The sequence below is a fragment of the Triturus cristatus genome, chromosome 4_2 (assembly GCF_964204655.1).
Source record: "Triturus cristatus chromosome 4_2, aTriCri1.1, whole genome shotgun sequence".
NCBI lineage: Eukaryota > Metazoa > Chordata > Amphibia > Caudata > Salamandridae > Triturus > Triturus cristatus.
Genome location: NC_140586.1, coordinates 389600823 through 389745001, shown reverse-complemented (window position 1 = coordinate 389745001; position 144179 = coordinate 389600823).

The following is a 144179-nucleotide window of genomic DNA, read 5'->3' as shown; positions in this document are numbered from 1 at the left end:
GCTAAACGCGCAATCATGCATTGTAACATTAGTTATGAGGTGTGAAGCCCTAGATGCCATAAGAATGAAATCTATGCATCTGGAGGCTCCTCTACCATTGAAGGTTAGACTTAAGGAAACAGTGGGTGTTAACAATTCATTAGCAAAGGTCAGTTGGAGGAGTGAAATCGTCTCATTCAAGCACGCCCCTATAAGAGAATGGGGAAAATGGGTAATATTACTGTCTTGCACGTCCAAAAGGCCACATATAATGTTATTGTTTCTTTCACACAGAGATAAATTAAAGTCACCACCCCACATAATGATGGAATTTTTCCCGTGGTAGTTATTAGTAAAATCTAGAAGGAAATGACGTATTTCCTTCAATATCTCCACCAGTTTTATTTGCTGTAGATTATTATAAAAATTAACTACCACGATGTGGGCTGATTTATTTATGGCTATTGAGATTATCTGATAATTCTCCTTGTTTTTTAAGGAGTTTATTTCTCTCACTTGAATGAAGTTTGATATATACACCACTAAACCACCTTTTGCATGCCCTGATGCTGAAGTAAGTGCCGGGGAGAAGAATGTTTTATAGCCATTTAAATGGATTGGTTGTACTGCCCATGTCTCCTGAAAACACAGGATATCATGAGAACGCACAAAAGTTAACCACCCTTCTTGGTTGAACTTAGATGGAAGACCGGCAATATTCTAAAATGCAACACTAATAGAAGCCCCTCTTAAAGCATTAATATCAGACTGGGGGGCTATGTTTAAACAGCTTCTTTCTTTTAGAGGACTGCTATTCGTTATAGACACCAAGACTAGATCTGAGTCATTTGGTATTCGGGGGCTTGGTTGATATAACTTGTGGCCATAATTGTCTACAGGGAATTCATGAACCTGTACAGAAGGGACTGGGATAGATTTAAGGGGGGGAATCAGAGGATTCTTCAATTGTACTACTTCCTGAGATGGATTACAGACTAAAATCAATTAGTCCGCCTCCTCTAAAAATGAGAGAAGCTCGAACCTGTTCTGCATTAGGATAGAGCCGTTTATTTTCGGAGTGGATTTAGGAACCGGCTTATAGAAAAAACCAAGAGGAAGAGACAAGATTACTGTAGGTATTATGGGTGATTCCTCCTTGTCAGCTAGAAGAAAACAAACCATTCTGGGCGTCGTGAAGTTTATAACAATACAGTCACCCTGAATGGATTTTTGGGAGGGACCTATCCATCCTACTCTTCGGACCATCAGAATTTGGTTTATGTTCTGAGGGTTAAAATGCTTGTGTTTTACCAGCCAATCCACCACTTTATTACGGAGGGAGAACCAGGATTCTGTCAGTCCCTGTTTTAGAGGTGGAACCCCCATTAGGACCAAGACGTAGGGACAAGATGCAGGTGGTAAATTTAAGTAATCTGTATTGGATTGAGCCGTACAGTTGATGGGATTAAGGTTCATGTTTTTCTGCCCCTGGTTACTGATATTGTCCATCCTAGCAGTGACCTTTAACATAGGGCCCTCAGTTACGAGGTTTTGATTCTCTAATTGCAGTACCTTCGATAAACCAGACTGGAACTCTTGACTGGGTTGATTACAGTTATCCCTTTGTAGTGAGGGAATGTTCGTAATAATAGGAGTCGACTTGAGAGTTTCCATTCGAACTCTAATTGAATCAACATCCTCTTTCAATTGTACCAACTTATTCTCAATACGAGCAAATCTTTCATCAAAGAGGGAAGTCAAGTGTGAAGTAATTTCACAAAGTTTTACTTCAAGAATGTTTTTTATAAGGCCTTCCATATGATTCCCTAGATCTTGTAGAATTACTTTAGAATTGTTAGTGGGGAGACCTGACTGAACTTCAGGATAGCTTAAGCTTTCATCTGTTTGAGTTAGTAGCGAGGCTATTCCCAGTAGACTAGAGCCAGGACTGGCTGTTTCCTTTCCCTCTATGCCCTGCTTGCCTCCCTTCTCTTTTATTCCCATAGCTCGTCCTTTCTTTTGTTTAGTTTGTTCCCGAGTTTGGGGGCCTTTCCCTCTTGAAGTAGGGATATCAATCGCCTTATCTCGTACATTAGGAGATTGTGGTTGTGGATTCGTAGAAGGGGAAGAAGGTATTAGGGAAATGATTTTATTCACTGGTAGAGAACTATTGTGTCCCTCCTCCCTGGTCAGCGGAAATTGTAAAGGGTCAAGTGAAAGTCTACGCTCTGTTAATTGAATCTCATGATTAAGAAGAGATTCTGCTCTTATCAGGAAAGCGTCCAGGGTACTCCCAGTACTCTTGCATTTCTACATCGATGTTAGTTCTTTACAAAGATATCAGTAGATAATAAACACTATATGACCGGACTTACAAATCAAACTGCAACTGTTAACTTAAACAACAAATTTACTGGATAGATCCAGGAGCTCTTACTGCGACGGTGTAGAGATAAACAACCAGCGTTATGTCCGTCTAGCCAAAGTTCTTACCAGTCCTCTTGATAAATCAGCTCGTAGGAGACCGCCAAGGGACAGGGCCCTGCCCTGCCTCTGTCGGCCCCTGACGGCCGCAGACGGCCCACCCTTTGCCCGAGCTTAGCCCGGCGCATGCCCGCGCGTGTCCTGTGGGGTGGGGACTAAGACTCCCTGAAGTACTTCCGATACCAGGGGGGAGGGGCGGATGATCGGCTGTTAGCCCCCGCGGCTTCCTGGGGCTTGTAGTCCCGCCTGTGACCCCACAGGTTCTCCTCACCAGTGCGCAGCATCTCCCGCGGAGCGGGAGATGCAAGAAGTATTTTAAAGTCCCCCGATACCAGGGGGGAGGGGCGGATGATCGGCTGTTAGCCCCCGCGGCTTCCTGGGGCTTGTAGTCCCGCCTGTGACCCCACAGGCTCTCCTCACCAGTGCGCATCGTCTCCCGCGGAGCAGGAGACGCAAGAAGTATTTTAAAGTCCCCCGATACCAGGAGGGAGGGGCGAATGATCGGCTGTTAGCCCCCGCGGCTTCCTGGGGCTTGTAGTCCCGCCTGTGACCTCACAGGCTCTCCTCACCAGTGCGCAGCATCTCCCATGGAGCGGGAGACGCAAGAAGTATTTTAAAGTCCCCCAATACCAGGGGGGAGGGGCGGATGATCAGCTGTTAGCCCCGCGGCTTCCTGGGGCTTGTAGTCCCGCCTGTGACCCCACAGGCTCTCCTCACAAGTACGCAGTGTCTCCCGCGGAGCGGGAGACGCAAGAAGTGTTTTAAAGTCCCCCGATACCAGGGAGGGAGGGGCGAATGATCGGCTGTTAGCCCCCGCGGCTTCCTGGGGCTTGTAGTCCCACCAGGGACCCCACAGGCTCTCCTCACCAGTGCGCAGCGTCTCCCGCTCCGCGGGAGATGCAAAAAGTATTTTAAAGTCCCCCGATACCAGGGGGGAGGGGCGAATGATCGGCTGTTAGCCCCCACGGCTTCCTGGGGCTTGTAGTCCCGCCTGTGACCCCACAGGCTCTCCTCACCAGTGCGCAGCGGTGTTTGAGTAATCCAGGCCAGGAATTGTAAAGCATCAAACTTTATGCAATTCCTAGGAGTCTTTGGAAAGGGTGGGGGTAATTTCTTCCTGAAAGGAACCATGGCCATATCATGAACTTTTGCGCTGGTGCAGAACATGGCTGTGCCCCTGTTTTTAAGATACTGCACTGTCAAAGGTGCATACACAACTTTGAAATTCTCTTACTGTAAACAAGACAGCTTGTGTGGTTAGTAGAGGTTACCTCTTTCCAAGTTGTGCATGTGCTGTCTGTAGCCCATTCACTAATTCAGATACTTTCCGAGTAAAATACGAGCTCTATGGATCATCCAATTACTTAAGAACATGGAAAAAGCTCTGCTCTGAGCCAATACACACCTCCCTCCTACTGCTATGATAGTTTAATTTGTCATAGGAGGCCATGAAAGAGATGATACAGGTGCAGATGCATAATGGTAGCTTCTCTTGAAACTGGAGGGGCTTTTGGGGTGATATAGTCTAAGTGCATTATGTTCTCAAGTCCTTGTGAGTGGGCATCTCCATCTACGTTAGAATGCAAAGTTGTCCATGATCTGCCTTCCTAATGATATTCAAGTGCATCTTGTTACTAATGAGATGAAGGCTCAAGGGAGGTGTATGAATTTGGGACAGGAGTTTGCCCTACAAATTGAATAAGGGGACAGATGTATAATGCATTTTGTGGGTTGCAGATGGACATGTTCAGCCTCTGTGACTATTAGATGTTGTTTTGCTACGTACTAATTCCATTTTAGGAGTTAGAAAATGTTTTCCATCTCCTAAATGGGATTCTGAATGGATATGAATTTGGTTATCTGGAAGGTGTATTGTAGGCATCTGTTTCAAATATTAAGTCAGTATCATATCTATCGATGTTGTGCGACTGAAATCTGATCACAAATATTAAAATTTTACTGAACCCCATATTGGGGTCATAATCCATTCACAAATGAGAAGGGGCTCTTTATAGATTTTTTTTAAAATAATTGAGAAGTAGGCAGTGGCCCAAGGGACTTTCATACCAACAAAACCAATAGTTTTCTTTTTCAATGCAGCCCCATCTCTTCTACGGAGAATAGGCTGCATTTAAAAAAAGTGTTTTTTTAATTAAAAGGCAATGTCAGGCATGTTGATCTCGTGACCCCTGCAACCAGTGGTGCAGGAACAATTTTCAAACTGGGATCACTGCGATCAATGTTAAGTCAATGAAGTCATAGGCTTTATGGAAAATTCAAATGTCATACTAACAGCAAGTATAGGAAATGAGTCACAACCATTCAGCAGAAGAATGGTAAAGGTGTGGTATTTAACTGTTGGTGCACTTTGGGGCACACTGTCACACATATATTACTACATCACAGTATGGTTGCGCACAATCATTTACAGACTGTACTTTTTCCATTGAAAACAGCCACTAAATTTGCACAGAGAAGTCTTACTGTTAAAACTGTATTTCACCAAATGATAATGTGTAACAAATAGAGATCGGGAATGTTTATCACCTGAAAAATCACAAAATGTAGTGCCTTGATTAAAAGGGCTTCATTTATGCTTTTTCCGCTGCTGATATTTTTTTGTTTAATTTGTGAAGTTCATTCATAGTTATTTTCGTTTTCTTGTGTGTTAAAAAATGACATCCTCGAGCCTGTCCTTTAACACTACCTGTTTCCCAGCAAGATTGTCTCATAGTTCACTTCACAAAATGTTCACACTTTGCAGTCGGGGAAAGAAAACACTAATCTCCATGTTAAAAGAATACACAGCAATTTGACAGAAAACATAACCTGACATTTGAACCCACGGCAGATGAGGCAAGATGAAAACAAAATTTAAAGGCTTCTTCAATCACCATTTACTTTCTGAACTCCATCATGATTATTTTTTTTGGAGGGTGCAGCATCTCCGCTCCCTTACTTCCAGCACCAATGCTTGCAGCTCACAATCCCTTTGATGACCTCCAATAACAGAGAGACTCATTTTGTAACCTACCTCATTGATATTAATGAGGTATGTTGGTTCACTACCCACATCGACTCTGAATTGCACATAGATGGGTTTGGAAAATTATTTACAGAGCACAAACCTACTGGTCGGACATTAAGACAATTGGCCTTTTGCAAGCAGAAAATAGTTAATCTGGCCAAAGGTTATTGTAAACCTCTCATGCATTAAACTGATGCCTTCTCCTAAGCCCTAGGCATAAATGATAAATTTACGAAGTTGAATTTTCTTTCAATGTTCCACTTTTATGAGGTTGGAGTTATTAATTAGTATTGCTGGGTTAAGAAAAACATGAATGATCTTCTTTTTCATAACTCTTATTAAAGTAAAGTGCTTTCCTTTCTGCCACCTATTCATATAATGTTAGAGCAGAGGGCCTGTTGTGTTGCATGCATTGTTCTAGAAAGCCAGTGATGTGAGAAGTAGAAAGAGGACTAATGTTAGAAGGAACGGTGAACGCCATGTTGCAATGAAGGACGATATGAAAACTAATACATAAAGTAAAACATGTGAATGGAAAGGGTGAAAAACATCAGTGGCAGTCTAAATATCAAATATGAGGAGAACAACGAATTATAGCGAAGATAATCGAAAGATGGAAAACTGGGCAACAAACTATTTTCCATGTAAAATATATCACAACAAAATATCAAAGGTATGATCGACAGGAATTTGAGATGTAAATGAGTGAAAATGAAATAAAACAATACTGTAAATGAGTGTAGAATGAAAAGGAGTGACAAAGGATAGATAAAGTAAAGGCACTCAAGAGTTAGAAGTGAAAAAGTAAAAAAACTTTTAAAGTGATGTAAAAGTGAGACGAATTAAAAAGTAACAAGGAGCTCCCAGGAGTGTTTTTTTGAAAAATGACAATTACAGATAGCATAAAAATTCCATGCGATCATTGTACGGACTGCACTTAACATGGCGTTCACCGTTACTTCTAACATTAGTCCTCTTTCTACTTCCCACGTCACGTTGGGTTGATTAAACGAGGACGCTCCCCGTCCCCGTTTCAGAATATGGTGAACTTGGAAAGCATTGACTGCATACCGTTCTAAGTGAGTACCACCTACAATCTTTATGCTTGTCACTTCGTAAATCCAGCTTCTCTCACCCCAATACTTAACTAACCTTTGCTCGGCGAGTGTACTTGTTTTAAGGAATCACGTTTATTTCATTTCTTGGTGATCTTTCGCCATTTATAACACTCGTTTCCAATCTACACGGGTAACTTCACAGTATGTAGCCAGTTTTTTTGACATTACCTTTTTATTTTTACTCGCATGGAAAATATTGCACTGCGTTCTTTGCGTGGTTAACTTTTTATACATATTTGCAATTTATGGGATCACAACTTTTTTTGTTTACTCACCGTTACGAGATTGGCTTTATTTTGGCTTGGGCCTTTTCTTTTTTTTGGCATGCACACACCTAATGATGCACCACTGTTTTTTCTATCTAATTGCATAGCTCCTCGTGGTTCACACGCTCTCTATATGGATTTGCATTGTATTTATATTTTGCATGACATTCTGGTTCTTTTACGTTTGCTCACTACAATGAAAAAAAATTATATAAGTTGTAGTTTTTTGGTTTCCTCCTGATTCTTTGCTTCAAATTTTCTTGTAGACATGTCCCCTGACGAAGGTCCAGATTGGACCGAAATGCATTGGGCAAGGTTCACCTTAACCATGGATTGATGCTTTGAATACCCATGGATTAATCCGTTGTGATATGATTAAAATATCAACCGACCAATAGTTAAAACATTGATTCCGACTATTTTTCATCACACATCAAACTATGAGGTACTGACTATTGAACTACTAAACCTGCAAGGGTCTCTATGCTGTGCACAGGGGGATGTCCCCTATTGCAGGAGACTCTCAACTTGACTGTATTCATTCACACTCCAGACCAGAGAGTGAAACCCCAGTAGCACGCCACAGCCTATCAAAACGAACAACCACGATAGTGCGCATATCAACCCCCCTTTTTCAAACTATAAACTTTCCCAATACTTTACCATATGGAGATTTCTGCTCACCACTGAAGAGTCTTCCTTGGGTAAAGTATGAAGGTAGCTGTCAAGAAACTGGTCCAGAAATCTTTGAAAAAATTGTCGTTGGTGGAGGACAAAGCTGCTTTTTCAGCCAGATCACACGCTTGGATGACTCTGAATAATTACAAGATCTTAGCCCCTCAAAAATATTTCAATTTGGGTTACCCAAAAGCACAGAAACTAAAATGTTTATAGCTCCGCCTCTGCATGCACCCAGAACCTTCCACCATGGAAGCGGGAGTCAACATCAATATCTTGTAGCCTGTGGCCAGGGGGACATCGTTCATTTATTATGCTTCTGCAAGGAGTTGCTGCAGGAAAGGAGCCAGCTGTTAAAAATCCCCTTTAACTGAGGGGGCATGGCTTGTAGCCTGAGGAAATGGCCTCTGCCTAGAGAGACTCCGTGGCCCACCCGACATCCCCGCAGATCCGTCCAATAATCCGTTGGCGCACTGGCCTGCAAAGTAGTGCAACAGTCAGAAGTGAGGGGCCATCGGAAGAGGCTCCTGCAGATCCCCAAAAGTAAAATCCGGCAAGCGTACGTCAAAACATAGAGGCGGGGCCTGCGTCCTACCCAGCAGCTGGAGCTTCGAGTACGGCCTCAGCCCAGTGAAGTGGGGGCAGTGGATTTCATGCCCGGGGGCGAGTTCGACTGTCGCCAGCAGAGGAGGCCCGTTGGTGAAGGCAGATGGCGGGGGCAATCCTGAGGGGTTCCGGAGCACCACTATCTGGCTTAAATAGAATCCCAACCACTGCAGCTGCGGTGCGGTATGGAAGCAGTGTGGCCTGAGCGGGGAGACAAACCCAGAGGCAGCCTGAGGCAGTGCCGTATCGGCGGAAACAAAGGTCAGTGACGACCCACTGTGCATGCAGTGTATTCCGAAAGTAACCGCCCAATTTCACCGACTGCACATCGGTCCAAAAAGAAGTCCTGGAGCCTCCCCATGAGGAGCGCAGAACCACCATGACCAGGCCCCAACCAGGCACATCAGGGAGAAAGATCCGGCCTCCAAACCAATAAAGGGCACAGTACCTGTAGTGCCCGAAGCGCACTCATCACCCAGTATGCGCAGACCCCCACGAAGCCTGCTATGAGAGGGTGACACAAGAGACACGGGGTCCCAGAGATGAAGAGGTGCATAGGACCAACTGCAGGCCAGAGAGCTAGACCTCCCCAAAGATCCCCTGGCACCTGGATATTAGGGGCGTATTCTACAGATTGGGAGCTTCCCCCCTCTTCCCACCGGGGAACGCTATATACAAATTTGGCCCCTGCTTCGCTATCGTGCTCCTGCCGAGGAGTGAACACCAACATATAACTGAGGCAGAGAAACACGAAGGTAGACCTTGCTGCACCTGGGCCTTGGAGCATTCCATAAAGGTGGCTGAACAAACGACTCTCTGAGCAGGGATCCAGGATGAGTGGTGGAACCCAGTGCAACACCCCCATCTGACCTCCCCCAGTAGCAGCAGCAGAACAAATGGGTGAAGGTGAGGAACTTGAAAGGCCGCGTGTGGCTGTCCACCGCACGGACAGGCAGCGGTGAATACCACCTCCTACCCCCACCATACTACGTGACACTCTGAGGCGAACTGCAGCGATGGGAGGAAGGGACCAGCGATGCACACACCAAATAAAGTTAAACAAATATGCCTGCGCCAAAGGTCAGCCGGAACAGTAGTAACCGCGATGCTACCCGAGTGGCGAGCCCTACTGCCTCAGAGCCATTGGAGGTCACGCTGCAGGACATTATGACCACACTGAACAACGTTCATACCTCCTAAGACTGCTGCATAGGTTCAGTCTCGGTGGTGCTCGCCCTAAGCCAGGCGGATTTTAGGAACATGACCGCAAGAGTGACGGAGGTTGAAGCAACAACGGTAACCCTCTCCAAAGACTCGACGGATCTTAAGCACTGGGTACGTCAACTAGAAGCGGACAACAAGCTCATGGCCGCCAAACTCGATGACCAGGAAGGCCGGTCGCGGTGAAATAATGTAAGAATTATTGGAGTGCCTGAAGGAGTGGGGGGGCCAGCCCTGGACCTATTTATAGAAGAACTTATCAAGAACCAATTGTAACCACGAGGACTGTCCAGCTGTTTCTCGGTGGAAAGGGTCCACCAAGGTCCGTGTGGCAGACCCAAACTGGGGCCCCTCTGAGGCTGATACTTGCCCGAATTTTCAATTATCATGATCGTGATGCGATCCTCCAAACAGCAAGAATCGCACCCCACTGCGCCTCGAACACAGCACTGTGACTTTCTTTCCGGACTACACGGCGGCTGTGAGGAAACAACACCGCAGCTTCCTTGAAGTAAAAAAAGAGCTGAGAAATCGTGAACTCAAGAACTCCATGCTATTCCCGGTGAAACTGAGAGTGGAGGCCAAGGAAAAGACCTGGTTCTTTAAGACGCCCGAGGAGGCTCAAGAATGGCTGGAAGGATGGCGCCAAGCCACAAGCTCTGGAAGACTGGGCAGGAAATGTAATCAGCACATGCCAGGGGCGACATCAATAGAGCTGAATGAAATGAGATCAACAGAAGGATCTGTGGCGGCGAGAGGCGATGAGTAAAGAGACCCTGTTGGCCGCTAAACCTCAGACTGAGAGTACTGATGCACTGACTTGTCTTGCAAAGGCGCAACTGAGGTGCACAAAACTGCTGTGGTGGCCCACTTGCAATTTGGGACTTCAGCTTGGGACTCGAAAGATGCAGGTGGCAGTCGAGCAGGCCACAATGGACAACAATGAGTGGTAACTTAATATACACTGAGACTTAGCTGGAACTGTCGGCACTACAGCTCTATAATGCACGTCAACGATGAATAGCCAGTACACTATGTAGTAGGTAATAGGGATACTCCAGGGGGTGTCACTGGACTACTCTCCCCCCCACACAGGTACTAGGGTATGGGATATAAGCACTCTATGCAGTTGGGGTGGCGGGTAGTTCAAAGTCCGTCATGCAGAGAGGCAGGGAGGGGGGTGGGTAGTTGGGTAACGTTATACGTTTCGCAATTTATTTGTTTTACATGTTTGAAAGAGCCTTACGCTGTGAATTCAATGCTTCTACACAACACCTCAGACACAATATCCTGCTTGCTCTTTATCGATAATCCCAATATATGGCACATGATGTAATGTCAATCGCTACAGAAATCGCAACGCCTCTGACTCACACTACTGACGGCCCACCTCTCACCATTCTTTTGTGGAATGTTAATGGCCTCTGTGACAAAATAAAGAGGGTTAGTCCTGCAATATCTTAAACGTTGGGCAACAGCTGAAGTCCTGATACAAGAATCGCATTTTGTGGGTTCGGCATGTAAGGCCCTGGATCGGTTGGGTTACTGGCTGGTGGCACATTCCGAATTCTCTTCGGGGTCACGAGGGGTGGGCATCCTGGTTCGAAAACAATTCCCTATCATCATCGACAGAACATGGATAGACGACCAAGGAAGATTCGCTGCCATCCCCTGTCAATGGGAAGGACGCGCATACAATATAGTCTCAGTATATATTCCGCCGGCACTGCACTCGTTGGCACTTCTGGCCCTCTGCACCTTCTTACTTGCACTTCCACAGGAGGTACTTTTAATTGTGGGTGATTTCAACACAACGTTAGATAACACTCTTGACCGTAAGCCCCCTAAAACCCAATGCACTACACACACCCGGTTCGCGGAATTCCTGGACATACTTGGCCTCACAGATATTTGGAGCACACGATTTCCACAGGAACAGCAATACACCTTCTATTCCAGAGCGCATAATAACCTCTTGAGAATAGACTACATACTCACATCGGCAGACGGGTGCGGGAAGCTAGAGGGGATAACGCACTTACCTAGAGGTATTTCCGATCACTCCCCGGTCTTTGTCCAATACGTGTCACATGTCCCAGGCCAACATCGAATATTCCCAATATACCCTGGTTTTCTTAAGAACCCCGGGATCTGGAAGGGTCTAACCAAAACCACACAACAGTATTTACAGGAAAACGAACGCTCAGTGGCCTCTCTGACAACACTATCAGAAGCATACAAGTCAGTACTGCGGAGCCAAGCAATTTCACTAAGTGTGGGGCATAAAAAAACAAAAACAGGTAGAGACCCTCGAGCAGGAAGTAAAACAGGCCGAAGCCACCCATTCCTGGGACCCCAATGGCACAAATACACACAACTTGCATCTAAAAAGACAGGAATATAGAGAATACATGTTGGAAGACACAAAAGCCAAACTCATAGCCACCAAGCATAGGGTGTATGTAGTTGGGGACAAAGCAGGCAAGCTTTTGGCTTGGCTGGATAAGCGAGAAAGAGCTAGCCGCTGGGTGGCCCAACTACAATTGCCCACCGATGACATCATAACAGACACCCAGCGGATAGATAATATGCTGTCCCTCCACTACAAACAGGTATACACTCCAGCAGCTACAGCCACACCGGTGGAAGCTCTAGCATTCCTCAAAGATATTCAAATGCCCAAGCTTACTCCGGATGACACTCAGGCACTGGAGGCAGATTTAACAGCTGAAGAACTGGTGTTGGCCATAGACAACATTCAATTGGGGAAAGCGCTGGGGCCCAACGGCATACCTATTGAATTGTACAAAAAAGCAGCAGACAAACTCACACCACATATGCTTAACATGTATGAGGCTAACCTGGAGGCAGGAGAACTCCCCAGAGACCAGTGATTGGTGACAGTGGTCACTATACGCAAGCCGGGTAAGCCAGCGCATGAATGTACATCCTACCGGCCAATATCACTGCTTAATGCAGAGGCCAAAATACTTGCTGAAATGTTGGCTGCTAGATTACAACCCCACCTCACAAAGTTAGTGCACCCGGACCAGCCCTTATGCCCACCATCCAGGAGGACGCTGTCATTCTATCCCTGGACGCTTGTATGGCCTTTGATATGGTCGAGTGACCTTTCCTCTTCGCCGTTCTTAGGCATATGGGCTTCGGCCCCAAGTTTTGTGCCTGGGTCCAGCTATTAAACACTAAGCTTCTGGCACACGTAGTAGCCAATGGACAAATTTCAGCAGACATTCCTCTTGGACGTGGCACACAACAAGGCTGCCCTTTGTCGCTGCTTCTATTCGCCCTGGTACTGGAGCCGCTGGTGGCCTGGGTCAGAAGGGACCCGGTCATATGTGGTCTTTGTTGGGCGGTGGGCTGGGAGGACCGCATCTCCCTCTATGCAGATGATATCCTGCTATACATGGCATCTCCCAGGAGCTCGCTCTCCCGACTTCTGGATATATGTGATTGGGCCAAATCTCTTCTATATGTGCTGAGCAGCGCCCCACCATAGCTCCCGGCAGGTTGTACGATACAGGTCATAGAGGGGAGTTTTAAATACCTGGGAATCCATATCCACCGCGTCCCATGGACTTTATGGAAAAAAACTTTATGGAACCCTTAAAAGGCTCCGCCGCGATACCAAACATTGGCAAACCCTACCTCTGACACTACTGGGAAAAGCGGCGCTCTTTAAGATTATGGCACTCCCTAGATGCCTCTACACCCTGCAGAACACCCTGTTCCGGGTTCCCCCCTCCCACTTTAAGGCAATTGAAGCAGAAGTAAGTAACCTTCTATGGGACGGAAAACCAGCCCGTTTAGCCATGAATAAATTAGTCAGGGGGTGGTATGATGGTGGGATCGCCCTACCAAGTATACAAGAATACTATTGGCCCTCCCAATTGATTGTGATTAACCAATGGCTGCACACACCTCAAACGGAGCCTGCGTTCTGTATGGATAGACATGTTCTGGGAGAGGGAGGAGTCATGAGGGCGCTCTATAATAAGTCCCGAAAAAACAATGAGGCCCACTGCATACACAGTGCAAATATGGTATACGGCCCACAAAAAACTAGGCTGGGATGGTATCATAACACAACTGACTCCGCTCTGGGAAAACCAAAGACTGGGTAGGCTTAGCGGTAGTAAGGGCTTCAAACAATGGGACCTAATAGGAATCTCAAGAGTAGGAGATCTCTGGTGTAAGGGAGAGGTCCTCACATTTACCCAGCTCCAAGATAAGTATGAGATGGTACCTACCGAAATTTTCCACTACACTCAGATCAAACATGCTCTTGAAGCGTCCGTCCCCTCAGGTACTGTACTCCCAGAGGCCTCCCAGTTGGAGGACAGGCTCCTTACAGAATACATGGACAAGAAAGCCATTTCCGTAACCTATTGTGAAACTATTATTAACCAACCAGACCCCACACAAACTCTTAGAGATAAATGGCAAGCTGATATAGGTGAGCTGAGACGGATTGGCAGGAGGCACCCGTGTCCCCGCAGGAGGTGGCGATACCCTCCAAATTGAAGCTGGAGCAGTTAAAAATACTTCTCCAAATCTACTACACGAGGCTAACGATACATAAGATGGGGAATGCTACTGACCCACTTTGTTTCAGACAGTGGGGGGTCAGCACTTTCCTTCATACGCTGTGGGAATGCCCAAAGATCGTGACATACTGGGGATCACTTATGCATACCATCTCCCAAGTTAGCAGGGTCAAGGTAACGCCAGAGCCCAAGAGGTGTATTCTTAATATAGGGGAGCCTACAGATCTAAACCACACAGCTCAAGACTAGGCAACATTAGGTATGATGTTTGCAAAACGCAATATCGCAAAACACTGGGGAACGCATGCGTATCCAACACATCGTGAATGGTGTAATGATATGGATGTTGCAATTGTGGCAGAGAAGGCAGTATATATACACAGATGAGATGTTACACGCTGCAATGTAAATTCTATGTTATGCATTTTATGTATCTTCAAGTGGATCAGTCTGTGTTGAAAAGCATGTTAATATCAGTTTTAACCATTGAGCATCTTGTTGTAAATTTACGCATATGCATAATTAAAAAAATTCAACAACAAAAAATCCCCTTTCACCAAAGGAGAATTCACTCAAGGAGGCAAGGAGTTTTGGCATGCTTTGATCCAGCAACACCACAACTAAACTGCAGATTAGTGAGATTTCTTGTTGTAGCCAAGAAAAAAATGCCACCATAAACTCAAGCTCTCCTGGGTTCAGGGGCAGCCCTACAGGTCATCACCCCACATAGGTGCCTAGCAGTTTAAATACCAACGATTATAGTGTTACTCCATCCAAATCAAGATAAGAGGCTGTTCCAAACAAGGTGAGCCAGGAAGCCCTCATAGAGTGCTCAGATTGGACCTTTAGTATTGCATCTTTCTGGACAAATAGCACTTCCTGACAGGGCAACAAACTCTGTACCGACTGCATTACTGTGACTGGCAGCTAGCTGCACGAGTAACAAAGTACTTTTAATCTGTCAGCAATTTAACTGCTTCCAAGTTTCATTTATGGAATTTATAAACGCGTAATTCATATTTTATTATGATCCTATGGGTTTAATCGAAATTTTGTATTGCAATGGTTTTCAGCAACTATGGAAATGTAATAAATTCAAATTCAATTCATAAAGATAGTAAGACTAACAAGACTAAGGGACAAGTAAGACTAACAAGACTGAGGGATAATTTAGTTGGTATTCAAAATAGGACGTAACTCAATTTAAACAAAGCATCACACAAACTATAGATAAACTTTCCCAATACTTTACCATACGGAGATTTCTGCCCACCACTGAAGAGTCTCCCTTGGGTAAAGTATGAAGGAAAGTAAATAAGTTTATTAAATTTGTCAAAATATTTTTGTTAAATATTAATGTTATTTATATATTTATTTTAAATGTAGAAGTAAAACATTTTAAAGCATTAATAACTAAACTATTAATACATCTTTAATTCGTGTAAATATATTAAATTACAATAAGATTATTTTTTAGCAAGTTTATATTAAAAAATAAGTTCCCACAAAAAGTAAAAAAAATTATGCAATAATAGTTATTAGAATTAATTAAATGTAATGTAAGTATATTAAAAAATGTACTGATACATTACCTTTAAATTGTAAAAAGAGATTAAAATATTTCATAATTACATTAAAAATATGTACTATTTTTATATATTTTTACTTATTAAATGATAATTATTTATATTTTTAATTATTTCAAATAATATAATTTCATTATTTGCTATGGGGTTTTATTGTAAGTCCCTAACTCCATTGATTTTTTGAGGAGGGCGTTGCAGTACCAGTAGTTGACGATGTGTGGTCCTGGGATTACCTCTACTTGCTCTAAGTGGGAGTCATTTACTACCATTTTGTTCCCTTCTTGACTGCAGTATCTCAAGAAGTGGAGTTTGTGAATAGAAATGGGTTTAATTTTGAGTGGGTGGGTACACGTCCCTTCCTAATCCCCTCCCTAACTCGGCTTTATCTCCTATTTACTCACCAGGGTAAACCACATGCATGACTGCTGAGCCACTGTGACAGATGTTAGAGCGGATGTGCACCATTGTATTTTCAGCATGGCACCTGCTCAAAGTGGCACCTTGGTCAGCATTTAGCTGTGATAAAATAACTTCCACTGCAGAAGCAGGGGATACATTTTCTCACATAGATTCCCACCACGAAGGCAGGCATCTCTAAATGGAGAGTGTGATCTTCCTTTAGGGTGTGGAGGTGAGAACATACTTTGGCCTGGCAGGCTGGCTGGCATGCTGCACACTCACTAAGTACTAATGGCCATATGTGCAGAAGTAATTGCAAAATATTGAAAATTGTGAAAATGGAATGTATGAAATCCATTCGCAGCCCTGAATTCATTGTTTGCTAATGGTTACGAATTGGATAATTTACTGACTCCAAATAGCTAACAAATAGTTATTTGCGATTTGATATTCATATGTTCAGCACAGCTGCACACAGTGAATACTAAGGGGCCGATAAGGATGGCGGGCGGACTTTAGTCCGCCCACCACCCTAGCGTTGCAGGGACTGGCCGCCAGTATTGCGGCAGTCCTGCACCTGCAATTAGGATGCCACCATGGCGGTGGCATCATCTATCCCCAGCCTTGTGGCGGGCAGTGCTCATAGCACCGCCCACCACAATGCTGGGAATGCACTGTGTGCATTGTCATGCACAAGGTGACAGGCACCACGAGGTGCCTGCCACCATGTCCATGACAATGCAGGGGGGTGCCATAGGTACCCAATACCCTGGGGGCCCGCAATGGGCCCCTGAAAGCAGACTCTGCATTGCTTTCGAAGGTGGGGTCTCCGCCATGGAAAGCCATGCACCGCTGCCCATGCTAATATAGATGGCGGTGTCTAGCAGGCACCGCCACCATATATAGCCCCTTTTCCGCCCGGTTACCTGTGTGACCGGCGGAAAACCGGCGGACGGTCTTTCCATCTGCCAGGGTGCCCCCGCAATACTAATATGGCAGGGGGAAATGGAAGGCTGGCGGCGATGGATGTAGGGCGGATCGCCATGCGGGCGGTGGCGATCCACCCTACATCCTAATCGACCCCTTAGTCACAAAAAGAGCAAATAGCACATGCAATTTCCAACCATCTTGACCCAGGTGGTAATTTTATGCAAAGTATAAAAAGAGTTCCAGAATACATCAGATTTTTCCAAAATGGCTGCTCTACATGTCATGGAGAATGAGGATTTCGGCTTGTTTGCAGAGAGGACAGGAGAGGATTTTCAGACCGAGGGTCACACTTTTGAACAAACAGTGGAGGAGATTTACACCAAGTATAGGCTAAGTAGTGCAGTATTCCTAGATCTAGTTGCTGAATTAAAGCTTCAGCTTGAGAGAAACACCTTATATGGTAAGGAATTCCCCACTCACATGCAAGTGTTATACAGTTGGCATCTATTAATGTCCAGTAGCTATCATGGTGTGATTGCAGCAGCTGGTGGTATGTCCTAGAGTTCAGTGTCACACTTTTTGCATTCCTTGATTCTTTCTTAATGCAAATCAGTACCTAGAAATTAACATGAACTGCATACAACCAAGCTACACTTTTAACTGATAGCCAACTTTCCAAATCTCATTAGATTTGTAGATGGTGCACATATGCCAATCTGCCCCCGCCATCCAGTATTTATTCTACAACAAGAAAAATACTCTTTCTATTAATATTCATGTGGTGTATGATGCAAAGATTATGGACATAGTTGTGCGTATCCCTGGAAGCACCAGTGATTCATTCATTTTCAGTGACATCCATGCAAGGCTCCAAAGTGGAGAGTTTGATGATGCATACATTTTGGGTATAATACTCTGTTATCATTTGATTGTAATCTTACAGAACAACAATTGTAACTGTGATGTGTAAAAATATACATTACTATTTCAGGTGATAGTGCATATGCCATACGTCCATGCATAATGACCCTCTATATGAATCCATCCACATGCAGCGAGTGTCGGTAAAATGTGGCTCATAGGACAACCAGAGGCGTGACTGACTGCACATTTGGAATACTGAAAAGTAAATTCAGATAACTGCACAATAATGGTGGTGCCCAACAGTACTCTCCGGAAATTTGTTGCAAGATTTTATCAACATGGAAAGCTCTCCACAATGTAACAACTCACAGAAGTTTAGCATTTACTGTATCTTATTCTTAACCTAATGAGGAAGATGAACAGCTAACACCACGTCTGCAACATGATGCATTTACAGCAGGGTCGAAGGTGCTACCAAAACTGAGAATTATTTTTCTGGGTGAGTGAGCTATTGACAAAATATTACTGAATGAAACTCCAAGGAATTTTGTGCAGCTAAACATACATCAATATTTATTTCTCTGTTTTGCTAGGACTGGAGGCATAGAAAATTACATTACATTATGTCACAACTAGTCTTGAAACATAATTTGACTTATGTGTACAGACAACGAGGATAATCAACATAAGCACAAGGATATCAGGCTATGCCTTGTATTTGGTGCGATCAGAAGTGCTGGCACCAAGATTTACATCTCCAGCAGTGCAATGCCTGGTTTCACGCACACTCATGGTGTCACTGACAAATATGCTGCTGACACAGAGTGGTCCTCACTCTCAGATGTACTTCCTGGATCACACCTGTGTTTTGAGTGGTTTGTAATGTCTCTACAGCAGTCGTGATCTGTACTAGTCCACAAGTCACATCTCCACTGTAGTGCACCATTTCAACCTGGAGGTTGACAGTACCCCTTGACAACACAGATGTCACATGTGTTTGTTGCTCTTTTTAGTCCATCAATGAGGGGAGAATGTTGATGTTCTCTGCATCTCTGTTGTACATGATTGCCATTAATATCTATACATAGGGTCATTGCAGCTCCTGTAAGGTTATCACTCTTTGCATTCATGTGGGGTTGATTATCTGATAGTGTTGTTGCAATATTGTCTAATCCTGTTGTCATACTTTTTTCAATATTACTAAGGTTATTACTAACCAGCTTCATTTACCTCTGTTGCATATGCCGAACTTTGAGCAATGATGCCTCCAAGCCACCAAACACTTGAACATTTTGTGAGATATCACCACGTATGCAGGGGATGGATTAGAGGATACACGATGAGTGCATCATCTGCGTGTGCCCCACAGTTCTTTTGGCCTGACTACAGGTTCCTCGCTCAGACTCTGAGTGCTTCCTGCACCCAATACATTGGATGACTGTGACCATACTGGCACTGTGGGGCTCATCGCTGGTAATTGGGGGGTTGTGTCTTGACTCTAACCGACAAGTGTCCCATCCTGTTGCATTGGGATATCCTCAAAGCCCTCGCCCTCAGACACATCACTCCAATGGGCATGGATATCTGTGTGAAAATTGGATCATTATTAGTCACTGTACTATGTCTGTGTAATATGGGTTTGAATTTATTGTGTTGAAATAATCTTTTAGAAAGTCAAAGCTGCCTATTGTGAATGTACTACATCTCACATTTGCAAGGTTAATTTGCTCACACTGGCATTTCTGTGTGGTCCATATCTGATATGATTGTGGTGTTTCATTTACACACATTTACATAATCAGTTGCTATATGTTTTTGTGTTTATGCAATGATTAATATGTATTTAGTATTTTTATTGGAATCTTGTAGTATACTTACCTTCAGAGGTACCTATATCTCAGATGTGTTGATTGTGCCAAAAACTTTCACTGACTCTGGTTTCAATGTTGTTTCCACGAGTTCCTCAAGTGCAGTGGAGGTGGGAGGGGTGTGGGGACCTTCTTCATTGCTCTGGCTTCAGTTGGCCAGGTTGCTAATGTCTTCTTTGTCCTGAATCTGAGTTCATACCATCTTTTCAAAATCTCCTTCATGGACCTCTTTGTGACTCCCACTACATTTAATTTCTGCTGCAATGCCTTCCATATTTCTATGGAGGACTTGGTTACGACAAATACATTTTAACTAATAATTCTACTTTGTAGCCTGTTTCCTGCAATTTTTCTTATTTTCAGTATTTCGTTGTTGCACTTTTTTCTATTTAGGAACGTCTGTCTTTTAACATTTTTTGTATATTTGTGCTTAATGTAAGTTCTGTTGTAATGCTCTGAAGTATGATGATTAAGGTACCAACCTCACTTGTTATTTGATTCCTTAGAAGGTTTGTACTGTTATGACTGGATTTATATTACTTATGAATCCTGCTACAAGTTGAAAATTTAAAAATAAAACCTCAGTTGTATTTGATACCTTTAACCCGAGAAAATGTATACTAAAACTAGCATGTGTGATGCTCTTTTCTGAATTAATAAGACAGGTAAACAACAAAATTAACAACCCACGATGGACCTTCAGCTCACTTTTTCTAATCTGGGATAGCATAGGTACTTTTGCCCATCATCATGCTAATTTTGCTGCAGGACAAGTAAATGTATTATTTTATAGGATCATCAATATTATGTCAATTCTAGCACCAATTCTACTGTCCGATCCAGTAAAACTGAAAGTAAGCAACTTTACTACAAGGCTGACCCTAAACCGGATTCTCCTTCTTCCAAAAATATTCTACCCTCCCAAGCCATCAGTCCACCTCTACTGTGGACAAATATGATCTTCCTTTTGTAAAAACTGCCTTTCATCCTGCTCCAACATCTTCTTTCAGTGAGGTTTTGATACTCTTTTCTCCATTTCAAGAGAATGTCTGTTCCCTAAGTCTTTACTCACAGCCACACCAACCCATCTCACTTTAATGGCAATAGCAGCAAATTTAATTGTACCTAGAGTTGACATAACCTTCTTTTTCTAAGGCTAGGTTAAGCCTTTATCTTCTCCAAGTGATCTACTCTCTTAAAAGCAATATAGATATAATATATATCCCATTAGGCAATAATGAAGCCCCAATGGATTGATAAGGACGAGAAGATGCACAGCTCTCACTCTCACAACCAAATGGCATCTGATTGAAACATGCTGACAAATGTTTTAGCTGTCCCCTAATGACATGAGATATGACATGCAGCCTCAAGTTAGACTCTGGGTGCTTCGTCTGTCCAGTGTGGTTATACGCAAAGATAATATTGATGTAAGGTTTTGAGTATGCTCTGTGAGACTGAGGTGAGTCCATCAGAGCATGGGTGTTCATGGATCTGACCTGCTGTTAGGTTCCCAGTTATTCTGTTTCGGACATGATGTCCCCAGTGCAATGAATAGACCCGCATCTCCAGGTTGGGCAGTTAAAACTGCTATCTGACTATGCATTGGTCTGCACTCATTTAGGTACTGCAGGGCTACACCTTGCAACATAAGGACTTACCCTATCTCTTAACTTCTCATAGAAAATCCCCCATCTTGCTGATAGGGGTGGCGGTGGCGGTGGAGTGGTGGTGGCGGTGTTCGTGGAGTTTTGACACTCCGCTCCGCTGCATGTTGGAGTTTACTGGTGCCACCACCCACCCCTCAAAAAAATATGTAGTGTAGCGGGATTTCTTTACTCTGCACAGTAGCTGAAGGAAGAAAGAAGCAGGTGTAGTTTCTTCAAACATATTAGTGGGTAAAGCAAGCCCCTAAACTTCCCCACATCGATGGTTTGAGGAGTGAGCAGGTGAAAAAAGATTTCATGTGGCTTATAATTCTGAATCCTTATGAATCCTGCTACAAGTTGAAAATGAAAAAATAAAACCTCAGTTGAGTTTGGTATCTTTAACATGAGAAAATGTATCCTAAACCAGTATGGGTGATGCTCTTTTCAGAATTAACAAAACAGGTAAAAAACAAAATTAATAACCCACGATAGACCTTCAGCTCACTTTTTCTAATCTGGGACAGCATAGGTACTATATCCCATCATCAATGCAAATTTTCCTGCGGGACCAGTAAATTTATATTTTATATGATTATTAATGTTATGTTAATTCTAGCACCAATTCTACTGTCCTATCCAGTGATACTGAAAGTAAGCGACTTTACAATAAGGTTAACACTAAACCAGATTCTCCTTCCTGCTGAAGTATTCCACCCTTCCAAGCCATCAGTCCACCTCAACCGTGGAAAAAGACGATCTTCCTTTTGTAAAAACTGGCTTTCATCCTGCTCCAACATCTTTTTTCCTTGAAGTTTTGATTCTCCATTTCAAGAGAATGCCTGTTCCCTAAGTCTTCACTCACAGCCACACCAACCCATCTCACTTTAATGGCAATTGCAGCAAATTTAATTGTACCTAGAGTTGACACAACCTTCTTTTTCTAAGGGTAGGTTAAGCCTTTACCTCCTCCAAGTGATCTACTCTCTTAGAAGCAGTTTAGATATAATACACATCCCATTAGGCAATTATGAAGCACCAATGGATAGATAAGTAAGAGAAGATGCATGGCTTTCACTCTCACAACAAAATGGCATGTGATTAAAACATGCTGACAAATGTTTTAGCTGTCCCCTAATGACATGAGATATGACATGCAGCCTCAACTTAGACTCAGGGTTCTTGGTCTGCCCAGTGTGGTCTCTACACAAAGATGATCTTGATGTAAGGTTGAGAGTATGCTCTGTGAGACTAGGATGAGTCCATTAGAGCAGGGATGTTCATTGATCAGACCTGTGTAGTGGGCTGGCCCCACATGTTCAGTTGATGAAGTAGACATAGCCAAGATGATTTTATGTAATGTATTAAGTTCATAAGTAGAGGTTACAGCAGGCTAGAACAAGCCCCACCAGGAACAGCCTCCTAGCTGCTCAGCCCATCTTCCCAACTGTCTCACACACACACAGGCACCCAAGCATTCCACTAAAATTCTACGCGTAACACTCACACTGGCTGAGCAGCTAGGTACAGGATGAAAGGGAACATATTAACATGACCTGAGGATACTACACATCCTCTCCCTTTTACACTGAAAATTATTAGGACCCAAACTAAAATTAAAACAACTATACACAGAAATGTACAAAAGATGAAAACAGTCCATAGACCCAGGGATGCATGGTGAAATACATCACGAGAGGGAAAACAGACACACTAAGGAGGTAAGAAGGATGAAAGGATAGAAAAACACACTAACACCATCCTCCTTTAATAGTGAACAAATAAAAATATAAGAAGACCAAGAATAGCTCACATACAACAAGTGAGCATAACACACATGACAGAAAAAAAGGGTAAACGTAACCCAGACTAGAATACAATGGGTGGAACAACACCCAAGGAAGTACTCCTCACGTGAGAAGACTGTGGCGAAAACACCATACGCCACCCCTCATGTGAGGGACACTGTGGGACTAAAACCCAAGTGAAAAAAAAAAAAAGAAAACGAAGTTTGGGGCTGACATCCAAATGTACAGATTACATCACATGGGACTAACACCCAAGGACTTGTGCAGCATGGGAAAACAGATGCAGCACAGTTTGGCATCAAAATATGACTACCCACACACATGACGAAGTGAAGGGACTGACACCCAACACCAAAATAACAAAGGTGGGAATAAAATCCCCTTTAAACTGAAAAATGGGACTAAAACCCATCCGAAAAATAGGTAAGTGTGAACATGGGGTCATGGGACTAAAAACTAGGGGTGGGCGGAATTTGCGGAATTAACCTTCGCAAATTATCGCGAGAATGTTTAAAATTATCGCAAACAAGCAGAAATATCGCGAAGATGCGGAAGTTTTTTTCCGGCATGTTCGCGCGATTTTCTGCATGGTTGCGGGTCGCCAACTTACCCATGTGGCTGCTTGCGGGCGCGGCCATCTTGTTTTGAGTTGTTCTCGCGGTGCATGATCGCGAGAAGAAAGACGTGATCGCGCGACGCATGACGTCACTGCGGGCGCGAACTGTCGCGAGACAGCGCAAATGGCTAAAAACAATACAACATCTCATGGAGAACGCGACCGGATCAAGAAAACTTGTCGGCGAACGCAGGGAATCAGGTAAGGCGATCGCGCGCGCGCGAGAATGTATCATTTTACAGCGCGAGCAAGAAACAAATTATCGCCAAGCTGCGGAAACCGGAATTTTTGACATCTTCGCGCTCTCCGCGGAACGCAAAAATGTCAAATTATCGCAATTTCCGCGAACGGAACGAAATTTTTGCCCAGGCCTACTAAAAACCCACTCCCATTCCTAGACAGGGATAGAACATGTGAACAAAGGGTCATGGGACTAAAAACCCACTCCCATCCTTAGACTGGGATAAAATATCTGAAAAGAAAATGGGACGAAACCCACTCCTATCCCTTAGGCTGGGATAACAGTATCTGAAATAAGGGGACAAGGGACTAAAACCCACTACCATGCAAACAAAACATCTATGAGGAACGCATTTAGCGATGTTGACATACTGCAATGACACACTGTAAATACATAAATGTCAATTGCCTGTGAAAAGAAGACATTGTGGTGCCGATTCCGATCCTGGAAAAACCGGGTACGAACCGTCGGTCGGAGCGTTTTCTCCGTCCGACTCGAACCCGGGAAAAAAACCCTACAAACTTGCAAGTACGATTCGTACGGAAACACCATTTCCGTAAGAGTCGGACAAAACACTGACCGACAGTAAAATACATACGAATGTGATCCGGGACACCGCGGACGTGACGTCATGTTTTTACGTACCAGCAAATACGATTTGCGTAGCGCTGGGGGCCCGCACCGTACATACACTGGTGGGGGTACGCTCCATACATACACCGGTGGGGTGGGGGTCCGCACCGTACATACGCCGGTGGGGGTACGTCCCGTACATACACGGGTGGGGGTACGTCTCGTACATACACGGGTGTACATACACGGGTGTACATACACGGGTGGGGGTACGTCTCGTACATACACGCGTGTACATACACGGGTGGGGGTACGTCTCGTACATACACGGGTGTACATTCATGGGTGGGGGTACATCTCGTACTTACATGGGTGTACATACACGGTGTACATACACGGGTGGGGGTATGTCTCGTACATACACGGGTGTACATACACGGGTGGGGGTACGTCTCGTACATACACGGGTGTACATACACGGGTGTACATTCACGGGTGGGGGTACGTCTCGTACATACACGGGTGGGGGGACGGCGCGTACATACGGGGGCTGGGGGGGGACGGCGCATATGCGGGCACATGTCTCCATGGTTGCTATAGAAGTTCGCTCCGTACAGTGTTTTTTCCATACGGTTGTACAATCGGACGCACGGGACGGATCGTACTTGCGCGCTCGGACTTCAGTTTTACGATTCATACGAAAAATCGTCCGGGGTCGTGTCGGACACTTTTCCCGACCCGAGGACGTGTCGGGGAATTTTCCCAATGCGATTCGTATGTATTTTTTTCCATACGAATCGTACTTGCCAGTTTGTACGGTACTTGTACGATTCGTACGGAAAAAAATCCGGATACGATTCGTACGGGGAAAATTTCTCCAGGATCGGAATCGGCACCTAAGTCTTTACATCGAGTAGAGAAGGACAACAAACTTGTAAATAACCATTTTCCATGGTGTGCCTGACACCGTGATGAGGTAGACAGGTGTTCAAATAATTTTTAATATGCACTATAAGCCTAACATTTCTAAAAAGTCGCTGGTGTGCCTGTCACCGTGTTGAAAATGGACAGGCGCTGCAAAGATGCAAACAGAACTTGGGTAACAGTTAACAGCTCCAGAAGACTTGCCAGAAGAACTAAGTTGGAAAAGAAGATCCCACTAAAGAAAGGATGAAAACTGGGCTTGCCAGAAGCAAAGTACTATGCAGCATGCCAGATTGAAGATGTTAAAAACGACGAGTGAAAACCAAAGAGGACAAGGGACTTGTTGAAGTGCCGACATGGTGCAGTCTGCTATGAGTGTCTCAAAGTCTAAAACTCAAACTCACACCCTTACCATAGGAACTAGCAACGAATAGAATATGCTCAGGACGATCGCAGCTTACATCACGAGCATAGCAGGAGAAGTCGTTATCAGTGGACCATTCCTCAGACTGCGGCAGCGAAATCCATGTGAGGAGAAGCGTGAAGAGATCCACACACTCCGAGGTTGAAGTAGACTTCAATAGCAGGATAACTTTATTAAATAAGCAAAAACGTGGTTGGCAAATGCATAAGACAACGTACATCGCTAATGGTGAATACTGCATGTAGGGCTGGATCCGCCAACTCCAAAATGGCGGGATGTACAGGAGACGTATGCCGGGTGGCTCACGGCGCGCTCCTGCATCAAAACCTCCTTAGGCAGCATAGAAGACCGGGAAGAATAGAAGACGTCATGAATAGGCTCTCCCTCTGCTCAATGCAACACAGTGGATAAGGTAAGAAGCGCAAGCCATATTTTAAATTTGAAATACAGGGTAACTGTTTCTCTTGAGCCCAGGCAACAGGGAAAACAGCGTACACATGCCACAAAACGTAAATTCAAAGTCTCTCACCCAGTAGTTTCGCCATTCCTGCTCGAGGCAATCTTCATTTTTTTTTTTTTAAACAGCTCACTGACCTTTGAAAAACAAACGAGCAACAGTGATGAGAACAGGCACACGTTTACTTCTCCAGTCTCGTGCTAACACGGAGGAAAAGTCACAAAATCAATTGCTGGAAACAACTTGAGCAGGTGCACAGTCAAACATAAAACTAAAAGAAAATGACTTTGCTCCACACTGGAGACAAAACCAAACCAGCCACAGATTACCTTACTTGAAGAGGCACTGTTGTGGCTCACCAGACTTTTCTTGTTGAACTGTGGATGTTTGAAGAGGCACTGTAAACGTTTTTGTGGTACTGCAGACATTTGTTGTGGCATAGTTTCTTCTCCAAGGTGTAAGCAGGCTTGTTACCGTATTTACTGGTGTTGTAGACACAGAGATGAAAACACAGCACGCCTGGGCTGGGGCTGTCCAGTGTATTGGACACTGGTGGGGCTGCGAGGCGTGCTTGATTGGTTTCCTGCTTGACTGGTTTCTTTTCTTTTCGTTGAGTTTCTTGATACTTGTTACTCTTTGTTAGTAAAAGTAGTAGGTCCTTTCCTACACGTATTCTTTCTGTACTCCACATCCTTAGTTGGCATCCAACTAACTTTAGCGTAAGATGAGCTCCAGATCGTCGCCATAAATGTAGTGGGCTGGCCCCACATGTTCAGGTGATGAAGTAGACGTAGGAGAGATGATTTTATGTAATTTATTAAGTTCATATGTAGAAGTTACAGAAAGGTAGAACACGCCCCAGCAGGAGCAGCCTCCTAGCTGCTCAGCCCATCTTCCCAACTGTCTCACACACACACAGGCACCCAAGCATTCCACTCACACTAACATTCTACACGGAACACTCACACTGGCTGAGCAGCTAGGTACCGGATGAAAGGGAACATATTAACATGACCTGAGGATACTACAACCTGCTGTTAGGGTCCCAGTTTTTCAGTTTGGGACATGACGTCCCCAATGCAATGAAAAGGCCCGCCTCTCCAGGGTGGGCAGTTAAATTGCTACCTGACTATGCATTGGTGTGCACTTACTTAAGCCTGCAGGGCCAGGCCTTGCAACTTAAGGACTTACCCTGTCTCTTAACTTCTCATTGAAAATCCCCCATCTTGCTGATAAGGGAGGGCAGCAAACTCCGCTCTGCTGGCGGTGTTCGTGGAGTTTTGACACTCCGCTCCGCTGCATAGTGAAGTTAACTGGCGCCACCACCCACCCCTCAAAAAAATATGTAGTGTAGCAGGATTTCTTTACTCTGCATAAGTGGGTAAAGCAGGCCCCTAAACTCCAGCACATAAATGGTTTCAGGAGTGAGCAGGTGAAAAAAGATTTCATGGGGCTTATAGATCATGGGTGGAAATTCGGCTGTTCCCATGCCCTGTGGGGAAATGTTCACCTGTGAGGTGACAGTCAGTATGTTGCCTTCCCTGTATAACCTGCTCGGCTACCCTCCCACCATGCCCCATCCATGAGACACGACCACCGGGGAGCCACCCAGACAGGTATGGGCAAGGTCCAGAATGGGAACTCTTGTTAGGGAATTTCTCTTAGTTTTCAGATCCCCCGGCAGCCTTAACATGAGGTTGGCATAGCAGTTACCAAGAGAGTGGGGATTGGGCTCAGGAATCAGGAAATTCTTGCACCCCAGGAGCACGAATAAAAGATAGCAGTGATACATCACAGTTTAATGTGGACAAAAGACATATAGGGGCAGATTTATGTTAACTGGCGCATCCCTGCATATCAGCAGGGATGCGCCAATTATTATGCGCAACAGCTGCGCCACCATGGATGCGCCGCATTTATAATGCGGCGCACCATGGGGCAAAAACGGCACAGATGCGTGACGCATCTGTGCCGTAAAAGTGGCGCATTGCTGGAGTTGCGTCGCAAGCGCGACGCAGCTCCAGCAATGTTCTGGGGGGCCCTATCAGTACAATGCTGCGTCAATCCTTACGCCTGCTTCAAGCAGGCGCAGGGTTTTGACGCAGCATGGGCCTAAAAGTGACTGAGTGAAATCTTGTAGATTTCACTCAGCCACTTTTAGGAGGCGTTCCTGCGACGGAACGCCCCCACCTGCCCTGGAACGCCTACATGTGGCGCAGGGCTTTACAACGTGATGCATCTCCCAGATGCGTCACGTTGTAAATACCCCGCACCATGGCGCAGGATTTGCGCCACTGCTGCGTCACAAAAGTGACGCAACGGCGGCGCAAAAGTAGCGCAAATGCAACATAAATCTGCCCCATAGTTTTTTGCGTGTAAACTGAAATGCAAAATACTTGGGGAGCTACAAGGAGTGATCGAAACAAAATGATTAGTAGAAACATGCAAGAGAAAATCGTTGCAAATTTCTAATACTCTCAAAAGGCAGTGCAAGTTAGGCTGCAATTGCCTTTAGATAGGGACACATAAGTGGACATTCATTCCTATTTAGTTCCATGTACAGCATAAGCTTCTTTTTTGTTTGTAGGTTGGTACAATATTGTTATGTTTTTCATTTCTCCTGCTTTCAATTTAGGAGCTAGAAAGATAGAGAGCGTCCAATATATGGTCAAGAAAGTGCAGGCACAAACAAAAAGCCATAGAAAGGTACTGTTGGAGAATTTGTAGATTGTCCTTTTTACTTTAAGAGTGAAGATAAGTGTGTGGCTTGTTGTCATTAAAACCATGTTGCTGTACTCTGGTATTTTGTGATTGCAATAGAGTGGGAATGAATGTCAAGGATAGAAGTATATTCAATATAAAGGAAATAGAAAAAGTGAATAAAAGAACCAAGGATTCAATATTTGAACAGAGGCATACTGATAGTGGAGATGTTCTGAAGGACGTTTCTTAAGAGGCCTTCTCTCAGGTTTAGCTTTTCTCAGAGAGCAGTTCAGGGGCACATGGAAAGAAAACTGGCAGAATAGAAGATGCAACAAAAGATGCTGACGTGTTTCAAGGTTGAAAAGTTAAAGACTGAATGAAAGACACTCTCCATGACACCGTCTCCATTTATCTTGGTTCACAGTAATTGTAGAATGTATAATGGTAGTTGTATAATTATTAGTGAGCTGCCAGAAATTGTTTTTATTACTAAGAAGCACTGAGAAGTTTATTTATTCAAAGTGCTCATTGAACAAACAAAAACGTGAGAAAGGAGTGGTGGTCAGCAGAATAAAAGAAAAATGGGAAACAAAAGCAGGGTACTGAAATACACGAAGTAAAGCATTTTTCATAATAAAAGCGCTTTCACTGAATTGACTAGTAAGTCTCATGATTCAAAGTGAAGCATTAGGTGATCAAAATGTTTATTGAAAAAGGCTTGTTCTTGTTTGATTTCCAACAAAGCTACACATAACTCAAAAATCCACTTTAAAGTGACAATGTGAAACAAAAAAAGGTATAGAAATAGTTGAACAACACTATATAGCGAACAATAATGTCAGCCTATAATAATAACGAATCCACTACATCCCCTATCACTAAATCGTCAAACTAAGGGGCATATTATCAAGAAACGGCGTTACAATTATCGCCGCTTTAGCGGCAGGAAACTGCCGCTAAAGCAGCAATTATGGGCTTGATAATATGCTCTAGAGAATTCCAATAGAAGCCCATGTTCTGGTGTGAACATGGGCTTCTATTGGAATTCTCGAGAGCATATTATCAAGCTCATTATCGCCGCTTTAGCAGCAGTTTTCTCCTGCTAAAGCGGCGATAATTGTAACGCCGTGCTTGATAATATGCCCCTAAGTATGTAAATACTATTTACTGTGCAATTTTGTGGTCGGGTGGATGTAGGTGGTCCAATTTTTATTTTAAGCGAGAAAACACATACCATCAGGTGGGATTATACCAGAGAAATAACATTTCAACATGCATGACAGCTGTGAAGCATCATAAACTAACGGTTTATAGAAAGTGAAAATTGTGTCATTTTAAACTTTATTCTGCAAATTAGCTTGATCTGATTTCAGTTGTGTGCTAGCACGATGAGTGTATGCTCATTTGTATCCGACTTAAAATAGCCTCTCCATAATTGGAGACAAGGAACATTTGGCACGCAAAATATCCCACTCTGTTGAGTGTGTTGGATCTTAGATCTCTTTTTTAAATGTATTTATTGTTCCAAAGCAGCATAGAAACAAAAAGAAAAAAAAGGATACAGTACAACTTATTCATATAGAAATCTCACAAATTCATGTATGGTCACAAAAAGCACCCCAAATACTCAAGCCAGTCTTACGTTTTTTTGCCCCCTTAACAGAAAACGGACCCGTGACGTGGGTTTCACTGACTTTGTTGCTGCTGCCAGGGACTCCAGGTCCCACAAACCATCGCCAGCTAGGGGGGAGCCAATCTCGCACCCAAAAGCACGCCACGCCACCCGCAACGCGGGTTTCACGGACTTTGTTGCTGCTTCCAGGGAATCCAGGTCCCACAAACCATCGCCAGCTAGGGAGGAGCCAGTCTCGCGCTCAAAAGCGCACCACGCCACCCGCGACGCGGGCCAAGGGTAGCCCCGTCCCGCGCCCGTTGGAGACAGGATGAGGCAGGGCAGGGCCACCCCCCTGAGCGGCTGTTCTTTCCTCTACTTTGCTGTTAAATGGAGGGGTAAGACTTTCTCTAATTTATATGCCCACAATAACTTGATGACTCCGATCCAAAAGCTAAGAACATTTGTATGTCCCTTCGCTCACATGGACTATTGCTGCGCCACTGTTTAAGCACCACCTTGGAGGGAAGGTTTTGTTGTAAACTAATTGGGTGCCGAACGGGGCGACACGTCTGTATAACTGTGTAGACAGGTGGTTTATACTTTGAGTTTGAGCCCTATATGAACCCCTAAGGGTGTTTAGTTATATCTGGGTAGTGGGGAAACGAGGTACTTCTTACAAAAGAGCGGTAATGATTGGGAAAATGGGAAAAAGGGCAGTTGTAAACAAAAACAAAACAGCAGGTGAGCCCCCAACCACTGCTATAGATAAAATGCTTCACAGGGCTATCGGAGTGGTGTCCACAGAAATAGAGCGCACAGAAAGGAGGCTATCCCTTACTCCGGATATTTGCATGCAAGAATTTGAGGCGACTCCGTCACCAACCACCACTCAAATATTGCAGCATAGTTCATTATCATTCCCCCCTCTGGTTATTCCCCCACCTTGACAACTGGGGTCCAAGATAGGCAAACACATAGTATGGTGACTTCACCGTGGGTTGCTCGAACTAGGAAGCAACCACATAGGGCCAGTACGCTCACTAATATTTCAAATAAAGGGAAACGTAAAGCATCACCTGGTGTAGGGCCAAAAAACTAAAAACAATGTGCGACTAACCAGGTTGATACACTGGGATCATACGAATCAGAACAGTTAAAGGGTAAAACTCAAATAGATAATCCAGATGCAGAACACACAACGTGGGTAGACAATCTGATGGCGGATCTTTTAACTAAATTAAGAGCCACCATCCAAGAAGAAATAGCACCTTTAGTAGCCCACCTAGATAGAATGGAGAGAGCTTGGGAGGGTTTAGGAGCTTTGGTACGAACTGACCCTGTGATTAGGAATGCAGGGGGAGGGTCTGACACTCAAAGTTAAGACGCTACCCAGTGCTCGACTCATACACAAGGTGGGGGGGGCGCACATAATTGAGATAGCCACAGCCAGTGGTTTACACAGGGAAGCGAGCACTAAAACTACAATAGCCACCCACGAGCTTAGTCATAGGAAGACTACAACGGAAGCAAGTGGAGGGGTTAGGGCTAAGGCTTCAAGTAGAGAGGTAAGGAGCAAACAAATTGCGCTACCAACCCAGGTTCCAGCTAGTGAGATTAAGGTGACTTCCCTCCCTAGAATAAATCTTTCCCCAGCCTGTGCCCCCTATGTAGCCATAATGACAGGCATCCCTTTAATTGCACACAATTCTAAGGAATCTCAGCTTGACCTTAGGCACTAATGCTTATTCTGGCTCGCTAGGTTCAAGCACTTTGAGTATGCCCGGGTCGGGGAGATAATCATGGTTCGCAGAGTAGGTTGGTTGGGCGATGCCCGAAAATCTGAAGCAGGAGAGTGTGTTGTTATCAACTTTAACAACCCTAATACTGGAAGCAGACTGCTATCCACCCCCAATGCAGGTCATCATGCACCCACAGGAATAAGCCTTCGCTCGTTGGATTACTTTTATCCCCAACCAAACTCGGATCAGAGAGACAGTGTATTTTCGCCACTCCTCACTGTGGGCCCTGAATCCTGATCCCCTTATGGAAGGAAGGTGGAGTCATTCTTCTAGGCACCCTCTGTATAATATTGCAGAAAGTAACAGATATGAAAATCTCGAGTAGGTTGACTGACTAGGGGTGGGTCATCTCATTGGCGACACTCAAGAGAAACAGCAACTCGATCGATCTACTGAAGAAGGCTGCATTGAGAACGGTGCGAATGGAGTTAGCGGTCCGGTATTGGACCACTGGCATAGTACACAAGCAGTGGGTAGCCATCCGAGTGAGGAGGCTGCTTATATCTTTCCTGATAACCATGTGGGTTGTATTGATAGGGGTGGATCTAGTGTAGTTCTTGTAAGACTGGATAAGGTCCATCAGGTTGTATATCCCACCCCCCATTCTTCCTCCAGGGAGGCACCAACACGGGCAGGATTGAGGAGCAGCAAGCTACGAATTCTTTCGTGGAATTTAGCAGGGCTGAAAAATAAATTACCATGTCCTGACTGGGGGTCTTTTGTGGACAATCAAGACATTTGCCTATTCCAAGAAACCTTGGCCTGCGAAGAATATCATAGGGTAGGATTTGCCCCATTTAACATCTTGACCACAAAGGGCAGGAGAGAGCGCCCGTCTGGTGGACTTACGATCTGGGTGGGCACGCATCTTGGGTGCAAGGCAGAGCAGTTGATAACTCCTAACAACAACATTCAATGCGTCTTGCTGTCATTCCCCGATAAGATGAAAATCGCCTTATTTAATGTCTATTCTAGACCTGTAATCAATAGACTAGAATCTGCCACCATAGACCAGCTTGGCCACTATATTCCTAACTTAGATCCAGCAATTCTGTTGATTATAGGAGGTGACTTTAATTGTCAATTTGAACCTCTAACTGACAATTTTCAGGAAGATCCATCAGAAGAAGACCTTTATTGGTCAATTCCTGAACCGCAGATCACCCCAATTAAAGCGTGGTCCCCTTTAGCCATACAAATCTACTCATTTACGCTGTTCCACTCATTGAGGGCATGCAATGGGAGGACCAAGTCTGACCTTCCTGGTAAATTTACATTTAATTACGATGGCCACCCCTCATTAATTGTTAATGTTAATGTTAATTGTAGTTTATAGAGCACTTAATACCTGCAGGTCTCTAAGCGCTATGAGCAGATACACAGGAGTACCAGGGGGAGATTGTAATGCGAGAAAGGGGAGTTAAGCCCAAGCTTCCGTAAATAAAAGGGTCTTTAGTTTCCTCCTGAAAGGCAGGAGGAGGCTTTCCGAACGCAGCTGGCCTGGCACTCTGTTCCAGAGTTGCGGCATGAGAGTGGAGAAGGCTCGACCATGAAGAACCGGGTTTTTAGAACCCAGCGGCGTCAGGGGCACGCCCAAAGTTTTCGGGTTCACCTGTCTTAGAATACAGAGACACAGGATACTTCTTGGTGGCGTCAGAGATCGAATTTATTGGCTGCAGCCAGTAACAGAAGTCCTAGAAGTCATCACGGTATGAGTTCTCAGGAGACTGCTCAAATTTACAAAGCAAGTCATCCCTTTTTATGCCAGAAACATCACATTCCAGACAAACCCCCATTATTTTACAATTGTCCAATCGCATGTAACCACACCAAAAGTATCGCATGACGGTAAAACCCACTTTTCAGTTGTCCGGCCCACGATCAATCATCGAACAATCCCAACATTCTTCTTTAGACAAGCCGGACAGACCCATAATAAAGAGACCACAACCCATATCGTAAATGGACCATAAAAGAAGAAACAGAAACAGATAGAAGTAGGATGGGGCATGTTTGTGTGCAATAAAACCTTATGAGATCCTGTGCTCTGACCCTTAATCAAGATCAGCTAGCAGGCGGGAACGGGTTTGGCAGGGTCGGCCTCAGGCAACGAGGTCAGTTCACTCAAGTCATGTAGAAGTCAGCACAAACTCAGCTAAGGTGAGCCTGACCAAAGAGCTCGTTTGATCACAGTCATCGGCCTATGTGAGGGCAACCACAAAATGGCTACCATGCGCAAAATGGAACCCAGGGTTCGGAACGAAAACCCTAAATACGCAGTGAATCCATTGGTGTAATGTCACGAAAACACACGTACTAGCCGAACTCACTAGTTACGGTTCGCTGTTACCAAAATCGTAACGGAACCATGATATTTATAACGCAGATTCAGATTTCACGGAACCTCAGACCCTCCTTTTGCCCTTACATAGGCAATCTCAGTCTGCATCTGAATTGATGTCGATATTCATCAAATCATCAAGGTGCTGTTGAAGCATCATCTTATCTCTCTGTACCTTTCTCAAGACAGGCGGTCTCCTAACACAGGTAGTAGCACAAAGGCCACATATGGCAGGACCACACTGTACACAGAGACAACACAAGAAAAGAATCGCTAAAGCCACACCAATGATCGACAGAATCCTCCATCCCCAAGCGGATAACAGTTCCCAAAACCATCCAGTTAACGACCAATCTCCTCCGTCCGTATGTATTGACTCGGAGATCTTATGTAGCCTGGAGATGGCCTCGTATACTGTCGGAGCATTATCTGGAATGAAAACGCTGTAACTCGATTGGATCACTTTACATACTCCACCTCGATCTGCAAGTATGACATCTAAAACCATACGATTCTGCAATGTCATAAGGCGATCCGCTTGAAGCTCAAATTACTAAGGGCACCAGCAGTTTCGTTTATGGTGCGTTCAACCACTCTCGTCAATTGCCGCAAGCTCCTACTGTTAACCATAGGTCCCCAAAACAGTAGGAAACCCTTAAAGAAGTCTCCCACTTCTTGTCCAGCGGTATCTTCCTGATCAAAGAGACCCCTGACAACTCTCGTCTTGTGGTAATCTGCGGCAGCAGTATACGTAGGAGGCAACAAATATCCAACATAACACGTTCCCGAAAAATCAGGGGGCAACCATGTATATGCTCTGTTGTAGCAAACAAAATACGTACCCTTGGCTGCCAAAAACGGCGGGGAAGACTGAGACGTAAAAACGTACGTCTGAGTACAAACACTCTTCCCTAACTGAGCTTTCGGATTCCTGCCAATACCTTGCAGACAAAAATGACCTCGGTGGGGTGCGATCCAAATCGGGGGTGACCTCTTTCGTCTCTGCTTTTCACTCAGGCTAACGCTGTATCCAGTCGCGTACCAGCCAACATAAGCTAGTAACTCATCTTTGGGAATAGTCCTATACGTATCGATATCCCTACTCATATTCGCAATTCCCTTCACCAAGGCTTTATTACTCGAGTTATCTCTTATGGAACGCAGGGGATAGACTTCGATAGCATAAATGAACATCGTCTGGAAAGCCCATAAAGACCCATTCTGACTAAATGGCAGTACCAGATAGGTAATACCTCTATCCGTAGTATGTGGCATAAGACCACACACCCAACAATTAGTGATGTTCACTACCAACTGATGTTGATGCAGAAGCTGTACAAATGAGTTATTTACAAATTCTGACCTTCTAATCTGCTCGTGTTCGGGTAAGATATGAAAGGAATGCAAAGAAGTAGTAATAGGAAAAGACGTAGGTTGGGAAGTGGGTGCAGAAGTCAATTGGGTAGAAAAAACAATCCAACCCACCAAAGCTAACGTCATGCTAAGAAACATCATAATACATGTAATCGGAAAACATTTGAGATGCATTATCCTGCATAGTTTCATCTTAAAGTTCGTTTTCTCAACAGCTCTCTTGACCTCAAAAAAATTCCATCCTCTCACCGTGCTGTTCGCGGCAGTTGGTTTTCTTCTGCTAAGGAGTGCGTCTGTCAGTCCTGGGAATGCCCTAGGACCAACCAGAACCATTGACCTTGTGTCTACACGGCTGCAATCCCAAGTCTTTACACCGCGACCTTACAGCTGAACCCGGATGGTGGTTCGAAAAAAAAGGAAAAAAAGGATCAAAACAGTTTTTCGGCTGAGAGAGTGCTGTTCTCAAAATGAAAGGAATTATTTGTTCTTTATTAGTCCATTGTCTCTAGACCGCAGGTTATAACGACTTTTACCAGGCTCTGTCTGACTTTGAAACAACAGTTCAGGTTCAGTGGTGTCCAATCTTAAAGGTGAAGGCACAGCTGCTTGCAAGACATCGTCATCTCCTTTCTCAGACCTTGTCCATACCAATTCAGCGTCGCTAAATGGTGTGAATTTCGGTAATCTCTCAGTTTCGGTGTCTGCGATGCCTTCGAGGATCCACTGGTCGTACGGCAGTGGTAAAGGTACCCTCTTACAGTGTACGCCGTGTATCCAATTTCTTTTTCCGAAGACTTTTACAGATGTCCTTGTAGACAACACCTGGTGAGCGCCCGTCCAATGGGGCTGATCGTTCTTATTCCTCTGAAAATTCTTTACCAGGATCCAATCACCAGGATTGATAGTATGACCTGGGTCCACAGATGCTGGTGGCAAGCTATCATGAACCTGTTGATGCAAGACACGCAATTTAGCCCTCAGGTCATACAAATAGTCCACCAACACAGGATAATCGATGTCACTAAATTTCGTTGGTCTCGGCGCTCCCCACACATTTGCCGGTCGACCAAAAACAATTTCATACGGACTAAGTCCAATTCGGGAATGCACTGTAGTTCTAGTTGACCAAAATGCCAATGGCAAGGCATCGGGCCATTGGAGACCAGAACTCACCTGAATCTTGGCTAACTTCAGCTTCAGAGTGCCATTATAGCACTCCACTAAACCAGCTGATTGGGGATGATTCGCAGCGTGGAATTTCTGTTTTATGCCCAAACCCTCACATACTCTCTTCATGATCCTGCCCACAAACTCACTTCAGTTATAACTCCACACCATCCTTGGCAACCCGAACCTAGGGAAATATTCTTTGAGCAAGACTTTAGCTGTGGACAAGGCAGTATTATCTTTTAGGGGGTATGCCTCTACCCATCTAGAAAAGGCACAAACAACTACAAGGACGTATTTCAAATTGTTGCATCTTTCCATGTGGATGAAATCCAATTGCAAAACCTCGAACGGATACGTCGAAGTGACCAGCTGGAGTTGGAGTTCCCTTACCAGGATTATACATCAGACACACCATACAGTTTTTGACCACATTCTCCGCACACTTGGGAATTCCTCCATTCTCGCACACTGGAACCAACAGCTTACAAATCCCTTTCGCACTGATGTGAGACATTCCATGTGCCATCGTAACCACCGCAAGCACATACGCATCGGGTAACATCCATCTTTGGTGTTCCGACAACTCAACCCAACAACCAGTCGAATCCAATCTACCCGTAGTTTCTCTCCACACGTTTTTTTCACTCTCCGTAGCTTCGGCCTGAATCGATTTCACACTCTCAATAGTATCCTCACACATTCCAGCCGCGCCAATCCATCTCGCAGGGCCTGCAGCATACATTCGACCCATCATATTTTTCGCTGTTTCTTTCGCAACTTCGTCCGCAAATGAGTTACCACGGCCAACATCGTCCGTAACCTTTCGGTGAGCACTACACTTCACAATCGCAACTTGCTTCGGCAGAGTAAGTGACTCAAGAAGCTCATTCACCAACTGTCCATGTTGGATTTTAGTCCCATGCGACGTAAGAAAACCTCTCTCTCTCCACAAGCGTCCAAAACTGTGTGCTACACCAAATGCATACTGACTATCGGTATATACATTCACTCTCTTTCCTTCAGACAAGACACACGCTCTTGTTAATGCGATCAATTCCGCTGCTTGTGCTGAATTATAGCTCACTCGTGCAGTTTCAACAATCGTACACAATGTCGTCACGGCATATGCCGCAGTCGTATCACCATTCGGGAGCTTGTAGCATGACCCATCAACCCATAGCGTACCATCTGGATTTGAAAGAGGAGTATCTTTTAGATCAACTCTACCCTTTGTTTCCTCTTCTGTCCTAAGAAAGCAATCATGCTGTTCCTGACCATCCCTATCCACAGAAATCGGCAACAATGTCGCTGGATTCAATACGTTACACCGTTTAATGTGCACGTGACTGGCCAAAAGCGTCAACAAATAACCCGACAACCTTGCACTAGTAAGATGCTGAGTCTTTGTTCTGTACAATAAAGTATCCACTGCATGTGGAACCATCACCACCAACGTATTATCCATCACCAACCCAGCAGACTGTCGGATGGAAACAGCCGCTGCTGCTGTAGCTCTCAAGCAACTCGGCAATTCTCTAGCTACCGGATCCAAAATCGACGAGAAATACGCACATGGACGCTGCTTCTCACCAAACTGCTGCGTCAAAACTGACAATGCACATCCCTCTCTCTCATGGACGTAGAGTGTAAAAGGCTTACTGTAGTCAGGAGTACCCAACACCGGAGCAGAACACAACGCGTCACGCAATTCAGAAAAACGTTTATGACAATCGTCAGACCAGGGAAGAGGACTAGGTGTATCCTTACAAGTCAAAGTCAACAAAGGTTTTGCCAACAAGGAGAAATTCGGAATCCACTGCCTACAGTACGACGTGATACCCAAGAAAGCGCGTACCTCTCTCTGCGTACTAGGCACAGTCATTTGAACAATCGCTTGGATTCGTTCTGGGGTCAACCTTCTTCCCTCCTTCGACAAGAGATGACCTAGGTAGGTCACTTCTTGGCGACAGTACTGTAACTTTGAATGTTACACTTTATGATGCAAATCAGACAAATGTTGTAACAACGAAAGAGTAGTTTCTTTACAAGTTTCCTTATCATCAGCAGCCACTAACAGATCGTCAACATACTGAATAAGAGCAACACCCGCAGGCAACACAAAAGTATCAAGCTTAGTTTTCAAAGCTTGACTATAGATGGACGGACTTTCGCAATAGCTTTGACGAGCGCGCTTAAACCGGAAGCTTCGTCCTCACAAAGAGAAGCCAAAAATATCTCTACTTTCTTCGGCGATTGGAATACTAAAGAAAGCGTTCTTCAAGTCTATGATGGAGAACCAGGCAGCTGAAGCTGGAATCAAAGTCAACAAAGCAGTAATGTCCGGAACAACAGGAAACTGGGGCACCACAATCTTATTAACCTCTCGAAGGTCAATCACAAACTGATACTCAGGCTGCCGAGAAGAATCAGTACGCTTCAAGACAGGCAGAACAGGACTGTTACACACGTTACCTCTCGCCTCTTCGATCACACCTTTCTCAATTAAATCATAGATGATCGCTAAAAGCGCTCTTTCACCATCACTCGAAATCCGATATTGGGGAATACGTGGCAATCTAACATTCGATTTGAGCGTCACAACATATATCGTGGAATCCCCATAAGACCCACATCATTAGGACCACTAGCCCAAAGAGTATCAGGGAGACAACGCAATTCCAGTGGAAGCTGATCTCTAGACAGATACATCGGAGAGGTCACTCTCTTACCCAATGTAAGGTGTACTCCCGAAGGAGAACAATACAATGTCGTGTGCAGTCTCTTTAACAAATCCAGACCCAACAAATTCTCACCACAACCTGTCGTTAAAATAAGGGGTGCTTCCAATTCACAAGGCCCAATAGAAAGAGACAAGGGACTAGAAACTGGATTACGAACCGGGGCGCCAGAAAATCACACTGAAATATTCGTTAAGCCAGACAAAGGTGCGCCAGGGAGTTTAGAGTGCATGATAGAACTCTTCGCTGCACCAGTATCCAAAAGAAAAGGCTCTAACAAACCAGATGTAACCACTGCAACATAAGGTCCATCCTGGTCTACTGGAACTGACACTACTCCCTCTCTTTGTCCTTGGCTGTCCTAGCAATCATCAACATAATATTGCGGAGATCTGCCAGTCTGTATGTTCTGCTGATCAAAATAATTCATAGACGTCTGTGGGGGAAAAGAGCGTTCGTTCTGAGGGAACGCGCCATGTCCTCTACCCCTAGACACCTGCTGGAAACTACCACGACCTCTTGGAGCCAACATACCGCTCGCACGTTGTCGTAAAACAGGGCACTCATTCTTGTAATGACCTTCCTCTCTACAATACGCGCACTGATTCAGATCCAAAGGTGGTCCTGGAGGAAAATACTCGGGTTTCTGTGACAGTCTCTGAAACGATGGAGGTTGCTGAAACTGTAGACGTTGCGGTGATTCCTGCTGATTCTGAAGGGGAGTTAAGCCCAAGCTTCCGTAAATAAAAGGGTCTTTAGTTTCCTCCTGAAAGGCAGGAGGCGGCTTTCCGAACGCAGCTGGCCTGGCAGTCTGTTCCAGAGTTGCGGCATGAGAGTGGAGAAGGCTCGACCACCTTTCGAGGAGTAGTGAAATCGTGGACATTTTAAGAGGCCCTCCGCGGAGGACCTATGTGTGCGGCCAGGGGTGTATATTGCCAGGCGTTCCCTAATGTATTTGGGGGTTTGCCCAAACAAGGCATTATGTGTAATGCAGAGGCCTTTAAATTTGGCCCGCTGCTTGATGGGTAGCCAGTGCAGTTGTTGTAGTAGGGGAGAGGCCCGAGTGTGTCTGGGTAGTTTAAAGATCAGTCTGGCTGCATCATTCATTCTGGCTGCATAATTCATTATTAATTGATTACATTATAGTGGAAACAACCTGGGAGAAAGCCCAAGATTTCTATGTACAACAGAGGCAGGACAGTGATCATAACGCTCTGATTGTTACATTGAAGCTGGGGAATCTGGGCGTATCTGCCATCTGCTCTAACCCGGTGACTAGCACCGGTGATTTAGTAACCACTAATAACCGAAGGAAAGTTAGATGGAATCGTGTCCAGCAATCTCCCCCTAAACTGGTAAAGGTGTACCAGCTTGCAATACCTATAATAGATAGAATGAGAGAGTTGGGACAGGTGGAGACATTCGTAGAGGACAGAGACAAAGCTAAAATAATCCATGAGGAGCTAGTAGTAAAGCTGGCAGATGTATTCTACCCGGAAACACCTAAGAGGGAAATAGATCGATCTAAATGCTCCTGGTGTAATAGCAAATGCCACAAAGCAAAACAAGAGCTTGTAAATGTGGTGAAAGCCAAAGATAGGCCAAATATTAAGTTAGCCAGAATAAAGCATAGGAAAATCTTGCACCAGGAAAAGAAAGATTGGGAAACAGAAAGGTGGGAGGCCTTGGGAACTGCCCTGAAGGTTAACGATTTCAAAGTGTTTGAGGCTAGTTAGCTCTGGTGAGGAGGGGGGACGTGCAGCCATAGAGCCTAACATAGCGCCCGAAGTATGGGAGTCATACTTTGGGTCCCTGTATGATTGCAAGGCGGAAGGTCCCGCAAGCCCAGAAATATTGAGTAACATCTTGGAGTACTGTCAGGAGGGAGGGGGGGACATTTCGCTGATGGACGTTCTAAATGCTTTAACTAGCTTATTCCCCAATAAAGCCCCGGGTCTTGACAAACTCCCGGGGGATCTCTTCCGGGAAGAGCACATTGTTTGGGTCCCATATCTGTTTGCCTTATTTAATGCAATTTTGAAGGGTATGAACCCCCCAGATACTTGGAAGGGTGCAGAGATAGTACCCATACTTAAAAAGGGTTTCCCTCTGCTACCCACTAATTATAGACCCATCAGTCTAATTGATAACACCCAAAAGCAGATGGGCAGGGTCTTACTGATCCGTATACAGGGGTGGATGGAGGAGCAGGGAATTTTGAGCCCTTACCAGGCCGGCTTTAGATCAAGTATGTCCACCGTGGACCAGATATTTAGATTACAGCTACTTTTCTGGAAAACGGTGAGGATGGAGGGTAACAGCCCCAATCTCATATTTGTTGATCTGAAGTCCGCCTTCGATCTTGTCCCTAGAAAGAAGCTGTGGGAGGTGCTTGGTGAGCTTGGGATTCCATCATACCTTCTCAATGTGCCGGAGAGGTTACACACAGATAATTATGCACAAGTTAGATGCGGTAAATATGGGGAACTTTCCTCGCGCTTATCTGTCAAAAAGGGGGTTAGACAGGGCTGCGTTTTAGCCCCTACATTATTTTGTCTTTACATCAATGGGCGTATTGCTTTTTTAAACAACATAAAAGATACTGATGCACCCAAACTGGCCACTGGGAAAATACCTGCGTTGATGTTCGCGGACGACACTTTGCTGTTGTCCAAGTCACCCTTAGGCATTCAACGCATCCTGGATGGGTTTGCACAGTTCTGTAATATGTAATTTATCTAAGACCAAATTTATGGTCTTTAACCCTCCAAAGAGCACGCGTCCAAACCCCTCTCTCAATGGCATCCACCTTGACAAAGTAAGGACATTTGATTATCTGGGCATAACATTGTCCGTTCAATTCGGGTGTGGCCCTCAGATGACCAAAGCACGGTTTAGGCTCACTCACACAGTAGGGGGGATAATGAAAATGCTCAGAACATCTGCTTTCAAGCCAGCAGCCCCTGTGGTGGAGATATACAAGGCTCAAGCAAGAGGGGCCACATTATATGGGGCGGAGCTTTGGGGGCACAGTTCTACTATGGATCTTGTGAAGCTAGAAAATAATTTCAAGAGACAGCTCTTAGGTCTACCACGCAGTACCCCACTGGTTCCCCTTCGCATGGATTTGGGTATGAGGTCAATCAATCAAGAGATTGCCCTCAGGCCCTTGACATTTTGGCGGAGGTTATGGGTAACTCCCAAGCTGAATGCGTTTAAAGAAGAGCTGAAGGAGCTCCTCCCCAGACTCAATCCTAGTAAAACACCATGGTTGGCCCATATTAGAAGCCTTTCGAATAGGCTTGGGAGACCAGAGCTTTGGACATCACCTGAGCTATCCTGTCCCATGATCTACAGGGTGGATCTTGTAAAACATTTTAGGCAATCAAAACCTGTTGTCTCTACAGGAGAATGCTAAAGAGGGCAGGTTGACAAGGGAGTTTTTACAAGTAAAGGAGGTGTACATGAAGGAACCCTTTCTGGATGCAATCCAGCCACCTATGGCGAGGAAACTGTATGTGCAATTTAGATGGGGGGATTTACCTTTGGCAGAGTACACTAGTTCATTGGCTCCGGAGAACTCGAGTGTGTGCCCTAGTTGTAAACTACTGGCTGAAACTGATCTGCATGTGCTGTTTTTCTGCCCGGCATATGTTCTACCCCGCAAACGCTGGGTAACCCAACTATGTAAAAACTTAGGGTTTACCCGTTGTGCCGAGGCCTTTAGAGTTTTAAAATATGATACTGATCCTCCAATTGTATTCACGGTATCTCAGTTTTTAAATGCCATGTGGCACATTAGGAGAGGACTTTTAAAGCATCTATTCGGGGAGGATCAATTGGAGGCACCCCTTGTCTATTCTTAAAGTGTATTCAATGATTGCCCGGCTCTTTTTGTTTTAAAAAACTGAATTTGGTAGTATGTTTTTAATTGTGCATACACTATGAAAATGTAATTGTTGTATAAATTGTGCATACACTTGGGATTTGTTTTTTTATGCACTTTCATGGCCTGAACGGCCGAAATAAAGTTTTTACAACAACAACAACGAAAACAAGCTTAGTTCTAAATTAAAAAGGTTATACATTTTAGCCCGCCATAACTCAAATACAGGGGGTTCCATTTGAATCCAATTAAAGGCAACACATAGCCGTGCAACTGTCATTGCTATGAAAATCAAATAACGATGATTATATAATAAAGTGTCTTCATCAGTTTCAGGCCCCATCCCTAGTAACATTATGGCAGGTGTGATCCTCAGCGGTCTCCCAATAATCATAGCCAAAAACTTCTCTATATCTGCTATAAATCTAGACAGTTTACAACAACTAAAAAATATATGCAGGCTGTCAGCATTATCCCCCCGACAATGAAAACATTTTCCATCATATCCTCCCCCCACTTAAACAGACGAGCAGGGGTATAATACAAATCAAAAACAGTTTTAAAAAATTGCACTTTCCAATTAGCAGACATTAACACAACCCGAGATATAGCAATGGCGTCCTCAATAGATATGTTATGTTCACCGAAAATTCTAGACCATTGATGTTGTGTTTCCCTAAATCATCTGTTCTATATGATAACAATATCTTATACAGGACCCTAATTTTCTCCTGCCGCCTTACAGCCTCTATAATTAAATCGGGAGCGACCACAACCTTTCTCCGAGTTAAATAATCCCGAATTTGAAGAAATTTTAAAAACTGAAAATTAGGCAAATTATAATATCTCCCCAATTCTTCAAATTACATAAGTGACCCCTATGGGAAAAAAGATCCCCTAGTATAGTAATACCTTTATTCCTCTACACGTTAGCTATGTTATCCTAGAAAATGGGAGGAAGGATCTTAGTTGCATTCATGGGTGTGTAGTATGATAATTTCTCCAACAGGCATAATTTCCGTATTCTCTTCCATACTTTAAAGGCTCCTTCCACCACTTTAAATCTTGTTCGCTTTAAATAACTGCCATCAATCTCAGATCCCAACAAGATCTCAAAGATCGAAGGGGCCTCGGCAGTGTTAGCCATTCCATCCCCAATCAATAAAATCCGCATTTTTAACAAAAAACATACATAAAAATATAAGGCAAAGTCTGGTATAGCTAAGCCACCTCTCTCCACTGGTAGCGTCATGAATCTAACCGCTCGTCTTGGTTTACCAGGAGCCCATAAAAAACTTCATACATAAGGATTGAATATGTTGCAGCGGAGCAGGTGCCACCTCCAAGGGGATTGATCTAAATATATATAGAACCTTTGGTAAGATATTAATTTTAATGATATTACTTCTACCAATTAAGGTAAAATGTAGTCGTCCCCATTTATCAAGCGAGTCCTTAACACTCTGTAGCATAGCATTCCAGTTGGCATCAACCACCACTGACATTGATGTCCTAATTTTAATGCCCAGATAAGTCACCTCGTTTAACACTCTAGTATCCTGCAAGTCAATACTCTCTGAACAAAGGATTTGTGTTTTGGTTACATTAAGTTTGTAACTGGACACCTGGCCGAACAATGTTGCTAGATGTTCAATCTCTTGAAGCGCAAGAGATGGATCAGCCGAAGTCACTGCGATATCGTCCGCCTAAATAAAGACAGAAAATGGAGTGCCATATACCTAAAAAGGCTTGATACGAGGATTGTTGCCCAACTGCTCAACAAAAGGGTTTATATATAAGGCAAACAAAAGTGGCGAGCAGGGGCAACCTTGCCTGGTGCCTCTGGTAATTCTAACAGAATCAGATAATAACCCCATAGCAGTAATTCTACCAATCGGTGAAGTGTATAGTACCTGTAAAGCAATCATAAATCCCGACCCAAAACCAATCCGTTGCATCAATTGCCATAGATACTCCCACTCCATACGATCGAATGCTTTCTCCGCATCCAGTAAGATTAGCCCTAAATCTTGTTTTTCAGTGTGGGCGACATCAAACAGTGTGATGACTTTATTTACATGTGTAACCGTCCCACGGTTTTAAAGAAACTAGTGAATTAATAACTTTAGATAAACGCATTGTCAATATCTTAGAGTATATTTTACTATTGCAGTTTAACAGCGAGATCGGACGGTATGATCCCACTAATTCCGGGTCTTAGTCCTTTTTACAAAGAACCACTATAGTGGCTTCAGCCCATGAATTGGGAGCATGGCCCTTCTGGGCAACCTGAAAAGTATTCAACATTTTGTCCTGCAAGTGATGAAAAAACAATTTGTAAATCTCTGCCGGCATCTTGTCAGGACCAGCCGCTTTTCCTAAGGTTAGACTATTAACAGCTATTTCTAATTCTGCCATTGCAATAGGGCTATCCAATTGTTCCGAGTCACAAGGATCTAAATGTAATACCCGTAGCTTAAAAAAACATTATCATCCAATCCCCCCCGTCCTGTTTAGTGTACAATTCAGTATAAAACTGATGAAAAATAGACAGTATCTGCTGCGGATCCTGATAAAGTTGGCCGTTCTTATCCTTCAAGGCAACAATAGAACAAGAGGATTCTTTCATGCGTAGCCGTAAAGCCAAGCATTTTCGAACCGTTTCCCCATATTCATGCATTTGCTTCTTATAAACTGAATATTTTTTGCCACTCTCAAGATTCCATAAACCCTGAATTTTAGCCCGGTCTCCAAATACAAAATGTTCTAGCTCCAGAATATTATTACTTTGCTGTGTAATCCCCAAAGTTAAATTGCCCTCTGCTTTTCTCAAGGCAGCGTAGAGTACCTGTAGCTCTGTTTTTATTTTCCTTTGCTGATGGAGTCCGAAACTAAGTACTTCACCCCGAAAACAAGCTTTAAACGTATCCCAAATAGTTGCAATATGGGCCGACTCCCTATTATTATCAAAAAAAATCCTTCATCCAGGGGATCATGTGTTCTCTAAACTCATCGTTTAAACATAGTTTTCTGTCAAAGGAAAAAGTCTTAGGCAAGACCTTCTGACCTAAAGCAATCAATTCCAAAACATTTGGGGCGTGGTCGGACGAAATCATGGGATATATTTGAGCAGAAGCCCCAACTAAAAAAGTAGTAGAAACAAAGAAATAATCTAAACGAACTAGCTTTTTATGGGGAAAGGAATAGAACGTGTAGCCCGGATCCCAAGGGTTTAACTTACCCCACACATCAACTAACCCATGATCGTTTACTAAATGTTATAAAGCTTTAAAAACACGTGGTTTACGATCTTTGTAACTTCGAGGCCCATCCTGCAATTCATGATTCGCCAAATTAATATTTATATCCCCACAGATTATCAAAGGTTGCCCCCAGGTAGCCAGTTCTAAATTTAACTCCTCCAGTATTTCTGCCTCATCTATATTAGAGCCATAAATAGTACATACAGTAAATTTGCTATCACCAAGCCTGCATTCAACAATGGCCCAACACCCAAGATTATCAGCTAAGGATCGTCCAGCAATTTGTACATTTGATTTAGCTAATATAGCCACCCCACGAGTCATAAAAAGTTGTGTAGAAGCCGTTACCAATGAGAACCCAAGCTCCTTTAAAATATGCTGTTTAGGCCAAGGTGTATGCGTCTCTTGAAGACATACCAGATCTGGCTGGACAAATCGCAATTCAGCGGCTACCCTCTTTCGCTTTGACAAATTATTAAGTCCAGCAACATTTAGCGAGCAAAATGTAATCCCTTTAAAAGACATCATAAGAATGCAACAACCCTACTCATGAATACCAATTCACGTAAAATGCCATAGCTTAACACACATAATTTCTCTGTGACCATGTCGCTATTTTTCCAAATGTTTTTGCTACTGTGGATATTTTTTCTCTTTTTACCCCACCTAAGTGCCCCATCAACCCCCCCTATGCCCCCTAGGGTCCCCCTTTCCCTCTCCCCCCTCCCCCCTCTGTAACGAGGCTTTAGGACCCATGGTCCTGTAGATGCAAGCTCCCATGAACCTCCTGCCATTCCCCGTGAGACAAATACCTCTCACTACAAATAAAAATTCTATAAGGAGTAGAAAGAAAACAAAAAAAAGAAGATTCAGCCACGACCCTCAAGAAATATTTAACGAAGAGTCGGGCTCAAAATAACCAGTGCCTACATAAAGGTCAGAAGTCAGAATCAGTCTCACTAGATAGAACTTAAAAACTCCTTGGCTGACACTGCATTAGTGAAAAAACGAGTACGCTCATGAAAAGTAATTTTCAACTTCGCAGGGAACATTAAATAAGCTTGAGCCCCCTTAACTTGAAATTGAGTGATCAGCTGTCGCAATTGCCAACGAAGATCAACAGTATGGTGGCCAAGATCCGGTCTCACAAAAAATTCAATATCTCCCCCTACTCGTTTATCAGGTCGAGCTAGCTTAAACACCTCCTCACGAGCCAAGAAACTATTAAATGAAATTAAGAAGGCTCTAGGCTTAGATTCCCCCTGGCCAGTTCTAGGATGAGTATTAAAAGGAAACCAGTGGGCACGTTCAATCTCTCTGTCCCAGTCCCATCTGGTCATGCTTTTTTGAATAAGTCTATAATAAATCTGCCCTTCTTTCCCCTCCGGAATCTGAAGTACTCTTAGGTTATTTTGGCGCGCCCGGTTTTCTAAATCCGCCATCTTCCATTGGATATCCTCCCTAGTGGCCTGCAGCAACTCCGTAGCACCTTTTTGTTGGGTAAGGTCATCCTCCAAAATATAAATTCGTGATTCAGCCTCATTGAACCTAGCGATTAAATCAACATGAGATTTTGCAATGCACCTAACCGAATTCTGCAATTTGCGGCATACATTTTGCACTCTTTGGCTCTCTTCTCGAGTTTCATCCCGGTGGGACATAATAGATTGGTAGATTAATGCTAAAGAAATTTCTTCACCATCAGCATTGTTCAGCTCCTTTGCTGTGTCGCCTTTATTTGTGTTTATATTCAATTCCCGGATCCGAGATCTCAATGCAAAATGTAATAGATGTATTAAAATTTGCAAAGTTCAGGTGGGGTACCAAACGGTCTACTCGCTGTCATGTTTGCATCAGTAAAAACAATTTTCCACTTGGGAAAACAATCAGACCTATATGAATCTTTTAACCAACATTTAACACTCTTCTTTCAAATCTAAGGCACTTCCAATTATTAAATTGTATACTTCCACATTGAGTTTACACCAAGTATAATAAAAAAGGATGGTAATTAAAGAATGTATCAATTGGTGTGCAGTGATATTTTCAAACATTAAACTTACAATATTAAAATTTGGGCGTTTCATAATCAAAAATATCAATATACAAGAATCATTCCACTGTCCCACAATACAGCTCACAAAGTCTACACAGACAGAAAGAAAGAACGAAAGGAGAGAGTACACTAGACAGTAAACTCCATTCAATTCCAGCAATGCTCGCCCGCTTCAAACATAAGAAGTAATATGTTGTGTTCTGTTCAGTCATCTACCATATTAAAAAGTGTAGTGGATCCTACATATACCAAATATGTAGATGCGTTTTGGTGGATCTTCTGATGTATTGCCACCTTCTTCAGGACAGAAAACGACAAATACACACTCTCCCACAGAAATTGAAATCGGAAAGATTAAAAACCTGCATTAAAAAACTAATAACAATTACTCTCCTGTACATAGGCAATATTATAACACGTGTTAGAGTAACCAACATCTTGGTGGTACTCACATCGTAACCCCAAGATATCACTCGCGCATTATGCCTTATGCCACTGTTGCATTATTCCAGTTGTTCAAAAGATACGGTCTTGCACCATTCAGTCACAACCATATTACTGTACCAATCGCTACCCAATGAGTAGGACTTAAAATTAGCCAAAAAAGTACACACTTCCCTAGTTAAATTCGTCATGCATCCTGGCAGTAAGGCACCACATTTGTTGTCAGGTATTCATCTCACATTTTCCTTTCCGTTCCAACCTTTCCACATTCACCTAGGGGAGGCATGGAACAGCTATATCCGGCCTTCTATTTGGGAAAATTGAAGCGCCAACTGTATCTCTCCTCTACTGATTATTCACAGATTTCAAAGTTGTGTGATCATTCTAAATAAGGAAGAGTCATAAATTTGAGTAGAGGATTTTCTAACCCCTTCTTATTACCCCTTTATTTCCATCTCTTAACTTTAGGGTTAATCAATGATGGGCAGAGGCCTACTCGTGCTCTCCTCTGCTGGGTCATTCTTTGATTTCTCTCCATGCCCAAAAATCTATGACGAGGGGTCTTTGTCCTCCTCGGTCCAATTATAGAGAAAAACGCAACTTGCAGTCCGCCACAAAATGAAAACGAAGGGATAGTTTTTTGTGAGAATCACTTCTGGTATAGCTTTATACCTAATCTAGTTTCTGCTCTTAGCTGTTTTATAATACCAGGCCTAACCATTGCAATCAGACAAAGCATGCCCTTTTACACTTTTTTGAGTCACTCAGCTACACCGTAAATTTAGCAGAGGTTCCCAGTCTACAATACAGAAGACACCACTTGTCTAGAATTTGCTAATAGCTATAGTCATAAAGTGGCCTATGTTATTCTAACAATAGAGCATTTTGTCACTAGAATTTGTCACATCGCCCTCTATTCAATATCATGTCCATGGGCTGATGGTGTCAGGATAGCACAGCCACTATATTTTGCTAACGCATATTCAAATAGCAGCGCAATAGGGCATTCTCTCTAAAATCTACCCCTTTTACATCACTACATTTCGACTGGGGTTCTGGTTATGAATCCATAAATGTGGCCACAAATATGGTTTGCACATAAATTAAAATAACAATATGTTAAAAAGCATACTTGCTAGAACACACCCACCTTAGGTGTTCTTAGGTAGAGAAATACTCAGGCCCCGTTATATAGATGCAGGGATAAACTCACGGAGACGAGGTCCTCCCTCTACCTTCCGTAGTGAATGAATATCCAATAGATGGAGACACTATAGGCCAAAGTAAACACCGATTTTGCAGCTAAAGTCTATGACTACCCTCTCCAGAGATTCAAAATCCAGCTCGGCACCATCTTAACTTTTGTATCGCAATGTTTTTCCGGAGCCCGGCTCAAAAACATCAAGCTCACTCACGCTTTGCCGGGTCACTTTATAACACAACTAATTAGATTATCACCCTCACCTGCCACTTTCTAAAGCTATTGTTTTCCCCGTGAATTCAGGCGCCATGATGGAGTTGGGTATGTAAGCAGCCTACCAGCACGATTCCAATCGAAGTGCTGTGAATCGCGTGTGTGATTCACAAAATTGATATGTAGAAGCGTATTATTGTCAATATTGTGGACCTATCCTGTCCCTCAAAACATAACCTATATAATCAGCCTGAGATCCTGAAACGGTTAGGATATACGCAGTCTTTAAATTCTAAGACGAGGCATTTCGCCTACAAAATAGAGAGTGGAGCTACAGCTTCCCTGTCCCATTCCCTATTTGTAATTCTGGGGTCTTATGCACAGTTTGTCATCAGGCACATGTTAAGATCATGTATGTGTTGTTAACACTCTATGTTATAGTGCGGATCTGCATCTATTGTGTTTGTATAAAAAATCCAATTACATAGTGCCCCCACCTGTTCACTTAAGGTAATAAGTTGAACTAATTCTATTTTGCCTATGGCATAATCAGCCTATATCTTGTAATGTTTGTCCTTCCTGCTATTTCTTTGACAACTCTCAAAATCGTGGTGTCCAACTAGGTCCCATTTTTGAATATTTTTTATGCCCCAAGTCACCTAGTATGTAGCTCTATACAACAAGCTATATAGAAGAATACTCATTTGCTAGACTTTTTTCTTCTTGACTCATTCCGTGCCTTGAACGTAACAGTTAAGTCTGAGGCTGTGGCGCCCCGGTGCCAGGAACGTAACCGTTATATCCAAGACACACTATTTAGAAATCCCTCTGCTGCAAACAGCAGAGGGATTTCATTTTATTTCTGCCTCAGGAGCTGCGTAAGAGCTTCCCCAGCTGCCTGATGCATTTTTCTTTTCAATGTGGGGACAACTGGCGAGCATAGTGTGCCAAGGTCACTACACTGTAAGTGTAAATGTAATGAGCTGATCGGCTCATTTCACTTTCACTGCCTATGTGCTCCTGGGGCTATCTCATCACCCGAGTCTGTAAGCAGATGGGGGAGGTATCATTGGAAAGGGGACTATTACCCCCAATCTGCCCTCCAGTGTGGAAGGGAGTCCACTAGACACCAGGGATTTTATTTTTATTATAAAGTAGGGATGGGGGCTTTCCACAATGGGCAAGGCCATGGCCTCATCCACAATTGTATAAAAGTCTTTCTGCCACCCTGGGTACTAGCCCCTGATCTTCCCCCCTGGAGGGGATAGAAAGCCCACTAAACACTAGGGATTTTTGGTTTTTTATATGTAGGGGTGGGGGCTGCCCAAAATGGGCATTCCAATCCTCCCACCCCAAACAAAAAAGGGACAGTCTTTCTTTCTTGAGGGGGAAGATGGGGGTTATTTCCCCCAATCTGCCCTCTGGGGCAGAAAGCCCACTAGACACCAGGGTTTTTTTTTTTACATGAATGATGGGCGTGGGCTTCCCATGATGGGTGATGCCAATGCCCCCTCCCCCCAAAAGTAGCCCCAGTCTTTTAGCCCCTCCCAGGGGCAGATGGGAGAATAGCCCCCAATCTGCCCTCAAAAATCACTAGGTACCAGAGATATGTTCATGGGCATGTCGGGAGCAGCCCCTTGGGGGCAGATCGCCGATATTATCTGGGCCCAAGGGGGCAGAAAACCACTAGACACTAGCAAAACGGGAGTTCGGCTGATGATCTGTGTATTCTGGCATTTGGCTGTGTGTGTGTGAACCTGCAATTTGCTGGCAGTGTGTGTGGACTTGCGCTTAGCTGACAGTGTGTGTGGACCAGCGCTTGGCTGGCAATGTGCAAAGACTGTCGCTTGCCTAGTGGTCTGCATAGATGGCACATGTCTGGCAGTGAGTGTGAACTGTCGGTTGGCTGATGATGTGCGTGGATGGCGCTTGGCTGGCGGTGTAAATGGATGGCAGTTGGCTGGCTGAATGCATGGATGGCGCCTGGCTGGCAGTGTGGCTTGCATGAATTCTCCAGTGTTTTATTACCCAGAATCCCCTGCAAACCTTCAATTTAGCTAAAAATTCACACTTTCCTCACATTTCTGTGTGGAAAAGTTGTAGGATCACCATACCGGCACACATTTCCCACCACTCAGCGTTCCCCTCGGTCTCCTGATAAAAATGATACCTCATTTGTGTGAGTGCCCAAAGCAGAGAACCTAAAAACGTATAAAATTAAAAACTGAGGGGAACCAAACTACATCCAAACGGGCAGGTTTTTTTTTAATAAGTAATTAGGATGTGGGAAATTTGTGCCGGTGTGGTGATCTCTCTCACCCTTGCCAAACAGAAATGTGAGAAAATTGTGGCTTTTTAGCTAAATGTAAGGTTTGCAGGGAATTCGGGATAAGAAAACAAAACTTTGGGAGATCCATGCAAACCACATCTCCCTGGAATTCCCAAGAGGTCTAGTTTTCAGAAGTGTCTGGGTTTGGTAGGCTTCCTTAGATGGCTGCCAATCCAGACCCAAAAACGCAGGCACATCCCTTTCAAAACAGGTCATTTTATGATGATTTTGATGTCTCCACAATACATTTTGGGCCCCTCCCTGTCACAGGCACTTGGACCACCGATACAAGTGAGGTATTATTTTCTTCGGGAGACCTTGGGGAATGCTGGGTGGTGTGAAATTTGTGTCAGCTCAGTGATCCCACAACTTTCCCAATGTGAGGGAAATGTATTTTTTTTTAGCAAATTTGAGGTTTGCAGGGGATTCTGGGTAAGAAAATGTTGGGGGGGTCCACATATGCCACACCCTGGACTCCCTGAGCTTCTAGTTTTGAGAAATGGCTGGGTTTGATAGGTTTTCCTAGATGGCTGCCAAGCCTGGGTCCAAAAGCGCAGGTGCTCGCCTTTCAAAACCATGTTGTTGTGTGATCTATAATTTTGAACTCTCCACGGAAGGTTTTGGGCCATTTCCTGTTGCGGGCACTAGGTCTACTAACACAAGTCATTTGTATCAGGAGACTTGGCAAAATGCTGGGTAGTTGGGATTTTGTGGCTCCCCACAGTTACCAGAAGTTTCCATCACAGAAATTTGAGAAAAACTTGTTTTTTTTACAAAGTTTGAGGTTTGCAAGGGATTCTGAGTAAGAGAATCTAGTTAGAGCCACACAAGTACCCCCATCCTGGATTCTCCTGGTGGTCTTGTGTTGTCTAGTGTTAAAAAATGTACAGGTTTGCTAGGTTTCCCTACGTGCCAGCTTAGCTAGGGTCCAAAATCTACAGGTAGGCACATTGCAAAGAAATGGGTCCATTTTCAGTTAAAAAAGTTGTGTGTCCACCTTGTGTTTTGGATCGTTTCCTGTTGCGGGCACTAGACCTACCCACACAAAGGAGGTGCCATTGTTATCGGGAGATTGGGGGGAATTTTGGGTGGGTGGAAGTTTGTGGCTCCCCATGGCTTCTAGAACTTTCCATCAAAGAAAGGTGAGGAAATTTTTTTGTGTTTTACAAAGTTGAGGTTTGAATGTGATTCTGGGTGACAGAAACCGGTAAGAGCCACACAAGTCACCCAATCCTGGATTGCCCTAGGTGTCTAGTTTAAAAAAATGTACAGGGTGGCTAAGTTTTCATAGGTGCCGGCTGTGCTAGGCCCAAAATCCACAGCTAGGCACATTCCAAAATAAGTGTCAGTTCTTAGTGGAAAAATGTGATGTATCCTCATTGTGATTTGGACCGTTTCCTGGCACGGGAACTAAGGTTACCCACACAAGTGGGGTACCATTTTTTTTGGAAGACTTGGGAAAATCCTGTGGAGGGTGGGGTGTTTGTGGCTTCCCAAAGATTCCAGAACTTTCAATCACTGAAACGTGAGGAAAATGTGTTTCTTTGTTTTTTTTTTTTTTTTTTAAAGATTCTGAGGTTTGCAAGGAATTCTGGGCAACAGAACCTGGTGAGAGCCATACAAGTCACCCATCCTGGTTTCCCCTGTGTATCTAGTTTTCAAAATTGTACAGGTTTGCTAGGTTTCTCTTGGTGCCAGCTGAGCCAGGGCTCAAAATCCACAGCGAGGCACATTGCAAAATAGGGTCAGTTTTCAGTGGAAAAATGTGATGTGTCCATGTTGCGTTTTCACCCATTTCCTGTCGGAGGCACAAGGCCTAGCCACACAAGTGAGGTACCATTTTTATTGGGAGACTTAGGGGAACACAGAATAGTAGAACAGGTGTTATTGCCAGTTGTCTTTCTATGCATTTCTGCCTTCCAAATGTAAGACAGTGAGTAAAAAAGAAGAAATTTTGTAAAATGCCCCCTAATTCACATGCTAGTATAGCTACCCACAAATTCAGAGATGTGCAAATAACAACTGCTTCTAAACTCCCCTTTTGTAAATACATAGGCTTCCTTGATACCTAATTTTCACTCTTTATCTTTTACCAAATGAATTGCTATATACATGGTACACAACGAAAAGCCAAGACGCAGCTCAGCTATTGGCTCTGGGTTCCACAGGGTTCTTGGTGAATCTACAAGCATGAAATATCCCTGCAACCAGAAGGGTCCTGTGGACATAACGGCACATTGCTTTAAAAAATCCAGCATAGTTAGAAGAAATTACAGGCTGTTTTGTTTAACTTAATTTCATAATTTGTTTATTTCAACTGTTACTTTCTATATGAAAACCTTGAACGATCTGCACAAATGACCCATTTGCTAAAATCAGAATTCTGTATTCTTTTCAGAAATGTATATCTTTCCAGGATCCATTATTGGTTTTACACCCATTTCTACCCCTAACTGGAAGGAGGTTGAAAGCACAACAAATAGGAAAAATATACTATGTCCCAGTAAAATGCCAAAACTTTGTAGAAAATGTTGGTTTTCTGATGAAAGTCTGCCTGTTCCTGCAAGCTGGTAAAATTGTGATTTTAGCAACATAAACTCTTTGTTGATACCGTTTGCAAGGGAAAAAAAATGCTGTCTTCTGCAGCAGTTATTTTCCCATTTTCCCCAAAATTCCCCAAATGTAGCTGTATTTTGCAGAATGTCTTGGTCCCCTCCATGGGAATCCACAAACCCTGGGTACCTTTAGAATCCTGAGGATGTTGGAAGAAAAGGACACACATTTGGTGTCCATACATGATGTGGAAAAAAAGGTGTGGGGCCTAAGAGTGAACTAACCCAAAAAGCCAAATCAGGGCATGGCACGGGGGTGGCCTGGCAGCGAAAGGGTTAAAGACACTTCTTCCTGCTGTGGTCTAACCTATTTGGCCCAATAATGTTGCAGACCTACTCTAATAGGTATATTAACCCATCTATTATATCCTAGGTTTATATATATACTTGCATCCCATAAAGGGTACAGAGGTAAGATATCATGCCTTATCTTGTTTAACTTCCTAATAATGTCCTAGTTATTGGATGAGTCGTTCCCAATCCTCTCTACTGTTTAGGCCACATTTCAATGTGTCAAATTTTGATATGAACCATTGCTTTCTTAGTTTTATTCTTTTATTAGTGTCATCGCCTCTTTTCTTACCAAGGACTTTTTCCAAGAAGAACCAATGGAAATTATTCTCTCCAGGAATCTTCTCAATGAAGTGTTCCACCATAGGGGCGTTACTTTTTCTGGTCCTAATTAATGGCTGACCTATGTTCACATAGCCATAATCTCAGTTCTCTGTTAGTTTCCCCCACATAGCCCAGACTGCATGGGCATATCAGGAGGTATATAACATTACTGCTATGGGGATTGTCGAGGTAGTTGGTTGTGAATTTTACCTTGTGACATTCAACTATCCTGGTTACAATGCATTGCTCACATATGCTACAATTGCCACAGTTGTAGTTACCTTTAGCCCTTTCCCTACTCATCTGTGTTTTGGGTTTGTCTTCTCTGTATGTCTATGGAATATATAAGATTTCTGTCCAGCCGGAAGGCAAATCTGGGTACATCTAGCCTCACTGCTTTATTTGATCCAGAATACTCCAATGCCTGTTGATTATTTTCTGAATGTGATTGCTAATCCATGAGAAATGGCTCAAAAACACGATTCTATTGTTATTTTTCTCCCTTCCCTGTTTGTTGAACATACTCTCTCATACAACCTAGCTCTTTTGAAGGAATGGTTAACCAACCTTTTGGGATTGCCTCTCTCTTTGAGTTTCTTTTTTAGGTTCTTTCCATGTCTTTAAAAGTCATTCAGACTGGACCAGTTTCTTTTCAAGTGAAGAAACTGCCCAAATGGAACATTGTCTTTCTGAGCCTTATGGTGGAAACTTGAGTAATGGAGCGTTTTTATCCAATGGTTTAGTGAATAACTCCACTTTCAGGTGTCCTGCTACTTCTTTTATGGTAATATCTAAAAAGTCCACTTTATTACTAGTCACATGGGTTAAAAATTTCAGATTCTCATCTCCCAAGCTGAGCCAAATGAGGAATTCTTCCAGACCCTCCTTTCGTCAATCCCAAATGAAAATAATGTCATTGATAAAACAATGCCAACATATAATATTTTTATAGTAGTGTGCCACCTCTTTGTAAACATGTTTGTTTTTAAAATCCCCAACATACAAGCAGGCCAAACTTGGGGCACAAGTGCCACCATATTGGTCCCTTTCAGTTGGAGGTACAGGCCATCCTTAAAAACAAAGATAGTATTTTTAAAAACCATTGACACACACCTCATTATAAAGATTTTACCCAATGTACGTCTGATTCTTCTAGAACCTTATGTACTTCTTTTATAGAATTATCTTGGTAGAGGGTATCCAAAAGCTGCCTCTCTTTATTGACTTTATCAATCAATCAATCATAGGCATTTATAAAGCGCACTACTCACCCGGAGGGTCTCAAGGCGCTAGGGGGGGGGGGGGGGTCCGCTGCTGCTCGAACAACCAGGTCTTGAGCTTCTTCCTGAAGGAGAGGTGGTCTTGGGTCAGGCGTAGTTCGGTGGGGAGGGCGTTCCAAGTCTTGGCGGCCAGGTGGGAGAAGGATCTACCTCCTGTTGTCGCTCTGTGGATGCGGGGGACGGCTGCGAGGGCGAGACTGGTCGAGCGGAGGTGGAGTTTGGGAGCGATAAGTTGAGGCAGCTGTTGAGGTAGGTCGGGCCTTGGTTGTGTAGGGCTTTGTGTGCGTGGGTGAGGAGCCGGAAGGTGATTCTTTTGTTGATCGGGAGCCAGTGCAGGTCTCTCAGGTGTCTGGAGATGTGAGTTCGTCTGGGGACGTCGAGGATGAGTCTCGCCGAGGCGTTCTGGATCCGCTGGAGTCTCTTCTGGAGCTTGGCGGTGGTACCGGCGTAGAGGGCGTTGCCGTAGTCCAGTCGACTGGTGACGAGGGCCTGGGTGACTTTATTGACTTGTACTCCTTCCAAAAACAAGATCATATGTACTGAATCTTCAACATAGGAGACCTGTTTACTGATTATGTGACTTAAGGTAACAATCAACATATTTACTCAGGGGCTCTAGATGTTAACCCAAACTTGACAATGGGTCTCAGGAGTTGGTCTTCAATGCTTTTTTGAATTTTTGGTAATCCATAGAATGCTGGAATTATGCGTTTCTAAGGACTATATACTCCTCCTCACATATCCAGTCTTCAATTTTGACTTCTTAAAGTAAGTCAAATCTCTCTCTCTTGAGTCTGGTTAATCTAGTGTCAGGCACCTTCTGGTAAAGTTCCCTGACTGATAATAGTCTGAGTGCCTTTGTCTCATAGTCTGCTGTGTCGAACAGCACCACCCCACCACACTTGTCTACCGGTTTAATTGTGATACTTTAGCCATGTGTCAGGGATTTGATTGCTTTGCTCTGTAGTTTGGCTAAATTATTTGATTGGAAACATGGTTCCCCCATGATTTTCTTGATATTTATCTCAAACACGCTTTCAAATGTGTCTATTTTTACCTGCCTGTGCTATTGTTGGGGTAAATGTGGATTGAGGTCTAAGACTTGAGTTTTTGTCATTTTTCCTATCGTGCTGACCCTGCTAAAGAAGGCTCTAAGGTCCCTTTCCATCTCAAATGTATTGACTCCAGTGGTTGGTACAAAGCTAAACCCCTTGTAGAAAAGTAGGATCTGCTTCTATGGTTACCCACACTTTTCGCTTGATGTAATCTTGTTTATGACTGGTTTTACAGGGATCCTGCTAATCAGGACCCCAGTCTCTTTGCTTTCTCCCCTGAATTGGTATGGTAAGTGCTTAAGTACATCACAGATTGGATACTGGGGTACCCTTATCAGTCCCTAGTATATGGTACTAAGGTACCCAGGGCATAGGTACCCCAGAGGTCCCCCATAGGCTGAAGCATGCTTTATGCCACCTATGGGAGTCCATTCAGACTATCTCAACAGGCCTGCCATTGTAGCCTGTGTAGGCTGGTGCTAGCACCACTTTCAAAAGATATAGGTTTCCATATATCTAAGGTCACTGCATTTAAACCTATAAGACACCCTACAGCAGGCCTTTTCAATCCTGAAGGCAGGGTGCTTGGTTCTAAGTGTAAGGGTGCCCTTGCATGAGCAAGCTACTCCTACAGCCTTCGGAGTCCATTCTCCCAGATTGTAAATGACACAACTATACAACATATAGAGGGGCACCGTGTCATTATGCGATGACCATCTCCAAACTATTTGTAACGAACCCTGTTGTGTTTGGTATCAAACAAGCTGGAATCATAACCCAGACCACAAACGGTGTAGCAGGTATGATTCTGAGCATTGTAAAGCCTCTGTTAGGTCCTTAGTGCTCCCAGTACCAGTCTTCTAGACCCGGACAGCACAACATATCTGCTGTCGACCAGAGACACGATTCTGCTGAGCCAAGGTCAAGCAAGAGAAGGCAGAACAATAGGCATTCTGTCACAGGGAGGTATGACCACCTTCCAGACAGGGTTTAGTGTATTGGGGCATGGTGGGAGCGCTTGACAGCGCCACATAGCCTGCGTGCAGGGTTTATTTGGTGTCCTCCATGCATTGTCCAGTTTAAACCAGTTCAGGGAGCTGTTGGCTCCCGCTCTTGTGCGAAACTGGATGAAACACAGGGGAGTATTTACCCTCTTGTCCAGCCTCTCCTTAGGGAGAAAGCCTGTATCGCCCCAACCCTTAGGGTATTTAAGGGCTTACCTGTGGGTGGGGCCCTAGATACGTTATGGGACACAATACAAATCAGAAACAACTTCGACCGTCTGGGCACTCAGGACTTCGCTGGACTTCGCTCTGGGCATCAAGTCTGCAACCGGGAAGACACCAGCTGCTCCTGATCCCTTTGCCCTGCTTGTCTGCTACATTGTCCAAGACTGTGCTCCATAGAGTAACCCTTCCAGGGCCTTTGGACATCCAAGACACCTGAAGGAATCTCCCTTGAAGTGAAGGAGTCACTTCCCTGCATCTGCAGGCACCGCAACCAAGCTGACCAGTCTGCTTATCCTGGGCTCCTACAGATTCAGAAAGGCTCAGCAACACAGGTGGTGTTTTTTCATATTTCTTGAGGCCTGCCCTGTCCTCTCACCAAGTTTGAGGCCAGTATCCCTCGTCGGAGTCACAGGAACCAAACCCCTGTGCACAACATCGACTTGCAGTTACAAACGCTTGCTAGCTTCCTTCCACCAAGATCTTCGACCTCCAAGTAGCCGCAACCTCAAGCATTTCCAGCAACCAAGATCTTCATCCTCACCACATCACTTGCACCGTGGGCCTGCATCTTTGGTGATCTGCTCGAGATCCTCTACAACTCTTATGCCTTCAGCTTTTGGGTCCTTTTGAGGTCACTATTGAATTCCTTAGGACTCCCCTGATTGCTCATGGCCTGCCCTGACTCCCTTGCTTGTGGTGTGTCTCCTGGACCCTGCTGGTCCCAACATTGCATCTTCATCTACTTCCACATTGTTTGCAGTTGCCAAGGCTTGTTTGTGCTCCTGCCAGACACCGACCCCTCAACTCTCGACATGCGATGTGGGAGAGCTTATGAACAGCTCCTGGTCTTCCACAGCATCACCTGGTCCTCACAACTGTAGTTCCAAGGGCACCATCAACTCTTTTACAACACCAGATATTCATGGGCATTCGTCTTCCGTGTCTCCTTGTCACTTCCAAGTAGCATAAGCTCTGTCCACTCTGCTTTCAGGTACCTTTCAACTTGACTCCATCTTTGGGTTCCATCGGACACTTTCACCTCCTCCAGCAGCGGCATCTTCCTGTAGTCCTCCATTGGGTTCGACGGTGGTCTCAGATGCCACTTCACACCTATGTACCCGGCTCCCCTGGGGCAGGTATCCTGCTTCCTAAGGTCTCTACATGTCGGGTAGTTCTCCAAACTTCTGCCTTTCACAGGGTTCTTCAGGGTCCACTGGGAAGGGTACTACTTCTTTAAAATTGCAACTGTGACTTACATGTTGATTTGTATGAAGAACGCGGTCGTTTTTTTATACTGCACACAACCTCTGTGGGGCTCCGAGATACTCACCTTGGGTGGTTCCTTGAGTCCCCAGCACTTCTACGTCCTCTGACTATTGACTTGACTCAAGTCGTGGTTCGCATACGACTATTTTAGTATATGGTTTGGTCCCCCCTGGTGACCACTGTGTATTCTTTGCTACTTACCTTTGTCTATTTCAAAGTATTGTGTGCATTGTGTATATCTCCGGCTAGGGGATATCTGTATGTGTTAGTTAGTGTCTTGTAAAAAAACAACATATTTTTATAAATACACTTTGTGGTTCTTTTTCACTTAATCTATACCTATAAGATTGTGTTCTGGTGAAACAAGCCGCTTTACACTTTTTCTGGACTAAGCCTGAAGGCTGCTCTCCACAGCTACCACTTAGAGAGCTTTCCAAGGTTATCTAAGACCACTAAAAAGTCTTGAAGAGGTTGGTTCCTCTGGAACTGGCTCCCACTGTTGTAATTGCCTATGTTCCCACTTTGTCCTAAGAATGCCCCATATTTATTACTGGGGTACTGGCTGCCATATTCATCCCGTGTAGGACCTTCTTCGTCACTACTCGATCCAGAGGATTCAGAGAATGTTACGTCTTGTTCCTTTTTTACAGTACAGGAATCTGCTTTTTGGTTGCCACTCCCAAGTCTTATCTTTTCTTGATAGTAATCTTTGTTGAGATAGGGGTAGGTGGATTTATCACTAAATTTATTGATGTCCCTTTTTAGTCTCATTGTTTTTTTATTTATTAGGTGTTCTCTATTCCCACTAATCTCTTGATTAACTTCTTTAAGTTTCATTTTAGGCTCCTCTAGTTCCATATTTTCTATAGGCCTGGGCAGAGTTTGCGAAGTTGCGCTACAGGGATCTCTAAAAAAAAAAAAAGTGGAGTTTCTGGCGCGCCCATTCGCATTACGTTTTCCGTCAAACGCAATGTGGAATAGGTCCTTGCATTCCAAATCGCATACGAATGGCACCACACGGTTTGCATGGGTGAGGCCATCTATGTTTGTACTCTGTTTATGGTGCTGGGCCTAATTTTTAGTCTCTCTGTATTCTTTGTAATCATCAACCCCCCCTAATTAATCTACCCTCATTTTTAAGTTTAGCCTGGGCAGCACAAGTGCTGTTCTGTGAGGCATGCTGTATTCAGTATATGGGCTTTCAACACGTCTATAGCTTTTGGTTGGTTGTTTAGCCTGTCTTTCAACATTTCTTAACTCTGGTTGGCCAATAGTGTCCATCTGTCCCGCCTTCAGGTTCTTGGTTCCCTCCCAGTGGGCATCATCGATCGATTATTTTGGTTGGCCAGCTCTGGCCATCTGTTGCCTCCTGGTTCATATCCCCTCCTTCCCCTCATTGCTGCTGCCCTTCCTGCGCCGCTGCTTGTTTTTGAAGGGAGTTTCCTTGCACTGTTTTTTGTTGGCCATCTGTTTCCTCCTCGCTTGCACCCCCTACCTCCTGTTGTAATATTTGCTGAAGGAAACACAAATCAGGGCTAGTTATTTACCTGGAGTTTATCACTTAACAAGTAACATTGCAATCCAAATTAAACATTGTGGTACACAGAATGTGGACTTTTCTTCCTTTCAAAATTTTCCCAGGTTAGGCTTTTCAATTGTTGATGTTCCTTGGGCCCTCTACTGCAGGTCTTTCTGTTCCTAGATCTCGTCAGCCTCAGAACCAGGAGCATCTGTCACTGCTGCAGCTCGGAGGGCTGTCTCCAGAACAGCACTGTATGTTCTGGCTCTGACGGTGCAAACCTCAGCCAGATCCAAGTGGTATATATTTGTTTCAAGCTGTGCCCAATTCACAGGTCACAGATCTGGTGCAGACAGTTGGGTGCCTGGTGACACCACAATGTCTTACCTGATCCTCAGTAACAACTTTTGGTGCATGGCTTTGGCAGGGCGCAGAAGATATGGTGTTGCACTGGCTATATCCAGCTGTAAGTGATTCAACATTGTCTGGGCCATGTGTGTGGTGATGCCACATACTCTGGGACTGGTTGTGGTAACAGCCCTTGGTGCCATTGATTATTTTGGTTGTCCAGCTCTGGCCATCTGTTGCCTCCTAGTTCATATCCCCTCCTTCTCCTCATTGCTGCTGCCCTTCCTGCGCCCCTGCTTGTTTTTGTAGGTAGTTTCCTTGCACTGTTTTTTGTTGGCCATCTGTTTCCTCCTCGCTTGCACCCCCTACCTCCTGTTGTAATATTTGTTGAAGGAAACACAAAGCAGGGCTAGTTATTTACCTGGAGTTTATCACTTAACTGGTAACATTGCCATCCAAATTAAACATTGTGGTACACAGAATGTGGACTTTTCTTCCTGTCAAAATGTTCCCAGGTTAGGCCTTTCAATTGTTGATGTTCCTTGGGCCCTCTACTGCAGGTCTTCCTGTTCCTAGATCTCGTCAGTCTCAGAACCAGGAGCATCTGTCACTGCTGCAGCTCGGAGGGCTGTCTCCAGAACAGCACTGTATGTTCTGGCTCTGACGGTGCAAACCTCAGCCAGATCCAAGTGGTATATATTTGTTTCAAGCTGTGCCCAATTCACAGGTCACAGATCTGGTGCAGACAGTTGGGTGCCCGGTGACACCACAATGTCTGACCTGATCCTCAGTAACAACTTTTGGTGCATGGCTTTGGCAGGGCGCAGAAGATATGGTGTTGCACTGGCTATGTCCTGCTGTAAGTGATTCAACATTGTTTGGGCCATGTGTCCGGTGATGCCACATACTCTGGGACTGGTTGTGGTAACAGCCCTTGGTGCCATCCGGTGCCTGGTGCCCAGAGTTTTGACAGTGATCATCTCTGGTACATGAGACAGCCTACTTCCTGGGTCCAGTCCATAGTGATGTCACACTGCCCAAGCCCCTTCATCAACAATAGAACACTGGCTGTGCCCTCTCCCAAGTGACTCCAAAGTGGTTATTAGCTGCTTCATGGGATGCCAACAATGATTTGGTTACTCCCTAGACAAATCACACCTACTGGTGCCATCACAGTTTATGCCACACCAACTGCTAGTTCACGACCTGGTGCGACACATCTCGTGTCAAAGCATTAATAAAGGCACAGGGATTGTGCATTTTGCATTTGTGCACCTCCAATGTGATCTTGCGTTGGCTGTTAAGAGTCTCAGTAGATATCCACACCAGCTGTGTCTGGTCTCATGTCAAGCCACATAGACTAAGCATGGTGTTGTCACGCTATGAAACAGATTGCTCACAGTTGAAAAAAATGCAATTTTTAGCCTTCGTTTGCAGTGATTGGCTAGAGTGAAATATGCGTTTTTTCACCAGTTACACAGTGCAAATGTCAGTGCAAAACTACAGAATGCAGGAGCACATTACAGTAATCCAGCCCATCTCGTTCAACGAGTTAGTTTCAGGAGGCAATGTTGCCCCCACCCTCCTACCTAGTTCAGATTAACTCCTGCTTGTCATCAGGGAAGGTGTAATCCAGGCAGCGTGCTCTGCAGAGCGATAATCCCGGCAATGCTGCCTGCAGACATACAGGCTGCTTTAATGAAACGTTTCCATTGCTGAGAATTTAGCAGCGTGCAATGTATCACACAAAAACCCACTCGCAAAATAAGGAATAGCAAATTCCCTATTTTGCGAATGCATTTAAGGAATCGCAAATTGCGATTCCTTAAATGTAATGTAAGAAGCACAAAAAAAGTGCGATTTGGCCTTAAGGAATCGCAAATTACCACCAACTTCAAGTTGGTGGAAATTTGCGGTTTTCTTTTAAAAAGCACTTTTGATTTTTGTGCCATAGGTCGCACATACATGCCCTTAGGGCATGTATGTGCGCAAAATGTGCATACATGCATATTTCAGGGATCCAACAGGGTGTCCTCTTGGCACCCTTGCAACCTTGAAATTGCATTCTCAAATTGCGATACTCTAATTGGTAATCGCAAATTGAGAATGAATGGGAAGGTATTCCTTATTTGCGAATCTCAATTTCGTAAATAAGGAATAAGTAGGATTCGCAAACGTTTTAGCAAATCCTACATACATTGCATTTTGCGATTCTCTAATTGCAATTTGCAAAAAATCGCTATTAGAGATTCACAAAATTCGTTTTTGATAAGGGTCTAATAAACTACTCCCATTCATAGTCCAGGGATGTGAAATTAGGTCATGGAATGGTTTGCGAATGGGAAAGCAATATTTGATGCAACATATCTACTAATATGTTGCACCATAAATTGTACATTTGCCAGGTGTAGCAAAATGGCTTGTCCATTTACTATTAAGATGTCAGGCCTCAAATTGTGAGCCCGGGTGAATGACTGCAAATACAGTGATGGAGACCTGCAAGTAACAGCAGACCTCTCTAGCTGCATTTGCTTTCCGAAAATTTTAACGTTTTGATTTTTTGGGAAAATGCAATATACACCTTGGCCCACATGGCCTACAATAAACTTTAAATCAGTGAAGAAGAAATTTAAAAAAACTAATGGAAACATCCAAATGTGACTGCCCCCAGATCTCCCACTGCCCAAATCTCCCCACCTCCACAAACTCAAAGGAATCCATATTAGCAAACCAATCATCCCACACCAATGCGGCCCGCCCCCCTTCCTAAAATGTTCTGGTGTTCATCGTCAGGTAAGGTGCTGATGTGAATAGTTGGCCCCAGATCTATACCTCTGTAGTCAGCACATCTCTTCCATATCTTGTAGTGTTTAAGGGGACAACGCCTCGCTTTATATACTGCTACCTCCAATTCCTGTCAATATCATGTTTTGCCAGGGTGAGACCCAAATAAAGCAGAGTTAGTTTATACCTATCTCCACCAAGGTCTTTGGAGAGATGGAGGAGAGCGAGCCGTGGGTCCCTTGGACCGTACCCATGCTTGTCAGTACTCCATTCCAAAGTTTGTATAATACAGGACAGCTCCATACAGTGTGAAAAAGGTGCCCTCTGTCATGCCACAGTGAAGGCAAGCCGGTGAGGCAATTAAATCCATCCTCCAAAGCCCATGTCGGGTGTAGAATGCCCTGTGTATATATTTGAATTGGATCTGTCCCAGCCTGGCCGCAACAGCCGCTGACCATGATGCTGCCAGGATTTCTGTCTAGTCTTCATTTTCCAACTTCCCTACATCTGCCTCCCATGCCTGGCGGAGGGGACCAAATGTGTCAGATTGACTAGTAATAAGGGACTGATACATTTTTGTCATTTTGTGATCATCAAGATCGCCCATAAGAAATTTGCCTTCTAGTGAGCTAGATTCAGGTAGCTCTGACAGAGTTGCAATACATGTTGTCAGTGCATGGCAGAGCTGAAGATATTCATAGAACTGATACTAGGGCTGTAGGGACTGGAATGTTTTCAGCATTGTGCCTTGCATCACACCCCCAAGACGGAGATCCCAATAAGGTCCCAATTCCGGGATTTCTCTAAAATGACCACCTGCGGGAGCTAGCGGTCCCTCCCGCGGGTTGCCTGTTCTGTCAATTTACACCACCATTTCATGCGGCGGAGGGAGGAACATCACAGGTTTAGCACCACTCTTGTTGGTGGGGGAAGGCCCTTCCACTCACCTCCGTCATACGGTATGTCTCAGGGGGAGCATGACCCATCGCCCATCTGTCTAAGGCATACACCGAAATTTAGCAGCCCTTGTCCATTAGAAAGTCAGGTACTGCTTTAAAATTAGTCTCTCATTTGGGAACTCATTGGAAGATGCAGGCAATGGTCCTATGGAGGTCCATTGCACCTCCTCCCTCATGCCAGAGGGGAAATTCTTCCATGGGAATGTTTTCCTTTTGCGATTTAGTTACTACAGCAACTCAAGAGTAGGTAACTGATTAATTGTTTGCAAACAAAATTGAGGTCATACCCATTGGTACATCTCTTTCAGAATAACAAATAGAACAGAGTGTTCCTTTTGATTTGGATAGGTTGCAAAGCTTTTTTACAAGTCAGAAAGGCTTTTCAGGCCATAAAAAGGGCATCTATACATTGCCAATTGCTGGGTGTGTGGTCATAAACGTGCTTGGTACATTTAGTCCCGGACCCCAACTCAATCTGGTTTACTGGGGAATGCCTGGAATATGTCTGTTCAAGTATTGTTAAGCTCCATAAACTGACTAAGGTAGTACAAGGTTAGAATGCCTTTGGTCTTGCCCAAGAAGGAAAATGATAAATTTGTGAAATCCTGGGAAGGCTTTAGAGAAGAGTTTAATTATATATTTCTTTGGGTCATTCCCTTCCATGCCTTGCCTTATACCTCATATCCACAGACTGGAGTGGCTCTGCCTGTTTTCTGCATAGTTGCACTTTAGCTGGATTGCTCCCACTAGGTAAGAGACTAGAAATACCACAGATGTACTCTCCAAGATTCCAATGGCGATAGCATTGAATTTACAGCTGGTACTTTCAGCTCTGTTGCTTCTATATAGTATTTAGTTCTCTATAGGTCTTTGTGATGGTGATCAATCTCCCTTGGTCTTTTTCGGATTAAAGGATATTAAATTAAAGATTGTTTTCAAATATTTTTCTCCCTTGCTTGAGCTTGCCCTGTCCACTGCCAGCCTTAACCTAGGGCAATAGGAGGGATGGGCACCCTGACTATGTGGGTCCATGAAAGCAAGGTCTTTGTTGAGTTCCCCTGATGACATTACTGTTCGAGGTGAAAGGATCCTAAGTGCAACGAGTCCCTTGCTGACCATGCCACAGGACTAAAGCTATATCTTATTGATGAGGTCTCAGTGGGCAAAAACGACATGGGGTTGATTTGGCTTCCATGAGGAAAGGGCATGGATTAGAAGCTTGGGCTGGACTGTTACAATTGGTGCAGGACCTAGACTGATTTGCATATGGCTGGTCTCTGTCTGTAGTGGCACAGTGAGCAATAAAATATGTACTGGAATGCTGCCTGAGTGATTGCCACTGGCTGAGATTATTTCAATCCTTTCTTCTGTCACCTTGTTGTTTTTACAGATGAAAACATGGCAGAGCGGGTGGTGAGGTTGTTGCACTTTTGGAATTTCTGTTTTTGTTTTAGGTATCACCTGTACTGAGAGCTGCAAATCGATTTGACACAAGCAAATCCCCTCCATGTTGTCTGATGGCACCTGGCACTGAAATGTAGAATTGAGAGATGAGTACATTGCAAACAAAGGAAAACATGTCCTCCTTTGTAATCGTGTTGATTTCTCTCCAAACCTTAGTGTTCAGATTGGAGGGAAAGACCTCCAATTTCTTACTGTTGCCTAGTGGCTGTCAGAACAGGCTGATAAGAACATGACCTGACTTAATGTGGAAGGTGTAGAGGAGGTAATTGCATCTGGTACTTAGTTAAGGTTGCAGAATATCTAGCTCAGACCATAGCAACTGTGAGTCAGCAAACTAGTTGGTCTTCAGCTTGTTAGTCATCAACAGAATTCAAAGTTACGTGCATTGCATCCTGTCCTTCACCCAGTGGTGCCTTTTAACCCCAGTTGTTTGTCGTTTTCGGGTAACAACCATTTACAATTAGGGGCAAACCCTCTACTGCAGGCCATGTTCTTGGTTTAATATACTTTGCGGCATGCACCTGGTGCTCTATTGACCAGGGCATCTCGTGCTTTTCAAACTTGAATATCATAACCTAGTCCCTAACACCAGACATCCTCTCCTGTCACTGAACAACATCATGGACATTCTGATTATTTCAATGTCTGCGGCTTTCCATGTTGTTACACAGGTCCAAGGGGTCTGGTTCCTCTGAGCTAGTCAAAGTTATTGTGTCAAAAATAATTGTGGTCAAAGTATCATGGTTTGGAAAATGGCCAATTACTCTCTACTCCCCAAGAGAGTGCCTCCATACCTTTGGAACCCCTGAGGGTCCACCCTTCCATTGACCATCTTCAAGGGTCTGGGGACAGAGCTGGGGTACACTGCGAGGGCAACTCTCACAGGCAGACAAAGCTCAACAACATATCCTCAGCAGTGTCATAAAGCTTCCGACTTGTTGCACTATAAACAATTCTGAACATAGCAATGACATAAGGCATCACTGACAAAGACGGGAAGATAAGCTGTATCAGGCATGTACTTGTGCGCAATGAGGGCCAGACAAGAAGAATTCTGTACTGTGTGTATATCCCTCACATCAGGTGATACATCAGCGTTGTACCGGAATGTGGCTTGGAACAGTTCTGAGGAGTTAGATATTTTCGCAACTGTCCACCATTTTTCCTTCAGTTTGGATTACTGACTTCTTTAGCATTTTGACCCTTCAATATGATCTGCTGGGAGAGATCTAAAAGGTTTACGATTATATTACTAAGGGCCATAGAAAAACGCACCAAAATAACAGTGACCCCAGAGCAAAAAAAGCCTCATTTGTTTCAGTGAATCTCAAAAAATCTATAAACAAGAGTCAAGTCCCTTTAAGGTAATGTAGAAGAAACAGTAGATGCCTAAACTAAGGTAGTGGGTGGTGGATGTATACCACAATGGACTTCTAATTGTAATATATATAGGGCCTGATTACGAGTGTATTGATGTACTCCACGGGTTGGAATTATGAGTTGGGAGGTATTTAACACATTCAATAATTAGTGGATGAGTGAAATACATCAATCTTCAGTAAATTTCAGCAGGCCAAACCTGCCAAAATTTAACAGGTGAACTGTGTATGATGTTTACCGTACCATGTGGGTTGTGGTGTGTTAAACACCAAAATCTACGTTATTCCCCACAAATTCATAATCAGTGCAATTTATTGCATTTGATAAATAACGTACCCTGAGGTATCGTTATTTACAAAGTGTGATAAATAGCACCTTCATTTGTGATTAGGCACTTAGAATAATGGTGGAAAGTTAATTCTGGTACAGATTCACTAATGGGTTCTTGGTTCCACGGTGAATATATTGAGCATAATATATAGAGAATAATTGATCACCTGTGAGCACACCATCACTACACACTGAACCAAACAAAAGATATGAGTCCAATCATACTCCATTCTCAGACCACAATATGATCTTCTTGTACCTTTTGGGATGGCCATAGACAGAGGTTCAGGGCATTAGCTGTATAGTAAAAAATTGCTGTCCATTTCTGGACCAGCATCTACCAACTTAGCTATTAGGACCATGTAAACATAGGAAGTCCTGGACATTGAACACCACTTCTGCTGACCAGAAAGGACGGGATGTGGAGTCGGAAAAAATATATTTCCAAACGGGACAAGTTGAGACAGCATGGTGGGGACGTTCTTTTTGGTTTCTGCCTGCCACACTGCTGGGGGTCAGGACTACGGGACCCAGCATCCCTTGCAGCTCCCTGCCTGCCACCAACGAGCCACAGCTGCACCTGGAGACACTATAAAAACACCTCAGCCCTCCCGCAGCACGAGACGCTCTTTTCGGTTTCTCCCTGCCGCACTTCTGGGAGTCAGGACTATGGGGCCCAGCATCCTTAACGGCTCCCTGCCTGCTGCCAACGAGCCACAGGTGCGCCTGGAAGCGCTATAGAAACACCTCAGCCTTCCTGCAGTGCGGAGTGCTCGTGGGCGTGCCCATCTGCGCCTGCCCGCGGACGGATGAGGCCGGGACGGGCCCACTGTCTTGGCTGGTGGAACTGTGAGATTCTTGGGACTTGGTCATTCTACTATCCTTGCCTTCCCTGAAACGAGCAGCCCAAGTGGAGATTGTTGGATTCCATAACCTTAAGGTACTTTGGCTGATTGAACCTAATTGTGTGGGGTTTGGGATATCCACATGGGAAAACGGAAGGCAGCTGAGGGTGGGTTGGGAGTAGTCCACAAAAGGAAAGTGAAAAAGAATGGTGAAGCCAAGTTGGTAAAAAAGGGGTACTTGAGCGTATTGATAGCCTAATCAGATAGTGAGGTCTTACTTGATCCAGCAGGCTCGAGCAAGCCACTAACACCAACTGACCAGTCTGACATTTGCAAATATGTCGAACCCAGGCATATTCCTACTATGTTCACGAAGGTAACTAAGCTCCAATATAGACACTCAGCAGCTAATTATATCTGTGCCTCCTTCTAACCAAACCCCTTGTGAGAATACTGCCATATTACTGTTAAAAGACTTCCCATGTAACAATAGGTTCACAGCGTTGCAGGTCCAGATTCACTCCGTCCCAGAGAACCCCCCCAATAGTTTGGTCAGCTGTGTAGCAAACAATAGCAGGTTGACTGGCCTATTAACCGATACCCCAGTGTTTAGAGCAAGGCAGGACCTTCCACTTACTACCCCAGGGATCTCCTTAACCCAAGGCTGGTCTCCTAGTCCAGTGACTGATGCCATCTCTGGCGTGGATTCTCGCTGCAAGCCTCTCAAGCTCCAGGTACTGGACCTGGCCCAGGCAGTAAAAGATCTAAAAGACCTAGTCAGTAGTCTCTCTGACTCTTTGTCCATGGCCCTTTTTGAGATACATCACATGAAAAAACAAATGAGCTTTCCTTCAACTAGTCTAGCAGTAGACTCTGGGGAGCAGACGGTGCAAGACTGGATAGAGTGTTGCCTTAGCGGCCGTCAGAGGGGACCACTGGTCTTGGTAGGAAGGGAAGGGGGAGATTCCATACTCAACCATGTTATCAAATTGGCCTGTTGAAAACTGCACATATGAGGGATGCTACGAACAGGGGAGCAGGCCTGCTACATTGTTCCAACTTTGACATAGCCATTGCACCCCTAGCCGAACCCTCTGTTCCTTGGGCAAAAACACCTAATCCTACAAAAAATACAGCTAGCACCACCAAAAAGATACAGGCAAAGGGGGTATATTTGACGGGTGTCCCTAAACTCTCAGCTAACTTCAGGAGAGAAGATGAGACCTCCCTAATTAACAAAAGTATCCAATGGATCCGGCATGTAAGAGGGTGTTGGTCTATCATTAAGGAGGATATTAAAGGGGCATATAGATGCCAAACCAAGGGTGGTTCCATGGGTGCTATAGCACTTACATTTTATCACCAAGAATTAGCTGATAATTTGGTGGCATTTGATCTACGCACCCACCGTTTAACTAATTCCAACATCCGCATTAAACATTCACCCCCTGAGGCAATCCCACCAGCTCCCCCTCTTCCTGCCTCTCTTCCTGTCACTAGATCATCTCCTCTTCGGGAAATTGACTGACTACCGCACTCCTGCTCTTGTGTAGAGAAGCAAGCACCCTCTTTGGTCCAGGAAATGAACTACACCTCCCAACTAGAAAGCATAGTCCCTGATCATGAGTACGTATCTAATTTACCAGCACATAGTCCTTGTGGACACATAGAGGAGAGACCCTCATCGGGAAGTTAACTAGTGGAATTGGTATTCAATCAGCACCCCCACCCATATTACACCAAATGTCTTTTATGTCATGGAATTTCGCAGGGCTTAGGTCCAAAACTGTCTCGGAGCTCTGGAACAATTTTATAGAGCAGTATGATATCTGTTTGTTTCAGGAAATATGGTCTGTTGCTCCGAAATGTTGTCCAGGTTATCTTAATTTCAGCGCTCCTGCTATCACTGGAAGCAAGGGGAGCCCCTCAGGGGGTCTAACGACCTGAATTTGCCAAGGTATGTGCCTTTGGTTCGGGAGCTCCCCTCAGGTAACCTTGACATCCTTGCCATTTGACTGATATGTAGTCCCTCCAGCATCCTTGACATTTACAATATATATGCGAGAGGGGCTAGAGGAGGGAGGAAATCTACTACCGTAGAGGCCCTAGATGAGCTCCTGCGTGCAAGATTAGCCGAATCCTCGGTTATAATAGCAGGTGATTTTAATACCACCCATGAGCCGCTGGACAGGTATGACAGTGACTTTCCAGAGGATGAGGACGTAGTCTGGGGCATTCCTAAATTGGAGTTAGTCCCAATAAAACATTGGACTGAAGCAGGAATACAATTGAAGGCCTTTTGTTTAGAATCAGTAGAATCATTTCTGACATAAAAGGGGCCAATACATTTAGTAACGGGCTCAACACTAGTTGTATTGATTACCTCCTTACTGATTTAACTCTATGGCACACTCTAACCGACATGGCCATTATAAAACAGGCCGAGAGTGACCATAATCCACTCTCCGCAACTCTCACTCTTTTGCCATTGGATGTTTCTGCCCGTCCAGCTAGCTTGGTGTCCACTAGAGACCTATTCGTCAGTAATGACATGAGGAGACTCAAATGGTCCAAAATAATTAGTGACCGAGAGGTATTGTCCATCATTGGTAGGGATGTTGATGAGGTGATTGTTGTTCTTGAGGCCCTTCGTGCTAGTGCTCAACCAATAGGCTAATCACTACTGTGCATTCCTCACTATTTGATAAAGTACGGACCCACTTTCAGAAACCTTGCAGTAATAAAGGCTCTTTTATACAAAAGAGACAACCCTGGTAAAATAATGAATGCAGTAGAGTTCATAAAGCCCTAGTGGTAGCTATCAGAACCCGAAACCCGGACTCTATTAGGGAAGCCAGAAATGCCTACAGAACTGCACAGAGTAAAGCTAAAAGAGAGTGGGATGAGAAAAGGTGGCAGTAATTGAAGACAGCGTGCAAAAGAAGCAATCTCCAACACTTTTGGGATCTTGTAAAATGGGGCAGTGGGGCACAACCTCCCCCACCGGAAAATCATGTACCCCCTGATCAATGGGTATAACATTTTTCTCAACAGTACTCAATAGATGACGCTGGGATCTCTGAACCCCCATTAAAGGCACCTAGCCAGAGGATGAGCCTGGTATTTGAACCCTACAAAGTAATGGTAGCCCTATATGCAATCACGGGGGGAAGAGCCCCGGCTATTGCCAGTATTCCTGCAGAAATGTTTCTACATGATAGGAAAAAGTGGTGCAGGTATGTAACACTGCTAGCAAATGGTCTGGCCCAATGTGCCCCCATTCCCAATTCGTGGAAAGGGGCCGAAATTATACCAGCTTACAGGAAGGGGTACAAATCACAGCCTGCAAATTACCAGCCCATTAGCCTCATCGACTCCATCCAAAAGGTGGTGGCACGCCTTGTCCTGGGAAAGGTTCAGGAATGGGTTGATGATGACAGCATTCTAACTCCTCATCAGGCTGGGTTTCGGGCCCACATAAGCACTGTAGACCAAGTTATATATTTATTCTGATATACTGGTGGACAGTGGTCCTCGGTGAAGGCAGTATATACACAGTTTTTATCGATTTAAAATCGGCTTTTGATCTAGTGTCTCGTAGCAAACTGTGGGAGGTGTTGCAGGATCTAGGCATGCCGGCTAACTTGTTAACATTTCTAGTGTGCCTTCATGAGTACAATTTTGCTCACATACGCTGGGGTGCACAGGGGGACATTACGGATCCATTCCAGGTTGATAAGGGAGTGCGCCAAAAAATGTCTAGCCTCAACACCCACTAATGCCCTGACCCTTGCTGGCTCTAAGGTTCCAATTCTTATGTTTACGGACGGTACCCTAATCATTTCCAAGACCCCTAGTGGATTACAGCGTGCGTTGGCCTTGTTTGAAGATTTCTGTAAACTCAGAGGGCTTGAGATCATCGATGACAAAGCAAAACTTATGACTTTTAATAAACACCAATCATACTGGGGGGAAAATTACCATGGAGTGTGTGGCATTAGAGGAAGTAGATGCATTTACGTACCTAGGTGTCACCATGGAGAAAAGGATGAAATGGAGATACCATATCGGAAAAATGGCATTAAAACACAGACAGCTAGCGGGTGCCTTAAATAAAGAATTTAGCCTGTCCCTGACTAAACCCGTTAGTCCTGTATTACAGATATATAATGCTAAGGTAATCACCTCAGTTCTATACAGCTTCGAACTATGGGGGTATGGAAATCTTACACAGTTGACCATTGCTGAAAACAAGTTCTTTCGTGCGCTCTCCAGTCTCCCCAAAAGTACTCCTTTACTCCCATTGCTTAATGACATGGGAAGGTATTCACTGGCAGATTTAGCACGGCTTCGTCCCTTGCTATATTGGCGTCAAATCTGGGTCACACCGGAGTTAACAACCTTCGCAAGTGGACTCAGGGATGTCCTAGATGCTGATCGCCACCATAAAATAGGGTGGCTCAATGATATCAAGGGGGCACTGACTTCAATGGATCTGAACAATTTATGGGAGAACCTGAGTAACTTATTGTCTAAGCCCAAAGCTCTACTGAAGAGCAAATATTGGGACATGGTGGGTCAAAACATCAGCAGACTGAGTGATAGCACTACGTTGACTGATAGGTTCTTGTTAGCTAAACCTCATCCCCACCTTGAACCATAATGGGATACTATCTCCAAACCCTTTGACCGAAAACTCTATTTTCAATTCAGAGTCGGTAACCTACCCTTAAAATTATTTACTTCAAATTGGTCAGACTCGGTAGATAGTAAGTGCCCAAATTGTGCTGAACATACAGAATGTTCTCTTTGTATGTTCTGCCTATGCCATCACGCGAAAGATCAGGCTAGTGCCTTTATGTAAAAACTTGGGCACTAGGCAAAGCAGCAAACCTTTAAGAATTCTGAGGACTGATCCCTTGCTTTGTTATGCCATTCCCCTAGCCAAATTTCTAAAGTGGGCTTGGTGCATTAGATCAAAAATTGCACCAATAAACAATAATTTAGCACCTTTGCTACCAGATTTTCCCTCTGCTGAAGTATTAATTTGATATTTATAGGGTACTAACTGAATCCCAATGTGTGAAATGTTTTACTATTTGCACTTTATAATGTGGTAATATCTTTTTAAACTTTTTATTCCAATCATCTATGTTTGGAGTTTTATTATACGTCCGATTTTATTTATCTGATACTTTTATTGGCTACCTACTATTCGGTTAACCTTGTGTTTTACGGTTTGTGCCACTCTATGTTGTGCTACTTTATTATATTATAAATCATTCTACTATTGTATATAGTGTATATTAGGTGATTCCATGGAGGTATTTATGACGAGACTGTTGATTTAAAAAAATAAAAAAATAGTTCCTATTGTCCGTAAACACTGATACAAATTGACTTGTAAGATCTATTTAGTTGTTAAATTATGTGTACTATCTTGTACTTGCTTTTATGACAATATTGTTGAAATAAAGCATTTTGAAGTGAAGTGAAGCATGGTGGAGACAAGGAACCCAGATGTAGGAGAACAATGATAAGAGATGTCACCCTAAATACAGTAGTGCTAGAAAAAGCATGTCCGTCTGTCACTGCCTTACCATTCAGTGTGGTCTGATGGGGGGATTCAATCAGTTTATCTTTCCATCAACATATGTGTGCATATTACATTGCATGGCTTTTGCTGCTAATGATCTTGATTTCCTACTTACTGTCGTGATTGCAAGGTGTCTATGCACTTGAAGTCCCTTTTTCCTGTTTTCGTATACTATAATTTGTTGCAGTAAAGTGTCATTTTCATATTGCCGGGTTAGACACCTCCATCCTAAGAGCAGTTGAGCACTCCCAGAGTTTCCACAAAAATGTAAAATATGACAGCAGTGATAAAAGACTCCGGGCCTGATTTAGATGTTGGCGGACGGGTTACTCCATCACAACGGTGACGGATATCCTGTCTGCTGAAATAAAAATCCCACAGGATATAATTGCATTTATATTTCGGCGGACGAGATATCTATCACCATTGTGACGGAGTAACCCATCCATCAAGATCGAAATCAGGCCTTCTATTTCATAATCAAATGTTTTCATGGAATTTTACAATTAGATACCCCGCAGTCCTGATGGCAGTGCACCCATGCGTAGCGGAGTGTTGACCACAGGGCTTGGTCGCACGCAGGAGCGGGCATGTTGTTTGGTAAGTCGGTGTGCCCCGGTGCCCACCTGGGGAATGCAACAAGTAGTGTATTTGTTTTTTAATGAGGTGCCCTGGGGCCCACCCTGGGTACTCCAGACCATTAATTATGGTTAAGGGCTGTGGGGGGATGCCAAGGAACTCTGTAAACCCATGGCATTTACCTTTAAAAAAGAAATAAAAGTCGGCATGCCCCAGTGCCCGGCCACATCTTTTCCTGTTTTTCTATATTTTTGCAACCCCAAGGCACTCCAAGGCTTATCTCACATTGGGGACTGAAAGGGGGAGGCTAAGGGATGCTGTAGTCACCAGCGCCCCGCTTTCGAGCATTGTGGATGCAGCAGGAGCTGGCATTGCTCCAATCCAATTTTCTTTTGCTGCCATGAGGTGGCAGCAATGAAAGCATTTCCCTGCCCACAAGCACAGGCACGGAAATGCTTTGTTCTCTCACCGGGTGGGAGCAGCTTTGTGTCTCTGCCCGGTGGGAAAACTTTGCATTTTCCCTGCAAACGCTCTCAGGCAGGGAAATAGACTGTGACCCGGAAGTTGGGGACACCATCAGTGATCCAGTTTCGGGGGATGGAGTCCCCGGGCCATTCTATGGCTCAGGAAGGGCGGTTGCATGGCCACCTCCCCTTTACCTCCCTTTACCTCTAACCACCGGTGAACAATAAAAACCCTTACCTCCCTTTACACTCTTTCGACTTGAGCCCTAAAACCCTATTAGCTACCTTTATCTCCACTTACCCCTAAACCCTCAAAAATCCTTATCTCTCAAAACCTCATCCAACCCCTGGACTCATAAAACATTTTACCCCCTCTACCTCTACCCATCCCTGAATGCTTAATGACACATCCCTTAGCCCTTAAACCATCCCTTGTTTGAGTGACATTAAAATTATGTCAATAAAGAAAAACAGTTACTTGTGTTTTAAAGGCTGGACTTTTAAAACACTTGCTTTTTAGGTTCCATTGTGGTGAACAGCACGTTGTAAATGTTACATACCCTGGGACTTCATAAAAAGTACTTAATTACAATACAACAAGTTCAAAATCAAGCAGGTCATATAATCTTTCATTTCAGGATTCAAGAGTTTGTTGCTCTACTCGTAAAACAATTTTTGGGGATTGCATTAGCACAAAGGATTTCCTTGGTAGTAAAAGGCATTTTATACAGAGCGTATTGAGGATTTTAAGCCGCATAATGGCTACAGTTCACCATCCCACTCTGCACCGGGGCACACACCTAATTATGTGCAACAGGCACAGAGTACTGTTCCAAATACAGGAATGAACCCGCACCTGGACTGGAAATAGTGTATTAGTGAAAAAGATTGAAGGCACAGGTCCACCTTTCACTGTGCAGGCAGCAACTCAGCCTGTATTAAAATTGGGGAAAACAAACACATAGTCAGTGGATTACATGAATTCATCTCAGTTATTGGCAAATACTCTGGGTCACTAGACACTAGTCTATCGCTTTTTGCCCACCTTGCCAATTCCACAGGAATAGGCTATGTGCAAATTAAATTGGGTCCTACCCCAACAGAAAGAGTCCAGCCCTGGCTGCCATTGCGGGTCCTCTCTGAATGGAAACACAAGCAATCCCAGGCCAGTTTTGTCCCACTTGGGCCTCATCAGTAGTATACCGCTTGAGTCCTATGGTGCAGTCAGCAGGGGATGCTCGTTAGAGCATAAAGTGTTGCACTGAGGAAAACATAATAATGTGATGGGTGAGTTGTCTGAATTAATCTCAGCCATTGGTAATTACCCTGAGCTGCAGCCCAGTCCATCTTTTTCTGCTCACCATGCCACCTTGAAAAAGAGGCAGCCACAAAAAACTGCACATTGGTCTTGCTCCAATAGAAGCAATGCAGCCGGAATTGCAAGGCCAGGTCCACTCTGTGCTGGAACCCAAGCAACCTTAGATCACTTTTGGCCCACATGTGCTGTTAGAATAGAAAAATATGCTTTTGCATTGTTTATGGAAAAGTTAACATTCGTGGCACCGTTTTATGTATGGCCACCATTTTAAATCATAATCAAAACTAATCCTTTGCCGTTTCTGAGAAACAGCCTTCTCTTGGTTATGTTTCTTAGGGGATGAGTACTGCTACACTAATGAATACACTGTTCTTATTAGCGCATAATCAATCAATCAATCAATCATATCAATCATACCTTTCCTGTTAGATGTATACCCCACTTGTCTAGCTGTGGGCATAGGGAGAATGAACTTGGAAAGTAGATAATGTGCCCGGCCTCAGTATCGAAACCTACTCCTTTGTAAGTTATTGTCCAGCTGCCTATGCTTGGAAAATTAGATGATGGGTGTGCTTTCATTAGATTTGAAGTGTACATCTTGTATCGTTCTGCTTGTTGATGTCAGTCCCTCTGCAGCACTCCTAAGTGACTGGTCAGACCGGGCTCTACTCCGAGTGTATTTGAATAAACAAGTATTGGCTTGTATTCTCTACTGTCTGACCGACTCTTCAATTAGTATGGAACGCTAAGAGGTGGTCTTGAGTGACCTGGATGACCCTAATTGGGCCATTTCCTTCAGTTGGTGCCCGAACAGGGACTCCTTCGGGTGAGTGACCCATCCCCTTCCGCGAACGGGGGGAGGTCGAGGCTATCCTGGGGTCGGACGGATGGATCAGGGATCCCTGCATGAAGAGTTCCTGGTACTTGCAGCTGCCTCTTCTGTCCTGCCGGATGGTGCCTCACCCAGTGGTCATTCCTTTTGGTTTGAAAGAGTCGGCAGTGGAGAATCAATTTGTTTGACCTGCATATATCAGGTAAGTTTGTTTTGGTTCTTTGTGGATATGGTACAATTTTTGTTTTTATTTGGTACGGTCTAAGGACTGTCTTTGGGATAGAAACAATTGCAATTGTTTTGCTAGGAATAAAATAGTGAACTTGTTTTCTTTTCAGAATGCCTAGTGTAAGAAAGCTGTTCTCTTTGTGTTGTCGTTGTGGTTCTACTGATGTTCAATTGGAAGGAAGTCAGCCGGCGCCTCCAGAAGGCTTTTGATATGTATGTGAAACATGGTCTTGGCCCTATTATGTTTAGTACATTATGGCACAAATATATGAGGTACAATGCCGAGTTGCAGGGGCTGCTGACAGGTACTTTCGATGAACAAAAGATTGAGTATTTACAAGAACAGTTGTTTAGGAGACGAAGTAGGCAGTCCATGTTTGATTCTCTTAGGACATGTCAGAAAGCAACTAGACAGAAGCGATTGAAGGCAGAGAAGGAAGCTCGGAAAGGGAGAATGCAGACACTGACTTTGCAATCAATGGCCTATGATTGGGAGAAACAGGAAAAAGGTGTTGAATGTGAGGATAGAAGGTTCCGATTACAAATTGATTAATCATATGTGGTTTAGGAAGAAGATGATATTTTTGTGGAAGAATTGCTAGACACCTGACCCCGCCTTCATATGCCCTGCAAAGAATATACCCCACTGTTCCTGTGCCTTCACAGCCGCCCATTACAGTTGTGTTTCTGCCCCTGTATCTACTGTTGTTGTTTCAATGGCTGTGGCTTCGGCTCCTCCTCCTCCGTCACACCAATTGTCTCATCGTCCCTTTCGCCAGCTCTTCTCCTGCGACACACCCATCAGTGACGTTAGTGCCTGTTACTTCTCCTACTATGGTTTCCATCCGCCAACATTAGTAAGTAGAGGGACACCTGTACGTGGATTTGAGGATAGGGACTGGACGAAATTTAAGGAATGCATGGGACCGTTAGTGCAATCTGATGTGGGGGATGATGAGAAGCAGGTAATAGCTAACCAAGTTCCACAGTGGACCCATAATCCTATTTATAGTGTAGAGGATGTCTGGGAGACTATGAGAGATTTTGAGCTCTTTATACAGCAGCATGCCCTTAAACACATGTGTGCAACATTAATTGGTCTTTGGCAAAAGTACTTCGAAGTGGAAGCACCCCAAATGTTATATGATATGAGAGACCAGGTATATATTAGTGAATTAGGGCCAGGGTATGTTTTTTCTAATATTGTGACGATAATAGCTTAGAGGGGAAGGCTGCATGAGAAAAGTCCCAGGTTAGTGTCTCAATTTCGGATGCGAGAGGTTAATCCCATATATCATCCAGAAATACCGGAATTAACGGCTGGTCGTGGCAATGTTACTAAGGCGAGAGAGGCGGACCATTTTCAGGAAAAATGGGTTTATACTCCATGGAAAACAAGTGAAATTTTGCCTCTTAAAACTCATTTGCCTGACCCTAGGAAAAATACTACTGCATATTATAAAGAATTGAATGAAGCTGCCTCTTCTACTGTAATAACTCTTGCTGATATTGAAATGTTTTTTGATCTGTTGGTTCCAGTTGATATTTGGAGGCAGGCACACACACAAGATCAGTTTGCGGAGTCGGGAGGTACATGGGACCAAATTAAAGCATGGGATCAGGAAAGGAAGCCAGGAGATGAACCGTGAGCTGAGATACTTTCTTTGCCTGGTCGCATTATTACATATATGTATTCTCTTATTCCGCAGAGAAAGGTAGATTGGGATAAATTGTCGCCTTGTAGACAAAAGAAAGATGAGAGTGTGCCTGATTTCTTCATTCAGTTTGAGGACATGTTCTTGGATTACAGTGGGCAGGATTTGTAGATTGAGGGAGATTTTCAGTTGTTTGTTAATAGATTTGTTTCCAATCTGCTTCCTGAAATAACGACTCGATTGCAGGCATCTGAAAGCACCTGGTCCACCTCTTCCTCTTCTGTTATTTTGACTATGGCACAGTATTATGAACATAGGGATAATGAGGAAAAGGAGAGGACAGACAAAAGGAATAAGCATTTAAAGACCAAGGTGCTGTTACAGCAGGCTTTTAGAGGGAATGGCAGAGGACGTGGTGGTCCTGCCCGACAGCTTCCACGCACTAGTAGGCAGCCGAACACTATGCCTTTGGGGCCGAATCAGTGTGCGTAGTGTAAGGAGGAGGGACATTGGCATAACGAGTGTCCTGCGCTCTTGCAGAAGGTGGTGGTCCCTAGAGGACGTGGCTATGTGAACGGGGTCGTGGAGCTGGTGGGGCAGATATGGCTCAGAATGCTGCAGCATCACAGGGTTGTTCTGATAACAATTACTTTGATGACTCTCGGGGTGGACAGTGCTACCATGATGATTATTATATGGAGGAATTGACGGGGATGTTTACAGCTAGGACAGCCAGGGAGAGAGTGGGGCACCAATTACGATACCTGTAGATCAACGTGTCCCTTATGTAACAGCGGAACTGCATGGTTCGACTAAGGAATGTTTGGTGAACACAGGTGCGACTAAAAGCTCTGTTTCTCGAATTATGTTCCCTGGGGCAGCTCTGTCTGGCCATATAAATGTTTTAGTAGGTTTTTCAGGTGTACTGGTTGTAAGCCCCATTTCAAAACCTCTTGCATTGACTATTGGTCCTTTTACTGTGGATTCATCATTTTTACTAACTTCTAATTGTGGTGAGAATTTGATGGGTTTGGATTTGTTGAAGAAATTGCATGTTATGATTTATTGTTCTCCGGCAGGTTTCTATATGACAATGGGGCCAGATGTAATGCGAACTAAGCAGTGTTTGTCTGAGGATGGGTCTCTTCCTGTTGAATTTGCTGATGTGTCACCCACTTTGTGGGCGACAGGTGATACAGACGTGGGACTGTTGCAGATACCACCAGTTTTGATACAGGTTAAGGATGATGCTATTTTGCCTCGTATCCCTCAGTATAAAATACCACAGGCAGGAGAGGAAGCCCTATTGCAAATTATACAGGATTTGATTAAGAAGGGAGTGGTAGAGGAAACTTCTTTAAACGGACACCTTCAGGTTCCTCTGATGATCATGAAGATGGTTATCATTTCATGATTGACCTGCGCGAAGTTAATAAAATAGTGGTTCCCCAGTTTCCGGTGGTCCCTGATATTACTACTCTTTTGACAATGATTCCTTCCACTGCTAATTTCTTCTCTGTCATTGATATGAAAAATTTATTTTTCAGTACACCTATTCATCCAGAAGTAGATGTTTGTTTGGGTTTACACAAGCTGGCAGGAGCTTTAGGTTCTGTCGAGCTCCTCAGGGCTATGCTGAAAGTTCTAGTATCTATAGTCAGGCTGTAAAATCTCAATTGGATTCTCTTTCACTTCCTGCAGTATATGTATTGGTGCAGTACGTTGATAAACTCCTTATCGCTTCTGATACAGAGCAGGGCTGTAGAGATGGTATTGTTAAATTGTTGTTGCATTTGGCCCAACATGGACATAAAGTTTCTCTTTCTAAATTTCAGTATTGTCGACAGGAGGTCACCTATTTACGTCACCTACTGTCGAAGGAGGGTAGGAGATTGACCCCTGAGCGCATCAGTGCCATCGTTAAAATGTCCATCCCACAGACTCAGAAAGATGTGCGTGCTTTAATAGGTATCACTTCCTATTGCAGGCAGTGGATACCTAACTAATCCTTACTAATCAAACCCTTGCTTGCCCTAACCACTAAAGATGTGCATGTGCCATGGCCTTGGACGCCTGAATGTCAGCAGTCTTTAAAGCAATTGAAAACTGTGCTTTGGTCAGCTCCAGTACTCGGCACCCCTGACTATAACAAGTCGTTTGTGTTGTTCGTCCATGAGATGGGTGGTTGTGCACTTTCTGTTTTAATACAAAAATATGGAGATAAGCAACAGCTGTGTGCTTATTTCTCTGCTGTACTTGAGCCTGAAGCAAGAGCGCTCCCGATCTGTCTAAGAGCTATCGTGGCTGTGGTCGTTACCAAGCGGCTGGACTCATACTTGATACTGATCTCAGAGTCATGGTACCCCATGCTGTGAATATCCTTTTTTTCTCAAAGCTTTATTTATTTAGCATGACTTGAACTCGGCATTGTACAAAGTAATGAGAGCTTGCAACAAACAATGGCCATCGGTCAACACGTACGTCTAATTCTTGTTCATTTACTCTACAAGCGATGTCCTCTCATCTCCCTCTCTCACTTCGAGTCATGCCCCTTCTAACCTATGAACCCGAAACAAGTAAAGGCAGAAACCCATCCCAACTTTAATATAAACAAAATCCCCTCCCCTTCCCCCTCCCTTCCCTGGTGGTGTGACGTCTCTCTAAAAGTCTTTGGGTAGTTGGTCTTGCAGTGTGGCAGAGGGCCTTGCCTCCTGATGGAATTGCCAGGACCATCAGGTCTAGGTTTGTATCTGGGAGTGTTTAACCAAGGGTGAGACTTCCACTTACAGCTGGAAGAAAAGATGTAGTGCTCTTAAGAAAGATGGGCGAACCACTGCTGGGAGGCCACTCGAGAGGAAGGAAACCAGCGGGCCCCATCGATACTCAAAATGTTTGTAATCATCTGTAAAAATGTCAGCTAATTGTTCAATGGTGATGAGACTGCAAAGCCGAGAGTGCCATAGTGACACTGCTGGAGCTTCCCTTTTGTTCCAGGCTGCCGCTATCATTGTTTTGGCTGCACCTAGACAAGCCCATAGGATTGCCTTATCTGCTTGTGACTGATGTTCTAATCCCGGATGCCAAGAAGGACTTCCTTGATAGAAGTCGGTATGGGGTAATTGAGGATCGTATTGATGTGAGTGAGGATCTCCTCCCAGAAAAGGCAAATTGTCGGGCAGTCCCTCCAAATATGGCGAACGTTTCCAAGAAGACTGCATCCTCGCCAACAGAGATCAAAAGAGTTAGTAAAGGTACCAATCGTATAGGGTCTTGTAATGGGCGTCTCTGATACTCACTGAGTGATTGCAGTAACGGGCTCCACACTAGTTGTATTGATTACCTCCTCACTGATTTAACTCTATGGCACACTCTAACCGACATTGCCATTATAAAACGGGCCGAGAGTGACCATAATCCACTCTCCGCAACTCTCACTCTTTTGCCATTGGATGTTCCTGCCCGTCCAGCTAGCTTGGTGTCCACTAGAGACCTATTCGTCAGTAATGACATGAGGAGACTCAAATGGTCCAAAATAATTAGTGACCCAGAGGTATTGTCCATCATTGGTAGGGATGTTGATGAGGTGATTGTTGTTCTTGAGGCCCTTCGTGCTAGTGCTCAACCAATAGGCTAATCACTACTGTCCATTCCTCACTATTTGATAAAGTACGGACCCACTTTCAGAAACCTTGCAGTAATAAAGGCTCTTTTATACAAAAGAGACAACCCTGGTACAATAATGAATGCAGTAGAGTTCATAAAGCCCTAGTGGTAGCTATCAGAACCCGAAACCCGTACTCTATTAGGGAAGCCAGGAATGCCTACAGAACTTCACAGAGTAAAGCTAAAAGAGAGTGGAATGAGAAAAGGTGGCAGTAATTGAAGACAGCGTGCAAAAGAAGCAATCTCCAACACTTTTGGGATCTTGTAAAATGGGGCAGTGGGGCACAACCTCCCCCACCGTAAAATCATGTACCCCCTGATCAATGGGTATAACAATTTTCTCAACAGTACTCAATAGATGATGCTGGGATCTCTGAACCCCCATTAAAGGCACCTAGCCAGAGGATGAGCCTGGTATTTGAACCCTACAAAGTAAGGGTAGCCCTAAATGCAATCACGGGGGGAAGAGCACCGGGTATTGCCAGTATTCCTGCAGACATTTTTCTACATGATAGGAAAAAGTGGTGCAGGTATATAACACTGCTAGCAAATGGTCTGGCCCAATGTGCCCCCATTCCCAATTCATGGAAAGGGGCCAAAATTATACCAGTTTACAGGAAGGGGTACAAATCACAGCCTGCAAATTACCAACCCATTAGCCTCATCGACTCCATCCAAAAGGTGGTGGCACGCCTTGTCCTGGGAAAGGTTCAGGAATGGGTTGATGATGACAGCATTCTAACTCCTCATCAGGCTGGTTTTCGGGCCCACATAGGCACTGTAGACCAAGTTATATATTTATTCTGATATACTGGTGGACAGTGGTGCTCGGTGAAGGCAGTATATACGCAGTTTTTGTCGATTTAAAATCGGCTTTTGATCTAGTGTCTCGTAGCAAACTGTGGGAGGTGTTGCAGGATCTAGGCATGCCGGCTAACTTGTTAACATTTCTAGTGTGCCTTCATGAGTGCAATTTTGCTCACATACGCTGGGGTGCACAGGGGGACATTACGGATCCATTCCAGGTTGATAAGGGAATGCGCCAAAAAATGTCTAGCCTCAACACCCACTAATGCCCCGACCCTTGCTGGCTCTAAGGTTCCAATTCTTATGTTTACGGACGGTACCCTAATCATTTCCAAGACCCCTAGTGGATTACAGTGTGCATTGGCCTTGCTTGAAGATTTCTGTAAACTCAGACGGCTTAAGATCATCGATGACAAAGCACAACTTATGACTTTTAATAAACACCATTCATACTGGGGGGAAAATTACCATGGAGTGTGTGGCATTAGAGGAAGTAGATGCATTTATGTACCTAGGTGTCACCATGGAGAAAAGGATGAAATGGAGATACCATATCGGAAAAATGGCATTAAAACACAGACAGCTAGCGGGTGCCTTAAATAAAGAATTTAGCCTGTCCCTGACTAAACCCGTTAGTCCTGTATTACAGATATATAATGCCAAGGTAATCACCTCAGTTCTATACGGCTTCGAACTATGGGGGTATGGAAATCTTACACAGTTGACCATTGCTGAAAACAAGTTCTTTTGTGCGATCTCCAGTCTCCCCAAAAATACTCCTTCACTCCCAGTGCTTAATGACATGGGAAGGTATTCACTGGCATATTTAGCACAGCTTCGTCCCTTGCTATATTGGCGTCAAATCTGGGTCACACCGGAGTTAACAACCTTCGCAAGTGGACTCAGGGATGTCCTAGATGCTGATCGCCACCATAAAATAGGGTCACTCAATGATATCAAGGGGGCACTGACTTCAATGGAACTGAACAATTTATGGGAGAACCTGAGTAACTTATTGTCTAAGCCCAAAGCTCTACTGAAGAGCAAATATTGGGACATGGCGGGTTAAAACATCAGCAGACTGAGTGAATGCACTACGTTGACTGATAGGTTCTTGTTAGCTAAACCTCATCCCCACCTTGAACCATAATGGGATACTATCTCCAAACCCTTTGACCGAAAACTCTATTTTCAATTCAGAGTCGGTAACCTACCCTTAAAATCCTTTACTTCAAATTGGTCATACTCGGTAGATAGTAGGTGCCCAAATTGTGCTGAACATACAGAATGTTCTCCTTGTGTGTCCTGCCTATGCCATCACACGAAAGACCTGGCTAGTGCCTTTATGTAAAAACTTGGGCACTAGGCAAAGCAGCAAACCTTTAAGAATTCTGAGGACTGATCCCTCGCTTTGCTATGCCATTCCCCTAGCCAAATTTCTAAAGTGGGCTTGGTGCATTAGATCAAAAATTGCACCAATAAGCAATAATTTAGCACCTTTGCTACCAGATTTTCCCTCTGCTGAAGTATTAATTTGATCTTTATAGGGTACTAACTGAATCCCAATGTGTGAAATGTTTTACTATTTGCACTTTATAATGTGGTAATAACTTTTTAAACTTTTTATTCCAATCATCTATGTTTGGAGTTTTATTATACGTCCGATTTTATTGATCTGATACTTTTATTGGCTACCTACTATTCCGTTAACCTTGTGTTTTGCGGTTTGTACCACTCTGTGTTGTGCTACTTTATTATATTATAAATCATTCTACTATTGTATATAGTGTATATTAGGTGATTCCATGGAGGTATTTATGACGAGACTGTTGATTTAAAAAAAAAAATTGTTCCTATTATCCGTAAACACTGATACAAATTGACTTGTAAGATCTATTTAGTTGTTAAATTATGTGTACTATGTTGTACTTGCTTTTATGACAATATTGTTGAAAAAAAGCATTTTGAAGTTAAGTGAAGCATGGTGGAGACAAGGAGCCCAGATGTAGGAGAACAATGATAAGAGATGTCACCCTAAATACAGTAGTGCTAGAAAAAGCATGTCCGTCTGTCACTGCCTTACCATTCAGTGTGGTCTGATGGGGGGATTCAATCAGTTTATCTTTCCATCAACATATGTGTGCATATTACATTGCATGGCTTTTGCTGCTAATGATCTTGATTTCCTATTTACTGTCGTGATTGCAAGGTGTCTATGCACTTGAAGTCCCTTTTTCCTGTTTTCGTATACTATAATTTGTTGCAGTAAAGTGTCATTTTCATATTGCCGGGTTAGACACCTCCATCCTAAGAGCAGTTGAGCACTCCCAGAGTTTCCACAAAAATGTTAAATATGACAGCAGTGATAAAAGACTCTGGGCCTGATTTAGATGTTGGCGGACGGGTTACTCCATCACAACGGTGACGGATATCCTGTCTGCTGAAATAAAAATCCCACAGGATATAATTGCATTTATATTTCGGCGGACGAGATATCTATCACCATTGTGACGGAGTAACCCATCCATCAAGATCGAAATCAGGCCTTCTATTTCATAATCAAATGTTTTCATGGAATTTTACAATTAGATACCCTGCAGTCCTGATGGCAGTGCACCCGTGCGTAGCGGAGTGTTGACCACAGGGCTTGGCCGCAGGCTGGAGCGGGCATGTTGTTTGGTAAGTTGGTGTGCCCCGGTGCCCACCTGGGGAATGCAACAAGTAGTGCATTTGTTTTTTAATGAGGTGCCCTGGTGCCCACCCTGGGCACTCCAGACCATTAATTATGGTTAGGGGTTGTGGGGGGATGCCGAGGGACTCTGTAAACCCATGGCATTTACCTTTAAAAAAGAAAAAAAAGTCGGCATGCCCCAGTGCCCGGCCACATCTTTTCCTGTTTTTCTCTATTTATTTTTGCCCACCCAAGGCACTCCAAGGCTTATCTCACATTGGGGACTGAAAGGGGAAGGCTAAGGGATGCTGTAGTCACCAGCGCCCCGCTTTCGAGCATTGTGGATGCAGCAGGAGCTGGCATTGCTCCAATCCAATTTTCTTTTGCTGCCATGAGGTGGCAGCAATGAAAGCATTTCCCTGCCCAAAGCACAGGCACGGAAATACTTTGTTCTCTCACCGGGTGGGAGCAGCTTTGTGTCTCTGCCCGGTGAGAAAACTTTGCATTTTCCCTGCACACGCTCTCAGGCAGGGAAATAGACAGTGTCCCGGAAGTTGGGGACACCGTCACTGATCCAGTCTCGGGGGATGGAGTCCCCGGGCCATTCTATGGCTCAGGGAGGGCGGTTGCATGGCCACCTCCCCTTTACCTCCCTTTACCTCTAACCACCGGTGAACAATAAAAACCCTTACCTCCCTTTACACTCTATCGACTTGAGCCCTAAAACCCTATTAGCTACCTTTATCTCTACTTACCCCTAAACCCTAAAAAATCCTTATCTCTCAAAACCTCATCCAACCCCTGGACTCATAAAACATTTTACCCCCTCTACCTCTACCCATCCCTGAATGCTTAATGACACATCCCTTAGCCCTTAAACCATCCCTTGTTTGAGTGACATTAAAATATGTCATTAAAGAAAAACAGTTACTTGTGTTTTAAAGGCTGGACTTTTAAAACACTTGCTTTTTAGGTTCCATTGTGGTGAACAGCACGTTGTAAATGTTACATACCCTGGGACTTCATAAAAAGTACTTAATTACAATACAACAAGTTCAAAATCAAGCAGCTCATATAATCTTTCATTTCAGGATTCAAGAGTTTGTTGCTCTACTCATAAAACAATTTTTGGGGATTGCATTAGCACAAAGGATTTCCTTGGTAGTAAAAGGCATTTTATACAGAGCGTATTGAGGAATTTAAGCCGCATAATGGCTACAGTTCACCATCCCACTCTGCACCGGGGCACACACCTAATTATGTGCAACAGGCACAGAGTACTGTTCCAAATACAGGAATGAACCCGCACCTGGACTGGAAATAGTGTATTAGTGAAAAAGATTGAAGGCACAGGTCCACCTTTCACTGTGCAGGCAGCAACTCAGCCTGTATTAAAATTGGGGAAAACAAACACATAGTCAGTGGATTACATGAATTCATCTCAGTTATTGGCAAATACTCTGGGTCACAAGACACTAGTCTATCGCTTTTTGCCCACCTTGCCAATTCCACAGGAATAGGCTATGTGCAAATTAAATTGGGTCCTACTCCAACAGAAAGAGTCCAGCCCTGGCTGCCATTGCAGGTCCTCTCTGAATGGAAACACAAGCAACCCCAGGCCAGTTTGGTCCCACTTGGGCCTCATCAGTAGTATACCGCTTGAGTCCTATGGTGCCGTCAGCAGTGGATGCTCGTTTGAGCATAAAGTGTTGCACTGAGGAAAACATAATAATGTGATGGGTGAGTTGTCTGAATTAATCTCGGCCATTGGTAATTACCCTGAGCTGCAGCCCAGTCCATCTTTTTCTGCTCACCATGCCACCTTGAAAAAGAGGCAGCCACATAAAACTGCACATTGGTCTTGCTCCAATAGAAGCAATGCAGCTGGAATTGCTAGGCCAGGGCCACTCTGTGCTGGAACCCAAGCAACCTTAGATCACTTTTGGCCCACATGTGCTGTTAGAATAGAAAAATATGCTTTTGCATTGTTTATGGAAAAGTTAGCATTCGTGGCACCGTTTTATGTATGGCCACCATTTTAAATCATAATCAAAACTAATCCTTTGCTGTTTCTGAGAAACAGCCTTCTCTTGGTTATGTTTCTTCAGGGATGAGTACTGCTACACTAATGAATACACTGTTCTTATTAGCGCATACCTTTCCTGTTAAATGTATACTTTCTCCCACTTGTCTAGCTGTGGGCATAGGGAGAATGAACTTGGAAAGTAGATAATGTGCCCGGCCTCAGTATCGAAACCTACTCCTTTGTAAGTTATTGTCCAGCTGCCTATGCTTGGAAAATTAGATGATGGGCGTGCTTTCATTAGATTTGAAGTGTACATCTTGTATCGTTATGCTTGTTGATGTCAGTCCCTCTGCAGCACTCCTAAGTGACTGGTCAGACCGGGCTCTACTCCGAGTGTATTTGAATAAACAGGTATTGGCTTGTATTCTCTACTGTCTGACCGACTCTTCAATTAGTATGGAATGCTAAGAGGTGGTCTTGAGTGAAATGGATGACCCTAATTGGGCCATTTCCTTCAGTTGGCGCCCGAACAGAGACTCCTTCGGGTGAGTGACCCATCCCCTTCCGCGAACGGGGGGAGGTCGAGGCTATCCTCGGGTCGGACAGATGGATCAGGGATCACTGCATGAAGAGTTCCTGGTACTTGCAGCTGCCTCTTCTGTCCTGCCGGATGGTGCCTCACCCAGTGGTCATTCCATTTGGTTTGAAAGAGTCGGCAGTGGAGAATCAATTTGTTTGACCTGCAGATATCAGGTAAGTTTGTTTTGGTTCTTTGTGGATATGGTACAATTTTTGTTTTTATTTGGTACGGTCTAAGGACTGTCTTTGGGATAGAAACAATTGCAATTGTTTTGCTAGGAATAAAATAGTGAACTTGTTTTCTTTTCAGAATGCCTAGTGTAAGAAAGCTGTTCTCTTTGTGTTGTCGTTGTGGTTCTACTGATGTTCAATTGGAAGGAAGTCAGCCGGCGCCTCCAGAAGGCTTTTGATATGTATGTGAAACATGGTCTTGGCCCTATTATGTTTAGTACATTGTGGCACAAATATATGAGGTACAATGCCGAGTTGCAGGGGCTGCTGACAGGTACTTTCGATGAACAAAAGATTGAGTATTTACAAGAACAATTGTTTAGGAGACGAAGTAGGCAGTCCATGTTTGATTCTCTTAGGACATGTCAGAAAGCAACTAGACAGAAGCGATTGAAGGCAGAGAAGGAAGCTCGGAAAGGGAGAATGCAGACACTGACTTTGCAATCAATGGCCTATGATTGGGAGAAACAGGAAAAAGGTGTTGAATGTGAGGATAGAAGGTTCCGATTACAAATTGATTAATCATATGTGGTTCAGGAAGAAGATGATATTTTTGTGGAAGAATTGCTAGACACCTGATCCCGCCTTCATATGCCCTGCAAAGAATATACCCCACTGTTCCTGTGCCTTCACAGCCGCCCATTACAGTTGTGTTTCTGCCCCTGTATCTACTGTTGTTGTTTCAATGGCTGTGGCTTCGGCTCCTCCTCCTCAGTCACACCTATTGTCTCATCGTCCCTTTCGCCAGCTCTTCTCCTGCGACACGCCCATCAGTGACGTTAGTGCCTGTTACTTCTCCTACTATGGTTTTCATCCGCCAACATTAGTAAGTAGAGGGACACCGGCAAGTGGATTTGAGGATAGGGACTGGACGAAATTTAAGGAACGCATGGGACCGTTAGTGCAATCTGATGTGGGGGATGATGAGAAGCAGGTAATAGCTAACCAAGTTGCACAGTGGATCCATAATCCTATTTATAGTGTAGAGGATGTCTGGGCTACTATGAGAGATTTTTAGCTCTTTATACAGCAGCATGCCCTTAAACACATGTGTGCAACATTAATTGGTCTTTGGCAAAAGTACTTCGAAGTGGAAGCACCCCAAATGTTATATGATATGAGAGACCAGGTATATATTAGTGAATTAGGGCCAGGGAAGGTTTTTTCTAATATTGTGTCGATAATAGCTTAGAGGGGAAGGCTGCATGAGAAAAGTCCCAGGTTAATGTCTCAATTTCGGATGCGAGAGGTTAATCCCATATATCATCCAGAAATACCGGAATTAACGGCTGGTCGTGGCAATGTTACTAAGGCGAGAGAGGCAGCCCGTTTTCAGGAAAAATGGGTTTATACTCCAAGGAAAACAAGCGAAATTTTGCCTCTTAAAACTCATTTGCCTGACCCTAGGAAAAATATTACTGCATATTATAAAGAATTGAATGAAGCTGCCTCTTCTACTGTAATAACTCTTGCTGATATTGAAATGTTTTTTGATCTGTTGGTTCCAGTTGATATTTGGAGGCAGGCACACACACAAGATCATTTTGCGGAGTTGGGAGGTACATGGGACCAAATTAAAGCATGGGATCAGGAAAGGAAGCCAGGAGATGAACCGTGAGCTGAGATACTTTCTTTGCCTGGTCGCATTATTACATATATGCATTCTCTTATTCCGCAGAGAAAGGTAGATTGGGATAAATTGTCGCCTTGTAGACAAAAGAAAGATGAGAGTGTGCCTGATTTCTTCATTCAGTTTGAGGACATGTTCTTGGATTACAGTGGGCAGGATTTGTAGATTGAGGGAGATTTTCAGTTCTTTGTTAATAGATTTGTTTCCAATCTGCTTCCTGAAATAGCGACTCGATTGCAGGCATCTGAAAGCACCTGGTCCACCTCTTCCTCTTCTGTTATTTTGACTATGGCACAGTATTATGAACATAGGGATAATGAGGAAAAGGAGAGGACAGAGAAAAGGCATAAGGATTTAAAGACCAAGGTGCTGTTACAGCAGGCTTTTAGAGGGAATGGCAGAGGATGTGGTGGTCCTGCCCGACAGCTTCCACGCACTAGTAGGCAGCCGAATCAGTGTGCGTAGTGTAAGGAGGAGGGACATTGGCATAACAAGTGTCCTGTGCTCTTGCAGAAGGTGGTGGTCCCTAGAGGACGTGGCTATGTGAACGGGGTTGTGGAGCTGGTGGGGCAGATATGGCTCAGAATGCTGCAGCGTCACAGGGTTGTTCTGATAACAATTACTTTGATGACCCTCGGGGTGGACAGTGCTACCATGATGATTATTATATGGAGGAATTGACGGGGATGTTTACAGCTAGGACACCCAGGGAGAGAGTGGGGTACCAATTCCGATACCTGTAGATCAACGTGTCCCTTATGTAACAGCGGAACTGCATGGTTCGACTAAGGAATGTTTGGTGAACACAGGTGCGACTAAAAGCTCTGTTTCTCGAATTATGTTCCCTGGGGCAGCTCTGTCTGGCCATATAAATGTTTTAGTAGGTTTTTCTGGTGGACTGGTTGTAAGCCCCATTTCAAAACCTCTTGCATTGACTATTGGTCCTTTTACTGTGGATTCACCATTTTTACTGACTTCTAATTGTGGTGAGAATTTGATGGGTTTGGATCTGTTGAAGAAATTGCATGTTACGATTTATTGTTCTCCGGCAGGTTTCTATATGACAATGGGGCCAGATGTAATGCGAACTAAGCATTGTTTGTCTGAGGAGGGGTCTCTTCCTGTTGAATTTGCTGATGTGTCACCCACTTTGTGGGCGACAGGTGATACAGACGTGGGACTGTTGCAGATACCACCAGTTTTGATACAGGTTAAGGATGATGCTATTTTGCCTCGTATCCCTCAGTATAAAATATCACAGGCAGGAGAGGAAGCCATATTGCAAATTATTGATTAAGAAGGGAGTGGTAGAGGAAACTTCTTTAAACGGACACCTTCGGGTTCCTCTGATGATCATGAAGATGGTTATCATTTCATGATTGACCTGCGCGAAGTTAATAAAATAGTGGTTCCCCAGTTTCCGGTGGTCCCTGATATTACTACTCTTTTGACAATGATTCCTTCCACTGCTAAATTCTTCTCTGTCATTGATATGAAAAATTTATTTTTCAGAATTCCTATTCATCCAGAAGTATGTGTTTGTTTGGGTTTACACAAGCTGGCAGGAGCTTTAGGTTCTGTCGAGCTCCTCAGGGCTATGCTGAAAGTTCTAGTATCTATAGTCAGGCTGTAAAATCTCAATTGGATTCTCTTTCACTTCCTGCAGTTTATGTATTGGTGCAGTGCGTTGATAACCACCTTATCGCTTCTGATACAGAGCAGGGCTGTAGAGATGGTACTGTTAAATTGTTGTTGCATTTGGCCCAACATGGACATAAAGTTTCTCTTTCTAAATTTCAGTATTGTCGACAGGAGGTCACCTATTTAGGTCACCTACTGTCGAAGGAGGGTAGGAGATTGACCCCTGAGCGCATCAGTGCCATCGTTAAAATGTCCATCCCACAGACTCAGAAAGATGTGCGTGCTTTAATAGGTATCACTTCCTATTGCAGGCAGTGGATACCTAACTACTCCTTACTAATCAAATCCTTGCTTGCCCTAACCACTGAAGATGTGCATGTGCCATTGCCTTGGACACCTGAATGTCAGCAGTCTTTAAAGCAATTGAAAACTGTGCTTTGTTCAGCTCCAGTACTCGGCACCCCTGACTATAACAAGTCGTTTGTGTTGTTCGTCCATGAGATGGGTGGTTGTGCGCTTTCTGTTTTAACACAAAAATATGGAGATAAGCAACAGCTGTGTGCTTATTTCTCTGCTGTACTTGAGCCTGAAGCAAGAGCGCTCCCGATCTGTCTAAGAGCTATCGCGGCTGTGGTCGTTTCCAAGCGGCTGGACTCATACTTGATACTGATCTCAGAGTCATGGTACCCCATGCTGTGAATACCCTTTTTTCTCAAAGCTTTATTTATTTAGCATGACTTGAACTTGGCATTGTACAAAGTAATGAAAGCTTGCAACAAACAACGGCCATCGGTCAACACGTATGTCTAATTCTTGTTCATTTACTCTACAAGCGATGTCCTCTCATCTTCCTCTCTCACTTCGAGTCATGCCCCTTCTAACCTATGAACCCGAAACAAGTAAAGGCAGAAACCCATCCCAACTTTAATATAAACAAAATCCCCTCCCCTTTCCCCTTCCCCCTTCCCCCTTCCCTTCCCTGGTGGTGGGACGTCTCTCTAAAAGTCTTTGGGTAGTTGGTCTTGCAGTGTGGCAGAGGGCCTTGCCTCTTGATGGAATTGCCAGGACCATCAGGTCTAGGTTTGTATCTGGGAGTGTTTAACCAAGTGTGAGACTTCCACTTACAGCTGGAAGAAAAGATGTAGTGCTCTTAAGAAAGATGGGCGAACCACTGCTGGGAGACCACTCGAGAGGAAGGAAACCAGCGGGCCCCATCGATACTCAAAATGTTTGTAATCATCTGTAAAAATGTTAGCTAATCGTTCAATGGTGATGAGACTGCAAAGCCGAGAGTGCCATAGTGACACTGCTGGAGCTTCCCTTTTGTTCCAGGCTGCCGCTATCATTGTTTTGGCTGCACAGAGTAAAGCTAAAAGAGAGTGGAATGAGAAAAGGTGGCAGTAATTGAAGACAGCGTGCAAAAGAAGCAATCTCCAACACTTTTGGGATCTTGTAAAATGGGGCAGTGGGGCACAACCTCCCCCACCGTAAAATCATGTACCCCCTGATCAATGGGTATAACAATTTTCTCAACAGTACTCAATAGATGATGCTGGGATCTCTGAACCCCCATTAAAGGCACCTAGCCAGAGGATGAGCCTGGTATTTGAACCCTACAAAGTAAGGGTAGCCCTAAATGCAATCACGGGGGGAAGAGCACCGGGTATTGCCAGTATTCCTGCAGACATTTTTCTACATGATAGGAAAAAGTGGTGCAGGTATATAACACTGCTAGCAAATGGTCTGGCCCAATGTGCCCCCATTCCCAATTCATGGAAAGGGGCCAAAATTATACCAGTTTACAGGAAGGGGTACAAATCACAGCCTGCAAATTACCAACCCATTAGCCTCATCGACTCCATCCAAAAGGTGGTGGCACGCCTTGTCCTGGGAAAGGTTCAGGAATGGGTTGATGATGACAGCATTCTAACTCCTCATCAGGCTGGTTTTCGGGCCCACATAGGCACTGTAGACCAAGTTATATATTTATTCTGATATACTGGTGGACAGTGGTGCTCGGTGAAGGCAGTATATACGCAGTTTTTGTCGATTTAAAATCGGCTTTTGATCTAGTGTCTCGTAGCAAACTGTGGGAGGTGTTGCAGGATCTAGGCATGCCGGCTAACTTGTTAACATTTCTAGTGTGCCTTCATGAGTGCAATTTTGCTCACATACGCTGGGGTGCACAGGGGGACATTACGGATCCATTCCAGGTTGATAAGGGAATGCGCCAAAAAATGTCTAGCCTCAACACCCACTAATGCCCCGACCCTTGCTGGCTCTAAGGTTCCAATTCTTATGTTTACGGACGGTACCCTAATCATTTCCAAGACCCCTAGTGGATTACAGTGTGCATTGGCATTGGCCTTGCTTGAAGATTTCTGTAAACTCAGACGGCTTAAGATCATCGATGACAAAGCACAACTTATGACTTTTAATAAACACCATTCATACTGGGGGGAAAATTACCATGGAGTGTGTGGCATTAGAGGAAGTAGATGCATTTATGTACCTAGGTGTCACCATGGAGAAAAGGATGAAATGGAGATACCATATCGGAAAAATGGCATTAAAACACAGACAGCTAGCGGGTGCCTTAAATAAAGAATTTAGCCTGTCCCTGACTAAACCCGTTAGTCCTGTATTACAGATATATAATGCCAAGGTAATCACCTCAGTTCTATACGGCTTCGAACTATGGGGGTATGGAAATCTTACACAGTTGACCATTGCTGAAAACAAGTTCTTTTGTGCGATCTCCAGTCTCCCCAAAAATACTCCTTCACTCCCAGTGCTTAATGACATGGGAAGGTATTCACTGGCATATTTAGCACAGCTTCGTCCCTTGCTATATTGGCGTCAAATCTGGGTCACACCGGAGTTAACAACCTTCGCAAGTGGACTCAGGGATGTCCTAGATGCTGATCGCCACCATAAAATAGGGTCACTCAATGATATCAAGGGGGCACTGACTTCAATGGAACTGAACAATTTATGGGAGAACCTGAGTAACTTATTGTCTAAGCCCAAAGCTCTACTGAAGAGCAAATATTGGGACATGGCGGGTTAAAACATCAGCAGACTGAGTGAATGCACTACGTTGACTGATAGGTTCTTGTTAGCTAAACCTCATCCCCACCTTGAACCATAATGGGATACTATCTCCAAACCCTTTGACCGAAAACTCTATTTTCAATTCAGAGTCGGTAACCTACCCTTAAAATCCTTTACTTCAAATTGGTCATACTCGGTAGATAGTAGGTGCCCAAATTGTGCTGAACATACAGAATGTTCTCCTTGTGTGTCCTGCCTATGCCATCACACGAAAGACCTGGCTAGTGCCTTTATGTAAAAACTTGGGCACTAGGCAAAGCAGCAAACCTTTAAGAATTCTGAGGACTGATCCCTCGCTTTGCTATGCCATTCCCCTAGCCAAATTTCTAAAGTGGGCTTGGTGCATTAGATCAAAAATTGCACCAATAAGCAATAATTTAGCACCTTTGCTACCAGATTTTCCCTCTGCTGAAGTATTAATTTGATCTTTATAGGGTACTAACTGAATCCCAATGTGTGAAATGTTTTACTATTTGCACTTTATAATGTGGTAATAACTTTTTAAACTTTTTATTCCAATCATCTATGTTTGGAGTTTTATTATACGTCCGATTTTATTGATCTGATACTTTTATTGGCTACCTACTATTCCGTTAACCTTGTGTTTTGCGGTTTGTACCACTCTGTGTTGTGCTACTGATACAGATCAGGGTACCTAAAATATGCCCACTACCACGGATAGAGTAATCACACAGTTACACGCACATATATTCATCATACGCTAGGGCCCATTTCACTAACATACACTCAAATACTCTACCAGCAGCAAACCTGTGGGAAGAAAACTCCTAAAACACCCTGCATCTATATCTAGGCGATAGGACCAGTTTAGTGGTTGCCTGACATAATATAAACAATCTATAAACAATAATCAAACATAATTCAATAAATGACAAGTAAAGAAACAACCAACACCATATTTAAAAGTTATATTGCTTTATCTAAAACTAGTCAGAGTAAATCAGAATAAATCATTTCTCATAGTTACCTATTCTAACTAGTGTCAGAACGGGTCAGGACCAGTCTCTCAAAAGTCTTTTCAGGATAAGGTCCTCAGCATCAGTCCTCAGCAACGCTAGTTAACGCAGCAAGGCGACGAAAGAAGTGTGGGGAGAGCCCTCCCTAAGCTAACATTTTATAATGCAAAATACAATGAAAACCCACATGAATTCAACAAGTAAAATTGTAGCACTGAGCGGAACGAGAAGGAAGGGATGTAACTTTGCAACATCTTGAAATCTCCGCTCAGGAAAAGTCATAATACGCAAACTTCGGAACAGGAACCAAAGATTTGAAACTATTAAAGTTAATTTCCCTCGGCAAACCGGCTTTAGCACAGCGTTCTTTCTGAGGCTCTTTGTTTACCAAGGACAAATCATTTCTTTTGGAGATCCTCCAAACTTGCTGATGTCCTCCCGGAAATTTCCATATAAGGACTACGGTCAGTTGTCTGTAACCGAATTCCAGCAGGGGTCTCCCTTGTCACATCACAGATTTCGCCTGCACCACAGCTCAGCCAGGCTTCAAATCATTCTCAGTCATTTCACAAAGGCCTCCATAGGCCACAATAGACCATCTTCAATTAAAGAGACAAAATAAAGATTACTACATCATAATGATTAAACAGTGTTAACCCCCACTAACACCCTTATGTGTATGCATTTATCTAGCTTTGCGACATAAAAAAGCATTAATTCAGACAGCATTTTGTGCTTAAAATAAATAGCACACAGCAACATTTAAACATGAAAACTTGCACGTTATTGTGAATACATAAACAGCACACACATGCTGACCCTCGTGTAACCTTCTCTTGTGTTAGGACAAACAGGTTGATTAGTGAAACACACTTGCACAAGACTAATAATTAGTTGTTAATTATTAATAATTAATAAAACGCATAGACATGCCAGAGCTTCAAAAACCCCAGAATTTTCTAACAGAAAACTCTGCTCCAGCAATCCCCCCTTTGGTGATTTTATCACCAAATAAACCCCCAAAAAAAAAAAAAATTAGTGAAAATTTAGTCCCATTTTAGGAGATATCAGAAATGTCTTTTCCCCTTAGACAACATTACACACCAGTCACTCTTTCATCATCTCTCTTTGTCTCTAGATAAACACTCTCCCTCAATTCTTCTAATTCAATCTCTTCTGGTTCTCTTTTCGAATTTTTCGAATTCTTACTTTTCTTTTCATTTTTCAATTTCTCTTTCCCTCTCCTGTTTTTACAACACACACACATTAATCTCAGTATCAACAAAGCAACAATTATACAAGACAAGGGAAACAATATTCTACCTATAATAGTACTACCTATTTTTGCAATAAAATCCTTAACAGCTATCATCTTATTAGCTAGTTTAGTCCATAAACTCCCAGTTTCAAGTGGTACTAAATCTTCATGCAAATCAGTAATATTTTTGATATAGACCTTTAGGTCTTTACTTTCATCAGGAATGTAAGTGCAACAATGTTGAACTTTCAAAATTCCACAAACTCCACCCTCCTTAGCCAAAAGAATATCAAGGGCAAGTCGATTTTGCATAGACATGGCACGTACGGCACTTAACTCCGTATTTACCAAAAGAAATCCTCCTGCGGTATTTGTCGATAAACGATCAACCACTGTGGACAATTTCCGAATTCCATAAGCATTTAACGAAATTCCCACTGCTGGAATCAAAACCCCAAAAATATCACCCACAATTTCAGACCAAGTTTCTCTCTTAAAACGTTTTAATAGGTTAATATCTTCTACATCACTTATTTTATCTGTATGAAAAATCTTAGGAAAAACCAAACCCACATAACATGTGCCATACCAATGGTCAGGCAACTTGTAATAAGCCTTGTTCCCACACACATAGTACACTCCTGGAAAAATAGTATCTTCTCCACCTCTGAAACCCCAACCAGTCGCAACGAAGTATGTATCATGGCACTCACTAGTCCCCACAAAATATGTATCATATTGGGATTTCCTTCTGGTAATGCATAGTTTACCCTTCTGCGGTGCATCTAGAGCCAAAGTTGGACTAGCCCCATTTCTCAACTCTTTTCCCATCTCAATGTCCCAAATTGTCTCACTCACTTCATATTTTCCCCCTTTCTCATGCATGTTCACTCTCCTTTCCTCTACCATATCCAGGAAAGCTTTCTCCTCTTCTTTCAAACTGCAAGTTAAATTATTCTTAAAAATGTAATCTAATGTTAGTCCTTTTTCTTCAATAAAAATCTCACCAAAAGTGTTAGCTTCTTTAGCTGGATTCAGCTCTTTGTTCATTGGCAAGTGCCCAAAAATACTATCTCTGTTAGACATCTTATAATCTATTTTCCCTAACAAATAAAAAACACTACTTAAAATACTACAAGAAATACCATATGTAGCTGGTAAATGGTGATAAGTAACACCCTCTGAAATGGATGCAGGTAACTGCATGCAGACATAGCAATCCCTCACTTCCATTGTCTTCACATATTCATATAACAGTCTAGAAAAAACATTACTAGAAAAATTGTTAATTGACCTATCTTTGTGTATGTAACTATTTCTAATTGGAACTTCTTTTTGTGAATTCTTCTCTATATTAGTCATATTTTCTGTGTCCATCCCAAATTCAACCTTAAAAGTAACTAATAAAACTAAAACACCCCATAGAAGCATTAATATTCCAGTACAACAGCAGCACATCTTGCACCACCTTTTTAAGAAGGCACATCTATTTTGATTATTCTCTATGTTAGCCATTCTGCTTTAACTTCTACTACTCCACTACTGAAATTAGAACTCTTCAAATCTCCAACGTTTATTCCAAACTCTTCAGCTTCTTCAAAGATCTTTCTGTTCACTCAGTCCAAGTGAATCCTTCTTTTACTCAGTTTGGATACTCATCGTTTTTCACTCCAATTTCTTCAACATCAAATTGTATCAGATCTCCAACATTCGAATCCTCAGTATCTGACTCTTCTCTGATGTCAGTCAAGAGTACTTTCAGAATTTCACCAGTATCTTCCTCAACCACTTTTCTCAAGACCACTTCCGGATTATCTTGAGTCACTGTTTCTTCTTTTCCTTCTTCAGACAGTGTCACATAAGACCATTCCGGTGATCTGTACTTTTGGTTGGGTCTTTTAACTCTTTTTATTTCTACTGGTTCTTTTGTTCTCTTTGATTCTTCTTCTTCAGCCTTTGAAGTTCTCTTTGATTCTTCTTCTTCAGCCTTTGAAGTTTGACTGGATACCTCATTCACTTGTTCAGCTCCCGATGTATTTGCTCTTATTATCCTGTATCTCAGTCTTTTCACTCTATTGTTAGGCCAACGATCTCCTTTCACAACCTTTTTCGGCTTTTCCTTAACACTCCTTTCTCCAATCGAAGTTCTCTTTCTCAGAACTCGACCTTCTGTTTGTTCATTCTCATCATCCGATTCTGTTTCAATTGCCTGTTGCTTTCGTTTTTTAGCAGTTTTCTTTTCTTCCACAGATTCTTTCACCACTATTTGAGACTTCCCTACTTCTGTCCCTCCTCGGGTCTCCGACACGCAATCTTCTTGCTGTCTACTTATCCCTTCACCTAGCTCCTCATCAATGTTCCCTACACCTCCTCGGGGGTCTTCCGCAATCTGTCCCTCTCTATCTTCTTCTGACCCTGTTTCTTCAAGAATAATCTCAAGTGGTTCTTCAATTTCCTCCTCTTCCGATTCAGGAGTAGTCTCTGTGTGTTTTCTCTTTTCTTTTCTTTTTCCTCCACTGCTACTCGAAACTTCAGGCTCTTTCACAGAATCAGAATCTGATCTTCCTTCTGATACTCGCAGTGAATCTCTTGAAGCTCTCTCTGCTTCTTTTCTCACTGATTCTGTATTTTCAGGATCTTCACCATCACTGGAATCTGACTCTTCATAATACTCTTCACCAGTTCCCTCTCTCGGACTTGGAATTCTCAGAGTATGACTTGCATGTACCCAGTGTCTTACTCCAGCACACTTTACTGCAGTCGTTGTAGTCAGAATAACTTGTCTCGGCCTTCCCCACCTTGGAATCAAGCAATTTCTTCTTCTGTGCACCTTAATCCTCACCCAGTCTCCTGGACTTAGATCATGGGCTTGCTTCTTCTCAAGTGTGGTAGCTTCTTCTCCAACCTGGTGAAACACAGAATGAACTGCGTCAGCCAGGCCTTTGCAGTAATCCAAAATCATGTCATCAGTTATTGTCATCAATTTATTCACAGGCACGAATGCATGGCGCATTGCACGTCCCATAATGATTTCATGCGGACTCAATCCTGTAGTTCTATCTGGAGTAGATCTCATAGTCATCAAGACTAGAGGCAGAACATCTGGCCATTTCATGCCAGTGGCTAAGCACATTTTTCCAATTCTGTTTTTGATTGTGCCATTAATCTGCTCAACCACACCAGAAGCCTCTGGTCGGTATGCACAATGTAGCTTCTGCTGTATTTTTAATGCTTCACAAATCAAACTAATGAGTTCATTTTGAAAGTGTCTACCTCTGTCAGATTCAACTGTAACTGGAAACCCAAACCTAGGAATCAACTCCCTCAACAGTAATTTTGCCACTGTCAATCCATCATTTCTTCTTGTCGGGTAAGCTTCCACCCACCTTGAAAATAAACAGACTACCACTAGGACATACCTCAGTCTATTCACCTGGGGAATTTCAATGAAATCAATTTGCATTCTTGTGAAAGGACCTCCTTCTCTGCCAATTGTCCCTAAACTCACCACTGTCTTTTTTCCAGTGTTAAATTGCTGACAAATCAAACATCTTTGACAGATGCTTTCCGCAATTGTCCTAAACTTTGCATTGTACCAGGTCTGTTTAAAGGACCTAATCATCGCGTCTCTTCCCAGATGTCCCTGACCATGATACATCCTTGCCATTGACGACAAAATTGAGTTTGGCATCACTGGTCTGCCATCTCTGTAGACCCAAACATGGTCTGTTTCTCTTGGAGCACATCCTGCCTTAACCCAATCTTGTTTCTCTTCTTCTCCTGCCTCATCTTGTAACTGTTTCACTTCATCCCATGTTTCTAGGACATTAGTAAACATCACAGAAGGGAAAGACATTTCTTTCTTTTCTCTTTTCCTATTAATTGATTGATTTAATTTCGCGCAATACTGTGCCACATCGTTAGCATACCTGTTGCCAACAGTGATAAAATCCTCTCCTGACACATGTGCTGCACATTCTACAACTGCTAACTCCTTAGGCAGCTGTATCGCCTCAAGCAATTTCCCAATCAGCTCAGCATTCTTTATCGGAGTTCCACTCGATGTCAAGAAACCTCTTTGTAGCCACAGTTGGCCAAAATCATGCACCACTCCAAATCCATACTGACTATCAGTCAACACAGTTGTTCTCAAATCTTTCCCAATCTCACAAGCTCTTGTCAATGCCACTAATTCAGCAACTTGCGCAGATTTTACTCCTTTCAATGGTGATGCTTCCATAACCTCTGAAACTTTGCACACTGCATATGCTGCACAAAGCACACCATTATCATTTCTCAGGCATGATCCATCCACAAACAACACATGATTATTCTCAGGCAAGGGAACATCCTTGATATCTGGTCTTGGTTTCGTACAGTACTCAAGCACATCCAAACAATCATGATCATTTTCCATCTTTATACCCACATTCTCAATATCCGGCAAAAGTGTCGCTGGATTCACATTCGTACATCTTTCAAGAGTCACATTTGATGCTCCCAAAATCACTTTCTCATACTTAGTCAACCGACTATTTGACATATGCTGAGTTCTGCTTCTTGTCAAAAGAATTGCTACATTGTGAGGTACGAATACCCTTACAGGATACCCCATTATGATTCCCTCACTCTGTTCCAGACTTCTGCATGTTGCAGCCACCGATTTTAGACAACCTGGTAAACCCACAGCCACAGGGTCAAGTGTCGATGAGAAGTACGCAATAGGCCTTCTCAATTGTCCATGTTTCTGGATTAACACTGAAAGTGCACATCCATTTCTCTCACTGCAGTACAGTTCAAATTCTTTTTCATAGTCTGGCATACCCAGAGCTGGAGCTTCACACATTTTTATTTTGAGCTCTTCAAATGCTGCCAATTGTTCTACATCTAGATCCAATGGATCTGTCATGTCACTTTTTGTCAATTTAATCAATGGCTTTGCTATCAGGGAAAAATTAATTATCCACTGACGACAATATCCCACCATACCCAGGAACATTCTCACTTCTCTCTGGGTTTTTGGAGCTTTCATTTCTCTGATTATTTTAATCCTGTCAGTAGTCACTTTTCTCAGACCTTTCTCAATATTATGTCCAAGATAATGCACCTCTTTCTTGCAAAATTGTAATTTGGCTGGGGATACCTTTAACCCTCCATCTGCCAGATGATTCAGTAAAGCTATGGTATCCACTTCACAAGCTTCACGTGTCTTTGATGCCACCAGTAGGTCATCAATGTACTGTACTAGCACTGAGCTTTCAGGCATGATCAAACTTTCCAACGATCTTTTCAATAACTGATTGAATATCGAAGGACTCTCCGTATACCCCTGTGGGATACGACACCATGCTAAAATGCGCTGGCCAAACCTAAATGCAAAAATTGGCTGGCTGTCATGATGCAATGGAATTGAAAAGAATGCATGACACAAATCAATCACTGTATACCACTCAGCATCATGTGGAATTTGATACAGAATCACCGATGGATTCGGCACGATAGGACAACATGCCACCACAATCTGATTAACTTTTCTCAGGTCCTGCACGATCCTGAACTTGCCATTAGGCTTTTTCAGCCCCATTATCGGCGAATTACACGGGCTACTCAATAGTTCTCTCAGGACTCCTTGCTGAATCATTTTCTCAATTATAGGAGTTATCCCTTCAATTATCTCTGGTGTCATTTTGTACTGAGGAATGTTAGGATATGCAATTCCCTCTTTCACTGCAATTTTCACTGGATCTACATTATTCATCAATCCCACATCCTCTCCTGTAAAATCCCAAACTGCTCTTTTCACTGTGTTTCTCAGCACTTGAGGCAGATCCTCCGGATTGAACACTGGAAATGTACCAATTAATTCACTTTCTCTATTTTCTAAAGTCATCCGGTAGAAAACATCATCATCTGGTGTCTCAAAAGCTATTCCATCTGGTGTACAGAAAATCGTGCAGTTCATCTTACATAATAAGTCCCTACCTAACAAGTTCACTGGACTCGTGTCACAGACAATAAATCTGTGCATGTCTGAAAATTTCCCTATCTGTACTTTCACTGGTTCAGTAAGACGTGTTCTGATTTGTGTATTGGCTACACCAACTACTTGGATTGCTTCATCCGAGAGAGGAAGATTTCTAACATCTGCTGACCTGACAGTTGATCTTGTCGCACCTGTGTCTACTAAAAAAGTAACACCTTCTTCATTTATTTTCCCATCTACAAATGGTCCTGCCTGGTCTATTTCTAGAGTTGCACCAAGTATGCACTCTTCTTCCTCTCCTCGGCACCGTCAATAATCACCTTCAGACTCACTCCCTTCACTCTTTAACAAGTACTGTTGTACCTTGTTAGTACGTCTTGGTTTGTTTACCTGCTCATCATTGAAGAATCCCGAATCCTGACTGTACTTTTGTACCCCTCTATTCTGCGGTAAAGGTGGTTTTGGCTCTTGACTCTGCTGCTGTCTCACAACTTTCTGCTGTTGTTGCTGTTGCTGCTGGTTATTCCCTTCATTCTGCACCTGTTGATTTAAGGATTTACCCTCATTCAATGGTGGATTAGGACATTCCGACCTCCAATGTCCCAGTTGGCCACAGTTGTGACACGGGAACTTTTTCTTTGCTTCCTCAAGACTTCCTCTTCCTTTACCTGCAAATCTTGGTCTATTTCATGTATTATTTCCTGGATTATTTGCCTGTTCCACTAACTGTGCTTCCTGTCTTTCTGCAACTTTCACTTGTGCCCACATTGCTTTTTCTTTCAACTTTCTTTGTTTTGCTTCAATTTCATCACTGAAATATTTTGTATGTCTCAGAATCTCATCTAATTTCTTACTCTGCCAATCCACTGTGTGTTCACGAATTCTCTCACCAATTTCAGGTCTAAGACCATATACAAATCTGTATACAAAATGACTCAAATCTTTGTCACCCAGATGTTCATCTCCACTGAATTGTTTAAAAGCCAGTATCAGCCTTTCGTAAAAAGCATGAACTGATTCTTTTGCTTCCTGTTGTGTTCGATCTATCTTAACCCAGTCTGTCTCTTTTGGAGGAACTTTACTCTTCAGGTATACCATCACCTGATCGTACTTCCTCATTACTTCCGGATCTGGTGCCCCTGTTCTTGGATCTCTTGGATATTCCTCACTAGGCCAACTCACAACTATTTTACACTCAGTCCACAAGTCTGCTGGAACAATTATATCAAACAGACTATTCAGGTCAACCCACAGCACTTTTGACAATTTCACAAACCTGTCTACCTGCCTATACCACTCGACGGGCTTTTCTCTCAATCGAGGGAAATCATTCGTAAATGATAAAATATCCTGTCTGGTCCATGGAACGTGTACATATCCTCCTCCAGGTATTTCTCTCATGGGAAACTGCTCCACTGGTTTCTCTTTTTCTCTCACTGGAAATGCTGAGTAAGTTGTTCTATCTTCACATTCATCCCTTTTCTTATACCACCTATCCTTCCACTTTTCCACATCACCCCATCTACGCAATAATGCCACCATTTCTTTAATTTGTCCTGTTCTACCAGAATTATTCAAATTCTCTATGTCCTTCTCTGTGAAATCCATCCTGTACGTTTTCTGTAAAGCCTTTACTTTATCAATGTCAACTCCTTGCTCATTTGCTATCGCTCTCAGTCTATCATGTGTATTTCTTGCCCTCCATGTTATGCTCTTGCACATGAACAATAATTCACCATCATGATGACTTTTCAGGATTTCTGTCGGAACTGTTCCTGTCACAAGCTCTTCTAATTCTATACGTAATTTAACCACATCAACAACTTGTGAATCTTTATCCTTTTTCTGAAGAACCTTCATCCAGTCATTTAGGTCGTCAACTGTTATTTCCGCAGTTTTTCTCGCTGAAACTATTTTTTTCTGCGGTTCTAAAATTGGCATCCCTAAACTACTAGAATCACTAATATCCATGAATTCATTACCTGTGTCATGTCTTGTTTGTCTCAGGTCATTTCTCCCTGTTCTTTTACCTGAATCTCCTGAAGGACCAGCTGAATTATTTGCAACATATGGAACTACCAGCCCATTTTCACCTGCTCTCTGTCCGTCAAGTATAGGAATTACCGGACCTATAGTAACAGGCACTGTAACAGCTTCCATATTCATCGTTAACTCTCTAATTTTCTCAGTCAGTTCTGTTGTCGTTTTTGCTAATTGTCTGGCATTTCTGGCATTTTCCTCTCTGAAAGAACTATTATTTCTTGATTCAGGTGTCATTTTTTCTTTCTCAACTGTATCTCTTATCGGAGAAACAACTGGTGTACTTTCTTCCGATTCTGATCTATACGGAGGTGGTCTCTTGTACATCATATCATTCAAGACCTCATCTTCAAATTCTCCATATCTTCTCTTATCTGTCTCAGAAACCCTTTCTTCTGAAGGAGCCGAAGCTTCAACTGTTCTCATAGGATATAATCCATCTGACATGGTAGCATCTCGCCATCTTTTCATTCGATCCTGATGTGTCTCACGATCATGTCTCCTCCCAAACATATACCTGTAGTACCCTCCAGACCTTTGCTTTTCTCGGTCATGTACTTCCTCTTCCCATTCCACTAAAGCCTCAAACTGTGTAGGTCTCGGCTTCGGATCTAAGCATAACATCTTTTCCCGTAAATTTCTCAACACGGCCAGATTAAATGAACCATGTTCTGGGAATGCTAAAACACCATCTTCTTTAGTATACCTGACCCAATTCTGCAACCATATACAGGTATGTAATCCATATTTCGCAACCATGAAGGATGCAGGTGTCTTCGCTGGAGGTAGCAACTCACCCTCTCTTGTCTTAACCTCTTTATCCTTACTAAACCACTTCTTAACTTTTCCAAAGAAGGTTTTCTTCTTTTTCTCTTCTTGGTAATACATTTTAACGCTTACCAAACTCTCTACTCTTTCCGTATGGAGCGTCTACGTCACTGAACAATTCTTCCAATGCCTGCGCGACTCACACTAACGCACCAATCTTAGCGCGAACCCTATTCTGAGTTACTATCCAATCAGTGCGCGAACCTTCTGACGTCAGCAGCCGCTGCAGTCTCTGTCTCCTGTCTCTGTCACTCGTCTACCCCTCCTTTACAAAAACTCTCAGTAGACTTCGTGTGTCAAAATTTCTACAAATCTATTAGTTACAACATAAAAACATCTCCATTGTCTGCTTCGCTAACCACAGAATAGTAAAAAAGTGTCTATTTCTCAAGAGTCAACAACTTTACATACATCTCATAACTGTTTCCTCTAGGACGTATCCAAAAGAGTCTTACAATCAATAAATGTATATGCATTCACGCACATTCATACGAGAAAAATATAGTACATACACACAGAATCCTGCTTCTCGAGAACAGCACAACCTGTCTCTGTACAGAATTATAACTCACAACAACTAAGCAGCTTACCTCTGCCCAGTTCTGCTAACAAGCTCAGAGAATACCTACTACTCCTCCCGCAATAAGCTTTAACGGCAATCCTTACGGATCCCTGGGACTTAAGACCAGAGTTTCACAGATAACCTTCACTACGATACACACTCCTTATATACTAGAAATGTCTAATAGTAACATTCAACAATGTCACCGATTCCGAACCCAGACAATGTGAACGCGCAACTTCTATTGTCACACGTAATTCCTTACAATCCCGTCTTTCCCGAGAGCAGCATATACACCTTCCTCTGCCCTACTACGGAACTGCTTCCAGCTTCCAAGTTCCAGAAGCACTACATATAACTCAACATTACGACTCCAACATTTAGTATTAGTACATATACCAAAAACATCAAAATAGATCAATAATCAATAAGCTAATTTACAAGCAATCTTATCTTATCAGATCAAGACAACCATCTAAAACCATCCTCTGCTACCAGAGAAATTGATACAGATCAGGGTACCTAAAATATGCCCACTACCACGGATAGAGTAATCACACAGTTACACGCACATATATTCATCATACGCTAGGGCCCATTTCACTAACATACACTCAAATACTCTACCAGCAGCAAACCTGTGGGAAGAAAACTCCTAAAACACCCTGCATCTATATCTAGGCGATAGGACCAGTTTAGTGGTTGCCTGACATAATATAAACAATCTATAAACAATAATCAAACATAATTCAATAAATGACAAGTAAAGAAACAACCAACACCATATTTAAAAGTTATATTGCTTTATCTAAAACTAGTCAGAGTAAATCAGAATAAATCATTTCTCATAGTTACCTATTCTAACTAGTGTCAGAACGGGTCAGGACCAGTCTCTCAAAAGTCTTTTCAGGATAAGGTCCTCAGCATCAGTCCTCAGCAACGCTAGTTAACGCAGCAAGGCGACGAAAGAAGTGTGGGGAGAGCCCTCCCTAAGCTAACATTTTATAATGCAAAATACAATGAAAACCCACATGAATTCAACAAGTAAAATTGTAGCACTGAGCGGAACGAGAAGGAAGGGATGTAACTTTGCAACATCTTGAAATCTCCGCTCAGGAAAAGTCATAATACGCAAACTTCGGAACAGGAACCAAAGATTTGAAACTATTAAAGTTCATTTCCCTCGGCAAACCGGCTTTAGCACAGCGTTCTTTCAGAGGCTCTTTGTTTACCAAGGACAAATCATTTCTTTTGGAGATCCTCCAAACTTGCTGATGTCCTCCCGGAAATTTCCATATAAGGACTACGGTCAGTTGTCTGTAACCGAATTCCAGCAGGGGTCTCCCTTGTCACATCACAGATTTCGCCTGCACCACAGCTCAGCCAGGCTTCAAATCATTCTCAGTCATTTCACAAAGGCCTCCATAGGCCACAATAGACCATCTTCAATTAAAGAGACAAAATAAAGATTACTACATCATAATGATTAAACAGTGTTAACCCCCACTAACACCCTTATGTGTATGCATTTATCTAGCTTTGCGACATAAAAAAGCATTAATTCAGACAGCATTTTGTGCTTAAAATAAATAGCACACAGCAACATTTAAACATGAAAACTTGCACGTTATTGTGAATACATAAACAGCACACACATGCTGACCCTCGTGTAACCTTCTCTTGTGTTAGGACAAACAGGTTGATTAGTGAAACACACTTGCACAAGACTAATAATTAGTTGTTAATTATTAATAATTAATAAAACGCATAGACATGCCAGAGCTTCAAAAACCCCAGAATTTTCTAACAGAAAACTCTGCTCCAGCACTACTTTATTATATTATAAATCATTCTACTATTGTATATAGTGTATATTAGGTGATTCCATGGAGGTATTTATGACGAGACTGTTGATTTAAAAAAAAAAAATTGTTCCTATTATCCGTAAACACTGATACAAATTGACTTGTAAGATCTATTTAGTTGTTAAATTATGTGTACTATGTTGTACTTGCTTTTATGACAATATTGTTGAAAAAAAGCATTTTGAAGTTAAGTGAAGCATGGTGGAGACAAGGAGCCCAGATGTAGGAGAACAATGATAAGAGATGTCACCCTAAATACAGTAGTGCTAGAAAAAGCATGTCCGTCTGTCACTGCCTTACCATTCAGTGTGGTCTGATGGGGGGATTCAATCAGTTTATCTTTCCATCAACATATGTGTGCATATTACATTGCATGGCTTTTGCTGCTAATGATCTTGATTTCCTATTTACTGTCGTGATTGCAAGGTGTCTATGCACTTGAAGTCCCTTTTTCCTGTTTTCGTATACTATAATTTGTTGCAGTAAAGTGTCATTTTCATATTGCCGGGTTAGACACCTCCATCCTAAGAGCAGTTGAGCACTCCCAGAGTTTCCACAAAAATGTTAAATATGACAGCAGTGATAAAAGACTCTGGGCCTGATTTAGATGTTGGCGGACGGGTTACTCCATCACAACGGTGACGGATATCCTGTCTGCTGAAATAAAAATCCCACAGGATATAATTGCATTTATATTTCGGCGGACGAGATATCTATCACCATTGTGACGGAGTAACCCATCCATCAAGATCGAAATCAGGCCTTCTATTTCATAATCAAATGTTTTCATGGAATTTTACAATTAGATACCCTGCAGTCCTGATGGCAGTGCACCCGTGCGTAGCGGAGTGTTGACCACAGGGCTTGGCCGCAGGCTGGAGCGGGCATGTTGTTTGGTAAGTTGGTGTGCCCCGGTGCCCACCTGGGGAATGCAACAAGTAGTGCATTTGTTTTTTAATGAGGTGCCCTGGTGTCCACCCTGGGCACTCCAGACCATTAATTATGGTTAGGGGTTGTGGGGGGATGCCGAGGGACTCTGTAAACCCATGGCATTTACCTTTAAAAAAGAAAAAAAAGTCGGCATGCCCCAGTGCCCGGCCACATCTTTTCCTGTTTTTCTCTATTTATTTTTGCCCACCCAAGGCACTCCAAGGCTTATCTCACATTGGGGACTGAAAGGGGAAGGCTAAGGGATGCTGTAGTCACCAGCGCCCCGCTTTCGAGCATTGTGGATGCAGCAGGAGCTGGCATTGCTCCAATCCAATTTTCTTTTGCTGCCATGAGGTGGCAGCAATGAAAGCATTTCCCTGCCCAAAGCACAGGCACGGAAATACTTTGTTCTCTCACCGGGTGGGAGCAGCTTTGTGTCTCTGCCCGGTGAGAAAACTTTGCATTTTCCCTGCACACGCTCTCAGGCAGGGAAATAGACAGTGTCCCGGAAGTTGGGGACACCGTCACTGATCCAGTCTCGGGGGATGGAGTCCCCGGGCCATTCTATGGCTCAGGGAGGGCGGTTGCATGGCCACCTCCCCTTTACCTCCCTTTACCTCTAACCACCGGTGAACAATAAAAACCCTTACCTCCCTTTACACTCTATCGACTTGAGCCCTAAAACCCTATTAGCTACCTTTATCTCTACTTACCCCTAAACCCTAAAAAATCCTTATCTCTCAAAACCTCATCCAACCCCTGGACTCATAAAACATTTTACCCCCTCTACCTCTACCCATCCCTGAATGCTTAATGACACATCCCTTAGCCCTTAAACCATCCCTTGTTTGAGTGACATTAAAATTATGTCATTAAAGAAAAACAGTTACTTGTGTTTTAAAGGCTGGACTTTTAAAACACTTGCTTTTTAGGTTCCATTGTGGTGAACAGCACGTTGTAAATGTTACATACCCTGGGACTTCATAAAAAGTACTTAATTACAATACAACAAGTTCAAAATCAAGCAGCTCATATAATCTTTCATTTCAGGATTCAAGAGTTTGTTGCTCTACTCATAAAACAATTTTTGGGGATTGCATTAGCACAAAGGATTTCCTTGGTAGTAAAAGGCATTTTATACAGAGCGTATTGAGGAATTTAAGCCGCATAATGGCTACAGTTCACCATCCCACTCTGCACCGGGGCACACACCTAATTATGTGCAACAGGCACAGAGTACTGTTCCAAATACAGGAATGAACCCGCACCTGGACTGGAAATAGTGTATTAGTGAAAAAGATTGAAGGCACAGGTCCACCTTTCACTGTGCAGGCAGCAACTCAGCCTGTATTAAAATTGGGGAAAACAAACACATAGTCAGTGGATTACATGAATTCATCTCAGTTATTGGCAAATACTCTGGGTCACAAGACACTAGTCTATCGCTTTTTGCCCACCTTGCCAATTCCACAGGAATAGGCTATGTGCAAATTAAATTGGGTCCTACTCCAACAGAAAGAGTCCAGCCCTGGCTGCCATTGCAGGTCCTCTCTGAATGGAAACACAAGCAACCCCAGGCCAGTTTGGTCCCACTTGGGCCTCATTAGTAGTATACCGCTTGAGTCCTATGGTGCCGTCAGCAGTGGATGCTCGTTTGAGCATAAAGTGTTGCACTGAGGAAAACATAATAATGTGATGGGTGAGTTGTCTGAATTAATCTCGGCCATTGGTAATTACCCTGAGCTGCAGCCCAGTCCATCTTTTTCTGCTCACCATGCCACCTTGAAAAAGAGGCAGCCACATAAAACTGCACATTGGTCTTGCTCCAATAGAAGCAATGCAGCTGGAATTGCTAGGCCAGGGCCACTCTGTGCTGGAACCCAAGCAACCTTAGATCACTTTTGGCCCATATGTGCTGTTAGAATAGAAAAATATGCTTTTGCATTGTTTATGGAAAAGTTAGCATTCGTGGCACCGTTTTATGTATGGCCACCATTTTAAATCATAATCAAAACTAATCCTTTGCTGTTTCTGAGAAACAGCCTTCTCTTGGTTATGTTTCTTCAGGGATGAGTACTGCTACACTAATGAATACACTGTTCTTATTAGCGCATACCTTTCCTGTTAAATGTATACTTTCTCCCACTTGTCTAGCTGTGGGCATAGGGAGAATGAACTTGGAAAGTAGATAATGTGCCCGGCCTCAGTATCGAAACCTACTCCTTTGTAAGTTATTGTCCAGCTGCCTATGCTTGGAAAATTAGATGATGGGCGTGCTTTCATTAGATTTGAAGTGTACATCTTGTATCGTTATGCTTGTTGATGTCAGTCCCTCTGCAGCACTCCTAAGTGACTGGTCAGACCGGGCTCTACTCCGAGTGTATTTGAATAAACAGGTATTGGCTTGTATTCTCTACTGTCTGACCGACTCTTCAATTAGTATGGAATGCTAAGAGGTGGTCTTGAGTGAAATGGATGACCCTAATTCCTTCAGTTGGCGCCCGAACAGAGACTCCTTCGGGTGAGTGACCCATCCCCTTCCGCGAACGGGGGGAGGTCGAGGCTATCCTCGGGTCGGACAGATGGATCAGGGATCACTGCATGAAGAGTTCCTGGTACTTGCAGCTGCCTCTTCTGTCCTGCCGGATGGTGCCTCACCCAGTGGTCATTCCATTTGGTTTGAAAGAGTCGGCAGTGGAGAATCAATTTGTTTGACCTGCATATATCAGGTAAGTTTGTTTTGGTTCTTTGTGGATATGGTACAATTTTTGTTTTTATTTGGTACGGTCTAAGGACTGTCTTTGGGATAGAAACAATTGCAATTGTTTTGCTAGGAATAAAATAGTGAGCTTGTTTTCTTTTCAGAATGCCTAGTGTAAGAAAGCTGTTCTCTTTGTGTTGTCGTTGTGGTTCTACTGATGTTCAATTGGAAGGAAGTCAGCCGGCGCCTCCAGAAGGCTTTTGATATGTATGTGAAACATGGTCTTGGCCCTATTATGTTTAGTACATTGTGGCACAAATATATGAGGTACAATGCCGAGTTGCAGGGGCTGCTGACAGGTACTTTCGATGAACAAAAGATTGAGTATTTACAAGAACAGTTGTTTAGGAGACGAAGTAGGCAGTCCATGTTTGATTCTCTTAGGACATGTCAGAAAGCAACTAGACAGAAGCGATTGAAGGCAGAGAAGGAAGCTCGGAAAGGGAGAATGCAGACACTGACTTTGCAATCAATGGCCTATGATTGGGAGAAACAGGAAAAAGGTGTTGAATGTGAGGATAGAAGGTTCCGATTACAAATTGATTAATCATATGTGGTTCAGGAAGAAGATGATATTTTTGTGGAAGAATTGCTAGACACCTGATCCCGCCTTCATATGCCCTGCAAAGAATATACCCCACTGTTCCTGTGCCTTCACAGCCGCCCATTACAGTTGTGTTTCTGCCCCTGTATCTACTGTTGTTGTTTCAATGGCTGTGGCTTCGGCTCCTCCTCCTCAGTCACACCTATTGTCTCATCGTCCCTTTCGCCAGCTCTTCTCCTGCGACACGCCCATCAGTGACGTTAGTGCCTGTTACTTCTCCTACTATGGTTTTCATCCGCCAACATTAGTAAGTAGAGGGACACCGGCAAGTGGATTTGAGGATAGGGACTGGACGAAATTTAAGGAACGCATGGGACCGTTAGTGCAATCTGATGTGGGGGATGATGAGAAGCAGGTAATAGCTAACCAAGTTGCACAGTGGATCCATAATCCTATTTATAGTGTAGAGGATGTCTGGGCTACTATGAGAGATTTTTAGCTCTTTATACAGCAGCATGCCCTTAAACACATGTGTGCAACATTAATTGGTCTTTGGCAAAAGTACTTCGAAGTGGAAGCACCCCAAATGTTATATGATATGAGAGACCAGGTATATATTAGTGAATTAGGGCCAGGGAAGGTTTTTTCTAATATTGTGACGATAATAGCTTAGAGGGGAAGGCTGCATGAGAAAAGTCCCAGGTTAATGTCTCAATTTCGGATGCGAGAGGTTAATCCCATATATCATCCAGAAATACCGGAATTAACGGCTGGTCGTGGCAATGTTACTAAGGCGAGAGAGGCAGCCCGTTTTCAGGAAAAATGGGTTTATACTCCAAGGAAAACAAGCGAAATTTTGCCTCTTAAAACTCATTTGCCTGACCCTAGGAAAAATACTACTGCATATTATAAAGAATTGAATGAAGCTGCCTCTTCTACTGTAATAACTCTTGCTGATATTGAAATGTTTTTTGATCTGTTGGTTCCAGTTGATATTTGGAGGCAGGCACACACACAAGATCATTTTGCGGAGTTGGGAGGTACATGGGACCAAATTAAAGCATGGGATCAGGAAAGGAAGCCAGGAGATGAACCGTGAGCTGAGATACTTTCTTTGCCTGGTCGCATTATTACATATATGCATTCTCTTATTCCGCAGAGAAAGGTAGATTGGGATAAATTGTCGCCTTGTAGACAAAAGAAAGATGAGAGTGTGCCTGATTTCTTCATTCAGTTTGAGGACATGTTCTTGGATTACAGTGGGCAGGATTTGTAGATTGAGGGAGATTTTCAGTTCTTTGTTAATAGATTTGTTTCCAATCTGCTTCCTGAAATAGCGACTCGATTGCAGGCATCTGAAAGCACCTGGTCCACCTCTTCCTCTTCTGTTATTTTGACTATGGCACAGTATTATGAACATAGGGATAATGAGGAAAAGGAGAGGACAGAGAAAAGGCATAAGGATTTAAAGACCAAGGTGCTGTTACAGCAGGCTTTTAGAGGGAATGGCAGAGGATGTGGTGGTCCTGCCCGACAGCTTCCACGCACTAGTAGGCAGCCGAATCAGTGTGCGTAGTGTAAGGAGGAGGGACATTGGCATAACAAGTGTCCTGTGCTCTTGCAGAAGGTGGTGGTCCCTAGAGGACGTGGCTATGTGAACGGGGTTGTGGAGCTGGTGGGGCAGATATGGCTCAGAATGCTGCAGCGTCACAGGGTTGTTCTGATAACAATTACTTTGATGACCCTCGGGGTGGACAGTGCTACCATGATGATTATTATATGGAGGAATTGACGGGGATGTTTACAGCTAGGACACCCAGGGAGAGAGTGGGGCACCAATTCCGATACCTGTAGATCAACGTGTCCCTTATGTAACAGCGGAACTGCATGGTTCGACTAAGGAATGTTTGGTGAACACAGGTGCGACTAAAAGCTCTGTTTCTCGAATTATGTTCCCTGGGGCAGCTCTGTCTGGCCATATAAATGTTTTAGTAGGTTTTTCTGGTGGACTGGTTGTAAGCCCCATTTCAAAACCTCTTGCATTGACTATTGGTCCTTTTACTGTGGATTCACCATTTTTACTGACTTCTAATTGTGGTGAGAATTTGATGGGTTTGGATCTGTTGAAGAAATTGCATGTTACGATTTATTGTTCTCCGGCAGGTTTCTATATGACAATGGGGCCAGATGTAATGCGAACTAAGCATTGTTTGTCTGAGGAGGGGTCTCTTCCTGTTGAATTTGCTGATGTGTCACCCACTTTGTGGGCGACAGGTGATACAGACGTGGGACTGTTGCAGATACCACCAGTTTTGATACAGGTTAAGGATGATGCTATTTTGCCTCGTATCCCTCAGTATAAAATATCACAGGCAGGAGAGGAAGCCATATTGCAAATTATTGATTAAGAAGGGAGTGGTAGAGGAAACTTCTTTAAACGGACACCTTCGGGTTCCTCTGATGATCATGAAGATGGTTATCATTTCATGATTGACCTGCGCGAAGTTAATAAAATAGTGGTTCCCCAGTTTCCGGTGGTCCCTGATATTACTACTCTTTTGACAATGATTCCTTCCACTGCTAAATTCTTCTCTGTCATTGATATGAAAAATTTATTTTTCAGAATTCCTATTCATCCAGAAGTATGTGTTTGTGTGGGTTTACACAAACTGGCAGGAGCTTTAGGTTCTGTCGAGCTCCTCAGGGCTATGCTGAAAGTTCTAGTATCTATAGTCAGGCTGTAAAATCTCAATTGGATTCTCTTTCACTTCCTGCAGTTTATGTATTGGTGCAGTGCGTTGATAACCACCTTATCGCTTCTGATACAGAGCAGGGCTGTAGAGATGGTACTGTTAAATTGTTGTTGCATTTGGCCCAACATGGACATAAAGTTTCTCTTTCTAAATTTCAGTATTGTCGACAGGAGGTCACCTATTTAGGTCACCTACTGTCGAAGGAGGGTAGGAGATTGACCCCTGAGCGCATCAGTGCCATCGTTAAAATGTCCATCCCACAGACTCAGAAAGATGTGCGTGCTTTAATAGGTATCACTTCCTATTGCAGGCAGTGGATACCTAACTACTCCTTACTAATCAAATCCTTGCTTGCCCTAACCACTGAAGATGTGCATGTGCCATTGCCTTGGACACCTGAATGTCAGCAGTCTTTAAAGCAATTGAAAACTGTGCTTTGTTCAGCTCCAGTACTCGGCACCCCTGACTATAACAAGTCGTTTGTGTTGTTCGTCCATGAGATGGGTGGTTGTGCGCTTTCTGTTTTAACACAAAAATATGGAGATAAGCAACAGCTGTGTGCTTATTTCTCTGCTGTACTTGAGCCTGAAGCAAGAGCGCTCCCGATCTGTCTAAGAGCTATCGCGGCTGTGGTCGTTTCCAAGCGGCTGGACTCATACTTGATACTGATCTCAGAGTCATGGTACCCCATGCTGTGAATACCCTTTTTTCTCAAAGCTTTATTTATTTAGCATGACTTGAACTCGGCATTGTACAAAGTAATGAAAGCTTGCAACAAACAACGGCCATCGGTCAACACGTATGTCTAATTCTTGTTCATTTACTCTACAAGCGATGTCCTCTCATCTTCCTCTCTCACTTCGAGTCATGCCCCTTCTAACCTATGAACCCGAAACAAGTAAAGGCAGAAACCCATCCCAACTTTAATATAAACAAAATCCCCTCCCCTTTCCCCTTCCCCCTTCCCCCTTCCCTTCCCTGGTGGTGGGACGTCTCTCTAAAAGTCTTTGGGTAGTTGGTCTTGCAGTGTGGCAGAGGGCCTTGCCTCTTGATGGAATTGCCAGGACCATCAGGTCTAGGTTTGTATCTGGGAGTGTTTAACCAAGTGTGAGACTTCCACTTACAGCTGGAAGAAAAGATGTAGTGCTCTTAAGAAAGATGGGCGAACCACTGCTGGGAGACCACTCGAGAGGAAGGAAACCAGCGGGCCCCATCGATACTCAAAATGTTTGTAATCATCTGTAAAAATGTTAGCTAATCGTTCAATGGTGATGAGACTGCAAAGCCGAGAGTGCCATAGTGACACTGCTGGAGCTTCCCTTTTGTTCCAGGCTGCCGCTATCATTGTTTTGGCTGCACCTAGACAAGCCCATAGGATTGCCTTATCTGCTTGTGACTGATGTTCTAATCCCGGATGCCAAGAAGGACTTCCTTGATAGAAGTCGTATGGGGTAATTGAGGATCGTCTTGATGTGAGTGAGGATCTCCTCCCAGAAAAGGCAAATTGTCGGGCAGTCCCTCCAAATATGGCGAACGTTTCCAAGAAGACTGCATCCTCGCCAACAGAGATCAGAAGAGTTAGTAAAGGTACCAATCGTATAGGGTCTTGTAATGGGCGTCTCTGATACTCACTGAGTGATTGCACTTGGTTATAACTGACCATAGATGCCTCCATTCCTCTTCCAAGATGTCTCTCCCAATTATTTGTTCCCAGAAGGACATGTAGTGGGCTCGTGGGGCATGTACTGCCGACAAGAGTAGGCCATAAAGAAAATAGATTGCTCCCTTCATGGAGCCAGCCTTCTGAACCCATCGTTCTATCAAGGTGTGTTCTCTAGTAGCAGCCTCCCGTACCCGGGGCTGAAAGACCCAATGTTTGAGTTGAAGATAATGAAAGTGCTCGCTGCTTGGGACCTGGAAGTCTCTTTGGCAACTTTCGAACGTGAGTACATCAAAGTTGTGGAACATGTCTGAAACCATCAAACATCCTCCCTCTCGCTAGGTGTCAAACGGGCCTTCTTGCATAGCTGGTGGAAAGTTGGGGTTGAAGTGGATAGGAGCATATGGTGAAGGAAAGGATGTCAACCCTCCCTCCCTCGTGATGTCGTCCCAAACCCTGAGAGTGGTGCGCGTGGGGGTACAAATGTATTGGCATTTGCATTGGCTGGCCTCTCTTTTTTTGATCTCCAGGGGATATCCCAAATCGTCCTGCCCTGTCCATATGTGTAACCAATGCTTATCAGATTCTCTCATGGACCCCTCCACTAACACCCGCAGTTGGGTCACCTTGAAATACTGAGAGAAATCTGGCAATGCCACTCCTCCCTCCTTTTTTGGGCATCTTAAAACGTGGTACGGCAAACATGCTTTCCCCCCTTGCCATATGAATTTAGTGATTAGGGACCGCAACTTAGGGAGTAACTCTCTGTCTAGGTCTACCGGGAGTACCTGTAACAAGTATAGTAATTTTGAGAGCAGCGTCATTTTAACGATGTTTATCCGTCCCAATCAAGAGATGAATAGTGGCTTCCAGCGTTTGAGGTCTTGTTGTAGTTGGGTCAGCATCGAGGGATAGTTGGCCTTGTAGAGGTCCTCCACCCTCAGGGTAAGGTGAATCCCTAAATACTGGATAGAGCGTTTGGTCCATTGAAAGGCGGACTGACCCTGAAGTTGCCGGAGCTTTCTGTCTGGAACCGTAAGGTTCAATATTAAGGATCTGGACGTGTTTACCTTGAAGCCGCCACCTCTTCAAATGTATCTAATTCTGTCTGCAGAGCTCGTATTGATGGGCCTGGAGCAGTAAGCGTCATCCAAATATCATCAGCAAAGTGAAAGGCTTTATGTTCTATGCCCCCAAATTGTATACCTCTAATGTCAGGGTTTGCCCTAAACTGCACTGCTAGAGGCCCAATGCTCAATGCAAACAATAGAGGGGACAGTTGTGTACCCCTGCTCAAAGTGAATTGGGGCATCTGCGACCCATTGACCTGTACTCTTGATTGCGGAAGCCTATAGTTCGCCCTAATCATGTTAATGAAGCTTTGCCCAAATCCAAATCTCTGCATGTTTAGAAATAGGAAAGACCAATCCACCCTGTCAAAGGTCTTCTCCGCGTCAAGACCCACCAATAGCGCTGGGATTTTGAATTTGGTAGTTTTTTCGATCAAATGAATGGTCCTACCGATGTTATCGTGCATTTGCCTACCTTTTATAAAGCCAGTTTGATCAGGGTGGATTAGTAAGGGCATTAAAGTGTCTAGTCTCGTGGCTAGTGTGGCAGACTAGAGTTTAGCATTGAGGTTTAACAATGGAATTTGATGGTAAGATGCACAGTTATGTGGATCCTTCACTGGTTTGGGAATTACCAAGATCACAGCCTCAGCCATGGAGTTTGAGACTATTACTTCTTCCACTATTGCATTAAATAACCGGATGAGGTGTGGTGTAATTTCCTATGCAAATATTTTATAACATTGAGCCGTGAGCCCGTCAGGCCCTGGTGATTTGTGTAATTTGAGTTTACAAAATGCTGTCATCACTTCCTCATCAGTGATAGGTCCATTTAACCTTTCTTTCTCTGCTGGTGGAATCTGGGTGAGCTCTAGGGAATCCAAGTATAGTTGTTGTCGAGTAACATCTGGTTGAGTGCCCATGTATAAGTCCCTATAGAAACCCCCAAAAATGTGCGCTTTGATGTCGTCTTTATGAGTTATATTGCCGTCCCTGTCCCTAATACTCCATATGTACTCACGTTCCCTTTTCTCGCACAATTGCCTTGCTAGATGAGTCCCTACTTTACATCCCTGCACATAGGATGCTTGCCGGAGCCTTAGCAGTGTGTATTCTGCCTGTTTGTGAAAATAGCTTTAATTTTCCCCTTCAAAGATGTGAGTTGTCGTTTTAGAGTCTGTAAAGGTGTTTTCTTATGTTCCCTTTCAACTTTCTCCAGTTCCTCCTCCAGTACTAGTCTTTCCGCAGCCCTCCACTTGTTAAGAGTGGAGTTTAGTTCAATACATTTACCCCTGACAAATGCTTTGAATGCATCCCAATTATTCTGAGCTGAAGTAGCCTGAGGAAGATTAAGCTCAAAGAATTCCACTGGCAAAATCGTTTCTTTTGTTTTAAACAAACTAAACTTGACCAGCACGTCCCATGTGCGGCGACGGTCGCCTGACTGCTGATTTCTGACACAATGAACTCTGTCAATTTTAATCTTCAACTGCTGCAGACTTACAATTTCTGCGAAGAGCCCCACCACAAAGGTCTCCAAGTCTGGTCCCTCTGCGCCCTCCTCCAGGTCTCTTATACAAATCTTTTTCCTTGGAGACCTGTTTTCTAGGTCCTCCTCCTTCAGGGTGGTCTGCTGAAGCTGCATCTGGAGCTCTTGTTGTTGTTCCTGTATCCTGCTGAGGAGTGTATCCAGTTCTAGCGTGTGTTCCTCAGTTTCGAGGACCCAGGCCCCCACAGCATCCATATCTTGCTGAAGGGTTGACATGGGTTCAGAGAGATCTGACTCCAGCTGTTCCATCAAGGCCCGCAGGTCCTGTTTGATTTTGGCACAAAGTTCAGCCTTGAAGTCCCTGAGGGAGGCCAGCAGGTCTTCTCTAATAGGAGTCATTGAGTTAGGTTGTCCACTTTCATCATGGTCTTGCCTCTTGTCCGTCACAGCAAAATATGTGGAGACCTTGTTTTCCGCTTTTTTGGTGGCATATGTTCAGCTAAGAGAGCTCTACTCGCTCACACGTGGAATTTCCCTTCAGTGTCTTACGTCTAGGTAGGGCGGGTGGGAGACTTTAGTGTTGACTTTTCCGTGGGTGAAGCCAGTTCAGTAGAATCTTATGTTAGCTGAAGGTTGTGACAGTTCTCATATCATCTGAAGTGTAAGGAGGCACTGCATATGTTTGCCCACCACCGCGTCCCGGTGAGGCATTGTAGGAGATCAGGGAGTCTCCTCTAATTTATCCGACATGGATTTATGTTTCTAACCGGAGGATCAGGTCCCCCCTGGTTTCCAAGAGTTAATTTGTAGGTGCCATCTTAGGGTCAGGCAAGTGAAGTCATGTTCAAATTATCACACTTCGACCATCATTTGTGGTGTTGGGGGTTAATAAATGACACCTCCCCCCTAAATCCCCTGTTCAAGTGGTTGGGACTTTTTTGGTGGCTCACCACCCCAGTTGTTGTCAGATCCTTACTTCTTGGGTGCCATCTTGGGGTCAGGTAGCCTCTCGCTGTCTCTTCGAGAACCTTTGCAGCCTCTGCCTTGATGACTAGTAGACCACCGGGGGGTCACCCTCCTGTGTCGCTCTTGTCCCTGTGTCACAGGTCTAATGGGCCTCTCCTACCTCTGCAACTGCCCGAAGTTAGACAGGTACTCTCTCAAACACGGGCATTGCTACGCACCCCGGAGTCTTCACCGCCGTTCAGGTGGGGCACTGCCATTAAGCCATCCCTTGTTGAGCACATCTGTTCCGTTGCTGCAACTCCGGCGGGTGCTTGCCGGTCACTTGCGCTTCGTCGTAGTATCACCTCAGGCTCCGGGGCTTACTTTCACTGCAGGCCTCTCACAGTTACCGCCTCTGCTGCCATCTTGGGTTTACAGGGACTCCGGCCTGGGCTACACAACTATAAAAAACCCACTGCCACGTTGGATTTCTTGTGCCTATGGGCTCTCTGCTGCCTCTCCGAGTGGCCTTGGACCTATTGTGGTAAGTTTTGGAGCGTTATTCCTTTATGTACATGTTCCGCTCATCATTGCTCTCGGGAGCTGGAGTGGATTACATCCACCCAGCCATCTTGCCTGGCCATGCCCCCAGTGGATACCCTTTTGAATAAGACAAAGACACAGCACCTCACCAGTGCACGTCTGACTGGTTACAAATTAACATTGTTTGCTAAACACATCATGATTAAAAGATGTGCCACTCTGAATCCTGAGAATCAGAGGGGTGTGAAGTTCCTAACTGTATGTGAGGGGAAAGGGAGGTCTTTCTTCGTGATGCCCTCACGCACCCCAGAGGATGTCATGCTTCATCATTGGGCCTTGCTCCTCGTCGGACCGGTGCTGCAATGCCTGACGTAGTGAACGGATAAGTGAGATGAAATAGGTCTGGAGCAATCCTACTCTAGTATGGTTTATTTATTTAGGTAGCTCGAGCCTAATCAAAAAATGGTGTGGGTGCCTAACATTTAGTGAAGTATTGTATTGTATGCATGATGCACAATCCTGGTAAAGGTACCCCTACACCACCCAGTAATTCTACATCACCCACTTTTCCTTTTGAGGTCCTCCAGATGGATTATATTGAACTAGAGAGGTGTAATAATTTGAAGAATGTTTTGGTGGTTGTTTGTGCATTCAGTAAATGAGTGGAGGCCTATCCTACCAAAGATAATACAGCCATTATGACTGCGAAGGTACTCATGAAGGAATTCTTCCCTCGTTTTGGCTTGCCCCTTTGATCTGGAGTGATAACGGAAGTCATTTTAATGCTAAGATGATTCAATTGATTTGTGATGGGCTGTGTATTAAGCAGAAGTTTCATGCTGCCAATCATCCACAGTCAGCAGGTTTGGTTGAAAAGTACAATGGTACTCTCATACTGACATTGGCGAAAATTCAGTGGACCTCAGGGTTACAGTGGCCAGATGCTTTACCATTAGCTCTTTTGTCGACTAGAATGACAACTCATTCTAGAACAGGATCGTCACCATACGAGGTTGTGTTTGGACACCAGGCAAATGTCTGGGACGTCCCACGCCCTTGGCGGTTTTTTGATATTGAGTATCCATTGTTGATAGACTACCTCTGCCAGTTGACTGAAAATGTGCCTTCTATTTACCAACAGGTCCGGGAATCCCTACCAGCTGCATCAGAGGGGCCCGGACACAATATTCAGCCTGGAGATTACATTCTCATATGAAATTTCCAGCAGAAGAAGAGTTTGGAGCCGCGGTGGAAGGGACCGGAACAGCTCCTCCTAACAACACGCACTGCAGTCAAGGTTGCCGGCCGTACGTACTGGATCCATGCTACTCACGGTCGTAGGGTCCCTCTGCCTCTGCCCTATGACCAATGGGCGAAAGATGGAGTAAGGGACTCCGAGTGTGAGACGGTGTCTCGGTTTGTCCCCTTCCGTGATGCAAGGCTAACCTGGACCAAAACGGATGAGGAAAATGATAATGCTGTTCCTATGGAAATCTGAGTTGTTCAGGATCCCCTTTTTGCTGACCCTTCTGTGCCTGGAGTCACTAGGTACAATTTGCACCCTCGGCTGAAAGACAGTGCATCAAAGGAAAAGTCAGATTAGTTAGGGATGGACTGTGTTAGTTAGGGTGTACTTTGCTACAGTACCAACAGCGTTAGTTTAGGGTGATGTGATGTTTGTGCACTGTTTGAACACTGGACAGGATAGCTTAAACATATTCCCTTTGGGGGTACATCATCATGATCAACGTGGGAATCCAAGCTTAGGACAGAGCAAGCTCCACCACCGGTGCTCAAGGGCACCAACGTTTTTGATGGACAATAGGAGCCTGTACCAGTGTGGCTCTGACGGACACTGGGAACTTGTATAATCCCCTTACTGGCATTTTCTTCCCCCTGGCCTCACTATTGGTTATTCACCCCTTTGGCAGAATGGTTGCTGACGAAGAGCAGGCAGTGATTTCCCCTCTTCCTATACGTATATTTTGGTCTGTTATGAAAAAGATAGTATGCATTATTTTTGTGATTTTGCTGCTATTGATTCTGGGTAGGGTGTCCTGGTTCTTGTAATGTGATCAGGATACACAGCCATGTACTAAGAATAAGGTTTCTTCACAGGTTCGCACAAAAAAAAGTTCAGAGTAATGTATTTCTAGACACTCATACAAGATTCTTTGGAGAAGGTACTGCCTGCCACGCTACTGAGTCTGTTACTAGTTTGTGGACAGCATATCCATTGTCACTTGTTAATTACACTTATACTCAACCCCCTGATTTTGTAGGAGTGCAAGGAGTGTTTGGGTTTGGTTATCTAGGTTCCTGTCTATATCACAGAAAGCCAAGAGACACAGTTTATCCAGGGTGTAACAACAACACTTACTGTGACAATTTTTACATGAAAAAACAGAATGTAACATTGGTGGGTTGGCATTACAAGGAGCTGACAGTTCCCAGAGAGGCTGGTTATTACCCTGCATGTTGTCCAATTGTTAATTTTACTGACAATATGTTATTTGTCAATTGTTTAGGTATAATATTGTCAAAGGGTACATATTCTGTAGTAGATCTAAAGGACCCCAGAACAATGGGGTGGAAATCTAGGTATGCTGCTGTAGATTATGAGAGGCCTATTTATGCACACCCAGGTTTTTTCTTTCTCTATAATGGGACGTATTCTAATATGCATAATGGTACACATGACGTGGCCCTTGGGATGGTGTTACCTTTAGGTGTGCCTTGTAAAAATGCGAAGCCCAAGGTAAGATGGGTTAAAAGAACGCTGACAAAGGAATTCTGCGAAGGAGTGACAGACCTCGAAGTCAATAATTATAGCAATGGTTTCACTTTTGGTAAAATTCTCTCCTCCATTCTTACCTTCAATGGTACTGCTATAGCCAGGGGTGAAAGAGCTAGAGAATATTTTGGATGTAAGCTGCAGATACTTTCTAACTCTACAGCGGCTGCTTTGCGTAACATCACCACCCAATTGGAAAGTATGCGGATATATTCCGAACAGACTAGATATGCTATTCATCTTAGCTAAGAGCGGTGGTGTTTGCGCAGTATTAGGAGACCAGTGCATAGTTGGGATTGCTAACATGGGAAAGAATATTACCCAACACATTTTAGACATCCTAGAAAATGTTAAAGGAATGGAGAGTGGGAACTGGAGTTGGTCACTTTTTGGTAGTTGGGGTTGGATCTTTGAGAAGCTAATTTATTTTGTTGTGATTCTGGTTTCTTGTTGTGTCCTGGTCTAATGCCTCCTCTGTTGTTGCTCTTATTGCACCACTCTTCTTTCTCCAAAGAAAATATCAATTCAAGATACTAATGCAACAGTTATGATACAGAAAGAGGTGGATGACCTCATGCACATCGATGCGGATATTTTCAAGACTTCTTCTCTCCTTACCGTTTCCCTTCCTGAAGCTGTAGACATGGAGTGCTCTTAAAATGGTTCATTTATGATTTTTGACGCTATATGTATTCTGCAATTATATGAAAAAGTTTAGCTCATGCTAAAAGGAGGGTCAGTTAGAATAGAAAAATATGCTTTTGCATTGTTTATGAAAAGTTAGCATTCACTGCACCATTTTATGGATGGCCGCCATTTTAAATCATAATCAAAACTAATCCTTTACCGTTTCCGAGAAACAGCCTTCTCCAGGTTATGTTTCTTTGGAGCTGAGTACTGCTACAATGATGAAAACACTGTTCTTGTTACCGCATATCTTTCATGTTAGATGAAGGCCTCCTCCCACTTTTCTAGCAGTGGGCACAGGCAGAATGACCTTGAAAAGCAGATAATGTGTGCCCGGCCTCAGTATCGAAACCTACTCGTTTGAAATTTACTATCCAGCTGCATCTGCTTGGAAAATTCCATGATGGGCGTGCTTTCATTGATTTCGAAGTGTACATCATGTATCGTTATGCTTATTGATGTCAGTCCCTCTGCAGTACTCCTAAGTGACTAGGCAGAGCGGGCTCTACTCCGAATGTATTTGAATAAACAAGTATTGGTTTGTATTCTCTACTGTCTGACTGACTCTTCATTTAGTATGGAAGGCTGAGAGGTGGTTGTGAGTGACCTGGGTGACCCTATTTGGCCATTTCCTTCAGTGCTGTATTATTATGTTGCAGCTTCAGGTCTGTGGCGTTAGTGAGATGTGAACTACGAATGGCCATATTCATTACGCTTATGGTGTTCCACTGAGGAAAACAAAAATGTGGGTCAAGGAACCCCTAGCAGGTGGGTGCAATGAATGCACCCACCTACATGGTATGTCTCAGGGAACCCTGGGACCCCTTTGAGTAGCCACGTCAATGTGACCCGCAGTCAGTGCACCCCCTGACAGCTCCTTTGCCTTTCCACTCACTTCAGTAGTATGGCATGAGTACAGAGTTGAAGTGTTTCCTTATTTGATTTAGGCCACACCCAATGCAAATTTTGGGTATGTCTCCTTGAGACATATGTAGCAGATGGATGACACCACACTAGAGTCTGCTGCCCATGCTGGAATACCAAAGTACCCACAGTGTGCAAGAAGTCTTAATGTGATATATCAACAGGTTATTTAATGATCCAGTATAAATTCAACCTTAATCACACAACTAGATACCCAGGATCAATAAACGGAGCACTTGTGGAAATCCCTATATTCAGACAATCCAAATATGAAGCTCATATTTGTAATAAACATGCCAGCTATTTCCTGCTCTTTAATAACCTTTTATTTTTTGGGTTGTGTATGTTAGAATACTAGTAAACATATTGAGCATACATGCCTTTACAGAGAAGAGGAGAGGGACACGTTAGGGCAGAAGGAAGTGAATATAAAGAAGAGGCAGAAACAATTGTTTTCTGAAATAGGAGGGAGAAAACAAATGTATGTTTTGGGACAAGAAACTAAAAGCAGATATCAGGGACTCAAAGAATTTCCTCTGTACCCTACTTAGCAGGAAATTGTAAGCGTCATAACTCTTTGTTATGTATATCTGCTCACCAGCAGTACTTTGAAAATATATGGTTATTTTGGGAATGCCCCCTGCATGGTGTTGTGTTTACGGCTGGGCGTAGTTCGCGAAGTAGCACTTCGCGAAGCTATGCAAAGTGAAGTTCGCACTACGCGAGCTACGCGTAGCACTTCGCGAACTGCGTAGTACCTTGTTCGCACTGTGCCAGATGTCGTTTTCAATGATTGCACAGTGCGGACAAGCAACCGGCACTGTGCAATCATTGAAAATGGCATCTTGCACAGTGCGAGCTGTAGTTTTCTGCTGCTCGAGTAGATTTTTACTCGAGCTTCAGCTTTCTCAACGCGAACTGGTAGTTTCTCATCGCGAGCGGTCGCGAGCATACGCGACCACTCGCACTGAGAAACCTGACCTCCTCGCGTTGGGAATCTCGCCGGGAGGTTTATTTTCCATGCTCGCGATCGCCAACTTGAAGTTGCTGATCGCGAACAAGGAAAAAGTCTCGCCGGGATGTCATTTTGCTTGCTCGCGGTCGCCAACTTGACGTTGAGGACCGTGAGCAAGCAAAAAATGACCGCAGCACTACGCAACACTATGCTACGCGTGTTCGCACTGTGCTACGTGCAGTTCGCGTAGTGCCAAGTAGCGCGAACTTCGCAAACTACGCGAGCGTAGCGTAGTGCTTTGCCCAGGCTTAGTTGTGTTGTGCTTTCCATCAATGATTGCCTGATTGTATGTATCTGGTATCTTGCTCTGTGATTTTGGCCCTCGCATTATTCAAACCTAGCAAGTACACAGAGCTCTAGGCCTCTCTCTTGACATAAGCGAGGACCTGGCCTGTAGCCAGGAGGAGCACACTAAACTTGCCATCATTGATAGAAAGTGGACTACTATCACTGTCATTGGGTAGCATATAGACCAGTGGTGACAGCATATCGTGTTGTGAACTCAAAGATCTGTGTCACGAGTTCAGTTATTTAAAGCTCTGCTTCTATGCACTTACCAAACTCCTAGTGCTAACATCGAAGTTTATGTTGTGCATGGGTGTGAGTAGCCTGCATGGTACATGCATGGTGTGTGAATGAGCTGGAGTAATGAAAGCCCATGAAACCTTTTTTGGATACTTTAGGCTCTGCCTTTTCCACACGATGGGGGTAAGGTTGTTTTCCCAGACAAAGGAAGTTTATTGCTGACATTTCTGAAACGGGAAAGAGCAGACCTAGATATTTAAGTGAGGGGAGTAGGGACAATGATCCTGGTTTTGCTTGACATAGAGATGCTGGCTAGTATTTCTAAGCCCTACCATTGAGGATCATAGGGGGTGAAGGGTGGGACTGATGACTCCTTTTTCCCAAAGTTAAGGAAAACCCTTAGATCCAGCCTTTTGTCTTTCTCTGATCACATTCGAGTTTGACTGATGAAAGCCAGGTGCAGAAACGTCAAACCTCTGTTGTGGGTACTGGAGACTACCCTCATGTGAGAGGCATCACTCTACTTTAACTGTGTGCCTGAAGAGCAGTCTGAAAAGTACACTTAAAAGGAGAACCATCTCAAACTGGTTCTGAAGATGCAGGCAATTGATATACAGCTTCTGTCTGATTTTGCTTTATGCAAGTGGGATCTCACTAAACTTCTTGTTGTTCCAGTCCAAACATCTCTCTGGCCAAGGAATGGAGTGCTCCGCACAGTACTCAGAGGACTGGTGTGCAAATTAAATCTGGTGTCTGCCTGACAGCCAGCTTTTCAGAGGTGAAGGGACATCACCTGAGACTTGTCTCTTCCTGGAAAACCTGCATACCTAATGAGAAGTTTGCCTGTCTACCTACTGAGAAAGGTTCAGGAGCCTGCGATCCCTGCAAGAGGATCCGTCCAGGAGATGCAAGGCACAGCATGATTCAGGTGTCTGTGGAACATCCAAAGAAAGGAGATTGAGGAGAGCGATCTATGAACCCCAGTGTCTGTGGCTTGCAGTCTCTTCAAATTGGTTTTGGCTTGGAACCATTAAGACACAGACTGAGATCTCCGTTTCCCCACTGTGACTATTATACTGAGTTGAAAACTGTGCCTGGCTGTGTCACCATCAGAAGAGAGGCCTGCGTGTGGTGGTGTCACCATCAGACCATGTGCTAACTGTGCATAGTCGTATCACCAACAAACAACTGGCCAGTAAGTAGACACAACACAAGCAGAGTATTGGCCTGTGCCTGGCCGCACTAAACTCAGGGGTGAATGCTCAAAGCCAAGAGATTCTGCCCATGCAGAACTCAACTGTTCACACCAGCAAGCCCAAAAGATCACCAGTGACCACACCAAAGCAGGGTTTCTAAATCTGGTAGGCAGTCAGCCCATAAGCCAGCACAGAGATTTTAATGGAGATGGCATTAGTGATCCACATATGAGAAGCAGGAGAAGGTGAGCCCGTGGAGAATGAATCCATGGAGCTACCAGAACCACTGCAGGTGGTGAGAAACAGTAAAAACCAAACTGTGAGAGACTAAGGCAAGCACAATACTGTGGGGATTTGCACCTGAGTCATAATCACGCAAATGAAATGAAAGAAGTGAAATCCAATTTATAAAGCGCTACTAAGCCCAATGGGCGTCAAGGCGCCTAACCCAAAAATACTAGCTGAAACAGATGGACGTGCTTACGGGTAGGCCTTAGTAAAACACCACGTTTTGAGCGCTTTTTTAAAGAGGGCTAATGATGGTTGGGCCTTAATCTCCGAGGGAAGGGCATTCCATAAGCGAGGGGCCACATTGGAAAAAGCCCTACTACCCCATCTGACTTTCTTGAAGCGGGGGACTACAAGAAGATTCATCTCAGAGGAGTGGAGACACCTGGCAGGGATATAACAGGTTAGTAATGAACCTAAGGCATCCGAGGAGCCAGCCAAAAGGGCTCTATACACCAAGCACAGACGTTTGAACGAGATCCTGTGCTGGATTGGAAGCCAATGCAGACTTTTCCTAGCCAAACTAGCCGAAAAGGTGTTAGGTGCAGCTAGAACAAATCTTGCTGCCGCATTCTGCACAACCTGAAGGCGATAGATGAGACCCTTGTTAATATCTGAATACAGTGCATTACAGTAGTCCAACCTTGAACCCACTAGCACAACCACTGTCTGCCTACGGGCCTGGGGGGAAAGATAATGAAAAATTCTCCTAAGGATCTTAATGACCCCCCAGCAAGTGGCCACCGTTCTATTAACCTGGAGAGTCATGGTCAATGAGGTGTCAAATATAACGCCGAGATTCCTAGCAGAATGGGACGGAATGGGGCAGGTCCCAAAGATGGGGGCCACCACTCACTGGACCAGATAACCTGATTATTACCAAAAATCAAGACCTCTGTTTTATCGCCGTTCAACTTTAGGGAGTTTTGGATCATCCATTCAGAAACTGCTTGCATGCAGTTTCTAAAGTTGAACGCGGATGTACTAACCGAGTGAGTCAGGGACACCATGATCTGGGTGTCATCGGCGTATGACACAACCTCCATCCCCTTAGATTTCACCAGCCTAGCAAGTGGGGCCACGTAAATGTTAAACAGGGTCGGACTCAGGGCCGACCCCTGAGGGACCCCGCATTGCAAGGATTTGGCAGGGGAGAGGAACTCTCCAAGCTTGACCCTCTGCTCTCTTAGATCTAAAAAAGAGGATAGAAGGCTCAAGGCCGGGCCCGCTACTCCTGCCTCCCTCAGACGAGATGTTAGAGTCGAGGGAGACAGGGTATCAAATGCTGCCGTTAGATCAAGAAGGACCAAAAGAGTCGTCTGACCTTGATCCACCTTCGTTCGGATATTATTCACCACCATAGTAAGTGCAGATTCCGTACTATGGAATTTCCTGAATCCATGCTGGGAGCTATCCAAATACCCAGAGGAATCCAGGAAGGCGGACAGATGGAAATTGAGGTGGGATTCGAGCATTTTGGCTGGAGCCGGCAGCAGAGATATAGGTCGAAAATGTTTGAGTATTGCTGGGTCCAGAGTAGACTTTTTGAGCAAGGGCTTCACTATAGCCTTTTTCCAGGCTGCTGGAAAAGTACCCTGAATCATAGCACCATTCATCACCTCCAACAGAGGCGGTAGCAGTGTATCCCGACATGTTTTCAACACTTTCAGGGGACAGGGATCCAAGGGAGAGGCTGACTTAGTCCTGTCCAACAGAAGATCCAACTGAGTAAGGGAAAGTGGCGGAAAGTGGGTGAAGGTCTTAAAAGGATCTCTGGTCCAGGACTCCAATTGAGCCAAGGCCAAGGGGGAAAAGGTCCCCAAAGTACTTCTCTGTGTTTCCAGAGCCAGACAAATATCCTCGATTTTATGGTGGAAGAACTCTGAGATATTATTACACAGCTCCTGCGAACCTACCACAGGATCAGGCACTTGTAGAGAACAAAGGGAGTCCACAATCTTAAAAAGTTCCTTGGATGAAGTAAGGGATGTGGTAAGGTTAGAAAAGAACTCCTGCTTTTCCTTTATCACCCTGACCTTGTATTCTCGCAACAGACGTTTGTGTGCCTCTCCTTCCATGGGGTTCCAGAATTTGCGCCATCTTCTCTCCTGTCTCCTACAGCTCTGCCTCAAGAGCCTTAACGGCTCAGTGAACCAGGGCGCTGAAGGTTTGCGCCTTGCTGAATACCGAAGGGATGCAGGGGCTAGCACATCTACAGCTCTGGTGATAGAATCAGCGAGCTCTTGTGCCGCTTCACCAGCTTCCCTAGTAGAAGAGTACCGGGTTCCCCTTATAAAAGGAGCAAGGACTTCGTTGGTAATATTCCTATAGCTCCTTTTAGGTTCTCTATTAGTGGAATTCAGCTTAGGCGCCCCTAAGGGGGAAGATGCCAATTCTAGAGGCACAGCCAAGTGGTCAGACCAGACCAGAGGCAGGGGGGGAGCAACCGAGAGTCTCGGATCGTTAGTAAACACCCCGTCTTTTATATGACCAGCTCGGTGGGTTGAACTATTAACCAATTGAGTAAAGCCACACGCATCTAGCGAGTCTACCAGGAAAAGCGTATCCTTAGACCCCCGGTCATCCAAATGAAAATTTAGGTCCCCAAGTATGGTGAGATGGGATTTGCCAAAATAGGGTTCCAAAATTCTAAACAGCTCACAGCTAAAGTTGGATCTAGGTCCAGGAGGTCTATAAAGAAGAATGCCTGTGAAGGATACCGATGGAGAACAGGAGATAGAAAAGTACATGGCCTCGAAGGAATCCGAGGACTCGGACAAGGCTCTAGTACTACAGGCAAAAGACACCTTATAAAGAATTGCCAGCCCGCCCCCCCTACACCTAGTTCTATCAAGTCTGTGTAGTGCATATCCTTCAGGAATTGCTATCACTAGATCATGACCGGATGAGTCCGAGGCCCAGGTTTCTGTCACAAACACCCAGGAGGGATTCCTAGCAGCCACAAAATTATGAAAGGCGACATTATTTTTGATAAGTGATCTGGCATTGACTAGGAAGCCCTTACTGAATTGGGTATGATTCAGTGGAACTGACGCAGAGAGTGTTGACCTAATAATAGAGCAGGGGGGCCGTGGAACCTTATAACAGGTATGACATATAGAGGAACATAAGATGCCCTCAGGCGTAAAGCTATGATGACAGGCTTGAGGAGGAGGCTTTAGCGCAATCATCTCCTGAAAGGAGTATGAACATAATACCTGTGGGACAGAATGAATGTCCTCTGTTCCCGGCCCATCCCGCAACCCGTCCTCAGCGCGGACGGGCGCAGACGGGCTGAACTCAGGCGTTACTCCGGCGGAAATCCGGCAATCCCGCTGCGCGAATCCGCTACGTGTCTGCATGACCCCCTTAAATAGCCGTCTAGCGTCCTTGTGACGACTAGAACGTCCGAGCTCGAAAATGGCACCGCCAGGCGTCCCAGAGTGCACCCAATATGGCCGCCAAACTTTCGAATTCGCCAGGAAAAAGGGGCCCGCCCAACAGCGGTGATAACCAATTTTATCGTGCAGGTAAGAGGGCGCGAGTTAAAATCAGGGGAAATACAAAATGAAATGCAACCAAAATGTACAACGGGATATTTTAAAAATACCAAGAGTAAGCGATATAGCAGGCAAAGAATTCCGCAGCGCGCTCTAGATGCTTTCAACTAGCAGCAAATAGTATACCCTATCCTTAAGGGGGAGGAACTATCTAGATCAGAAGGAGGGCACTGGAGAAGATAGTTGATAGATGCACAGCCCTGCCCAACAGTGCCCAGGACACTAAATTGTGTTGTAACTATTGTTGTGTGTGATATTCTGTTGTAATGTACTTCAAAGTACTTGCCTTTCTTGAAACTCAAGCACTTTATTGGACACTCATGTAGTGTGCTTCTGTGTCACTGTGGAGCTGTGGGCTTAAGCACCCCCAAACTCCCTGCTGGAGATGTTTGTGATTGCTTGCCATCGCTACCACTAAGGGTCTGCGCTTATGTCTTACATTTCCTCTTGCTCTTTATATGGAGATTTTCCTAACTACCACCTCTTTGAATGGGAGCATTGTGCTTTACATGATGAAAGAAAACTAAAGAAATACACCATGGATAATTGAAGGTGATTTGAACAGTAGGCTTTCAAAAACTCGGATTGTTGAAGAATTTACTTATGACACTAATGGCATTTGGAGTTTAGAAGCCTCTGAGACATTTAATAAAAAGGTGAGAAACGCAAAACAGAAAACTAGGTCCAATCCACCCTCATACCAGACGCAGAATAGCCCATGCGGCAGTTGCCTGGTACAGAAGGGAGTTCACCAACCACTGTTTGTATCTTTGGTTTGTATGTAACCTGTTAGGAGTGGGCATTGTTTTTACGCGGAACCACACATGCCCAAACATCTCCCATGCTGGTGGTGACCTTGATTCTAATGATCTGTGAGGGGGCTAGGATGTTGTAAACAGAGGCAGTTGTAATTTTGGGGACTGGAGGAGTGTTATATGTTTCATAGTGTTTTAATGATGTGGCCTAGGGAAGGGACAGGAGGCTGAGCAAAGATGTAGTGCGTGTTTTATGGGCATGCGGGGAGTAGCTTGCTGTAGGCAGGTACATTGATGGTGGCCTCTCACTGTTACGGATCCTGATAAAGGCTTTGTCTATTACACTTAAAAATGTGGTATAGCTTCACAATTAAAGAGGCTCTTACTGACTGTGGGGGACTATAAATCACTGCAATTTGCAGGTGTGACACACAGCTCATGTTCAGAGGTTCCGATCTCTGTTGTTTCTTCACGACTGATTGTGTTGCAGTGCCATGGTGGATTAAGCAACAATCCAGTCAGCTTTCCAACAGCAGCAAGGGGTTGAATTAGGTACCTACGAAATGACCAAATTTGCAGCAGGGCTTCTTGACAAATCATTTCTTTGGCAGGATAAGCGCTCCCGACTGCACTAAAAGAATATGAGCATTGTATAAGTACTAACACTGCACGAGCAGAAATACCAAAGGGCACCGAGGGAGGTATAAAAATAGCAAACTGAATAATGTAATTCATTTGCCAATATAATGCTGCTGCGATCTAATCAGTGCCCAGTTCAAGTGGGTTTCAGCCGCCTTTCCCAAGCCTGCTGGAACACTGGATTCAATACCACAAGTTACATTCAGATTGAAAAACTACAGTTAATCATCTTTTTTTCCAGCTAGCTTTAATTTCCATTTTATGGCAGCAAAGGTGCCGTGTCTGGCAGACGCAAATAACAATTTTAATTTCAAACTCTGTTTGATGCTTTCACCTTCGACTAGAGTAATCCAGCTCAAAACCGTGAGCTATTACCTCGTAGCCAAGACCACTTCTGCAAATTCTGTTGTTCAAATATATACAAATGCTACGAAGAAAAATATACACCCGGTGTTTTCAGAAGCCACAAGCTTTCAGGCCTGGTTTAACTTCAACCGATTGCATAAACTTCGATAAATAAACATCACACGGGAAAGGTATAGAGGCGAAATTGTTTTATTTCTGATATTTACCGTCAAATTTCGTCTAATATCAGGTGGCGGAAAAGCGGAGTGCTGAATAAAAACATGCAATTGCTTTATTTCATGGTCGCGTGCCTACGTCAGTCAGCCAATGAGCTTTAAGGGTAATGCGATTACTGCAAACATAACCGAGTTCCCTGGAGGTGAAAGGTTTGAATCCTGGCAGGCTTGGCTCCGTTTTGAATACGATTGAGGGTCTTCACGCCAGCAATTCGTAACACCTATTAATGTACATCTTTGGAAGAATGTTTAACCTGAAAGATTTATTGTAAATAACGGCTTATTTTTTACTCTAAAGGAAGAGTACGAGGATTGAAAAGAAAAACACTCCTACTTGCAAAACGTTCATAATATCACGTTGTGTTAATGTCATTACTATTTGTGCATTCCTGAAAAAAAAGGATAGTTTTCAGGCTTCCTTAATCTTATCACTGCTCCTAAAATGGTTGTTATATATTTCTTTGTTTATCCATTTATTTATTTTATTTAGTTATTTGAAGTTTGTGTAAAGTACTCACAGCACTGGATGCCACTTCAGTGTAAAACCTGGCAACATTTTCTAAATGCTGTGCCCTAAAAACTACTGAGCTAAGGAGCAGACTTCGAACAATATTTAAGTTTTATCACCATGCCTATGGTAATTCCTGGCTGCCCTGAGGAACGTCGTCCATAAAGTGCGCTCTGTCCAATCGTTTATAATCACTGCGGTAGTGCTCGGACAGGCACCTGGGGCCGACCTGAACAAAGTGCCTCGAGGGCGCAACGAGCATTTGTGGCATACTGAGTGCCTCCAGAGCACTTTGATATCACAGAAGGGGACCCAGATGCTTGTGCGGTCCCGTCTGTAATACAAATAGTGCTAGCACACATGTAGCGCCGACGCTATTGAGCGAGGGTGTTCCTTCATTTGCATGGGGATGTGACACCATGCAAATGGGGGAATCGCTTTGCCTCTGCGCCCACGGCGTATTACCGATATAGACGCAGAGGCAAGCATGCCCTTAGGAGTCGCACTGAAAGTGCATCAGAAAAAGGTGGCACACTGTTAGTGAGCCACCTGTGGGCAGCCCTCTCAAAAGATGAAAGGGAGTCCCATGGACCCCCCAGACATACCTTTGCAGACATGTGCAGTTACTCACTGCACCCGCCTGCAAGGGGATCTCTAATCACTTTTGAAAGTGCAGGCGAGTTGCCTGGACAGAGAAACATGAGCAGTTTTTTTCTGTGCGAAAGAAACATCATTCTCAAAAACTCTAGCCATCATCCCAGGAATTTTAGCAATAATTTGCCCTATGGGCAGTTCCTTCACGTGTGAAGGAATTGTTCATTTAAAGAGGACTAGTTGAAAGAGTCAGAGGACCTACTGGAACGGTTGGTGTCCAGGGGATATCCCAAGACCCTTGTTAAGTGGGCATGTAATAGGGCCTGGTATTGCCCACAAGAGACCTCACTTGAACCCAGAGATCGCACAGACCCTAGCTGCGACTGGATGACATGCTTGACTACTTTTAACACACGCAGTAATGAGATACGCAAGGTCATCAATAGACACTGGCCCTTGGTATCCAATGACGTTGACATAAGTCAACCACCTAGCCATTCCTTTAGAAGGGGCAAAAACATCAAAGACTATGTAGTCAGGTCCTTGTTGGGGGACCCGCCCAGACCCACCATACAAACACTTTAGAACCTTCCCCAACTTATTGGTCATTATAAATGTGGGAGATGCAAGGCTTGTGGACTAACTTTAGAAACTCAGGTGTTTAACTACAATGGACAGACACATGTATTGAAGGAACATACTAACTGCAATAAGACAGATGTAATCTATGTAATCAAATGCCCATGTGACCTCTTTTATGTGGGACAAACACGCCAAAAGATAAAAGCATGCATCTTGCAGCACTGCAGCAGGATAAGGTGCAAAGTACAAGGGGCACCTCTTGTGGAACATTTCACTACAGAGAATCACCCTATAGACAGCTTGAGGTGGGTAATAATTGAACAGGTGCACCCTAACCCAAGGGGCGGTGATTTGGGAAATATTCTCAACATGCGTGAGTGCAAATGAATCCATTTTTTGGATACAGTAACCAAAGTTTTGAATGAGTATGAGTAAATATCACACCAAGCGGCAAGCCTTGTCAATGGATCGTTTTTCTCCATCTATAAAACCTCATTTTATCTGTTTACTGCCTATTATAACCCCTCCAACTACTGTTGTACTTTAATATTCGGGACCGCGTAGGGGACAGGGCTCTACCCCTGCCTATCTTGGTATTAGCAAACCGCAAATGGTAAATGCGGCATGTACAAGTGCTTTATATATCGTTCTAGCTATCAATGCACTGTGTACACGCTATTCTGCTTCACTATGCGGGTTCCATTTTGGAAGCAGTGGCCATCTTGTCATTGCCCTCACATAGGCTATAATGGAGTAAATACGGGCCTCACAGTACATGGGCTTCTCCTCTGACTTCTCTGTGACCTGGGCAGCTGGCTCTGCTGCCCCGGGTCAAACTGGTCTCACGAGCTCCCCTTCCTCCGTCCACCTGTGATTAGCATCAGGGCTTGACCCGTCATAAAACCCTTTCATTCTACACAATCCTCCGGCTAATCTCTTTCACACCTGCTTGTTCCTGCTTTATGACTTGTTTCCCAAAACAGGAGATGCTCATGTTTATTGGGGGGCTTATTGATATCAAATGTGGGATCTGAACCTTACTGTGTAAATCATTGTGGGCTGGCCGAACTGGAATGTGGGATGGTCATCATGACTCTGCCTTTTCTTTGTAATGTACACTTATAATGGCCGTATCATAAAACCTAGGAATGTATGCTTGAGGCAAGAAAAAGGGTATTTAAGATGAAGTCCGTTCCTATGATTTTCAGCAGTCTCCTGAGAACATACACGCTGTTGTACTTCTAGGATACCTGTAATTGGTCTGCAGCCAATAAATGAATCTTTGACTTCACCCAGAAGACTCTGTGTTTCTGTAGGTCTGGAACAGGGTGAACCCAGAAGTCATAGGGTGTGTGCCCCTGCACCGCTGGGACTAAAATACCCAGTACTTCAGTTTGGCGCCCAACTCGGGACGATTTCAGCGGTACCAGTCCAAGCCAGAGGTTCGTGAGGAGCTTCGTGTGGAAATTCCGGAGGAAGGCCGCCACTTCATCAACCCCTGCATGTCGACGTGGTCCGAAAGTCTTTTCTGCGAGGTTCTCCGCGTCCCGACGGCTACGAAGGACTGCTGCCCTGATTAATCGACCTGTTTTGGACCCTTGACGAGTTTTGAGAGAGCGAAACAATCGAGAGAGTCTTCTGGTGACGTCATCGATCGGCAATATTCAGTTAAGTATAAGTGGATTGTCTCCCATTTGTTTTGGTATCCTTCGGGATCGTTTGATCTGGTAATTTGGTAATTTGGAGTTTGCAAACGCCAAAGCCAGAGGACTCGTGTATTCACGAGACTATCGTAATCGATAATCCTTTGACGTTTGGATCTAGACTAGTGAGCGAAGATGCCTGGTTCTGGAATATTTGGTAGATTATTCTGTTTGGGTTGTGGAAAAGATTTCCAGCTAGAGGAATCATGTCCGGTTCCTCCGGTTAGAACTCCAACTTATGAGCTCTATGTAAAACATGGTGTAGGCCCCATTGCATATAACGAAGTGTGGATCCACTACACTAGGAAAGACGGTGTTTTAAAATGGCCCCAAAGTGGTAGTTTCGATACCAATATTTTAGATAATTTGGAAATTAAATTGTTTAAGAAGAAAGCCCGGCCGGCGATGTTTGACTCTTTCCGCTTATGGCGAAAGGAAGCCAAACAAAAGGAAATTAAGTTAGCGAAAAAGAATAAAAGAGAGAGAGGTATGACAGTAATGCAAGCAGCTGTACAATTTAAAGACAATGAGGAGGAACAGATGAATGAGCAATTGCACAGACAGCGTAAGTTAGGGATTGACAAATGTTACCCAGCTTTACCACATTCTAAGCAGAATGAGTTAGAAGAAAAGGAGAAAGATCCCCTGATGTCGCATTTGTTGAGTTCGCCACCCCCATATGCTCAAAATGCCATGGCACCTCCCCAGGTTGTGAATATGCCACCTCCAGTCAATATACTGCAAGCCTTGCCGCTACCGCCAGTTGCTTTGCAGCCGGCTCCTATCCCTATAGCGCAGCCCTCTCAAGGGCCGCCAGTTGTGTTCCCGACTGCCCCCACTCTTCCTGCGACTTTGCCTAATTCAGCAGCTGCCTCTTCTGACACTCTTCCTTGCACCACTCCAGTACCTGTTTCTACATCCTCTTTTCTTCCCTCTGTTTTTCCACCTGTTTCCGCCTCAACTTCTCCTTCAGCACGACAGCGCTTAGCTAATGTGGTTACTACATTAATGTCGCCTCTCTTTGAGTCATCTGGTGCGACTCCTGGTTTACAGCGTAAGCAATTGCGTAGCCAATTGCCTAACCCTGATGAGAAAAAGGTAATAGACAGCATGGCGCGTAGATGGATTATTTTCCCTTTATTGTATGATGTGGAATCAGTTGTCAACGTTTTCCATCAGTGGGATGCCCCAAAACAGAGATATGTGTTCGAGAAAATGTGCGAAATTCTCTGTGAAGAATTGGAAGATAGTGGTAAAAATTCCGAACCCGCAGGAGTTGTGTAGAGTGAGGTTTGATTTTGGAACTGGTATAATTGTGGACCGCAAAGTAGATAAAGCAGTTGCGGTTGTATTGTCCTTCAGGAATGATGATTGTCAACAGTCATTGTTTGAACAAGATGTCCTTGTGGGGAAAAAGGTAAAAGCGCGACAATACCCCATGAGAGAAGTTCCCCCGGTATGGAAGGAAGCAGTTGCAGCTGATGCCAATGCCGGTATTGCCGCTGTGCCAGCGCATTTCCAGCGTGTTTGGGTGCATGTTCCATGGAAGCGCTCTGAGGTGTTAGCACTTAAGCAGTCCTTACCTGATCCCCGTAAAAACCCAGCAGGTTATTATAAAGAGTTGTCACAGACGGCAGGGTCATGCGTTATGAATCTGGCCGACATAGACATGTTGTTTGGTAATGTTGTTCCACAGCCGCTATGGGGATCAATTCGTAATGCAGATCACGATGCAGAACTAGGGGATACATGGGCTAACATCGTTGCTGCTGATGCTAGACAAACTGGTGGCGCGAAACCAGAACCTTTAATAGCTGAACTGCCTGGTAGGATCATCACGTATATGAAGACAATAATGCCCGCGATGCGCGTAAATTGGGACAAGTTATCTGCATGCAAGCAGAAGAAAGATGAGACAGTGTCAGACTTCTTTACTAGGTTTGAAGAAACATTTATTGACCACAGTGGGCAGGATATGAGTACTGAGGGTGGCCAACGGTTATTTGTGGATAAGTTTGTGCAGAATTTACTTCCTGACCTGTGTAAAAAGTTGAAAGACTCAGAGAGTTCTTGGGCTGTTTCTTCTTCAGCGCAAATACTGGCTACTGCACGAGAAAGATAGAACAGAGAAGAAAACGAAGGAATTAAAGACAAAAGTCCTTTTACAGCAGGCTTACCCACCACGAGGAGGTCAGAACAATTATAGACAACCCCAAGGTGTCTATCACCAACCCCAACAGTTTCAGAACAACCAGCAAATGAATGGGTATTATCAACCACGTGTCCCTGTAGGTCCCAACCAATGTTCATACTGCAAAGAGGAAGGTCATTATAAATATAGTTGCCCTAAATTAATGCAGCGGAACGGTAATTCGTATGGCGCAAGAGGTAGGGGTGGTCAGCAAGCTCCTAGAGGCAGAGGGCGTGGAAGTGTTCCCCAGAACGCGCGTCCTCTTCCGCCCCAAAGCGCCATTAATAGCTTTGATCAGCAAGCTAACGCGACTAGTAATACGGCCCAGTATTATAATAATGATTATTATGCAGAGGATGGCGATGCAGAAAATAATGATTACTAGGACAGCCATAGACAGAGAGAGGGAGTTGTTTCAGTGCCAGTGGATCAGAGTGGACCGTATGTTGAGGTGACTACAGCAAATGTAACGGAGCCTTTTCTGCTAGACACTGGTGCTGCAAAGAGTTCAATCATGCATTCAAAACTCCCTGGCGCACCTTTGTCTGGCGATATAAATGTTTCAGTAGGTTTTTCTGGCGCCCCAGTTAGGAACCCGATTTCTAGTCCCATGTCACTTTCTGTTGGACCTTGCGAGCTGAAAGCACCCCTGATTCTGACAACAGGTTGTGGTGAGAATTTATTGGGATTAGATTTGTTGAAAAGATTGCACGCTACACTGTATTGTTCTCCTTCAGGAGTACAACTTACATTAGGCAAGAAAGTGATTTCCCCAATGTACTTGTCTAAAAACACAATGCCGCCTGAATTGTCATCCCTTCCGGATGCCCTTTGGGCTACTGGTCCCAATGATGTGGGCCTCTTGGAGATACCGCCATATGTGGTGACTTTAAAGGCTAATGTCAGACTGCCACGTATTCCCCAGTACAAGATCTCTAATGAAGGGCAGAAAGCATTGTTAGACATTGTCAGCGACTTGATTAATAAGGGTGTGATTGAGGAGACAGGAGGCAACGTTTGCAATAGTCCGATTTTACCTGTCTTAAAACGAACGGACACTTCACAGCCACCTGTTTACAGATTTGTGATCGATCTCAGAGAGGTTAATAAGATTGTTGTGCCACAGTTTCCGGTTGTCCCTGATATAACTGCCTTGTTAACGATGATTCCAGCCTCTGCTGCATGGTTTTCAGTGATTGATTTAAAGAATGCTTTCTTTAGTATCCCAATTGCAGAAGAGAGCAGAGATATTTTTGGCTTTAGTCTGGGAGGCCGAAGCTTCCGCTTCAAACGCGC